Source organism: Cibotium barometz, chromosome 17 (assembly GCF_041138505.1).
Source record: "Cibotium barometz isolate CiBa-2024 chromosome 17, ASM4113850v1, whole genome shotgun sequence".
Classification (NCBI taxonomy): Eukaryota; Viridiplantae; Streptophyta; class Polypodiopsida; order Cyatheales; family Cibotiaceae; genus Cibotium; species Cibotium barometz.
In genome coordinates, this window is record NC_141062.1 from 23978226 (window position 1) to 24102219 (window position 123994).

The following is a 123994-nucleotide window of genomic DNA, read 5'->3' on the forward strand; positions in this document are numbered from 1 at the left end:
CAAGTTCTGCACAGGTGTTTTCATCATTTTCTACAGAAATTTCGACAGTGCAGTTTTCTGCAAAACAGGCATACGTGTTCTATTGTGGACCGTGCTACATAGCACAAGTTGTCTTCTGTTCAGTCTTTGCTTCATTACAGGTAGCTTTTGCATCAATTTTAGTCAGTGGCCATGGCTGATAACAGCAATGATGTATTTCGCATGTTGTCTGCTGAAGACAAGGATGGAGACAGCAACTACCCACTTTGGGCATACATGATGCAACATGTTTTGGTTGCAAAAGGAGTGTGGAACATTGTGCAGGGTACAGATGTACGTCCAGGTTCTGTGGATGTAGGATCTGTTGAGGATGTTGCAGGTTCTAGCAGCTCTACTATTGCTGCTATTTTACCCACTGCTGAACAAGCTCGTTGGGATGGTAAAGATGCGCAAGCTCATGCATTGATTGCACTTTCTGTCAAACGTAACATCACCCCACATATTCGTTCAACTAAAACAACAAAACAGGCTTGGGATATTCTAGCTGGTTTGTATGCAGGTCGTAACGAGGCAAAAATCGCTTACCTGCGTAAAGAGCTAGAATTGAAGATTATGCAAGAAGATGATGACATGAATGTTTTTCTTGCTGAGATTAAAGATCTTAAAGAACAGTTGATTTCTGCAGGTGAGATTATTCTTGATCATTCTCTTGTGCAGACTGTTCTTGATGCTTTACCTGAGACATATTAGACTTTTGCTTCCACGTGGAGACTTCTTAATGAGGACAGACCTGATGCTGTCAAGTATGATACTTTAGTCAACAAGCTCTTGCAAGAAGCACAATCCTGGCAAAACAGGGCCAGGCAGCGTGCAGTTGATCAAGCATTTATTGCTGCCCAGTACAGAGAAGAAGTGGTAAGGCAGCCCCTTCCACTGTTTCTTCTCCTATTAGTAGGTCTGCAACTTCTTCTCCTTCCACAAGTAGCAACAATAAGTCTGAGAAGGCTCTTGATAAAGGCAAGAAAAAGACCAGGTGCATATTGTAAGGCAAATGATCATGTCATTAAGAATTGCCCTAAGCTAAAGGCTAAAGAGGCAAAGAAGAAAGAGTCAAATGCAGCCACAATAGCGGATGCTTCTACAAATGCAGATTTTGCAAATGTTGTGCAGGATACAGAATGGGCATTTAGCGTGTATTGCCAGTATGACCCATCTGTACATGATGCATGTTTGGCAGTTTCTGTTGACTCTCATGTATGGTATTTTGATAGTGGTGCTACAAAGCACATTACCTCGCATCGTGATATGTTCACTTCTCTTGAGGCTGTCCCTAATGGGAATACTGTCACATGTGCCAATAATGCTTCTTACCCAGTGAAGGGCGTTGGTAAAATTATGCTTACTACTGCAAATGGCAGCGCTTTCACACTTTCAGATGCTTTGTATGTGCCAGGGATAAAGAAGAATCTATTGTCTGTCTGTGCGCTTGCTAGACTTGGATTTGAAGTCAAATTTGTGGATAACAGATGTACTGTTCATGATTTGACTTTTGGTGATACGATTATTGCATCTGGCACCTTGTTTCGTGGGCTGTATAGGCTCAATTCTTATGACAAGTGTGTGGAAGATTCAGCAAATGCAGTTTCTGATGAAAAGGCAGTTTCAGATGCAAAACTATGGCATGCTCGTTTTGGTCATCTGAACTTTGCTAGTTTGCTACGTTTGCAGAAATTTGATATGGTTGCTTCATTGCCCCCTCTTGAGGCACCATTGAAACATGTTTGTGAAGGCTGTATTTTGGGCAAAATGCAGCGTTCTGCGTTTCCAAAGGATGGTTCTGTGCGGGCCACTCGCAAATTGCAGTTTGTACATAGTGATGTATGTGGGCCTATGCAAACTCCGTCATTTGGTAAACACTTGTACTTCGTGACTTTCATTGATGATTACTCAAGGCATGCATGGGTATATCCACTGAAGGCAAAGTCCGAAGTGTTTTTGTGCTTCAAACAGTTTATGCTTATGGTTGAAAATGTATCCAATTGTACTGTGGGCACTCTTCGTTCTGATCGAGGGGGGGAGTACATGTCTAAAGAGTTTGATGCATTTCTGGCTAGTCGTGGGATAAAACACCAATGTACAGTGCCGTATACCCCTCAGCAAAATGGTGTTGCTGAGAGGAAAAACAGGTCACTTATGGAGATGGCACAATGTATGGTCAAGAGCCAAGCTTTGCCACATGCGGTTTGCTGTCATGTGTGCTGCATATGTACTCAATAGGTGTCCCACTAAGGCCTTGCAGTTTATTACTCCATACGAAGCTTGGCATGGCAGGAAGCCTTCTATTGGTCACTTGCGTGTATTTGGTTGCTTGGCCTATGCTTTAGTGCCTGTGCGCAACAACGCAGAAAATTGGATGATAAGGCTGTCAAATGCATTTTTGTTGGTTATAGTGCTGAGAGCAAGGGTTACAGATTGTATCATCCGCAGTCAAAGCGTATCTTGATTAGTCGAGATGTTGTTTTTGTGGAAGATACTGTGCAGCCTTTGTTATCATGTACCAAAGAGACAGGTGTGAGCTCACGGGATGTATTTGATACATTGTTGCCTCTGTTTACAGGTGGGAATTCAAATGTAAGTCCTAATGAGGCAAATATTCAGCCTATACAGATTTCAAACGACATCATAGATCAGCCTATTTTTGATGCAGATTTACAGGATGTAATTCATGAGGATAGGGCTGAAAATGAGCAGGCTAGAGGGAGGTATGCCTAAATGGCTGGTGCAAACCTTGCGTGATAGTAAGATTGATGCACCTATGACTAGTCGTACTCGTTCAGGTTTTCAGCATGCCTCTTATGCATCAGTTATACTTTGGCTGTGTCTAGTATGTGTGAAGAGGAAGAACCTCTTTCATTTGATGAGGCACAAAATTCAGAAAATTGGTTGGCTGCAATGCAAAGTGAATATGATGCGATAATGAAGAATGGTACATGGTCTTTGTGTGATTTGCCTATTGGTAAAAAGGCCATTGGATGTAAGTGGGTTTTTAAGTTGAAACGAAAGCCAGATGGTAGTGTTGATCACTATAAGGCTAGACTTGTTGCAAAGGGTTATGCTCAAGAAAAGGGCATTGATTTTGATGAGACCTTTGCTCCCACTTGTCGTATGACTACCATTCGTAGCATTTGTGCATTGGCAGCTCATAATGGTTGGAATGTACATCAGCTGGACATAAAGACTGCGCTCTTGAATGGAGATTTGCATGAGGAGGTGTATGTATCGCAGCCTTGTGGTTTTGTTCAAAGAGAGCAAGAAAATAAAGTGTGCAGGTTGAAAAAGGCTTTATATGGTTTAAAGCAAGCTCCACGAGCTTGGTATGAAAAGATACATGCATATTTGACTGCACATGGGTTTCAGAATAGTCCAACAGAAAGCACTTTGTACGTTAAACGTGTGGATAGTGTACATCTAATCATTGCTCTCTATGTCGATGACATGCTGCTCACAGGACCAAATGAGAGTCATATTGCTGATTTTAAGGCTGATTTGAATGCCTCTTTTGAGATGTCAGATTTGGGGCATTTGCATCATTATTTGGGGATACAATTTAAGCAATGTGATGGAGGTATTGCTTTGTGTCAGACAAAGTATATTGAGACATTGTTGCGGAGATTTGGCCTTGAAGACTGCAAGCCTATTGCTACTCCAATGGAGACAGGTTTGAAGTTGAGTCTTCATGATGCTGGAGATCACTTTGATGCCTCATTTATGTATGCATTACGAGGCCGGACATTTAGTTTGCAGTCTCACAGGTGAGCAGGTTTATGCATAGCCCAGGGTCTCAGCATTGGAAGGCAGTTAAATGCATCTTTCGCTACTTGAGTGTGGCACCATACATCTTGGGTTGTTTTATCCCAAGGGGGGATCGTTGCCGCCAGATTTACATGCTTTTTCGGACTCAGATTGGGCTGGTTGCTATGACACAAGAGTGTCCACAAGTGGTTTTTGTTTCATGCTCGGTAGCTCATGCATATCTTGGTTGAGCAAGAAACAACCTACTGTGGCCACTTCTAGTTGTGAAGCTGAGTACAGGGCAGCTTTCACAGCTACGGTTGAGTGTGTGTGGCTCAGACGGCTTATGTGGCTGACGTGGGTGTTGGACAGGAGTCTGCCACCTCTATCTTCACTGACAGTCAGAGCGCATTGGCAGTTGCGAGAAACCCAGTTTTTCATGCTCGCACAAAGCACATTGAGATGCATTATCACTATGTCAGGGAGAGACTCTCAGCAAGAGAGATCAGCTTGGACTATGTGCCAACATAGGACAACCTCGCTGATCTTTTCACAAAGGCGCTTCCTCGTGAGAAGTTTGAAGCTTTCCGCAAAGCTTTGGGCTTGCTCCCCTTTGTGGATTGATCTACTTCGGGCATGGCACTCCTCTATACATGAGTGCCAGCTCTCGTTAACACCATCACTCCCACGGGGGATTTGTTGCCATATATATAGGCAGTGATATGTGTGAACACACTTAGGACCACCGGGGCACTTTTTCCCTCTTTAGGAGGTTTTTTCCCCCGGCTTGTATATACGCCCATCCTTCTAGGGCTAACTTATCTTTTGTACATTGACACAATCTAATACTTTTTGTGTTGTGTGCATTCTTGCTTCTTCTTCTTCTCCAAGTTTTGTGTGCTTTCCTGCAACCCTAATTCCAACATTTTATATTAGACATAGTGTTAACCCATGGCGGACGCACTATGTTTTACGTCATTAATTTAAATATTCTGAGTCATGGGCCGGGCTTGTCGGCACCATATGTTAAGGATAAAGGGATTGGGTGATCGCCGATGAGAGGCGCACCTTGGATATCAGTAGGATAAGGGTTAGGGTCGGCCGGCCATGTATGGGCGCCCAAGTGTGAACGGCCAAGTCACCTATAAGAGTCAAATGTAACCCTAAAATCCTCATTCTCATGTGTTGTGAATACAAGAGTGCTCTTGCCTTATCTCCTTGGTTTCCTTCTCCTGCGTGTGTGTGTGTGAGAGAGAGAGAGAGAGAGTGAGAGAGCGATCGAGCGCACTGTGTAGCGGCACGGCGGCGGTGGAGGTGAGGCGGTAGAGCGGCGACGGCGGCTCCTCCTTCACGACTGCGATGCAGGAATCCTTCAAGACGGCGGTTGAGCGGTGAGTGACACACCCTTTGGCATTCTGTTTGAGCTTCCTTCCCTGGTTGTATGCTTGTAGCCATTCGTGGCTCGCATACGGTGTCTGGCAAGTCCCTAGCTACGACCTGTGCGGCAAAAGCGCACATTTTTGGCGCCGCTGCCGGGGAGTTGCCCTGCACCAAGCTCCAGTTTGCAGCTCGGCTGCTGCGTGAAGTTTAATCTGCACTGTAGGAAAGCGACTGTGTGTTTGTTGTTGAGGTGTTTCTGTGTTTTGCAATCTCTGTTTCTGCAATTTGTCTTCTGTATTTCTGTTTCTTTTGTTATTTTTCTGCTCCGCGTGTGGGCGCACGATCGGTTATCTGGTTTTCTGCGTGTGAGAGGGATTTCTGAATCCCCAGATCTGCGCTGTGTGTGCAAACTGCGCCGCGGCCAAGGCTGAACCCTAAGGAAACCCTAGAGAACTTATCTCACAAAAAAAAACAGAAAATAAAAAATAAAAAAATTATAAAAAATAAAAAATAAAAAATAAATTTTTATTTTCAAAGAAAGAACCAAACATGTGGAGTGGAAAGATTTTCTAATTGGAGAAAAAAATTTGAAAAGAAAGAACCCCAATTGACCCACGGCCCGGCCTCGGTCTCGGTCTCGGTCTTTTGATATATATATATAGGAGAGTGAGCCTCCATAGCTTTCTCTCAAGTGAGAGCTTATGGGAAGTCGTGCCCTATATGTAGCCCACTCCCTAAGGAGTAAAGTGAGCATGTGGGATAAAGCCCTCACCCTTTCCTCCACAAGCAAATAGGCTTTTGCCCCTTCCCCCCAAAGGAAACGGACTATTTTGAGGATTACAGGAGCTCTAGATAGGCGAACACGGTGCTGTAAAGCACACTAGGACCCTTTAAACGATACGCTCGTTTCGAGCTATCACACGCCCTAGTCCAAGTTCGACCGTAAGTAAGGGGATCAAAAACGAGTTAAAAACAAGTAAAAACGAGGTGCAAAATACCCAAGAAACCACTTGTGTGGGCTTCAAGGGTAGTTACCAACGCACGTAGGGTACCCACGTCACATGCATCTACGCTCTGGTCGGGTGCTAGAGCCTGAACCACTAGAAAGTGTTTCAGTCTACGCAGGCTCACACCATCCCTCGACGTTGGCATCTTGGCCTTCGGCTGGAACCCAAGGGAGTGCAACCCAAGATCCACGAATAGTGGATAGTGACTCATCCTCTGACTCAGAAGCCATGGAAGGGCACCCTACCAAGAACCCTGATGAGACAAGCCAAAACATGCCAGTGTGGGCCCCACAACCCGGATCTAGCATGTTTAGTCGTCTAATAGAGACCTTTAGTAGAGCTACACGCTCTGAACATGCGACAAGCGAAGTAAATGAGGAAGGAGGGGTAGTAGATTCGCCATTCACATCTTATGTAGACCCTACCCTCCCAAAGAGTGTCCATGTGGATATTCTACCCACTTCATTTAATGAGGGCCCTGCTGAGCTACCACATTTCGATGCTCTTCCTAAAGTAGAGGTCCCTAGAAGCCAATCCATAAGAAGTGACATTGCGTCCACTTCAAGAGAACCATTTGGCACACCAAGTCTAGATGGGATATTTCTCAATGAAAATTGGGAATATGATCTACACACAGAGACTCTAACGGACCTATACACGGGTTACACATACCATGTAGGTTGGTTAGAAGTCCTACGATCCACATCTGGCGCCACTAATCTAGAGGAGCAACAGCAAATGATATGTGATGTTATTCATAGAATTATCCAAATTGAGAGGCAAAATAGGGGAGTGTACCTAGTTTCCACTGGCCCTATGAGGTTTTTGGATACGGGCAAGGCCAAACAACCAACCCTATCACAATTGGAGACTCCCTCGGTGAGTCCCATAGACCCTTCATATGTTGTTTCGCCTGGAGTGCAGGTTGAGCCCACGAGTAGTAACTTTAGCTTTCCAACCTTGGCTCAACTTTCCATTAGGGAATCCGCAATGCCTACCCCAATGATGAGCATAGCTGAAAGTGCACCTGTTACCGCTGTAGTTAGTATGACACCGCTACCTAGTGGAACAGTACCTGCAACAGTGCGTGCCAGTGCCTATCGACCCTATGTACCTATCGCTACTCATGCTCAGGTAGCTCCTACGCCTCTTAGTATGCCAATGGCGTATGCTCCACGACCACCTTATCGTAACCATTATCCAAGAGGAGCTAGGCCTAGCCACATATCATATCCTACGTCATTTGCCAACCTACTCAGACCAACGCCAACTCCTATTAGCCAGGCTATCCCAGAAGTGCCTCCACCAACTATGCCTGCTCACTTAGGTGATCTCGCAGCATTTGCTCAGACGATCGGACGATCCATTGCAGAAAACATGCGGGGTATGCCTGAGAGAGAACCTAGAAGCAAGGCAGTACAAGTGGCTAAGCTCACTCAAAACTTCAGTGGTAACGAGGATGTTAGGAAGCACATTGAAGTCTTTGAACACGTGTGTGATTCCTTGGAAGAGCACAATGAGCTGCACAAGTGTAAAGCCTTAGGCTTAACCTTGAGTGGGAAGGCCGGAGATTGGTATCGAACCTTAAGGGTTGAAGAGCGCACTCACTACCCCACTCTCAAGAGATTGTTCTTAAAAGAATACATACGCGAGGGTGTGCTTTGGGGGGTAGCATCTCAACTCCAAAAAGCTGAACGCGAGGAAGGGGAGTCAGTGAGAGACTTTATAAGTCGATTGAAGCATCTAAATTCTCGCTGCACTCCCGATGAACGCTTCAATAACAACCAACTCCTCGATAGATTCATCCGAGGATTGCGCCACGAGGACATTTACAATGGCCTAGTCATTAGAGGTCTTACAACGTGGGAAGCAGTCACTGCCAATGCAATCCAGTTAGAAGACAACTTGATGATTGCAGGTAAAAAGGTGTCTTCAGAAACAAAATCCGTTAGTTCGCAAGTATCTGGGCACGAGCCAATGACGGTAAAACCAATTGCCAAGGAGCCCAAGATATCTGAAATGTCTGTGACCGACCTTACTAAGGCTCTCCAAGAATACTTTAGGGGTAATCGAGCTCCTCAGAATAGCCATATGTACCCAAGAAGAGAGCAACAATGGTGTTCGGTGTGCTTAGGACCACATAGCACGAGTGAATGTCCCACATTTAGAGTCAAATTCAATGGGAATTGCAATGCATGTGGTAAGTATGGCCATCAATCTAAAGATTGCCTAACACTTAAGCGAATGTTGGCAAACCAAGCACCACTAGCTTGGTCAAACACACCTCAAGTACCCGCGCTAATGCCTGCACAACCTATCGAGCAACCGTCACAGCACATAGTTCCAAGGAATCCGAATGTAGTCCAGTCTGTGCCGTTACCACCGCCAGTGCTAGGACCACAACCTCCACATCCAAGGATTACCCCAATAAACCAGATGGGTTGTGAGTCACATAGTGCATGTGGGGATTATGAAGAGGAGATAGACCCTACCGCTCCATACGGGATTGATACGTTTGAAATGATTCCCTAGTACTACATGGAGGATCATTTCGGGCAAGTCAAGCCTGTATATCAAGCGGCTGCTCTCGCCACAAGGGGGCAAAACCTTAATACCTTGGCGAGGAGACCACCTCTTCAATGCTACGAGTGTGGTGGACCACATCGTGTAGCAGAGTGCCCTAATAGGCTACAGAAGGTCTCTACTCAGATGCAACCAAATCAAGCGAGCACATCGGGAATGCCGGTTCTTACATGTAATCGTTGTGGCATAGATCATTTGATCGCTCAATGTCCACATAATCCTAATGCACCCAAGATTACGCCATTGAATTTGGTTGAGGTCACCAACCAAGCACGAAGAACCACACCCGTTGTACCCGCGAATGTAGTTACACGGTCAATGCTTCAAAATCAAAACTACATTCTTGAAGAGAGGGATACTGCATCAATCGCTCAGGCAAAGAAAAAGAAAACACGGCGAAAGAGATCGCTTAATGCCACGAGCTCCAAGCCCAGTTCAAAGACTAACATAGGGACAGGAGACGACCCCGTGTATATGAATGATCCTGAAGACGATTCTGATTCAATAGAAACCATGGGGACCAAAGCCACTACCTTAAGGGAAGAACCCACTCGAGAGCTCAATGAAGGAGAATCAAGCGAGTACATAAATAAGGGGAAACAGAAGGAAACTTCCTCGGCCCCACAACCAAGTCAGTTAATGCCCTCTCGACCACCCAAACTGACTGAGACTCCCCAAGACAAGCCACGTGGGCCAAAAACCCTCAAGAAAAAGATTGGAACTTACCCAAACCCAGTTGAGGAGATTGAACAAGTGCAACACTTAAGGGGTTTGGTGGAAGAAACACAAAGAGAACTGGAGCCAAACCCAAGAAAAATCAAAATTCCAGACACAGTGTTTCCTACGCAAGTTCAGCCTCACCGAAACCATAAACCGTTAGCTATACCTAGTATCATTCGGGAAGAAAGTGAGGATAGGACATCCGGAAGTGGGCAAACACCCTTCTTGCTGGAAAGAATGTTTAGTGAGGAAATGCCTGACCCCATTGAAGAGGAAGTGCCTGACCCCATTGAAGAGGAAGTGATTCCATCTTCACCAGTTCCTAGTCAAGGAGCGATATCTCGAAAAGTACCATTGAATGTGTCCAAGCTAATGGATTTCATGTCCTCTGAGATCAGAACCACGATCATATCCAAATTATACGGAGATCCTGAGCTATTCTTATCTCTTCGAGCATTTCTCAATGGAGAACTAAAGGCGGGGCTACCACAATTTGCAAATATGGATAGACCCGACACGCTTCAAGATGAAGGAGAACATTGGGATCTACAACCCAACTTAGATGAAGATTCGGTCGTTGAAATACCTGTTAACAAGTTGGGACAGTACTTTGAAGGGGACGAATCTAATGCCACCCTCCCCATTACTACCAAGGGATTAACTCTAAAGGGAATCCTTGATGGTGGTGCTGGAGTGAGCATTGTGACTAAAAACTTTTGGGAATCTATGGGAAGGCCTCACCTCGAAGTCACAAACATAGTGGTTAAGATGGCAAACGGAACCATAGCTAAACCTATTGGAATGTTAAGGGACCTTAAGATCAAGGTCCTAGGATACAAGGTAAAACATACCTTCATTGTAATGGATTTCTCCAAGCATCCTATGTCATATCAAATGATCTTAGGACGTCCTTTCATGAGGGAAGCACAAATGGTGCATGACTGGTCGAAAAACCATGTCTATCTACAATTCCAGGACTCTGTCATTCGAGTTGATCTTGAGAATGGTCGTGCGCATCCTTTAGGAAGCAAGGTTATCATTGATAATCGATCGGATACCACTATTCACTCTGCCCCATTAAGATATTGCTATACATGCAAAAAAGAGACTGATGATGGGAAAGATTCTCCTTATATGGATGTTCTACTGGGTATGACTGAGTCAGATAACATGGATTGGGTACACCTAGCGGCAACCATAGACACATGGGGAAATAGAGGCACAAGTTGGGTAACACCTGAGGGGCAAGATATGCCACCGTTAGTGCCAATAAACATGATAGGTGTTATGCACTTGACTCCTGATGGCGAGAACGTGGCAAACTCCACCGACACTGAAAGTAGCGAAGACTCTGACCAATGCAACTCTGAGTATGAATCTCAAGAAGAAACTGACCCTGAGCTTGATGGGGAAAATGAATCAAATATTCACCCAAATGTGGAATCAAGGTGCTCAAGGCCTAGGACAGTGGCCTCCTCCAGTTCATCCGAAAGTGAAGATCGACCAAGTGAGTCCGAATCTGATAGAAACAAAAATCAAAAACTTGGTAAGAAGAAAACGAGACATAAGCGCCAATGCTATCGAGCTAATGTACGCACTGCAATAAACAAGGAAAGATCCACTGCAGAATGGCTCAGTTATGTAGGAGCCATTGATGCTCATCGAAAGATAGCTAATAATTGGGGACAATATCTCCAAAGTGTCATGTGGTGTATTCCGCAACCTCATGACGTTGCCCAATTAGAAATCGAAGAGAAGCCGAAACTAAGTCGTACTGCAAGAAGGCGGCAAAACCAAGAGTTGACTCAACAACAAAAGGAGGCGAAATTAAAAGAAAAAAAACGGGCACAACAAGAACCAGTAGACTTACACCCCGCACCCGAGCATTTCAAATCATTCACCACAGGGGAACCTAAAGTAGTCTACACAAAAGCCCAACGAACGCCTACCAATGGGAGTAGCGGTGTCTACGATGGCCCTGCGGTAGTTAAGGAGATAGACTTAGCAGATCCGGGTGAGGAGTCTAAACCAGTTTTTATTGCTCAAGACCTCACCAAGGCAGAAGAAGCTGCACTTACGAAGCTTCTTAAAGAATTCAAGGACATATTTGCTTGGACATATCATGATATGAAGGGTGTTCCACCCTCGGTGGTGCAACACACGATTCCAATGATTAGCACTGCTAAACCAGTCCAGCAACGTCCCTACCCAATGAATCCTAAGTACGCAAAGATTGTACAAGAGGAAATTGAAAAGCTGGTAAAATGTGGATTCATATATCCTATTGAGCACTCAGAATGGGTTTCTCCGATAGTCATCATGCCAAAGAAGAATGGGAAACTCAGAGTGTGCGTTGATCTCAAAAAGGTTAATGCAGCCACCAGAAGGGATCATTACCCCTTGCCATATTCTGAACATGTGCTTGAAAGAGTGGCAGGCAAGGAGGCATATAGCTTTTTAGATGGGTACTCGGGTTACAATCAGATCACAATTGCAGTCGAGGACCAGGCTAAAACAGCATTTATCACGGAGTTTGGAGTGTTTGCCTTTCACGTCATGGCTTTTGGCTTGACCAATGCACCTGCAACATTCCAACGATTGATAAACACGGCCTTTAAGGAATATCTAAGGGACTTCTGTGAAGCTTTCTTAGATGATCTTTGTGTTCATTCCTCTTGGGACGAGCACTTGATGTGTTTACGAAAAATATTTGAAAGGTGTAGATTATATCGCATCTCCTTGAATCCTTTCAAATGCCAATTCTGGGTTAAACACGGAGTTATCTTAGGGCATATAGTGTCCAAAAATGGGATTTCCACGGACGAGAGTAAAATCAAGGTCATTCTGGAATTACCCCCACCCACCAACTACAAGGGAGTCCAACGCTTTATGGGTCACGTTGGTTATTATCGAAGGTTTATTCTATTCTTCGCCGAGATAGCTCGACCATTGTATAAGCTTCTCATCGAGTTTATTTGGACCGAAGAATGTGACCGTGCCTATGAGCTATTAAAGAAGACCTTGGCGAGTGCTCCAATCTTGAGAATGCCTAACTGGGATTTACTCTTCCATGTGCATATTGATGCATCAAACTTTGCTATTGGGTGTGTGTTAACTCAACCTGGAGAACACAAGCTAGACTACCCCATTAGCTTTGCGAGTCGACAGTTGAACGATGCTGAGATGAACTACACCACTACGGAGCGAGAAGGGTTGGCAATGATATATGCAGTAAGGAAATTTCGTTATTACCTCATTGCCACCAAGTTTGTTTTCTATGTAGATCATCAAGCATTGTTGTATCTGGTAAACAAACCATGCTCCACAGGAAGAATCACACGATGGCTATTGATTCTTCTTGAGTTTGATTTCACTGTTGTTGTGAGACCTGGCAAAAAACATGTTATGGCTGATCATTTGTCTCGCATACCCAATGGTGAGGCTCCTACAGGGGTTGATGATGACTTACCAGACACTTCCCTGTTCATGGTGGAGACAATGCCTGAATGGAGTGAGAAGATTGTTAACTTTTTGGTTAATGGCTTTCCACCCAAGGAGCTTCGTAAAGATCTAGCTCGAAAGCTAATCAAAGAATGCGAACCCTATTGCCTGATAGCCGGGACTCTTTATAAAAGAGGAAAGGATGACATTCTTAGGCGTTGTGCCCGAGAGGATGAGTATCTATACATTTTATAAAAGGCACATATGGGCATAGCCGGTGGTCACTTCTCAGGAGACTTAACTGCGCGAAAGATCTTACAATCAGGGTATTGGTGGCCCACTATGTTCCAAGACGCATCACTCTTTGTGAAGGGTTGCGATGAATGCCAACGATATAAGAAACCCCAGAGGAAAGATCAGATGCCCCTACATCCGATCAAAGTAAACCAACCATTTGAAAAGTGGTTTTTAGACTTTGTAGGTCCAATTAGTCCAGCGGCCCGAAACACACAATCTCGCTATATTATTGTGGCCACTGACTATATGAGCAAATGGACTGAAGCGAAAGCGACACGTAAGGCAGATGCGAGGACAACAGCCAAGTTCCTCTTTGAAAATATAATCACACAATTCGGTTGTCCTTTTGAACTTGTGAGCGACAATGGTACGCATTTTATAAATGAAGTGATTAAGGAGCTCACAACAAATTTCATGATATCCCATCATAAATCTACTCCTTATTATCCGCAAGCGAATGGCCAAGCCGAGAGTACCAACAAGACCTTAATCTCTGTTTTGACAAAGACAGTTGAAGCTCATCGCACGGATTGGGATCTAAAGCTTACGACAGCTTTATGGGCCTATCGTACTGCGTACAAAGTGGCTATTAATTGCACACCATTCAAAATGGTATATGGCCAAGAAGCAGTCATGCCGTGGGAATTTGTCATTCCAAGTCTTCGTGTTGCTACTCAAGAGGGTTGGGATGGTAATCCCTTAGCAGAACGTCTGTATATCCTTGAGCGGCTAAACGAAGAAAGACAATTGGCTGTATACAATGCCCTTGTGGAGAAGGATAGGAGGAAAAAATGGTTTGATCGCCATCTAAAGGACAAGGACATCAAGGTTGGGGATAAAGTCCTAATGTATGGAGTGCGAAACGAAAAGAAGAAGCTCAAATATGCTGGTAAGGGACCGTATAGAGTATGTGAAATTACACCGCAAGGTACCATCAGAGTGGAGACTCTCGACGGAGTTGAAACCATTGGATTCCTTAATGGGAGTAAATTCAAAAGATACTATGACCCCCTGAGCCAGGAGGAGTTACACGCAATCCATCAAAAGAAGGCAGCTAAAGAACAGGCTGAGCTTAAAAAGATACAAGCAAGAGTCGAAGCCAAAGAACGTCAACAGCGTGCTAGGAGACAACGAGAAGCCAACTTGGGAATTACGCAAGTATTTTTCGAGGAAGCAGAAGAGGATGCACTGGAATCTGACCCACCTCTAAGATACCCAATTGAGTTACAGAGTCCTTACGGGGAGGTGCTGTATAATGCATTATTGGATACAGGAGCTCAACACAATTTGCTATCATATGGCGTGTGGTGTCAACTGGGAAAACCACCTTTAACCAAGAGTTCTATCCAAGTTCAAGGAATGAACAAGAAGAAAACCCCTGTCTCAGGAATTCTGCACACTCCGGTTACTTATGATAAGGGAACCATAATTCAAAGCTTTTTGGTTATGCCTGCTGGTACCATGGAAGGGACTGTAAACTTAGGGCGCAAATGGATGATGGCCACCAAGTGCAATATCGATTGGGCAACCAGACAAGTCACAACGCAAGAACCAACACTAGGTCTGACCGCTCAAAATCCCGCACCTAAGACATCCATTCAAATGTTAGATAATGAAAAATCACAAAGTCCAATGGCAAAACCATCTTTGATTGTTTGCCACCCCTCTAACGCTTCAACGCCAAGAGTGGAAACAGGCAAAGTGGTCCCTAAAGCTTTGCTTACTATGCCAAAGAATACACACAAATGGGTCCCCAAAGCTTCGTTAACAGCTACTTCCCCTGCTCAATCTCGTTCAGCCACCAAGAAGCCTCGTAAAAGGAAAGCAGCTACCCACCAAAGAAAGGGCAATGTAACATCACGATGGATCCCTAAAAAATTATTAGTAGCCCAAGGGTACTACGAGGGGAATGACCAGATTTGGGTCCCTAAACATAAGTTGAATCCCTCTACATCACCTGTAAAACCTAATAAACCAAGTGTTGCCACCCCAACGATAATTCAAGATCGTGGTAAGGGAAAGGTAACAGAGTGCTCCACACCACTTCTTCCAGAGTTCGTTTGGATTCCCAAACGATATCGATCATTACCACCTAGCTCAGGAAGGGGGGAGCCACATGAAGCTTCTAGCTCCTCATGCCAGGCACACGCTGATATAGAAGTTTCTACATGCTCTACACCTACTCTTGTCAACAAAAAACCGACGATGAGTCTACGTCTCCCCTTGTAATAGTATCATCGGAAACCATTTCCTCCATTCGTCAATGGGAGCGTACCCTACCATCTCTACAATTGGATGTGGCCACAAGGGTCATAAAAAGCTATCTGCCCACACCACAACCTATGACCCGCTGGACAAATTGGTTCCAAGAGGCTGCAACATCATTGCAAATAATATGATCTACCCAAGGAAAGGGGGAGCATGTACTCACGCTCGACATTCTAATGCTTCCTCCTTAGCCTTCTCCCCTGACCATGTAATTGCCAAATTCAAGGGGATGTATATATATAGCTTCATACACAGAAAAACAAAGAAAAGAAAAACAAAAAATAGTAAAAAGAGCAAGAGCACAAAAACAAGAGAAATATCCGTATACAAACAAGAACTAGATTATCCTGTCATAAACCTACTGATGCTATATCTGTGTTTGCAGATATGGCAGATGCCCGATCATCATACACTTCATCCACCCCTACCTTTGGTGAGAGGTATCATCTGTACCTTTCTCAGATATTCCACATGTGCTATCCTGTAATTGAAACTAAATGGGATCATATAGATGTACTAGCCAGAGAGGAAAATATTGAGGAATTAGAATGGCTAATTCGCCTATTGACCATGACTGACCCCTACTCCGTAGAGGACATATCCCCGATAGCCCAATGCTTTCCTTTTCCACAAGATGACTATCCTCGCATGGTTACATTTTTGATGAGTTTATGTGGATGGGAAAATGAAAAGGAAATATCTGACAATGATGAATGGACGGATGAAACTCATGGTACTACTGAGGTTGACTTTATTTGTTTGGATGATGCGGATAGAGGCTTAGCCTTAGGGCTAGAGCCAGGACTCTACAACATCCTCTTACCATATCCTCAGTAGTAGTGTGGTGACTGGTAGGTAGGTTAGCGTTTCCAAGTTTTTTCTAGTTTAGATTCCTTAAACAAATCTTGAAATTTTCACACTGATGTGCCTCTCGAGGTATAGTGCTTGTTAGTTGATTGTACAGGTTAAAAAAGTTTGAGGTGGGTTCGCTTTTAAGTCCTGAGACTGCCGCAACGTTCATCAAAATATATCTACATCAAATTGCAAGCTGTCTCATCGAATCAAGGAGATCTCCAATTACAGGTGTAATTCTTCCATACCCACTCTCTTTCGTTTTTACTGTTCAATTAATTTCATAAACTATAAGGCATGACCACATGGAAATTGTCAATGTACTACTTAGTTTTTGAAGTTGCTTGCATACTAGTGTAAATCATTAATGAGCTTAACTTTATTGGAAATATTCCTAGGCAGCATGACGTCTTTAGTTAACCTTGGAATACGATTGTCTTAGGTCTAGGGTCAAACCATCTTAATGTTTGAACACCTGGCTGTGTGTGTGTTGACCTCTAGGACATAGCTTTTACCCCTTGTCGTAAGGATGTAAGAACACATTTTAGTTCAGGAGCGAAGATCAAAAGAAACCAAAAAAAAAAAAAAGCCTACAATAAATGGCAATACAAGTCTATGATGTGCTTTAATGTTGGACTATCGCCTTATCGATACTTGGTAGGCGAGGAGTATTCTACTCCAGACCGATGCCTTGGTTGGTAGGGGGTAGCCTTGCCTAAAGTGAGCTAATAGATTCCTGGATAATGCCTTGTGTTAAACATGGTACCAGGATCGATGTTAGTTTTGCCTTAGGAAGGTCGCCATTGTGTGTAAAAATTGTCACGTGCAAAAAAAAAAGAAAAAAAGAAAAAAAGAGAGGCAAAAAGCTCCTGTAACTCTGATGTTTCTTGTTTCCCTAGGCTTGTGGTATTAACTTGTTCTTAAAGTAGACACAGTGTGGTCATGTGTTTATTTATTAAGCTTGGTTATTTTCCTTGACTTAGGCCACTTATAAACCTTGATTAACCTTTGACACCTTGCTTACTCTTGATTTACTTTCAATAATTCTAAACTCCTGTTAATTTGCTACACTAGCTCATTCATGTGACCCTTAAACTAAGTTCTCATAGCAACATCCATTGTGGTCTAGCATGCTTGAAATTCTACACTTTATATCTTTTGAATTCTAGCATACTTTCACTCTACTTCCCTATTTTGCAGACGGTCTACCACAACAACCCTCTCGAGCTTACCATACCATAGCTTCCGAGGACGGAATCTACATCAGGAAGGGGGGCATGTTAACCCATGGCGGACGCACTATGTTTTACGTCATTAATTTAAATATTTTGAGTCATGGGCCGGGCTTGTCGGCACCATATGTTAAGGATAAAGGGATTGGGTGATCGCCGATGAGGGGCGCACCTTGGATATCAGTAGGATAAGGGTTAGGGTCGGCCGGCCATGTATGGGCGCCCAAGTGTGAACGGCCAAGTCACCTATAAGAGTCAAATGTAACCCTAAAATCCTCATTCTCATGTGTTGTGAATACAAGAGTGCTCTTGCCTTATCTCCTTGGTTTCCTTCTCCTGCGTGTGTGTGAGAGAGAGAGAGAGAGAGAGTGAGAGAGCGATCGAGCGCACTGTGTAGCGGCACGGCGGCGGTGGCGGCGAGGCGGTAGAGCGGCGACGGCGGCTCCTCCTTCACGACTGCGACGCGGGAATCCTTCAAGGCGGCGGTTGAGCGGTGAGTGACACACCCTTTGGCATTCTGTTTGAGCTTCCTTCCCTGGTTGTATGCTTGTAGCCATTCGTGGCTCGCATACGGTGTCTGGCAAGTCCCCAGCTACGACCTGTGCGGCAAAAGCGCACACATAGGGACAAATGTACCCACCAAGGGTCCTACAATTTGTTGCGGCCTCCCAGATCCACTGCAAAGGCCTAATACACTAGAGTAATCAACCTGCCTCCCCTAAACCAACTTTGCATATAATTTCTTCATGAAGTATATGGGAATTTGGTGGTTATGTGGCAGAAGCCTACCATAAATGTTGAAATATCTGCTCTATAAATGTGGGTTGCCATCTCAGGGTGAGAGCACATAGATATGGTGAGTGATCTCCCTATGGAAGGCATGGCTCCTTGATTATCCATGAACAACCTTTGCATAGCTCCCTTCTAGATTTTAGGAATAATATCCACCTCCCTCTAGGACAATATGCACACATGACTGCATAATTGATACTTATGTAGCCATTGGTTTACCTCTCTCATAGAGTTGATACTGTAACGAGAGTGTTGAGCATCTTCTCAAGGTTAAAGACCAAATGCAAGGTGGTCGCCGAGGTTCACAATATTGCTACGAATCCTGCTGACCTCATCTATATTGTATAAGGGATGCAATGGTATATCACCCAGCTGATTCACTTGAACTACTGAACTGCTTGCCTCCATGACCCATAGAGAGGAAACAAAGGATAACTGATTAAGATGGGGGAAAATAGTAAGCAAAAATAGAGCAAGGGGAAATAGCTCTATAATCACAAATTAAGAAAAGAATAACCATGAATAATCATGAGTAAACCACGAATACAGGATAAGCAAGAGGATTAGTTCATATGCGGCCATATGGCATACAACAAGAGACCATGATCGTGCTTCAAAAACCACGATAGTACTTTATAAAAACCATGATAGTGCTTAACAAAGACTACGATCTTGGTTTAAAATAGCACGATCATGGTAAATAACCACAATAGTGCTTTAGAAAAATAATGATTGTGGTATTCTTATACTTTGATTAAACCATCACCACGATCTTGGTATATATAATTTGGAAAATGTTATTAGAAATTTTCATTTGAAAAACTTATGGCTCATTGGATGTGCATTGATCAATGGTTGAGAAGTAAAAATACCATGATCGTTAGTTAATAAAACATGTTCATAATATTTCTTTACCATGATCGTGGTATGTTATACCATGATCCTGATATTCATTGCTTGGCAACGAATTATGCATCCATTGACCTAGAGCATAGGTTTTAGCCTGCCACAAATGTTACTAATTTACCAATATCTTTTTAGAGATACAATGATCCGTCAGTGCACAACCCCAATCAAACACATTTGGAGACATGGAAAATTGATTAATTACCTTTGGAAAGACATGAAAAATTGATTAGGAATGACTAATTTTAGATAAAATTTCAATTAAGCTATGTATATCATGATAGTGGCTATGAATTTCCCTATGAAAGAGCGATAACATAGCTCTAAAGCACAGTCATGGTGCTTCAACACAATCCTTAGCAATGCCAATTGCCCTACTATATTATCGACATGTCTATACCACTACATGTAATTTTTAATATCCTTTTATTTTCAAAAAGATATGTTGACGTTAATCCCACCGAGAACTTCCCATTGTTATGGTCCCAACCCTTTTTAGTTCACATATGTATGGTTCTTTTGCTAACACAGTTTTTGAAGATATGCTAATAAACATGACAATGTTTGGAGAGATAGACTACTTATTTGAGAGATCATGAACCCTTTATAGATTTCTATCTCTCCAAACATGACAATGTTTGGAGAGATAGACTACTTATTTGAGAGATCATAAACCCTTTATAGATTTCTCTCAATCACTAAAAGAAATTAGATCGACTCCTCTTTTCATCCAAAAGAAACATGACAACGTTTGGAGAGACATACTACTTATTTGAGAGATCATCATGAACCTTGTATCATACTCTCAAGCACTAAGAGACATTGGATCCATTCTTCTCTTCACTAAATTAAATTGAATTAATTCCTCCTTTCACTCAAAAAGGATTATCTTAAAAGTCCAGAAACAAATAGATGGTAGTTGAGAAAGAAATAGATGGTAGTGTTAAACTCGTTACTTTGGATTATCTTACTACTAGTAGACAAACTTAGTAGAGCTAACAATGAAGTAACATTTGTTTTCTTTATCAAGCACATAGTAATAGGCACCACTATTAGATTTTAGCGCTAAGGAGTATTGAAAGAAATCAACTTAAGCTAAGGATATAGCATTAAAACATTAGTTTCCTTTTGTATCATTTTTGCTAATTATAAACAAAAATTCTTTCAAATTTTTTTAAAAATAATAGGTGAATCGATATATATGATGGTCTCAAAAGTTCTCCATTGGCTTTGCCTTTAACATTAGCTTTTTGCTCACACTTTGCTTGATCTTTCAAGTAGTCCCTATAAAATAATGATAATTAAATCAAAGAAACCCAAGACCTGCATTGACCCATAGAGACACAAAATAGACACTTGTAGCACAAATTCTATGAAAACGAAGGAAGGCCAACTTATAACTGGCTATAACAAACTTAGAGGTCGCAAAAAAACATGCTTAGACTAACAATCATGCTTACTATATCCACAATGGATGAGATGCACATGGTGTTACTACATAACATAGTAAATAAAGGGATCATGCCTTTACAAGAAGCTAAGGTGATATTAAAGAGGCATCAAAGGTCTCACGATTAGGTCCACTATGAATAATATTCTAAGTACCATGTTTGGGATTGAGTATGCTTTAGTGTCACAACCTAAAGTGATAATTGTACATATGGAGACATATATAAATTACTTTTATCTTTTGTTGCTGCTGCATTACAAAATTGTAGACTTTTTTATAGGATGGTCAATAATATTTACTTGTGAATATATTCAATAGAAAAAAAAACAATCCTTTCAATCTCCTAGCTCGTAAATGATTTATTGAAAACTCAAGGGTTTTTCTTGAAGAAAATGAGTAAACCATTAAAAAAAAAGATTTCCTAGACTATATATGAATAAAATATCAAAAGATATGTTAGCTTTCTTATGATGCTTTATTTTAAGTCATGAATGGTAAGCATGATAGGTGATGATTTCTTTAGCTTACATACATGCTGTTTTCATCTCATGAATAACAAATGTGAGGTGTACATTTATGTAGATTACTAAGTACAAGATAAGACATCCTCTACTAGAAGAGGCTAGGAAGATTAAACTAGCTAAGTGGACTTAAATTCTCTTCTCTTTTGAGTCATGGTTGATAGTAATCACTTGGATCTAATACCTTCTCGAAATATTTTGATCTTTCACAATATGGAAGGAATTCCATTAGCACGAGCTCTCAATGTATATTAAGGCATTTCATTGGAGGTCCAAGTTTGAAAAGAGACATTTTGGCTTAGAATGAGGTTTATCCTCCTAGAGACTATAAAGTTTTGTGTATATTGGAACATATGCTATTTCCATGGAAGTAGTAGCTAGCTACCATTATTCTCATACAATAACAATAGATCCTTTTACTATGGGTGTTACTAGAGTCTATCGAGTTTTCTTCTAGCCAAAGAATAATCTGCAATACACCACTTTGAAATTTCTTAAGGTTTTATAAAGGGTAAAATCTTGACTTTTTTAATCTATATTCTTGGATTCTATTAATGTTTCATTAAATGTTACTAGGAATTATATGTTTTGGTACTTTCACTAGTGTTCTTACTTGTTTTAGCCATTTTTGGCATTTATAGATATCAACTAAGTGTGAGGATCAAGATATAATTTATTTAACAAATTGGGCATGTTTGGTTTGTCCCTTGGTTTCTCCCTTTGGTTGAATGGAGGGATCTATACTAACTTGTAGGAATTTAATAGTTTTTAGTACATTTTCAAAAACTACAATAAAAGAATTCGTAACATTTTTGGAAAGGTACTCTTCTTGAATGTCTCATTCTCCTTGTAAAAAAGTTGGTGTTGTCCAAAATAGAGAGAACTTTAATGGCTCAAGGATAAGGGGTGTATAAGATGGTGCAATAATAGACTTTTGCACCTCAAAGATTCCTTTTTCGTGTGAAGGTTTTTGGACCATTGGAGGACAAGGTGTGCCCTGAGGGTTAAGAGGTTACGAGTTCAACTCTTGATTTTTATGACTATAACAACCAGTCTAGAAGGTGTTATAATACCTCCTAACCTTCTTCTTTTGGCGGCATCATGTGGTTGCTAAGATAGCAAGCGCTAGGCGACATGCATAAGCCATCACATTCAATGACCTCCATCTATGTATGTATGTATGTATGTATGAGATGGTAAAGCAATGGGCATTTCCCTCTCAAGGCCTAGACCATATTCCTGGGACATGCTATATATGCATGATATATACTACCTTTGACATGGTTTGTGCAAGGGCCTGCAAAACAAGTTGGAAAAGAATTTTCTCAATACACCACCCTTGTGTTGTTACTGCTCTGACTATGCACACATGACTATGCATAATTGATACTTATGTAACCATTGGTCCACCTCTCTCATAGAGTTGATACTGTAACAAGAGTCGAGCATCCTCTCAAGGCTAAAGACCAAATGTAGGGTGGTGGCCGAGTTCACAGAGTTCACACTATTGCTACGAATCCTGCTAACCTCATCTGTATTGTATAAGGGATGCAATGGTATCTCACCCAGCTGATTCACTTAAACTATTGAACTGCTTGCCACATAGTGCTTTAGAAAAATAACGATCGCGGTATTCGTATACTTTGATTAAACCATTACCACGATCTTGGTATATATAATTTGGAAAATGTTATTAGAAGTTTTCATTTGAAAAACTTATGGCTCATTGGATGTGCATTGATCAATGGTTGAGAAGTAAAAATACCTTGATCGTTATTTAATAAAACATGTTCATAATATTTCTTTACCATGATCGTGGTATTTTTTAACCATGATCATGGTATGTTATACCATGATCTTGATATTCGTTGCATGATGGCAACCATCAAATTATGCATCCATTGACACAGAGCATAGGTTTTAGCCAGCCACAAATATTACTAATTTACCAATATCTTTTCAGAGATATATAATGATTCGTCAGTGCATAGCCCCAATTAAACACATTTGGAAAGACATGGAAAATTGATCAATTACATTTGGAAAGACATGAAAAATCAATTACGAATGGCTAACTGTAGATAAAATTTCAATTAAGCTATGTATATCACGATAGTGGCTATGAATTTCCCTATGAAAGAGCAATAACATAGCTCTAAAGCATAGTCGTGGTGCTTCGACACAATCTTTAGCAATGCCAATTTCCCTACTATATTATCGTAATGTCTATACCACTACATGTAATTTATAATATCCATTTATTTTCAAATAGATATGCTGACATTAATCCCATCAAGAACTTCCCATTGTTATGGTCCTAACCCCTTTTTAGTTCACATATGTATGCTTGTTATGTTAACATAATTTTTGAAGATATGCCAATAAACATGACAATGTTTGGAGAGATAGACTAATTATTTGAGAGATCATGAACCCTTTATCTTTCTCTCCAAACATGACAATGTTTGGAGAGATAGACTACTTATTTGAGAGATCATGAACCCTTTATCTTTCTCTTAAACACTAAAAGAAATTAGATCGACTCCTCTTTTCTGAATAAACATGACAACGTTTGGAGAGACATACTACTTATTTGAGAGATCATGAACCTTGTATCATACTCTCAAGCACTAAAAGAAATTAGATCCACTCCTCTTTTCACTAAAATTAATTGAATTCATTCCTCCTTTCACTCAAAAAGAATTATCTTAAAATTCAAAAAACAAATAGATGGTAGTGGAGAAAGCAAGGATTTAATATTCACGTGATCACAAGATTTTTTGTGATAATAACACATGTGAACAAGTTATTCACATGTTCTCATGTTACCGTTCACAAAATAACAGATCACTTGCCATTTGGGAACCCCTTAGAAGCTTGGCTACAAGTGGGAATAAGCTATTCATATGTTCTCATGTTACCATCTTCACATAATAGCAGGTCAGTGGCCACCTAAGAAGATTTTTTATGCCCGACAAAGATAAATTTTTTAGGCCCTTGTGAAAGCTTTGTGAATATAACATGTGGTTCACAAGATTTTTTGTGTTATTAACATATGTTATTAACATGTTCACATGTTCTCGTTTACATCAGTGAAATCCCTGGGAGAAAGAAATAGATGGTAGTGTTCAACTTGTTACTTTGGTTACCTACTACTAGTAGACAAACTTAGTAGAGCTAACAATGAAGTAACATTTGTTTTCTTTATCAAGTACATATTAATAGGTACCACTACTAGATTTTAGTGCTAAGGAGTATTGAAAGAAATTAACTTAAGCTAAGGATATAGCATTAAAACATTACTTGCCTTTTTCATCTTTTTGCTAATTATAAACAAAAATTCTTTCAAATTTTATTAAAAATATATAGGTGAATTGATATACATGATGGTCTCAAAAGTTCTCCATTAGCTTTGCCTTTAACATTAGCTTTGCTCTCACACTCTGCTTGATCTTCCAAGTAGTCCCTATAAAATAATGATAATTAAATCAAAGAAACCCAAGACATGCATTGACCCATAGAGACACAAAATAGACACTTGTAGCACAAATTCTATAAAAACAAAGGAAGGCCAACTTATAATAACTGGCTATAACAAACTTAGAGGTTGCAAAAAAAACATGCTTATACTAACAATCATGCTTAGTATATCGACAATGGATGAGATGCACATAGTGTTACAATGCATAGTAAATAAAGGGATCATGCCTTTACTAGCTAGGGTGATATTAAAGAAGTATCAAAGGTCTCATGAGTAGGTCCACTATGAATAATATTCTAAGTACCATGTTTGGGATTGAGTATGCTTTAGTGTCACAACCCAAATTGATAATTGTACATATGGAGACATATATAAATTACTTTTATCTTTTGTGGCTGCTACATTACAAAACTGTAGACTTTTTTATAGGATGGTCAATAATATCTACTTGTGAATATATTGCAAAAAAAAAAATCCTTTCAATCTCCTATCTCATCAATGATTTGTAGAGAACTCAAGGGTTTTTCTTGAAGAAAATGAGTAAAACATTTAGAAAAAAAAGATTTCCTAGACTACATATGAATAAAATATCAAAAGATATGTTAGCTTTCTTATAATGCTTTATTTTAAGTCATGAATGGTAAGCATGATATCTTTAGCTTACATTTATGTTGTTTTCATCTCATGAGAATAACAAATGTGAGGTGTACATGCATGTAGATTACTAAGTTCAAGATGAGACGTCTTCTACTAGAAGACGCTAGGAAGATTAAACAAGCTAAGTGGACTTAAATCCTCTTCTCTTTTGAGTCATGGTTGATAGTAATCACTTGGATCTAATACCTTACTCGAAATATTTTGATCTTGAACAATATGGAAGGAATTCCATTAGCACGAGCTCTTAATGTATATTAAGGCATTTCATTGGAGGTCCAAGTTTGAAAAGAGACATTTTGGCTCAGAATGAGGTTTATCATCCTAGAGACTATAAAGTTTTGTGTATAGTGGAACATATGCTATTTCCATGGAAGTAGTAGCTAGCTACCATTATTCTCATACAATAACAATAGATCCTTTTACTATGGGTGTTACTAAAGTCTATCGAGTTTTCTTCTAGCCAAAGAATAATCTGCAATACACCACTTTAAAATTTCTTTAGATTTTATAAAGGGAAAAATCTTGACTTTTAGTTGGTGTTGTCCAAAATAGAGAGAACTTTAATGGCAATTGGATCAAGGATAAGGGGTGTATAAGATGGTGCAATAATAGACTTTTGCACCTCAAAGATTCCTTTTTCGTGTGAAGGTTTTTGGATCATTGGAGGACTAGAGGTGTGCCCTGAGGGTTAAGAGGTTACGAGTTCAACTCTTGATTTTTATAACTATACCAACCAGTCCAGAAGGTGTTATAATACCTCCTAACCTTGTTCTTTTGGCGGCATCATGTGGTTGCTAAGATAGCAAGCACTAGGCGACATGCATAAGCGATCACACTCAAAGGCCTCAATCTATGTATATATGTATGTATGAGATGGTAAAGCAATGGGCATTCCCCTCTCAAGGTCTTGTGTTGTTACTGCTCTTAATAAATTTTCTCCATTTTAAGTTTCCCAAAAGTTAAATGAGGAGTATCCATTTGTTATGAGCACTTTGATGATAGATTCCCAGTTTAGACACTAGGTGGTGGGGCAATTGTGGCTAGATGGTTAGAAGATAGGTTATGTAGCACTCGAGCGCCACTCCGATAGTTCCCCAGTTTAAACACCAGCAGGTGGTGGGGCCAAATGTGGCTAAATGGTTAGAAGATAGCTTATGTAGCATGCATCCTACTTGGCACTCTGCCAAGTAATCCACACATGTTGTGACCGTAGTAGTGAGTGTTGGACATGATAGCAAACTGAGGGCTCTTAGGTTGTTACGGGGCCCATTTGAGGGGCCACACAGTCTTAGATGACGATGGGAGCTACTATGGTCCCAATCATATGATATTGCAAGTTGATCAGTTTGTTGGACCAAGTTGTGGGTTGTTCAACATGGTTGACCTACATCCATACTCACGTTGGGTAAGCTATGTAGACTAGTGTGGTATCCTTTGTTCTTTATTGAGTTAATTGTGTTCATGCAATCTTGTAAGCTAGACATCCTCCTTATCCTAGAGTGTCTTCATAGTAGGACACATGCATGCATGATTGCATGAATTGGAGTCTTTGAGCTTGTTGACTCTTTGAGCTTGTTGACATAGTGCAGAACTAGAAGCATCTAGTGTTCTTTTTTATTTGCTGGAGACATTGCAATTTTTTTGGGGAAAGTTTGAATTCAGCTAAGGAGCGTTTGGAGGACGTCGTACGAATGCTAAGGCAAAGAGAGCCACGACAAAGCTGGTAAACCATTGGTTGCCACGTGTGTTTTGAATTGCGTACACTTACCGCTTCTGAAATTTGACACGTGGACGGTGTGAAAAGTGATAATTATAAAAAGACGGAAAAGAAATTTGACACGTGGAGTCACGCGGTGTGGTCCTCTCCAAGGTGGTACGAGGGACAAAGCGGAACAGAACAGTACCGCGGTGGGTGTAACGGGAAACTGCGAGCTGGGAAGATGACGCTCGTATACCACACAAACAATTTATTTGCAGAAATACGAAATTATGCATGACGCTGGAAAGTAGCGAGTCCAAAGATAATGGAGAATTTAGGATTTCTACTATAGGGAAATTCGTCGCCTCTCCGTCGATATGGTGTTGCTGCCCAGCTAAGTAGTCACAGCTTCCGAGAGCGTCAGGGCCTGTGCCTGCCTTGCGGTTCCTTTGGTTGTGATCTCAGCTGCTGGGCGCAGCGCCCCTTGTTTGTCAGGTTTCTTCTCATGTAGAGCACTGGCTGGAACGTCTGAGCCTCTGCAGACTACATACTATCTCCTCCAAATACTGCAATTTCTCCCTTGTTATTTTGCATAATGGCCGATCTGGGCGAGCTAGTGGAGCACGCGCCGGCAGCAGCTAACGATGCCGCAGCGTTGCAAGGAGAAGAGAACGGCCACGCGCCGGAGACGGCGGAATGCACAGACGACGACGATAGATGCCAAGACCTGCTGCAGCTGCGCAACAAGACCGGTGTAGTAGCCCGCGGAAAGATCCAGATCAGACGAATCGAGAACAGCGCAAGCCGCCAGGTCACCTTCTCCAAGCGCCGAAACGGCCTCCTCAAAAAAGCCCACGAGCTCGCCGTTCTTTGTGATGCGGAAATCGCTCTCATTGTCTTCTCCAGCACGGGCAAGCTCTTCGAGTTCGCCAGCTCTTCAAGGTACGATTCCTGAATTCCAGTTTATGATTACGGCTGAGGTCGTTGCGAAGTTTGAATGCTTAGACCTGTAAATTCCTAAAGCCCTGCAGTCATTATATAGTGTGCTTAAACTAGTAGATTTTCATCAAAAGCCTTTCATGCTCTATCAAGCCCTGTAGTGCATTTCAGTTTACGTACACAGTTTAGTCTTGGTGGGGTGAGCTTGGCGAGATGAATAAGAAAAGGTGCCTTCAATTTTTTAAAGGTCATGTTCTGGCAATGCGAAAAGACTTTCCCTTAATACACTGCCTAAGGGAACAATGGGGAAATTAGGCAACCTTCCTAAATTAGGCAAGAGCCTTAGACAAGTTAACCTTCCCAAATTGTAATGGGACCAACTCTCCAAAAAAATTCCATTCACGATGAAGCTTATAGAGGATATGCATATACAGAATGAGCCACTCTACTATTTTTACCTCCTTAAGACTCTCAACATGGGAACCTTGTCAAAGGATCTTGCACATGGACATTTATCTTGTCCAAATAAACTAGTAGAATCAGAACAAGAGACATTATATTGGATGCAATCTTCGGAACCATTAATAGAGTGTCCTTCTAAAATTGGGCTTTTCGTTTTACAACAGTACGTCCATTTGTCCAAGGTTTAAGGTATCAAAAATAATAAATCTTTTGTCTAATCACTATGTACAATGGACCTAACCATAATAATGTCAAAATGGTGCACACAACATGTTCACTAAGCCAAAAATAATGTTGGCACCTAGACAAGAGTAATGTCCATCATTGTCATCCTTGTACTCATAGTCTATACTCATACAATCCATAAAGTAAGGTTGCAAATAAATTGGAATCACTTAAAGCTAGGTTGTAAATAAATTGGAATCACTTAACAAAATAATACTAACACGTGGTAGCAATTAGGTGGACTCTTTTATAACCAATTTACTATCACGTGAATATGAAACTATTTGGACTCGCTCAATCAACTCTCACACGTACGGTGCAAGAACAAACACAATAGCTTAAATCCGTGCACAAAGCATATATTTAGTATCACCCATGATACTTGTCTAAATACAATGACACATTGAGCATCCATAGTGCACCATAGAGAGGGAGTACACATCATATGTAACATTCCCTCTTGGTTGGATTGCAACAGACCTCAATTGCGTATATATTGATATGAGTAGATAAGAGACTTGGATATTGATGAAAAAATCACTCAGGCATTCACCTAGCATCTTCAATAGGATGGCTCTTGAAAGTCATAAGATATTGGTATATACATTCCTTGTTCTTGTGCTGGTCTAATGCTAAATGATTGAATCTGGAATAAGTTCTTCTTGTTCATTAACTAATAACAATCAAAGGAGATTCTTCATAAACTTGATAGGAAGGTTGAGGTCCTCTGAAAGTTTTAAGAAGACTAATGTGAAAAGAGTTATGAATCTTTCAAAGTGATGGAAAATCTAATCAATAAGCACTATAAGGTTATGGGGGTCCTAACGAACAATTGAAGCGACACTTTGGTTTCCCTATAAAATGTTGGTGAGAATGTTGTATCTGACATACCACATAGCAATGTTCTTAACGACACTTCTTATATTGCTTTTAGCGACATTATTTAAGTGAATAATTTGTAATATAATATCATTTTGTGAGCACTTTAGTGACTCAAATTGTGTGTTATAAGCGACTTAGTAGAATGGCATTATTTCACTGCTATTGCTCCATGACATAGCTTGCATTTCTTCCCTCTCTCTCTCTCATACACACACACACTCTCATACACTCTCTCTCTCTCTCTCACACACACACACACACACGCACACACACATACATGCACACATACACAATCATTTCTCTCTATTACTTATTTCTCTCTCTCTCTCTCTCTCTCTCTCTCTATATATATATATATATATATATATATATATATATATCATATTAAGACAATATATTCTCTCTTCTATATTATCTCTCTCTAAATATGAGCTAAATATATACATATCTCACTCTATGTTTTACTCATATAATCATTTGTCACACTCTTATCACACTATTATCGATTCTATACACGATACAACATACATATATACGGCTTAGCTCTGTACTCGAATCTTATCAATAATTCCTCTCCATGGGCGATGGCTTATCATTCTTATTAATTTCATATATGCAATTAGTTAGAAAATCAAAGTTTTTTATTAAAATACATGTAAATAAACACATTTCTTTTATAAGAGTTTATTAATACAAATGATAGCACGTACTTACATAATAGAATAAATAAAAAGAGACCACCCTTCTTCATCCTCCCAATTTACATCTCGTGGCTTCCAAAAGGAGGTAGTTCTTCTCGTTTGAGATTTCCTCAAAAAAGCAACACAGTATCTAGTAACATAGTTTGTAGTAACATGATCCTAAACCATAACAAAATTAACACAAGTGAAACTTAGTTTTGAAAAAACAAAGAAGTTATGAGTTTAAGAATGTACTTACTTGCCATGCTTGCCAAGCATGGCCTCCAAAAAAAAAATCCATTCTTCTTCCTGCTTCTTTTCAAAGAGAGCATCTAAATCTCATTGTAATGTGAACTTATATTCATCTTTCATATGGGGTGGTTCACTTCTTCATGCTACAATGTCACTGTCCGGTCAATACCCGGCACTTACGTGGTTCCAGACCACCTAGTTGCCTCCAAAAGAGCAGTAACTAATACAACTATACCCAATGCAATAAGTCAACACTAGGATGTTGAGCTACATGTGTGCCTAAGCTCAGGAAGTTGATCACAACTACACGCAGGTTAGTTTTGCGGTCTATCCTAAATCCAAGGAGCCGGAGTCCACATCTAAACATGACTACACTTAACATAAGAGTGAATGCAGAATAGACAAAGATATGCATAATAATAAAAATAAGACAAAGACCATCCCATGTGTCATTCTTGAGTAATAGTTTGAACCATACAATACAATGTCTTAGCAAGAGCTTTGCTCATGAACTGCTCACTCAACTCTCCTATCCTCTTATTCAGTATTGTTCCTCTCCTTCGGGCCCAAGTAGATCCACATGATTCACGAACTATCCAGGCGAAACACACTCTTGCTACAATCTCAGTCGGGTAGACCAAGTCTTCTCTAGCCTCTAATCCAAACCCAACTAATCTCAGCTTGTTGCACAACGGTCAGTCCAGGTAGTGATTTAGGCAGTGACCAAACGGGCTGATTGGCCGCTTACACCTAGCAATCACGGTGGATGCTATGAAGCCCACGGTTGTTGTTGTTCTAAAAACTTTGTGAATCCGGATTGCCTTTGAGTCCGAAGTCCCCGCTCTAGACACTTTATGTCCTATTCAAGCCACTTTCGTTCGGTTCCTCTTCTTTTACAATGCTCTCTAGATGAATTTGATAGGGAGGTCCTGGGCATATCTTGGCTCGTAAGCCCTTTTCTTGCTTCTCACCTAGACATGTCCTAAACTTTTCCTTTCGTCGGCCCATTAGAATTATACATCTAGGGGCTGTGCCTTTGGATGCCTTGTCCTTGCCCTTTTCATTGTGTCCACAACCATGCCTGTTGGGGCAAAGGCATGGGGCTCTGTTTTCTCTCGGGTGATGATATTGTTTTCGAAGTGTCTTATCTGACTGCTTTAGCCTTCTCCTTCCGCTCTGAGTCCATTTCCACCCATAGGGAGGGTATACTTGTTGGTTTTGTCTTTTCGGCACTCCCCTTCCCCTTTTTGCTAGGTGGCTCCGTTGGTGAGGGGCACTAGCAGTGTCGCTCTTCCAATGAGCTATTGCCTCCTCACTTAGATCCGTGAGTCATAAGAGTCCGTTTCTTCCATGCACTGCTCTAGATCCAAGGAGGGGCTTCTTCCCTGTGCGACTGCTCCTGTCTGAGAGCTGCTCTAGCCTTGTCTTTTTGCACTAGGTGCTTCCAATTGGTTCATGAATTATTCAATTTCGTGTTCTAGTTTTTGGAAGGCCTCATGGATCGTACTACTGAGCTATTTGGATTATTTTTTTCCATACATTTTAGCGCAATCTTCTTCCAAACGTCCATGCTCTTTTGGCCCATTTTTTCTTGGATTCTTTTTTGCAAGTCCTCCTTTGCTCTTTTTGCCCAGCTTTGGAAGTCTTCTAACATCTTTTTCTTTGTCTGCACCTCCTCTGCATGTGCCTTTCTCATGGTCTCTATTTGGTCTCTTTTCTTATACGGAGGTTAGCATTGGCTATCCTCAAAGACTTGACGTTTAGCTCATTGATTATCATTTTTTCCCCTTTACCTCTTGTCAGCCTTACAAGTGTAGCTTTCTCTAACTCCTTTTTTAGGGTCTTTATCGTTTTTCTATCCTATTTCTGTTGTTCCTCTTGAACTCTTTGATGAGTGTCTCCAGCTCTTCAATTTGGACTTTGAGTGCGGCCTCATTGTTTTCCTTTTCTTCTAGTTTCTTTGTAGTTGTCCATGCATGCTCTTTTAGTTCTTCATCGGGGATTAGGTCCATTGATGAACCTTTTCATAGCATAATTTCCTTCCCCTTTCCCCTGCTGACTGTGCGGCTGGCTTCTTTCCATCTCCCTTTAGGACAGTGAACTTCTTTTTCCATGCCTTTATTTCTTACCCCAGCTGCTCGTTTTCCATTTTTAGCTTTTCCACTACTCGCTGTGCACGGTAGGTGGACTGTTGGGGCGTGTTTGATGCTCTTGTTTAGCGGAGATCTCTGCAAAATTTTTATTAACAAACAAGAAAAGAAAAGAAAGGAATAAAATTTGCTATTGGTGCCAATCACCGAATATAGCCGAGGAAAAAACCTTGGCTTGTTGATCTTATTGTGGAGTCGCTGAGCTTACCCTTGCGCTGGTGGTGGAGATCATCTCAAAAAGAACACAATCCTCTAAAGGCACAAGGAACCACATTATTCAAACATTGATCTACCAAAGAGCTTCAATTGTAGTGTTAATGCCTTATCTTTAGTTTTGGGTATGTCCTTCTTAAGAGGTGAGAATTTTATCAATTGTCTTGGAATTTGAGCAAGATAAGAGGATTTAGGCATTGAAGTGCTAGAATCTATGCTCAAATGGGACTCATTTGGACTTGTCTTAGGTACACAAGTTGATGGTGGAATTGTGTAACAAGGAGAAATTGGGATAACTGGTGTTTCAATACATGTTTTAGGAAGATCAACACAAGTGGATTTGTAGGTGCTATCACAGCCACCTATCCTATCTTGAAGAGTTTGTGTTGATTTCTTTTGTACCCACTGATATGGAAAACCAAGGGTGGCTTTTGGAATCTTTCTGATACACTCTTTTACCCCTAGCAAACCATGGCATTTTGGAAGCCAAAGTGCTGTTGCACCCTCATAATAGCCTTGTGCTTTAAGAACATGTTTTGGGACCCAACGAGTAAGAGGTTTAGGCTTGGAAAAGATGTGCTTTTTAGGAGGCTTAGCAACTGGGCTGGATGGTACAAGTTTGTACGCATCTTTGGGTAGCCAAATCGATAATTCCTTCTTGCCTGGCCTTCTTTGAGCAGCAACTAGAGAAGTTGGAACATGCCAGCCATGGCCCTTACTTGAGTACTCATCAATTATCCACATCATTTGTGTTGGAGCTTCAAGAGCAGATTTTGAAAGTGGGTTGTGTAGGGTAGAAACACCACCCTTTTGACATGATAGAGCTTGTGGATTAGCAGAGACTTCCTCTACTTGCAGTGCTGTTGTGGATGCATCCCTATAGTACAAATCATCTAGAAGGTCACGTGGTTGTACCATTCATATAGGAATAATATCATATCCATCTGAGTCACAAAATTGAATTGGCTTAGGTAAAGCACAGGTCGATAATGTTGCAAGGACATGACTCCATTCTAGTGGATCAATTAAGTGCTCAGGGAAGGGTTGTGGAATGTATGCCTCATCTGATTCACTTCGATTACCCTTAAGTCTCTCAGTGTTGAAATCCCTACATGAGGCTCCACACATCCACAGATCTTCTCGCCCATCTGACAATGTAACTCTTGAGCCCTCAGATGAAGCAAAATCAAACTCATCTATCGGAGACCTTGTTACATCACGATATGAGTGATTCTTTAGGTTGACTCTTGTGATGACAGAATCATGTCGGAGGTACAAATAATTGTATCCCCAATCTTGAATCATTTGAAATTGTCGCATAAATGGTCTACCCAATATCACTTCATAGTTTGGATGTTTTCCAAAATCCACTACTGCAAAGGTGTGCTCATATTCAATCCCACATGTCGTGACCAATAAGTTCTCCAGCAGCCCAAGGGGATGTTCTAAGCTTCCATCTACAAGCTGCAAGCGCATCCTGGTACTCCTAATAGCTGGTTTGCCCCACTTTTCCCAAATGGACCTTGTCACAATGCCCACCCCTGCACCACTATCAAGTATTGCAGTTGAAGCTACATTTCGCACTTCTAATGGGAGGGTAGCATTTCCCTGATCGTCCTCACAAAATTTCCCTACTTTGTTGATAGGAACTGGCATAACATGCTTTGTCTCAGGGTGTAGAGTACACTCATGGTGACCCTTTTGTAGCAATACCTGCTCTGACAAACATGTGGCAATATCATTCCACAACTCAGGTCGAAGCTTTATCAACTTAAGCAAAGGTAAGGTACAAGCTACTGGTGCTGACAAATAGCTTGCACGATACTCATGTCCTTCTCCTTTGTCAACCTTTTATGCATGGAGGGTATCCTCAAGGTTTGAGAACAGTTCTCATATTCTCCCAAATATGATGGTAAGGTTTTCATTGTATGCTTACTTCTAGGAAAAACAATTGTTTGAACTTCCTCCTGGATGTTTGGGCGTCTAAAGTTGTTTCCCCTGCCCCTGGTAAAATCCACCTCAGAGAATGGAGGTGAACTAATAGATGACATGTTCTCATTAACTTTCTCGTGAACTGCTGCCCACATCTCATTTGCCATGTCCTCGTTAGCATCAATAACTTCATCATTGCATGGGAAGACAAGGCTAGGTGGTGGCATAATTCCTTCTTTCAATGGGGTGTCAATTGGTGCAGACCTTTCGCTATTAGCTTGTGAGATGAGCTCACTTCTCATTTCCCGACTTGATGACACTTCTGGTATGGTTTCTAATGTTGGCTTAAGAGAGGTTGGGCCCCGAGGAATAGGTGGTGGTGGTCCCTCAAGTATTGACTGAGCTTCCCTAATGAGTTGCTGATGTACAGCTAGATTGATCTTCTCCTCACGAGGGTTTGGGTATTCTTGAAGCTTCTTGGGTAGCTCAGATAAAGCTGCAATGCGACTTCTATGAGCATCAATGATGGCATCTAGAGTCTCATTCACCTTATCCACAAAAACAGAACCCCCAGAACTAGGCCCAGGTTGAGGTTGATGCTCCTCATGCATTTCTTGGGATGTAAAAGTTTTATCCCTCATGTTTTGTTTAGAGACTTCCTGAGAATTACTGGATGCACTTTTAGTTTGCTTGTTGCGGTTTTTTTTCCTCCTAGTGGTCCTTTTTCTATTGGAATGTAGGGTCTTGTCCACTAGATTTGCCTTCGCATCCCTAGTTCGAGGTGTCTCATCAGTTTGCATTTCGGCATTTCGTGTCTGTGATCTAGTCATGACTCTAAGTGGCACGACATCCTCATTCTCAGATGAAGGTGGTGATGGAACTGTCCCTACAAGGTTGAGTGAGACCTTTGGTTGAGAGGTGCCTTCCTCGTGTGGTTTCAGCAAACAATCTTTTGGGAAGTGTTCTACACAACACCCTAGACAATATCTTTCAATTGGTGGAAACTGTGGTACTGTTGTATTGGATCGAGCTGTTTGCCTTGAGCGATGTGGATAATCACGAGCCCAATGGGGTTCTCCGCACTCATAACAGGGGCCCATTAGTTTGGCTTCTACTTTCCTTTGCTACCATTGACCAGAGGGGCCTGGAGTCCTAGGTTGGTAGCCGCCTAGCAACATCAAAGAGTTTTGTTCCCCTGGTTGAGTCTCCAGTGCTTGGCTTGGGTATGCGGGACTTTCAAAGAGATTTTCCTTGGATGAATATGATGCATATTCCTCCTCCACATAGCCTGGGTTTACCAAGTCTCTACACATATTTGAATTGTCGTAGTCAACAACCCTCACAGGAGCAGTCCCAGGAGCAGGAGGTTGAGCACCAAGAACAGGTCGTGCTTGCTCTTGTGCCATCGGTGGCTTACGTTCAAAATTAGTATACTGTTGATACATTTGTGGAGCCACTCCACCCCTTTGCTGCTCACGCTCCTGTCTCATTCTTGCAATGCGAGTACATTCCTGTGTGGTGTGGGTAAAGTTCCAAGCACAGGCCTGGCACCACTTTTTTGTGGGTTGGTTTGTGACTAGAGGAGAAAAGGTATTACATTCTTCAGTTTTATGGTTACCGCCACATGCTCCACAAAGATGAGGACCTGTAGGTAGTGCACTCCTCATTCGTTTGCTGCTGTTGTTGTGGCTGCATGGGTGGGCGATAGGTTTGTCCCAATCTCCTTAGTACTAGGTTAGCTATCTGGTCTGGATTTACTAGCGCGCTAGACCCTGAACTTTGGTCATCACCCCACTGATCTCTAGGTTTCACCTCAGGGCTAGAACCATCTTGGAATTTGAAGTTATCTGTGAAATCCATAGCATCATGGCAACACTCATTGAAATTTGTATGCTTCTTCGCATAGAGATGTGTATGCAGTGTTGAATTTTTGAGTCCTTTTAAGAAGAGAGAAATTAATCGACTCTGGGCGGGCTTCTCATCTTCTGGGCAATGATTAATGTACTGCTTCATTCTATTTACACAGTCTCTAACACTCTCAGTCTCACCTTGCTTGAAAGAGTAGATGTGTGCTACCGTGTCATGCTGAATCCCCATCAAGGAAAAAGCAGCAATGAATCTCTCTTCCAAAACTCGTAAAGAAGATTTGTCTGAAGCCTCTAGTGCCTGAAGCCTCTAGTGCCTGAAACCAAGCAAGGGCCTTTCCCTCAAGAGTGAGTCCAAATCCTTCAATTTGAGTATGCTTGTCAGCCACTTGCTCAGCTCGAACTGCTTGCCTAAATGCTGCTACATGGTCATATGGATCTCCCGACCCTTCATACTTCTTTACCAATTTCTGAAGAGTTGATGGCCTTACTTGTCTTGAATATTCATCATAGGACCTACGGCCTCTCACTCTCAGTGGGAATTGTTCCTCTCTTTGGTAAGATGGTCCACATGCATCCCAAATTCGTGTGGGTCCCCTATTACCAGCCTCACCAAACCCCTCCAAAGATCTTGTCACCCGCATTTCAGGAGGTGCATTTATGGGAGGCCGAGTTGGCTCCCCTACCCTCCGATTGTTATAGTGAGAAAAATGTTGTTGTGGTGTGACCTGTGGTGGTTGCACTTTTGGTGTAGGACAATATCTTGGTGCTAGAGTTGGGCTACTAGCAGTGGTCCACTTAGATGTTGAGGGTCCCTCTCTAGTGAACTCTCGTAGGGGAGGAGCAACAGTTTCTCCAAGAAAGGCTGTCTCTCCTGGTTTAGCTGTATTTGTTGAGAACACTTCCATGAATAATGGTTGTCCTTTCCACGTGAGCTCCCGAATCTCCTTCCAATCTAAGGTTCGGTATTCATTGGCCCATTTATCAACTATTCGGTTCATGTGTCCTGCAAGCTTTTCAACTACCACCACAAGTGCTAGAGGAAGATCTAGCTCTGGCAATTTAGTTGTGGCATAATATCCCTCTAAAGAGTCCTTATAGACCTCTTGAAGTGGGTCATCCTGTAAGACCTTTGTCACTGGAATTTGTCATACAAACTCCCATTGGTTCTCAGCCCCCTGATCCATTTTGCTCTTGTCTTTCCTATCCCTTTCCAAATTTAGATCTACAAGAAGTAAATCATCTATGGATGGCTTTGAGGACTGGGCATTGGATGGTCCTGGCATGTCCGGCTCAATGAGCCAATCATCTCTAGACTCCCTTGCTTTGGAAAGCTTCGATAAGTCTAAGAACTCGGTTTTAGAGAGCTCCCCTAATTTGTCTACATTCTCTGGATGGTAGGTGACTTCGTAGCGAACACCATCTCCACCCATGTACATGTTACCCTGGTCATTGACTAGAGGTGCTCTATCAAGTTCTGAGAAAATGTCTGCGATCTTAACAAGATACCGTTGTTGTGGATCCCTAAAGATCTCAGCTCCTTGAGCATTCGTGTAGACATATTGGAGTCTCACATTGGAGTGTTAACCCCATGGTGTCGGCTTCAAATGGATTAAAAGATCTTGTGGGTGTCCTATTTTTGGGGCTAAGGGATGACTATTTGACGGCCCTAGATTGTCCATGGACAATGAGCTAGTTGTTCTGGAAAAGGTATCAGATTGGGATTCGAAAAAGGTTTCAGCAATATCTGCCAAATTTTCTACCGATTGGGTCCCACTTTCCTGCGTAGGTACTCTAGAAGGTGCCCTAGGCCCTATGGCAGAATCTATAAGACGTCCTGACCGCAAGTACATAAGGTCAAATTTTTTTGGTTTTTTATGTGTTTTTTTTTCTTTTTGTTTTTTTTGTTATATATATATATATATATATATATATGTATATATATATATATATTTCTTTTACCCTACCTAACCACTAAATGCAACTAAAATGAATATGTGTATACCTATCTTTTTTTTTTGAATTTTTTTCAAATGATTTTATGTTTTTACTTTTTTTTCTCTTTTTCTAATTACAAAAAATATGAATTACGCTAAAAAAGATACTAATTATGCACAAAATTACAAAAATTTAAAACAATGCAAACTACTCTAATTATGCAAAAAATTACAGAAATGAAAAAAATGAAACATTACAGAATATGCAAAGAATATGGACTCCTAAAAAAAAAATTTATAGAATTTCTTTTTTTTTCTATTTCTTTTCTTTTCTTTTTCTTTTTTTTTAAAAACTAATAAATTTTGTACTAATTACACAAAAATATGAATTACGCTAAAAAAATACTAATGATACACAAAATTACAAAAAATCTAAAAAAATGCAAGTTACTTTAATTATGCAAAATTTTATAGAAATTTAAAAAATGAAAAATGGATTCAAAATACAAACATAAAAATTATTTTTTTTTCTCTCTTTTTTTTTAAATTTATTGTTTTATGGTTTTTTTTTCTTTTTTTCTTTTTTTCTTTTTTTTTCTTTCTTTTTTTCTATCTCCTTTTCTCTCTTTTTTTTAATTTATTGTTTTATGGTTTTTATTATTATTATTATTATTATTATTTTTAAAAAATTACAATTATAAGGAAAAAATAAAAAAATAAAAAAATAAATAAATAATAATATAAAAAAAACAAGAAAATCACTGACCTTATCGCGTCCGCGCCGTTCGCCTTCTTCACGTGGTTTCTGCAACGCAGCCCCCACGCGCCTTCGACTTTGTTTGCTTCTGCCAGCGGCGTCGCCTCTCCACGCTTCGACAGCCTCTGCTGCTGCACCCGATGAAGACGCCCCCCACCACAGCCCTTTGCCTTCAACTGCTACTGTTTTTTTCCCACTCGGCCAGCCGCCCTTTTACTGCCGCATTCCACCTTTCACACGCCTTCCACAGGAGCTTCGCCTACGGCCTCACTCCACGCTCTGCAGGCTTTCACCTTCTCCCTCCCACAGCCCGCGTTCACACTCCTGCTGCGCCTCCTCAGCTCCAGCCGCCTCAGCTGCAGCCACCACCTTAGGTGCAGCCCTCTCGCGCAGCCACTGCTTCCTTCTGCAGAGCAGGCAGCCGGCCACTGCAACGCCTTCTATGCCTCTTATGCTGCTGTGCTGCTTCTCTTGCAGCTACCTCCCGCCTGCAGAGCAGGCAGCCTACGTTCGCCTCACAGCTGCCTTCAACACTTCCACGCTACCTCTCCACGCTTCTTCAAAAAATACAAAAACAGAAAGCACTTAAACCTAATTAATGGCGGGATTTCTCTACCGCAATGGGGTTTTAATTTTTTTGCTTCTAATCAAAAAACAGAAAACACACAAGGCACCCTTGAGATCACACACTCAATGCCCTTGCAAACTCTACTCTAATCTACCCTAATCCATGATTTTGCAATCAATGGAGCACTTAGTAAGAAGTAATGGTTAACACCCTTCACTAACTTAGGTGTGCGTCCCCGGCAGCGGTGCCATTGTTTGGGACATCGTAGCATAGCGGAGGCTACACTCCAATCCACACAGATTGTCAATCCGTGAATGCAACCCGGTTAGCGCATAGAGGCTATCCCGAATGGGAGAAGATTAGTTAACCACACACTAATGACTTCTAATCCTACTCAATCCTTCTTCAACAATTAAGCAATCAATCGTTGATTCCTTCTCAATCTAACATAATCAACGCATCAAGATTAGGCTACACTTAAGCACAAAAATGCAACTTATGCAAAGAATCTAACATGCAAAGAGCTATCACACAAGCCTCAACTACACATCATTTCATGCACAAACTTCATCACATGCACTCTACAATTCACAAATCAGATTTTAGCATCAAAACATCATTACGAAATCTAGATTAGCAAGTGTGTAGACCGCAACCTCATATCATTGAATACGTAGAGAATAGAGAGTACAAGATTGAAGCAAGAATGGAGATGGAGAGCCTTGGGAGAGCACATGAGAAGGAGCTATGGAGCAAGCTCTCTCTATGAGCCTCTCAACCAAATGACCAAAAGTCCCTAAGCTCTCAAATGAGCCACTTTTTATACAAAAACTCTAAAACTCCCAAAAGTTCCCATGTGGGATTATTGTCAAGCCCACTCCCACATTCATCTACAACTTGGAACTCTTTACAAGAGCCCTAAGTGTCTTTTTTTGTTGCATCCTTGCATTGATCTTCACTCGTCATGCAACACTCGCCACACCTCCTTCAAGTCCTCTATTGTGCGACCTTTACAGTGCTCCATCTTCTCTGCATTTAACTCATAAACCTCTGGGAACTCCTCTACATCCAAGAGCGACAGTCTAGCTTCTACTTTGACCAACTCTACTTTGTCTTTGTTGGCCGTGTCCTGCACTTCTTTAATGATCGTAAGGTACTCCTCTCGGATTAGGGTGATTTGGCCCTCCGTTCTTGCTTGGCTTTCCTTGACCCTCTTCAAGTCATCCTGCAATTGTGCACTTATCTATTCTTTTGTGGCCATCATCTTGTTCACCTTTTCCATTTCTATCTTCATTTCTTTGTTGGCCTTCTGAAGTTCCTAGATTTGCCTTTGTATCTCGTCCCAGTGGGCTCAATGTCATCCTTCTTCTATGCAAATTATCTTGTAGGGTTTCTTGCTAGCTCCTCCACCACTTGGATGGCAGCATCCTTTTCCTCGAGGACTGCTTATACCACCTTAGTCATCTCCTTTAGACCGTCTATCATGAACTGTTGGAGGTAGTTGAGGGTCGATGGAATCGAGGAAGTTTGCAGAGCTAGTTGTAGAGAGATCTAATTGTGCGGATTCTAACTGTATGTTCTTGGTGGTGGTAGTCTTCTATTGTTGCTACTCTAGCCTCTAGGATAGGACTGACTTGCCAATATTGGCCAAGTCTTTCTTTAGCTATCGGCTGCCTATTGCCTTTATTTCCCCCCTGGTCCTCCCCTTCTTGCTGCGTGTCTTTTTCTCCCCAAATTCAAAGACTCTTTTCTTCCCCAATCTTGATGCCGCTTGGTCTTTTCCTTGTTTGGAGATACATTGGTTGCTTTGTTCGAAACTTGCCTGTTCCTAAGGTTATCTTGCTACATCTTCCTTGGGGCCTTCTTCCTTGTCTTTTTTGGCTCCTACTTGTGCTTTAAATAGGGCTGTCAAATATGGGCCGATTCTTGTTTTTGTGTTTGGCTGGGTGAGTTTTCCTTTCTGCTCCTTCAGGTTTTGATACAAAATCTCTACCCATGCCACCTTTGTTCCAGCCTGAGCACTCTTTATTATCTTGAAGGTTTTTCTTGACATGCGATATGGTTTGTGGGTGAGATTGATAATTTTCACCACAAAACACATTTGCTTTTGTCGACCCTCGTCTACTGTGCCACTAATTTTGAACTCCTTAACCTTACCCTCTCCAACGGACTGAACTCCCTGATCAAGTCTTCATCATCGATGGTTGGCTTGATCTTGGAATCTCCCTCAGCAATTAATTTGAACACTTTAGCAACATACAGGGGATCAAATGCCTTCTTCTCACCTGATGGGTAGCGTGATGACATTGGACTTCTGTGCTGCTCCAATTGCTGCGTAGCTTTCAAGTTGTGTTGGAGCTCCTCCTAGGGTAGCTGTGCGTGAATCATTTTAATCCCATCCTATCTAGCCAATTTGTGTGCTTATCTACTTCCTTGTACAGGGTGGACGACGCGAGGTACTTCAATTACATCATCCTTTCAACTTCAAGAAGTTTAGGGTTGAGGGACAGAAGGCAAGGGAGAAAGCCCTATAGTCATTATATAGTGTGCAGTCATTATATAGTGTGCTTTAAACTAGTAGATTTTCCTTAATACACTACCTAAGGGAACAATGGGGAAATTAGGCAACTTTGTCAAAAACCTTAGACAAGTTAGCCTTCCAAAATTAGGCAAGAGCCTTAGACAAGTTAACCTTCCCAAATTGTAATGGGACCAACTCTCCCAAAAAGTCCATTCATGATGATGAAGCTTATAGAGGATATGCATATACAGAATGAGCCACTCTACTTTTTTTACCTCCTTAAGACTCTCAACATGTCAAAGGATCTTGGACATGGACATTTTTCTTGTCCAAATAAACTAGTAGAATCCGAACAAAAACTTAATATTGGATGCAATCTTTGGAACCATTAATAGAGTGTCTTTCTAAAATTGGGCTTTTCGATTTACAACAGTACCCTTTGTCCAAGGTTTAAGATATCAAAAATAATAAATCTTTTATCTAATGACTATGTACAATGGACCTAACCATAATAATGTCAAAATGGTGCACACATGTTCACTAAGCCAAAAATAATGTTGGCACCTAGACAAGAGTATTGTCCATCATTGTCATCCTTTTACTCATAGTCTATACTCATACAATCCATAAAGTAAGGTTGCAAATAAATTGAAATCACTTAAATCTAGGTTGAAAATAAATTGGAATCACTTAACAAAATAATACTAACATGTGGTAGCAATTAGGTGGACTCACTTATAACCAATTTACTATCATGTGAATATGAAATTATTTGGACTCTCTCAATCAACTCTCACACGTATGGTACAAGAATAAACACAATAACCTAAATCCGTGCACAATGCATATATTTAGTATTAAGTATTAAATAGAATCACCCATGATACTTGTCTAAATACAATGACACATTGAGCATCCATAGTGCACCATAGAGAGAGAGTACACATCATATGTAACATTTCCTCTTGGTTGGATTGCAACACACCTCAATTGCGTGTATGTTGATATGAGTAGATAAGAGACTTGGATATTGACAAACAAACCACTCAGGCATTCACTTAGTATCTTCAATAGGATGGCTCTTGAAAGTCATAAGATATTGGTATATACAATCCTTGTTCTTGTGCTGGTCTACTAATACTGAATGATTAAATCTGGAATAAGTTCTTCTTGTTCATTAACAATCAAAGCAAATTCTTCATAAACTTGATAGGAAGGTTGAGGTCCTCTGAAAGTTTTAAGAAGACTAATGTGAAAAGAGTTATGAATCTTTCAAAGTGATGGAAAATCTAATCAATAAGCACTATAGGGTTATGGGGGTCCTAACGAACAATTGAAGCGACACTATGATTTCCCTATAAAAGGTCGGTGAGAATGTTGTATCTGACATATCACATACCAATCTTCTTAATGACACTTTTTATATCGCTTTTAGCGACATTATTTAAGTGAATAATTTGTAATATAATATCATTTTGTGAGTCGCTTTAGTGACTCAAATTGTGTGCTATAAGTGACTTAGTAGAGTCGCATTATTTCATTGCTATTTCTCCATGACATAGCTTGCATTTATTCTCTCTCTCTCTCTCTCTCTCTCTCTCTCTCTCTCTCTCTCTCTCACACACACACACACACACACACACACACACACACACACAATCATTTCTCTTTATTACTTCTTTCTCTATCTCTATCTCTCTCTCTCTCTCTCTCTCTCTCTTGCTATATATATATATATATATATATATATATATATATATGTATGTATGTATCTCATTAAGACAACATATTCTCTCTCTCTCTCTCTCTCTCTCTCTATATATATATATATATATATATCGCACTGAGGAAATATATTCTCTTTCTATTTTACTCATATAATCATTTCTCACTCTCACTAAACTACCATCCATTCTATATTATCTCTCTCTAAAATATGCCTAAGCATAATAATGAGCTCGTGTGTAAAGTGATGAAGAATTTCAATATATTTTGTGTGAGCATGAAAACATGAATCTGAGCAAGCATGGCTATGCGTGAAACACATGATTTTGAGCAATGGCTATGCAAGAAAAACATGATTTCAAGTAATGGACATGTAACTCTAGTTTTAATGTAGTGTTTTAAGTTGCTTCTTCACCACTCCTATGTCTTGTAGAATCCTTTTCAGTCACAATGCAAAGCATAGTCTTTTGTACTAAGCCTCTCTCGAGATGAGAATGTAATTATGGGATGATTTTATTTATCTAAGAAATGCATATGAACCAAGAGAAAAACAAAAGGTATTGAGGTTCTCTAGAGTACCTTGTATGTATTGCAAACACTTGAATACCTACTTTAATGATTATCCTAGGGATTTTTTGAGAATCTACTAAAAACATCAACAAAAAAACTAATGTATAGTCTAGTATTACACGAAAGGATAAGAGTACGAACTAGTTACCTATATAAGGTCTCATCTACAATATCTCAAGTGTCTTTAACATAATTTAGATCAGCCTCCATATTTGGGTTACCAAGTACCATGCATTCGGTCATGCCAAATGCCTTGAGTATCTCACGACATACGTTTTGTTGAGAAATGAAAATGTTATCTAGTTTTTGCAAGATTGAAATCCCTAAATAATAGTACATGATCCCAATATTTTTCATCTCAAACTTTGTTTTATTTTTGTGATATATTTTTCTAGTGATCGTTTGTCAAGATAAGGTCATCTACATATTGAACAATGATCATCATATACTTTCCCTACTCACAAAAGACATACATATATAAGAGACTATTACTCATAAAAGTAAGTATCAATAATTTCGTACCATGCACATGGGCCATGTTTCAGCCCATAGATTTTCTTTTGTGACTCATAAACTTTTCTTTCTAAATCAAAAAATACAAACCCAAGTTTCTATTCCACATATACCTCCTCCTCGAGCTTCTCATTTAGGAACACATATTTTACCATCCATTTGGAGAACATGCCATCCCTCTTGCACTATCAATGCAAGAACAATACAAATTATGGTTATCCTTGACTCTAGGATAAAAGGTCTCAAGAAAGTGCAAACCTTCAACTTATCCAAAACCATTGGTGATGACCAATAGTTCCTTGTACGTTTCCAAAAAACAATCAGATATATATTTGGCTTTGTAAACCCACTCAGTGCTAATTACCTTAGATCTTCAAGAATGATCTACAACATGGCTTGCATGCATTTTTTTGGATCCCTTTGTGATTCATCAAAATTTTGTAGTAATCTTGAGTATATATGTCATGAGAGCAAAGCCTTGTTTTTCTATTCTAACCTTATGGGCCACAAACATCTTGAAGTTCATCTACCAGTGTGAAAAAATAGGAAGAACCTCCAAATACTATTATACTCATTTTTCTACATAGATCATTATGTATGAGATGAAGAGTAGCCTTACCCTAAAATTTACCACTTGCAAAAAGGGTTTTAGGTGTTGCCATACAAGTTGCATATACATCGATATTGTTTAAATTTGGAGGCAAATGATCAAATAGAATACCTTTTTGCATCTCTCTCTCTCAAAGAGACTACATACCGAGATGCCCATATCTCTCATACCAATGTTTACTACTACCCAAATCTACCTAGGTAGAAAACACGAAAAGCTCATAAAATTTATTCCTTTGAATGCCCTTTGTAATGAGCTTATCATCTCCATCAGTAAATAAATGCACCATTTTTATCAAAGTCAACCTAAAAGTTACACTCCATAATGATGAGATAGAATGGAGTTTCCTCTTCATATTAATAACCCAAAAAAAAACTTTTGTACAACCTTTTTACGACATAAGGAAAATAGTACTTGAATGCTTGTTTAAATACTTTGCATTGTTGTTGCCTACTACCACTATAATATCATCTCCTAGAAACTTTAGGGAAGAATACCATCCTTGTGGGGATGGTCATGTGTCTAGAAGTCCCACTATTGATAATCCTAGAATGATCATGTAATAAAACTTTGTCTCTCTCACTTCGCATTTCTTCAATGGCTATAAATAATGTAACATGTGAGTGCCATTGTGGGCACTTCATGTTCCCTTTCCTTTCATATTTTGGATATGTGTCCTTTCTTGTTACAATATAAGCATTAAATTGTTTTCTTTTAAACATAGGGAGTAAACTTAGAGGGATGAATTATGAATCATATAGATAAGTGGCTATCCGTGTATCTATATAGGCTTGTACATGTAGGGAAACTATGACATGACCATGTAGGTCCATGTGCATAGTCACTGCTACTGCCACTATGTCCTACATGACTATGTAGGTCCACAGTCATAGTCTGCCATTGTCCATTGTGTAGACTCAACCCATAAAGATAAAGTCATAATTTCTATGTAGTCACTGCCATTGTCCTACATGACCATGTAGGTCCACGTGCATAGTCACTGCCACTGCCCATTTTGTAGACTCAGCCCATAAAGATGAAGTCATAATTTCTATGTAGCTATGAAATTTCCCCACCTCTAACTACTATCCCGGGGTCATCGTAGACCTTATTCTGGCTTTGCAATGTTATGATAGTCAAGAATAAAGTCTATCTACTCCATGTGTGGACCATTTTATGATAACGACATGTAGACTATTTGGCAATGTGCCAAAATTCTAATCTAAGCCATCTCTAACCAATATCACCTCCAAGCTCGCCTTCCCATATGAAACGGGGATGGTAGGCACTCGGCTTGCTCAACTCACAATGGGAGCTATACAAACATGAACTAGTTGATACCTAGACCATTCAATGTGAGGGTAGAGAATTTATATCCAAAAACCACATGGTGAGACTACCCATGTGGTATTTGTGTGAAGGTAAATTAGGTCTAGATAAATAATATAATTGATCTCTTGATGTGAAATATCTAAAAGATGGATGTCTAAGGTCTACTGAGAGAGGGAAGAACATCGGGTGATGTGTGAAGCCTATGTATGTCAAACCAACAATTGATGATTTGGGTCTATCATTTCAAGATAACGGGTCCAATGTAACATAGAGCAATGTGCCAAAAAAGTCAACATGTGTGGAACATTTTGAGATATTAGTATGTAGCATATTTGGTAGTGTGCCAAATCTAATCTAAGTTGTCTATAAGCTATCTAGATTCCTAGATTATCTTCTCGTGTGAGCACAGGGATGCCAGATGCTTAGGCTGCTCAAGCATGGCTACTCCTCACATAATGAGAGGAGTAGTTTAAACATGAGCTAGTTGGTGCCTACATAATTCAATATTATGGTAGTGAGAGTAGCCATGTAGGATTTGTGTGGAGTCAAATTGGTTTATACAAATAATATCATTCACCTCTTGATGTGAACGACCTAAGAGAGAGATGGTAGTGAGAGTAGCCATGTTGGATTTGTGTGGAGTCAAATTAGGTTTATAAAAATAATATAATTGATCTCTTGATGTGAAAGATCTAAGAGAGGAATGTCTAAGCTCTACTTAGAGGGAAGAATAGTGGCTCATGTGTAAACTCTATGTATGTAGAATTAATAATTGATCATATGGGAGTGGTAAGAACAACTTGATCCATCAAATTCAATATTCATGGAGGACTTAGGTGCTAATATTGGTAGATGATCTCTCGCAAGAATGCAGTCATGGTATATGTATTGGTAGAGGATCTCTTGCAAGAATGCAGTCATGGTATATGTATGTGATAATCTATAACATGGCATATAGCACTAAGCGTCGCCCCCAAACATAACTAAGATAATCTCAAAAGTGTGAGACTAAATTCTTACTCCTTATTATCATTATTACTTGAACATTATGATATATAGTCTAATAATTCTTCTCTCATCCCTTATTTGGTGTTATCCTCCCAAACATAGTCCCTAGAATGAGACCTTCTCCATTTCAATAGGTTGTACCATAGTGTCAAAGAGACAAACTCTAGCACCGATCTCCTAAAAGTGAGCATGGAAGCATTGTCTCTCTGAGGAGACTTGGGACGTATATATCCTTTTCCAAATAGTCCAAGGTAGATTGTTGGCACATGACAAAAAATACTTTAGTGAAGGTAGTTGTGAGGTATACACATGATTATATAACCTTAAGTTTTTCCCCTTTTAATATGAATGAAACTCTCTATGATAAATAGAAAGTATTGAAGGGCATGATCTTAATTTTACCAAGATTCACCATGTGTGTGTGTGTGTGTGTGTGTGTGTGTGTGTGTGTGAGAGAGAGAGAGAGAGAGAGAGAGATTTAAACTCAAAAATATTTTTTTAACAGTATGGAAAAGATACTTGAGAGATATCGGATGTGCTCAAGAGTACAAAGTGGTAATATTATAACATTACATGCTGAGGTAGGTGCTATGATATTTGTTTTGGGAGTCTAATTAAAATCATGATTTCTTGAGTTTGAATTATTTTTACACTTTAATTATTTGAAAAGGAAGAAACTTATCACATGTTATCCAAAAATCAAATTATTTATAATTTTCAAAGTAGTACACACACACACACACACACATTATGTATATTTACATATACATAGTGTATATATGTACACACACACAAACACAAAGATATACAGAACTACATATATGTATTTGCATATATATATATGTGTATGTGTATATATACACATACACACACACAAACATACATATATATACATGTATGTATATATTTATATTTTTATATACATATATATTTATATATATGCATAATACATACATACATACATACATACATACATACATACATACATACATATATATATATGTGTGTGTGTGTGTGTTTATATATATATATATATATATATATATGTATGTATGTATGTATGTATATATATATATAATTTAAAAATTCCTTACATAAATATAGGCAAACTAAAGTTACATGCTCCTAAACCAAGTTTTTCACACTTAATTAGAAAGGAAATAACTTATGTAGTTGACAACGTAGGGCCAAAACATTGGATTCCCTTCTTCTCTAACTTCTCGAGAAATGTAGATATTCCATGTCTTGATGTATAGTCATACTCGTCTTGCATATAAGCACGACTAGTTTCCTTTTTCATCACACATATTTATCAAGAAGATAATTGAGCACACGTATGGCATAAGCTATGCATTAACACATGGAGTAAATGTGGGGGATTGACTCATGAAGTATGCATGGAAGCGTCTGTGCCACTATCAAGATGATAAGCCCATGAACCTTCAAGGCATGCTCTAGTTGCCCCCTCGTGTGTTTAATTATACTTGTGGAAGGTGTCAAGTAACATAGCCCTAGCCTTCCTCTTTAATCATCTTCATCAAGCTATGAGGTCTATTTTTTTGTCCTCTTTAGTTGCATCTCGTACTTCTGACATTCAATGGCTCATATTGGCCATCATCCTCTTTAGCATCCACTTTCTATTAAACTCTACATCTTTCTTTGGCTCCAAGAACTCTCAATAGAGTTGGTCAAATATATACGATGTTGTCATAGATGAAGCTGAAAAAATATTTGAGTAGTGATTCTTTTAGTCCCAATAGATTCAACCCATCTTAACATATAATCTGCAACAACCAAAATGTATACCTTGCCATTATATGTCCTTGCTAGAGGTACTATCCTATTACTATGGCATCCCCTCCTCCCCATTTAGTAAATAATCCCTGATCTTGAATAGGAACCCTTGGTTTTGATATAAGTTTTTTGTTTCTAGATTTTTGGCATCCCAAACATTGCACCGCTATTTCATATCTCTTTGTAGACTTGGCCATACATATCAAAATTGTAGGATAAGGTTGAATTTGAAATGTCTACCTGAATTGCCATTATGACATGCATGCATAATATGTAAAATCTCTTCTGATAATGGTCCCTTATAAGAATTTAATCCTTCCCTTTTTTATATAACCGCTCTCCAATCATCTGAAATGATATAGCTTTCTTTGCAAGCTTATTTTTCTGCCCCTTTGACATTCGGATCGAGATGTAACAAGAAGGAAAATTCAACCCCTTGATACATCTGTAAAGATTCAGTCCCTTGATACATCTGTAAAGTCACTTTTTGACAAATTAGATTATCCCTAAATCCTCCATGAATAAGAGCATTAAATTCTTTATTGAAATTTCTCGATGTATGCTTAAGGCTCACATTTTTGAATTATTAAATCAGCTTCTTCGCTTTCTTATTCCAAATTTCAAGGAATCAGATTTGATTAGCCAAGTACGAAGTAATTGCTTGATTATCACTAGAGCATCCCCCTTGATATTCAAACAGTTTCTGAATTCCAAGTTCTTTACACATGTAATCCTTCCTTGAGAGGAGCATATTTTGGCTCATTATTGGATCCTATCCCTATATGATAAAGTGTTTCTTGTACTACTTTTCTTCCACCTTGATCAAGATGATATCCACGGCCCTTCCACTTTACAAGTGAGCCTATTTTGATGTCCTTTTCAATGGAAATGTGGAAATGTATATGTAAAAAAATCCTAAAAGTGTCAAAACTTGTGTCGGTATATCAACTTGTCAAAACAACCCCCAAAACAAGCATCAAAATAACCATCAAAATCAACATTGCAGTAAGCATAGGTTAATGATAGTTTTCTCAATGCTTTTTTTACCTAGAATCCTTATAATTATTTCGCTGAATATTTGACTATTACTTCGACAGATGCAAATTTTAAATTTTTTCACTATAACAGAATGAGGGTTTAGTAGCAAAAATAGCAGCGCTTTCATAACTAGAAGGGTACACAGATGTTGAGTCAATTTCATTTTGCTAAAAAAGCTACTATTTTCACTACAATAGGCTCGCTGCTGTGAGAGCAGCGTAAATAGAAGTGATATTTTGTTACGCAATGAAAGTACTGCATATAGTAAAAAAAGCTCGGGCAGATTGGGGAATCTGCACAGGACTCCCCAGTTTGTCCCCAACTCTTTTTTTTCTAATGTAGACACAGTAAATCTAACACAACTTCATGTGCTACTCATCGTCATGGACACGTGTAATGTAAAACTTGACAAATACCCAAAAAAAAGAACAATTGCAATTCATGGATTTAGAAATGTCAAAATTCAATTATATTTACTTAGCGGAATTACGTAAGTGTATGGCTCCCAAAGCTCATACAGAAAATAAAGCGTAATGAAAATATATGGAGCTAGGGGCTACATTGAGGCGGTCTACATCTCATGAAGTTATTATTGTTCGTTGTAGCTCCACTCCCTTCTCTTCTCTAGTAAAATGATCCATAATAAAACTAACACAAGTGAAAATAAGTTTTGCAAAAACAAAGAGGTTATGGTTTTAGGAATATACTTACTTTCCATGCTTGCCAAGCATGTCCTCCCCAGTAATAACAATATGTCCTTTATCTTGTACCCTTTCAAATAGTGCTTTTTCCAAATCCCGTTGTAATGCAAAATCACATTCATTTTGCATATGGGGCGGTCCACTGCTTCAAGCTATAGCTTGGGGTGGAACTCTTCACTACGTGAGGCTGGCCTAAAGTCACTCCTAGTTTGATTGATGATGCAGTCATTATATCTGATAAAGTTTATGCCATGTATTCATAAAGCCGTGGAAAAAAACTATATGGAATAAATCATAAATTAGAGTTTTCATCTTGTTGGTGACATCGTGAGAACCACATTTTCCTCCACTATTGGGTTTGTGTCAAAGCACCAAGATGAGTGAGAGTGTAGCGTCCCCTCACAATTAGAAATGAGTGGGTGCTTGTGCACAGGGGTAGAAGCGTACGTGGAGTCACCATGACAAAAACTCAACGCGTGATTCCATCTTCTACAACTGAAATTAGTTGAGTGAGCTATGTACGGGATTTGTGTGACTTGTCATGGAGTGTCTGTCCGCAGACTTATGTGGTGGTGGCCTGTGATGGTTGTGTAGAAGTGCAAGCCCTCCTCTCAAAATAGGCTTGAGCCATAGCTCTTTTCTCGAGGCTTATTTGGGAGATAAAATCTCAAAACTAATTTGGGAGCATTACCTATGGAGTAGGCATGATGTGTCATTTGGTATGTGATCCATGGTCTACACACACACACACACACACACACACACACACACACGCACACATAAAGGTGGTTAGGCGCATGATTATGCAAGGGTGCTAGTGTTTAGGGTTTGCATGGCATAAGCATGGGGCATCATTATATCAGTGATTATGCCATGACTCTTATAAGGAGAGAAGCATGGTCTTGAAGGATCTACCTACCCAAAGCCCACATTAAGGGGCAACATCAAAAGCAAGAAGATGAAATTAAAAAAACTGAGATGATGTGTTTAGGGAACTTTATCAGAGATATTGTAAGCTAATTGGAATCTCGAGGGAGGGCTTGAGTGGGAGAGACCAAGAGAGAGCTTGAACTTGTGAGAGAAAATTAGTGAAAACCTTGCAAAACAAACACAAAAAAAACCTATTAGCAAAACAATGAAATCACACACACACACACACACACACACACGCACCCACACCATACACACATACAATCAAAAGAAAGGGAAAAGGGGAAGGGCTATCTACTAGCTAGATTCTTAAGAGAGGGCTTGCAGCATGAGAGACCAAGGAGAACTTGTGAGCCTACAAAACAAACTTGTGAGATGGTGAGGAGATGTAGAGAGGAGAAAAAACTTTGTAAATAAGCCACTTCTCTCAAATCTACCAATAACATGAAAACACGGACAAAGTGATCCGGCATCACTCTATTTTAAAGTTTCCCAGAGTTGAAGCAAGCATAAAAAAAAACATTTGAAAAATATGTCGAAAATACTTTTGTTGTTTTTGTGAGGCTTATTTTTATGTCTATTTTGACCCCCCTATTTGTTACTTCAACATGAAAATTCTCGTTCAAAATTTAAAACTTTTTGGTGGCTCGACATCTCTCCATTTAAAACTAGAATATACTGACTAGACCATGCATGAAATATAAAACAGGCTTCACCTCCCCCTCATTTAAACCCATATTTGCATGCATATTGAAAATATGTGGAGCCCATGGGTGCTATGAACAAATAAAATTTTGTCAATTATTTAGAGGAGAAAACGTTGTGCATGTGCAGTCATTTGTAAGTACCAAGTTACATCAAAGAATTTGCATAACGAGAACTCAAAAAAATGGGGTGTATTTCTAGTGGAGCACTTGCAACATCTAATTAGTGGCCTCAATGTGCACCAACAGAACAATGAACTGGTTGATCATGTGGATATTGAGCCTAAGCAAAGGTAGCAACAATAAGCTCGGTGGGATTGGAACTTGAGCAATATTTGGTAGACTCAGAGCTAATTCTAGAGCATGACATGGATGACATGATAGATGCCCTACACCACACGAGCCATGGAGGAGACGATCATGATGTGGAGCATGAAATGGCATAAGAATTAGATGATATCAGATGATGCGTGGAGCGTGCTTCTTGAGATGAGCAAGAGCTATATACGCTTGCGCGTTACCACTTTACCATGGAGCACATGTTTCTGTTTTTCACTTGTCTCTCCATATTGTATTTAAAGTTGATGCCACATAAATGTATTTTATTTATCTTTTACTTTTCAATGTGTTATATCATATAGGTTATTGAAGGATAAATTCTACCAGAAGACAATGAGATGCCTTTGAACCATGCATGAGCAAAATTGATGTTGCACTCCATAGGGATGAACTGCAACACACACCATGCTTGTCCAAAGAATTGTATTCTCTTTTAGCAAGATTATGCCACTCTTTACGAGTGTCCACAGTATGGTTCATCAAAACGAGATATACGAAAGATATCCAAGGGGACAAAGGATCCTTGCTAAACTCCTACGATATTTCTCCATCATTCTACACATTCAAACAATGTTTAAATGCAAATTAGCATGGAGTCATATCAAAGAGAAGTGGGTGGACTTTTGTGGAAAGAGTCTCATCACATTCACCTCCACTAGTAATGGATGGAGTCAATCCATTTGGCTTATGAAGTTTCTCATGGAGTACATGTAGTCAACTATTACTTGTCACCATGTTTAATGATAAAGAAAGGGCGCCTTTTACTTTCCTTGATAGTTCTAGGGAAATACAAGATAAAGAACATATATGTCTACTTGGCTTTATTAGTTAAAAAGCTACACACATTATGGGACGGTATCCAAGTTCATGATTCATCCAAGTGGTTGAGAGAAAGAGCTGCAACAATGCATGGACTACTTTTATGGACCATGCATGATTGGTCAAGCCATGGATAGTTCTTTGGTGAGTTAATTATTTTATGATTTCTTGATCAAATATATTTTCACAATTTCTATATTGTACATCTCAAATTATTTACAGATCTCATCTCACAATGATTAGAATGTTTGGCAGGGCTTTCAATATCTAACTATAATGCATGCCCTATATGTGGGCTTGGATTAGAGCCCATTAGAGGCCCAATAATCAATATCTTTGAGGAAGGTTGTCTAGGAGGGCCACAAAAAGTATCTCCCCGACAATCATGAGTTTCAAGAGAGATTTTTATAGAAGCCTCCTTATGTGCTAAATCCAAGTGATTGGAGGAGGATATGGGAAGTGGATCCAAGTTGTTTTACCCCCCTCGAACAAAGCAGCTATTCATCTTCCATCTACTTCCATACTGGAGTGATTTTGTATTCAATCATCTTCTTGACTGAATACCCATATTCAAGAATATAACCCGATATGCTTTGAAAAACCATCACAGGTGTGCTAAAGAGAGAACGACACAAAGGGGTGATCTACAAAAGAGGTGGATCGCATGATGCAGCACTTATGGGCATGGAGTAGACCTCATGTTAAGGTGATTCTCCTTAGAGTACCTTAGGTTTTGACCAAATAAGAGCAACTACGTGTAAAGAATTGCATCAGTGAATTTCATACTTCCACTGGTTGTATGTAATTCTTGAACAGAGCATTCAAAAAGGATGAAAAGCTTAGTGGCTTGAAGTCTCATGACTAGTACAAAATCTTATAATTTGTGCTGCCAATAGCCATTAAGGATTGTCTCACCAAGGACATAAGAGTGGTAATATACAAGATTGGTGCAGTGGTATGGTGGTGGACATCAAATGAGGAGATTAGAAGAAATACATTGGAAGCATCTCATCTAAACTCCATTGAAGTAGTTACAATGGCTAATAATTTTTTTCTAGATTTATGAACACATTGAAAGATTTTGTTTATCAAAGAGCTCGCTCTGTGAGGACTGTATGGCAATGGGATGGCTTGTTAAAGAATATCTTGAATACATAACATAATTTCTTAGCATGTCTGACTTGGATATGCCACAAATGTGGACACAAGAAGAGGATGATTGACTTGTTGGGGGAAGAGCCTAAAGGACAAGGCCTTTAGAGAACAATGGATATGGCATTATGAGACAAGATTAAAAAATTTTGTATCTTGAACTCACGTGCTTGGAGAAATGGATTGAGAGGTATAACTTGACAACAAAGAATAAAAGAGATCGAGATCATTTGAATTTCAGAAAGAGTCAAACAACTTGAGCATTGTCATACCAAGATTCACTTGCTCAACTTCCAAAATTTCCTTCTAGGAGATGGCTTTAGCAAATCATATGACAAGAAAAACATAGTGGTGGGGTTATAAGTGCCGAGAAGGAGGAGCTTGCATATGGTTATGACTACATAAGTGAGTTTTTATATGTATACAAGAAACTGTAAGACATAGTCTTGTGGACTCCTTAGTAATTACGTGAGGGGGCCATAAGTTTTCCTTTTTCATACAATTTCATGATCTTATTTTTCTTGTAATATTGCAAATTTGGTGCTCTTTGGTCATCTGGTCGTCACTTTTGAGTGGATTGAGTAGATAAGAAGATAAAATTAATTGATTGTAGTGTCAAGGCCAATTTCATGAAAGAAAGTCATTTAAGGGTAAGTGACTTGAATAGTGAAGTTGGCATGCTTGATTACTGTGGAATGAGAAAAGACATTTTCAAGGTTTGACTCAAAAAGTTTTTTATGTTAAATTTCAATGTGAAGTGGTTCAAATTGGTGACTCAAGAATTACAAGAAACCATACGTAGAGATTGGAGTGGATTTGTTCAAGTAGACTCTCCACAAAGATATGGACAGACCAAAGGGACACATTTGTGCTTCTAGAGTATTGTGAGTAGGTTGTCTTCAAGGTATACCTGAGAGATAATAGGTGGTTATTTGTAATACAAATTGATTGCTACATTCAAGGGTTTGAAGTCCACACATACTCTCCATTTTTCATTCTTCTTTGGTGTTATGATAGGAGACACCTATTCTCAGAGTTTTCTATAGGTTAGCTAAATCTTGCAACGCTTATAGTTTTTTCACTTCCTTCAATAAAGTCTCGTTCCTTGAGATCTATATGGTGCTAAAATCCATGAACTCAACTGATTTTAGTATACTCAATATTAACTAGTTTTTTTTGTTTGTTTTGTTTCTTTAGTGTTATTTTACTTTGGTGAGAGGCTCCTTCATCTGATTCTATTTCTCTTTCACTTGTCTCATTTTTTCTTGGTTTGGTTTCACTCATTTGTTTTTGCTTTAGTTCTATTTCCATCTCATTTCTAAGCTCCGCACTAGAGGTGTAAGAGTTAGGAGTGTATGAATCAGAGTCTACTTTCCTGTGTGGATTTAAGATCACTTTACTCCCTAATTTCCTCATTGTCTAAGTAAGTACATGGTACTCACCATCACAAGGGTAAAACTTTGGGAAGTTCCTCGTCGCCATTCTGTGTTACCCATGTTGATCCTTGCCTTCCTCAAGTATCTATGCTAGCCATCATTTGAATCTAATTTAAATCATCACCTTCACCTATGACCTTTGATTGTGATGGTCCCTATCTTGTATCAATGTCCTTCTTGCATGTGAAGAAATATTGCATGGTCCCTAGCTTGTATCAGTGTCCTTGTTGCATGTGAAGCAATATTGCAATGGAACGAAACTGATGGTGGTATTTTATTGATTATCGAAAAGTCCACCACTACCCATAGGATTTAAAGGACCTCAATCTCACAAGTTCTACCCTAAGGATTGAATCATAAAATATGGTTCCTTTCCCAATCATGGACCATTCACACATAAACGGTCTTTTTAGGATGGAGAGGGTTACATTAGTCTCATCATCACTCTCAAAGTATTGTATCGATTTGTTCAATGGTATCTTGCCCATAGACTTGGTGTTGTCCTCATCCATTTGAGGCTCTAGTGTAGTATCATCATAGGAAGAATTTTGTTTATGCATGTTTGCAAAGGGTGATGGCCCAATATTAGGTTCCTCATTTAGAAGAGTTTTCAATGCATCAAAGAGTACAGGGTTTCCACACAATACAGTTTTTGAAGCCATGAAATCCATCAACTTAGGGATATTCAATGGAGTACCTGTTACCTCTCTACTATATGAAGGTACTGGTGAGAATAGAATCTCCACCTCTTGAATAGGTTTAGGGTTCTCATGCTAAAAAATTATCCTAAAAAGTTCAAAATCTATGCTTGGGACATGTGAGTTCTAATTCACCTCAAGGATGAAACTAGTAATATATGCAATGGTTTGTGGGTTGTGAGGACAGTCTTTAGAATGTTTGGATGAATAGTGTTAGAGATGTTTACATGTTTTGGTCTTAGTTGTAACTCCTCCTTAGTATATTCAACTATATCCTTGAGCTCATGAAGTCATGCCAATTCTTTTGTAGGGTAAGGGTATGCACCAATTTTCTCTTTGCTTGGTTTCTTGAAGGCTTGCATCCCTTCTTTTTTGATATCCTTGGTTTTTGTTTGAGTGTCTTTGGTTTTCTCAAAACCAGCCTCTATTTTGTGTCCACTAAATTAGAATCTTTATCAATATCATTCATGTAGACTGGTTTCTCATGTGTTCCCAGGTTTACCCGTTCTATTTTCTCAGTTTTGTCCCCTTTTATGAATTTCTTTCTTCTATGGCTTCTCTTCTTTTTGGATCTTGTTACTAAAGTAGCCTGGTTTTCTATTTTATTTTTTACAACAGGTGTGTTTTGAACCATGAGTCTCATTATTGCATTCACAGGTGGGTAAGGGTTTCTCAAAATTGATCTCTGAGTTTGACCACCCACTCCAATCATGTTGAGAGGTGTGATGGTAGGACCATTCTACTGATTTCCAATTACAACTTTCATTAGGAAATCTTTGATCCAATTATCTATGCTACAACAAAGATTATAGGTTGCAACTGGTGGCATGCCAAAAGATATAGTTTGGGTGACTGATTGATTTCTAATGGGACACTTAGAGACTAGGTGTGGTCCCTGACAATGATAGCAGGATAAAAGCATGGTTAGGTGGTACCACTTTTTTTTTGTCAAGAAAAACATGACTAATTTTAGGGTTTCTCTTGTGGTTTCAAATTCTTAATATGATCTTCAAAGTACTTTTATGGACAAGAATCTTAAAAAGTACTAGTATTATTTTCTAAATTGACCTAAAACTCTTAAAAAATATACTATTAAAAGCAGTGTCAAAGACATTGCTTTCTATACCACCTATCCATACTTTCATCCAACATTCAAGGCATTCTCTTGGTAGTAGAGGATTGATTCCTACCACTTCTAGGCGGGTATATTGGTTTGACTCCATCTCTTGCATATTGACTACATAGTAGTCCAAATAAAGTTCTCTAGTGTCTTGAGCGTGACATGTGATGCACTATCCAAGTCAACCTCATATTCTAGAAACTCAAAAAGTTGCTCAAAATGTTTTTGCTTCAATGGTGTAAATCTCAGAGGTGGAGTTTGAGGTCCTAAAATTGGTGGAGGTAATGACACATTTTGTGCATTGTAAATCCTCTTTGTAATAGGTTGCTATGCCATTTGCTTAGAATTGGCTTGAAGTGTTTTAATAGGCATTATGGCTGTGATGGAGCTAGTAAAGCCAATTTTTGTTGAGGTTTGGAAGCATTAGCAAGGACTTGTAAATGCATGTAGCATTTTCAAGCCTCATTCCCATAACGTCTTCAAAAATATATTTTTCACTATAGCATGCCCTTAGAAGTTGACACTCTCACTGCTCAAATGCTGTTGTCTCCAGATTGAGCACCATTGAAAAGCCCTATCCTTGGGGACGTATATATATTTTTAGAGCTTTATTTTCATTTATCTAGGAGGGTTGGTCTCTCGATGATTGGGCAAAACGAAACACAACACAAGAAGACAAGACTACAAGAGAAACAAGACACTTGCACTAATTTGAAACACTGATACAAGTATGCCATTATACCATGCATGCTCATTAGAGGTCAGTGGTGGAGAGGACGTCGTATAGCTCTAGGGAGGAAAGGAACTTAGCTTAAGACAAAGGCAAGTGACTTCTTAGAACCAGCCAAGTGACTGCAGACACAAACCAAAAAGTAAGAGGAGAGATGTGTAAGGCAGTGGTGTAGATTCTCTATGACAGGGCACATGGCGCTCGAGGGACCATATATATACCCTGGTTGGGTAGGCGACATCCCCACTATCTCTGGAAGATTCCTATCCTTGGTAGATGTTGTTGGGGTGATTAGAGTGAGAGCGTGACTAACGGCAACCTTGGTTGTTGGAGTGTTAGTGCAGAGCCTTCAATGCTAATGTTTGTTGTTGCTCCTAGTTGGTTTTGTTGAGTTGGCCCCCTATGGGCACCCTTGGTGGGGCTATAAGTCTTCCATAACTAGGGTGCTCACCATCCTTGGTGAGTAAAGAAGAAAAGGGATGGCCCCACGAGGAAGTCGATAATGTTGATGTGAAAAGCTGATTTTTAGTTTTTTTGGTAGGATTACATAATACTAACTCTGCATCTAGAATTCCATCCCTAGGCACCTGACTTCAGGCTTTGACAATCGGCAACAAGTAAGGAGGAATGAGGTGGAAGGAGGCAGAGGAGAGGAATCAATCAAGAGTTATCAAAGGGGAGGAATTAAGGGGGAGAAACCAGATCCGAAGAAGGAGAAGAAAGGAGGCAGATAGAGGAATCAAGAGGAGGAGCTAGGGAAGAGGAAGGATGAGGAGGAATCAGGAGGAGTCAGGGGAAGAGGAAGCAAAAGCGAGGAATCAAGAAGAGGAATAAGAGAAGAGGAAACATAGAAGAGGAACTAGGAAGAGAAATTAGAGCAGAGGTGTCCCACGAGAGGAAGCAGAAGAAGAGGAATCAGGTGGAAGGAAGTAGAGAAATCATAGGAACTAGAGGAAGAAGATGTAGTAGAGTCCAAAAATTTTGAGGAGGAAGAGGAGAGGAGTCAGGAGGTTTAGACGAGTCAGAGGAAAGGAGTTGAGAGATTTTGAGGATTTAAAGGGAAGAATTTAGGAGTTTAGAGGAACCAAGAAGAAGAGAGTTAGAGATTACATTATGGCTACATAATTGGGGAGGTAGCGAAGAGATGTACCATATAATCTCAAAGAGATAGGGAGGGGGGATAGAAGCTAAACGTACCATGGAATCGGAGGAAAGAATATGGATTTACCATTGAATCTGAGAGAGATCTAGAAAGGAAGTCTGCCCACACGACACACACTTGGAAAGAGAGATTATAGAAAAAAGAGGGAGGAAAGGAGAAGTACACAAAAAGTTTGCATACTCAGCAGCCTTCCACTTTGAGCATGTACTAAATTGCCATTACTGCAAGATGATTTGCAGGTTGTTGTGCAAGATTAGGGTGTCAAGTTTTGTCTAGTTTATGCTAGAGTGGGACACTACTTGGAGAGAAAATTTGGGGGGGGGCAAGGTACTTCAAATGAGATCAAGTAACTAATAGAAAATATATATGCACTCAAATTAGCCCAATATAACTTAAATTAATAAAAATTATTCTAATTAATCAAAATTAATTAAAAATATGATGAAATGATTTAAAAATGATCTTTCTATACTTAGAGTGATTCAAATAAAAATTTCATAGATGCACCATTACAAGTACACTAGTCCCTATAGGTTTTAGATTATTTACTTAAGAAATGTAATTTTACTAATTAGATTATTAATATTTACAGGTCTTTTGATAGCCTGAAAGAATTTTGGAAAGAGATCATTAAAAATCCAATCGTTGGATTTGCAATTTTGACTAACCACCACATTCTACTAATGTCTCACAATCTACCACTCTTTTGATCTACAAGATTGAGCATTTTAAGTGGTAGTTATTGTGGGTTCAAAAGTGGTATATATTATAACACTTTTAAAAAACTTGAAATATTTAAATAAAATAGATAAATAGCTTAAAAGTTTCTTTAAAAATCAAGTTAAGCTCTATATTATGTGAAAATCTAAGGTCCAAAGTGGGAATGTCATATGAGTTTATATGTAAAAGGTAATAGCATTTTATGGAATCAGTCCAAATTGGGGACAGGGTGTATACATTGACTTTGTAACTAAAGAAATGAGGACTTTTGACTATCTACTTCTTAATCAGATTATGAAACTATATTCCCAACTTTGCACGTGATGTTTCAACAAAATAACTTGAAAGGAAATTCTTTTATTAGCTAGGAGATATTGGCCACTAAAGGTAAACAAATGCCTATTTTTTTACTGTTTACATGGTGCCTGAGTGGGAAACATTGGGCACCGTGATCCTACAACCATCCTTACACCAAATCACAAAAAAAGCGTGATTTGGTAAGCCAAACAAGTGTGAAGGTGTGGCTGCAAGACATTATGAACACATGAATGATCTAACTAAACCATTTGTAGTATGAATACAAGGGGATTAGAATGCTATTTTGCATTCCACAATTGGTGTGTAGGAAATTTGTGATCTCAGCAAGGAAATGAGAAGTGACTAACACTCCCCGATGCTGAAGGGTGAGGGCCGATGGAAGAGGAAAATGGTATTGGCGATTCAAAAACAAGGAGAGTGGGAAGTGAGAATGGAGAAAGGCTCGGCTAAGAGGAGGTTGAATGCCAACGAGTGGGCAAAACCACAGGGACTTTGGTGGTTGCCAATTAGCAAAGGAGGATGAAAATAGAGGCACGAGATGTAGAACAGTGATATCGGTGAAAGAATCTCATATCCTTGGCAGATGCCGTTGGGGTGACCGGAGTGACAGTTTGGCAGCGGGCAGCCTTGGTCTTCAGAGTGTCAATGCGGCGCCTTCAATGCTGATGCTTGCACGTTGCATTCGCATTGCGTTGAGTTGGCCCACTATGGGCACCCTTGGTGGCTACATTTATCCCCTATTGGAGTGCGTTTCATGAAGTCTATGAAATTCATCTCTCCTACCTTTAGTAGTGGGTTTGGTAGTATAAGTGCTATGTCCAGTGACTCTAGAAGCAATAGATTTAGAATCTGTTGCTTTGTCTCCCTTGACCATTAGATTATCTTCTCATTGGATGGCATTTGTTGTGACTTCATCCCATGTAGTGATCGCTATAATGACTAAGCCATTATAGATTGCTTCAGGTTTAATCCCATAATGAATCTATCAAGGAGTTGATTAATCGAATAACCTTTATCTGGAAGGCAACAAGAGTTCAAATGCTTAAGTCGGCTAATGAAATCTTATACCGACTCCTCTTGTTCTCTCTTTGCTTTGTGTAGTTGTGAAGCTATAGCCCGTAAGGCTCTTTCATGCACAAATTACTTCAAGAACGATCTCCTAAGAGTGGTGAAGTTCAAGCGTTCCTTGACCACCCTGAGAGTTCAGTACAAATCCCCAGCCTTACTGTCTAATGTTAGACTAAAGGCATTAGTCTCAAATACCTCTAGATGTCTCCTAGGACCGCCATCTCTAGTGAATCTATGAGTTAATTTGGCTATTTGGGCAAACTTGCCATAGCTATGTAGAACAATGATATCGGTGAAAGAATCTCATATCCTTGGCAAATGCCGTTGGGATGACCGGAGTGACAGCATGGCAGCGGCGGACAGCCTTGGTCTTTGGAGTGTGAGTGCGGCGCCTTCAACGCTGATGCTTGCACGTTGCATTCACGTTGCGTTGAGTTGGCCCACTATGGGCACCCTTGGTGGCTACATTTATCCCCTATTGGAGTGCGTTTCATGAAGTCTATGAAATTCATCTCTCCTACCTTTAGGAGTGGGTTTGGTAGTATAAGTGCTATGTCCAGTGACTCTAGAAGCAATAGATTTAGAATCCGTTGCTTTGTCTCCCTTGACCATTAGATTATCTGGCATTTTTTGTGACTTCATCCCATGTAGTGATACCTATAATGACTAAGCCATTATAGATTGCTTCAGGTTTAATCCCATAATGAATCTATCAACAAGGAGTTGATTAATCGAATAGCCTTTATGTGGAAGGCAACAAGAGTTCAAATGCTTAAGTCGGCTAATGAAATCTTATACCGACTCCTCTTCTTCTCTCTTTGCTTTGTGTAGCTGTGAAGCCATAGCCCGTAAGGCTCTTTCATGCACAAATTACTTCAAGAACAATCTCCTAAGAGTGGTGAAGTTCAAGCATTCCTTGACCCTGAGAGTTCAGTACAAAATCCTAGCCTTACTCTCTAATGTTAGACTAAAGGCATTAGTCTCAAATACCTCTAGATGTCTCCTAGGACCACCATCTCCAGTGAATCTATGAGTTAATTTGGCTATTTGGGCAAACTTGCCATAGCTATGTCCACCCCCATCTCTCATAACATGCGCTATCACTCTCCTAGGGCTTTTACAAAAGCAATGGGTCTGTGGGATAAAGCTGGTCTTGGCATCCTCATTTCATTGTCCTAGGATCTCACACACTTGATCAAATAGTTCTAGATGTCTCCTAGGATCACCATCTCTAGTGAATCTATGAGTTAATTTGGGGATTTGGGCAACCTTGTCATAGCTATGTTGACCCCCATCTCTCATAACACGTGCTATCACTCTTCTTAGGGCTTCTGCAAAAGAAACGGGTGTGTGGGATAAGCTGGTGTTGGCACAACAGGTGCAACACGTGGCACTGCATGAGGATACATTGGTCTAGGACTTGGATGTAGAACATAAGGCATGTGCCTACTACTAGTGTCCCAATGGATGAAATATGTCGGTGAAGATATTTTTGCCACATTGTTTCCAAGAAATGGATGCGTGGTTTATCCTTGAAAGCATATGGGCCACCCGGAAGTGGATGTGTTCATGAAGATGTAAATGTCGATGATGCAGTACACAAATGTCTTGAAATAGGCTAACTTTTTTGAAGATCTCGTATGAAAGAAGCATATAGGATGTATGTAGGCCATGTGTTTGTCTTGATTGCCATGGTTGAGTAGGAAACTCTCAATCATATCATATATACTCATGTGGTAGAGTCAAACATTGATGATGGCCTGTCCAGTAGTGCAGCTGGCACACTGAAACTGAGGTTAAGGAGTTTGTGAGCTTTAAAGGCTCGGCTAAGAGGAGCTTGATGCCAACGAGTGGGCAAAACCACAGGGACTTTGGTGGTGGCCAATTAGCAAAGGAGGATGAGAATAGAGGCAAGAGATGTAGAACAGTGATATCGGTGAAAGAATCTCATATCCTTGGCAGATGCCGTTGGGGTGACCGGAGTGAGAGTGTGGCAGAGGGCAGCCTTGGTCTTTGGAGTGTCAGTGCGGCGCCTTCAACGCTGATGCTTGCACGTTGCATTCGCGTTGCGTTTTGGCCCACTATGGGCACCCTTGGTGGCTACATTTATCCCCTATTGGAGTGCGTTTCATGAAGTCTATGAAATTCATCTCTCCTACCTTTAGGAGTGGGTTTGGTAGTATAAGTGCTATGTCCAGTGACTCTAGAATCAATAGATTTAGAATCTGTTGCTTTGTCTCCCTTGACCATTAGATTATCTTCTAATTGGATGGCATTTGTTGTGACTTCATCCCATGTAGTGATCACTATAATGACTAAGCCATTATAGATTGCTTCAGGTTTAATCCCATAATGAATCTATCAAGCAGTTGATTAATCAAATAGCCTTTATGTGGAAGGCAACAAGAGTTCAAATGCTTAAGTCGGCTAATGAAATCTTATACCGACTCCTCTTCTTCTCTCTTTGCTTTGTGTAGCTGTGAAGCTATAGCCCGTAAGGCTCTTTCATGCACAAGTTACTTCAAGAACAATCTCCTAAGAGTGGTGAAGTTCAAGCATTCCTTGACCCTGAGAGTTCAGTACAAATACCTAGCCTTACTCTCTAATGTTAGACTAAAGACATTAGTCTCAAATACCTCTAGATGTCTCCTAGGACCACCATCTCCAGTGAATCTATGAGTTAATTTGGCTATTTGGGCAAACTTGCCATAGCTATGTAGAACAGTGATATCGGTGAAAGAATCTCATATCCTTGGCAGATGCCGTTGGGGTGACCAGAGTGACAGTGTGGCAGCGGGCAGGCTTGGTCTTTGGAGTGTCACTGCGGCACCTTCAACGCTGATGCTTGCACGTTGCATTCACGTTCCGTTGAGTTGGCCCGCTATGGGCACCCTTGGTGGCTACATTTATCCCCTATTGGAGTGCATTTCATGAAGTCTATGAAATTCATCTCTCCTACCTTTAGCAGTGGGTTTGGTAGTATAAGTGCTATGTCCAGTGACTCTAGAAGCAATAGATTTAGAATCCGTTGCTTTGTCTCCCTTGACCATTAGATTATCTTCTAATTGGAAGGCATTTGTTGTGACTTCATCCCATGTAGTGATCCCTATAATGACTAAGCCATTATGGATTGCTTCAGGTTTAATCCCATAATGAATCTATCAACAAGCAGTTGATTAATCGAATAGCCTTTATGTGGAATGCAACAAGAGTTTAAATGCTTAAGTCGGCTAATGAAATCTTATACGGACTCCTCTTCTTCTCTCTTTGCTTTATGTAGCTGTGAAGCTAAAACCCGTAAGGCTCTTTCATGCACAAATTACTTCAAGAACAATCTCCTAAGAGTGGTGAAGTTCAAGTGTTCCTTGACCCTGAGAGTTCAGTACAAATCCCCAGCCTTACTCTCTAATGTTAGACTAAAGGCATTAGTCTCAAATACCTCTAGATGTCTCCTAGGACCACCATCTCCAGTGAATCTATGAGTTCATTTGGCTATTTGGGCAAACTTGCCATAGCTATGTCCACCCCCATCTCTCATAACATGCGCTACGACTCTTCCTAGGGCTTCTACAAAAGCAATGGGTCTGTGGGATAAAGCTGGTCTTGGCATCCTCATTTCATTGTCCTAGGATCTCACACACTTGATCAAATACTTCTAGATGTCTCCTAGGATCACCATCTCTAGTGAATCTATGAGTTAATTTGGGGATTTGGGCAACCTTGTCATAGCTATGTTGACCCCTATCTCTCATAACACGCGCTCACTCTTCTTAGGGCTTCTGCAAAAGAAACGGGTGTGTGGGATAAGCTGGATTTGGCACAACAGGTGCAACACGCGGCACTCCATAAGGATACATTGGTCTAGGACTTGGATGTAGAACATCAGGCATGTGTCCTACTAGTGTCCCAATGGATGAAATATGTCAGTGAAGATATTTTTGCAACATTGTTTCCAACAAATGGATGCTTGGGTTATCCTTTAAAGAATATGGGCCACCCGGAAGTGGATGTGTTCATGAAGATGTAAATGTCGATGATGGAGTACACAAATGTCTTGAAATAGGCTAACTTTTTTGCAGATCTCGTATGAAAGAAGCATATAGGATGTATGTAGGCCATGTGTTTGTCTTGATTGCCATGGTTGAGTAAGAAACTCTCAATCATATCATATATACTCATGTGGTAAAGTCAAACATTGATGATGGCTCGTCCAGTAGTGCAGCTGGCACACTGAAACTGAGGTTAAGGAGTTTGTGAGCTTTAAAGGCTCGGCTAAGAGGAGGTTGAATGCCAACGAGTGGGCAAAACCACAGGGACTTTGGTGGTGCCCAATTAGCAAAGGAGGATGAAAATAGAGGCACGAGATGTAGAACAGTGATATCGGTGAAAGAATCTCATATCCTTGGCAGATGCTGTTGGGGTGACGAGAGTGACAGTGTGGCAGCAGGCAGCCTTGGTCTTCGGAGTGTCAGTGCGGCGCCTTCAACGCTGATGCTTGCACGTTGCATTCGAGTTGCTTAGAGTTGGCCCACTATGGGCACCCTTGGTGGCTACATTTATCCCCTCTTGGAGTGCGTTTCATGAAGTCTATGAAATTCATCTTTCCTACCTTTAGCAGTGGGTTTGGTAGTATAAGTGCTATGTCTAGTGACTCTAGAAGCAATAGATTTAGAATCCGTTGCTTTGTCTCCCTTGACCATTAGATTATCTTCTAATTGGATGGCATTTGTTGTGACTTCATCCCATGTAGTGATCGCTATAATGACTAAGCCATTATAGATTGCTTCAGGTTTAATCCCATAATGAATCTATCAAGCAGTTGATTAATCGAATAGCCTTTATGTGGAAGGCAACGAGAGTTCAAATGCTTAAGTCGGCTAATGAAATCTTATACCGGCTCCTTTTCTTCTCTCTTTGCTTGGTGTAGCTGTGAAGCTATAGGCCGTAAGGCTGTTTCATGCACAAATTACTTCAAGAACAATCTCCTAAGAGTGGTGAAGTTCAAGTGTTCCTTGACCCTGAGAGTTCAGTACAAATCCCCAGCCTTACTCTCTAATGTTAGACTAAAGGCATTAGTCTCAAATACCTCTAGACGTCTCCTAAGACCACCATCTCCAGTGAATCTATGAGTTAATTTGGCTATTTGGGCAAACTTGCCATGGCTATGTCCACCCCCATCTCTCATAACATGCGCTATCACTCTTCCTAGGGCTTTTACAAAAGCAATGGGTCTGTGGGATAAAGCTGGTCTTGGCATCCTCATTTCATTGTCCTAGGATCTCACACACTTGATCAAATACTTCTAGATGTATCCTAGGATCACCATCTCTAGTGAATCTATGAGTTAATTTGGGGATTTGGGCAACCTTGTCATAGCTATGTTGACCCCCATCTCTCATAACACGTGCTATCACTCTTCTTAGGGCTTCAGCAAAAGAAACGATTGTGTGGGATAAGCTGGTGTTGGCACAACAGGTGCAACACGCGGCACTGCATGAGGATACATTGGTCTAGGACTTGGATGTAGAACATAAGGCATGTGCCTACTACTAGTGTCCCAATGGATGAAATATGTCAGTGAAGATATTTTTACGACATTGTTTCCAAGAAATGGATGCTTGGGTTATCCTTGAAAGCATATGGGCCACCCGGAAGTGGATGTGTTCATGAAGATGTAAATGTCGATGATGCAGTACACAAATGTCTTGAAATAGGCTAACTTTTTTGAAGATCTCGTATGAAAGAAGCATATAGGATGTATGTAGGCCATGTGTTTGTCTTGATTGCCATGGTTGAGTAGGAAACTCTCAATCATATCATATATACTCATGTGGTAGAGTCAAACATTGATGATGGCCCGTCCAGTAGTGCAGCTGGCACACTGAAACTGAGGTTAAGGAGTTTGTGAGCTTTAAAGGCTCGGCTAAGAGGAGGTTGAATGCCAACGAGTGGGCAAAACCAGAGGGGCTTTGGTGGCGTCCAATTAGCAAAGGAGGATGAAAATAGAGGCACGAGATGTAGAACAGTGATATCGGTGAAAGAATCTCATATCCTTGGCAGATGCCGTTGGGGTGACTGGAGTGACAGTGTGGCAACAAGCAGCCTTGGTCTCTGGAGTGTCAGTGCGGCGCCTTCAACGCTGATGCTTGCACGTTGCATTCGAGTTGCGTTGAGTTGGCCCACTATGGGCACCCTTGGTGGCTACATTTATCCCCTCTTGGAGTGCGTTTCATGAAGTCTATGAAATTCATCTCTCCTACCTTTAGCAGTGGGTTTGGTAGTATAAGTGCTATGTCCAGTGACTCTAGAAGCAATAGATTAAGAATCCGTTGCTTTGTCTCCCTTGACCATTAGATTATCTTCTAATTGGATGGCATTTGTTGTGACTTCATCCCATGTAGTGATCGCTATAATGACTAAGCCATAATAGATTGCTTCAGGCTTAATCCCATAATGAATCTATCAAGCACTTGATTAATTGAATAGCCTTTATGTGGATGGCATTTGTTGTGACTTCATCCCATGTAGTGATCCCTATAATGATTAAGCCATTATAGATTGCTTCAGGTTTAATCCCATAATGAATCTATCAAGCAGTTGATTAATCGAATAGCCTTTATGTGGAAGGCAACGAGAGTTCAAATGCTTAAGTCGGCTAATGAAATCTTGTACCGACTCCTCTTCTTCTCTCTTTGCTTTGTGTAGCTATGAAGCTATAGCCCGTAAGGATCTTTCATGCATAAATTACTTCAAGAACAATCTCCTAAGAGTGGTGAAGGTCAAGCGTTCCTTGACCCTGAGAGTTCAGTACAAATCCCCAGCCTTACTCTCTAATGTTAGACTAAAGGCATTAGTCTCAAATACCTCTAGATGTCTCCTAGGACCACCATCTCCAGTGAATCTATGAGTTAATTTGGCTATTTGGGCAAACTTGCCATAGCTATGTCCACCCCCATCTCTCATAGCATGCGCTATCACTCTTCCTAGGGCTTTTACAAAAGCAATGGGTCTGTGGGATAAAGCTGGTCTTGGCATCCTCATTTCATTGTCCTAGGATGTCACACACTTGATCAAATACTTCTAGATGTCTCCTAGGATCACCATCTCTAGTGAATCTATGAGTTAATTTGGGGATTTGGGCAACCTTGTCATAGCTATGTTGACCCCCATCTCTCATAACACGCGCTATCACTCTTCTTAGGGCTTCTGCAAAAGAAACGGGTGTGTGGGATAAGCTGGTGTTGGCACAATAGGTGCAACACATGGCACTGCATGAGGATACATTGGTCTAGGACTTGGATGTAGAACATAAGGCATGTGCCTACTACTAGTGTCCCAATGGATGAAATATGTCGGTGAAGATATTTTTGCGACATTGTTTCCAAGAAATGGATGCGTGGTTTATCCTTTAAAGCATATGGGCCACCCGGAAGTGGACGTGTTCATGAAGATGTAAATGTCGATGATGCAGTACACAAATGTCTTGAAATAGGCTAACTTTTTTGAAGATCTCGTATGAAAGAAGCATATAGGATGTATGTAGGCCATGTGTTTGTCTTGATTGCCATGGTTGAGTAGGAAACTCTGAATCATATCATATATACTCATGTGGTAGAGTCAAACATTGATGATGGCCTGTCCAGTAGTGCAGCTGGCACACTGAAACTGAGGTTAAGGAGTTTGTGAGCTTTAAAGGCTCGGCTAAGAGGAGCTTGATGCCAACGAGTGGGCAAAACCACAGGGACTTTGGTGGTGGCCAATTAGCAAAGGAGGATGAGAATAGAGGCACGAGATGTAGAACAGTGATATCGGTGAAAGAATCTCATATCCTTGGCAGATGCCCTTGGGGTGACCGGAGTGAGAGTGTGGCAGCGGGCAGCCTTGGTCTTTGGAGTGTCAGTGCGGCGCCTTCAACGCTGATGCTTGCACGTTGCATTCGCGTTGCGTTGAGTTGGCCCACTATAGGCACCCTTGGTGGGTACATTTATCCCCTATTGGAGTGCGTTTCATGAAGTCTATGAAATTCATCTCTCCTACCTTTAGAAGTGGGTTTGGTAGTATAAGTGCTATGTCCAGTGACTCTAGAAGCAATAGATTTAGAATCTGTTGCTTTGTCTCCCTTGACCATTAGATTATCTTCTAATTGGATGGCATTTTTTGTGACTTCATCCCATGTAGTGATCGCTATAATGACTAAGCCATTATAGATTGCTTCAGGTTTAATCCCATAATGAATCTATCAAGCAGTTGATTAATCGAATAGCCTTTATGTGGAAGGCAACAAGAGTTCAAATGCTTAAGTCGGCTAATGAAATCTTATACCGACTCCTCTTCTTCTCTCTTTGCTTTGTGTAGCTGTGAAGCTATAGCCCGTAAGGCTCTTTCATGCACAAATTACTTCAAGAACAATCTCCTAAGAGTGGTGAAGTTCAAGCATTCCTTGACCCTGAGAGTTCAGTACAAAATCCTAGCCTTACTCTCTAATGTTAGACTAAAGGCATTAGTCTCAAATACCTCTAGATGTCTCCTAGGACCACCATCTCCAGTGAATCTATGAGTTAATTTGGCTATTTGGGCAAACTTGCCATAGCTATGTAGAACAGTGATATCGGTGAAAGAATCTCATATCCTTGGCAGATGCCGTTGGGGTGACCGGAGTGACAGTGTGGCAGCGGGCAGGCTTGGTCTTTGGAGTGTCAGTGCGGCGCCTTCAACGCTGATGCTTGCACGTTGCATTCACGTTCCGTTGAGTTGGCCCGCTATGGGCACCCTTGGTGGCTACATTTATCCCCTATTGGAGTGCGTTTCATGAAGTCTATGAAATTCATCTCTCCTACCTTTAGCAGTGGGTTTGGTAGTATAAGTGCTATGTCCAGTGACTCTAGAAGCAATAGATTTAGAATCCGTTGCTTTGTCTCCCTTGACCATTAGATTATCTTCTAATTGGATGGCATTTTTTGTGACTTCATCCCATGTAGTGATCCCTATAATGACTAAGCCATTATAGATTGCTTCAGGTTTAATGCCATAATGAATCTATCAACAAGCAGTTGATTAATCAAGTAGCCTTTATGTGGAATGCAACAAGAGTTCAAATGCTTAAGTCGGCTAATGAAATCTTATACGAACTCCTCTTCTTCTCTCATTGCTTTATGTAGCTATGATGCTATAGCCTGTAAGGCTCTTTCGTGCACAAATTACTTCAAGAACAATCTCCTAAGAGTGGTGAAGTTCAAGTGTTCCTTGACCCTGAGAGTTCAGTACAAATCCCCAGCCTTACTCTCTAATGTTAGACTAAAGGCATTAGTCTCAAATACCTCTAGATGTCTCCTAGGACCACCATCTCCAGTGAATCTATGAGTTAATTTGGCTATGTCCACCCCCATCTTTCATAGCATGCGCTATCACTCTTCCTAGGGCTTTTACAAAAGCAATGGGTCTGTGGGATAAAGCTGGTCTTGGCATCCTCATTTCATTGTCCTAGGATCTCACACACTTGATCAAATACTTCTAGATGTCTCCTAGGATCACCATCTCTAGTGAATCTATGAGTTAATTTGGGGATTTGGGCAACCTTGTCATAGCTATGTTGACCCCCATCTCTCATAACTCGCGCTATCACTCTTCTTAAGGCTTCTGCAAAAGAAACGGGTGTGTGGGATAAGCTGGTGTTGGCACAACAGGTGCGACACGCGGCATTGCATGAGGATACATTGGTCAAGGACTTGGATGTAGAACATAAGGCATGTGTCCTACTAGTGTCCCAATGGATGAAATATGTCAGTGAAGATATTTTTACGACATTGTTTCCAAGAAATGGATGCTTGGGTTATCCTTTAAAGCATATTGGCCACCGGGAAGTGGATGTGTTCATGAAGATGTAAATGTCGATGATGCAGTACACAAATGTCTTGAAATAGGCTAACTTTTTTGAAGATCTCGTATGAAAGAAGCATATAGGATGTATGTAGGCCATGTGTTTGTCTTGATTGCCATGGTTGAGTAGGAAACTCTCAATCATATCATATATACTCATGTGGTAGAGTCAAACATTGATGATGGCCCGTCCAGTAGTGCAGCTGGCACACTGAAACTAAGGTTAAGGAGTTTGTGAGCTTTAAAGGCTCGGCTAAGAGGAGGTTGAATGCCAACGAGTGGGCAAAACAATAGGGACTTTGGTGGTGGCCAATTAGCAAAGGAGGATGAAAATAGAGGCACGAGATGTAGAACACAGGGACTTTGGTGGTGGCCAATTAGCAAAGGAGGATGAAAATAGAGGCACGAGATGTAGAACAATAATATCGGTAACAGAATCTCATATCCTTGGCAGATGCCGTTGGGGTGACCGGAGTGATAGTGTGGCAGCGGGCAGCCTTGGTCTTTGGAGTGTCAGTGCGGTGCCTTCAACGCTGATGCTTGCACGTTGCATTCGAGTTGCGTTGAGTTGGCCCACTATGGGCACCCTTGGTGGCTACATTTATCCCCTCTTGGAGTGCGTTTCATAAAGTCTATGAAATTCATCTCTCCTACCTTTAGCAGTGGGTTTAGTAGTATAAGTGCTATGTCCAATGACTCTAGAAGCAATAGATTTAGAATCCGTTGCTTTGTCTCCCTTAACGATTAGATTATCTTCTAATTGGATGGTATTTGTTGTGACTTCATTCCATGTAGTGATCCCTATAATGACTAAGCCATTATAGATTGCTTCAGGTTTAATCCCATAATGAATCTATCAAGCAGTTGATTAATCAAATAGCCTTTATGTGGAAGGCAATGAGAGTTCAAATGCTTAAGTCGGTTAATGAAATCTTGTACCGACTCCTCTTCTTCTCTCTTTGCTTTGTGTAGCTGTGAAGCTATAGCCCGTAAGGCTCTTTCATGCACAAATTACTTCAAGAACAATCTCCTAAGAGTGGTGAAGTTCAAGCGTTCCTTAACCCTGAGAGTTCAGTACAAATCCCCAGCCTTACTCTCTAATGCTAGACTACAGGCATTGGTCTCGGTATCCTCATTTCGTTGTCCTAGGATCTCACACACTTGATCAAATACCTCTAGATGTCTCCTAGGACCACCATCTCCAGTGAATCTATGAGTTAATTTGGCTATTTGGGCAAACTTGCCATAGCTATGTTGACCCCCATCTCTCATAACATGCGCTATCACTCTTCCTAGGGCTTGTGCAAAAGCAATGGGTCTGTGGGATAAAGCTGGTCTTGGCATCCTCATTTCATTATCCTAGGATCTCACACACTTGATCAAATACCTCTAGATGTCTCCTAGGATCACCATCTTCAGTGAATCTATGAGTTAATTTGGTGATTTGGGCAACCTTGCCAAAGCTATGTTGACCCCCATCTCTTATAACACGCGCTATCACTCTTCGTAGGGCTTGTGCAAAAGCAAAGGGTCTATCGGATAAGCTGGTGTTTGCACAACAGGTGCAACACGCGGCACTGTACAAGGATACATTGGTCTAAATCTAGGCAGACTTGGATGTAGAACATAAGGCATGTGTCCTACTAGTGTCCCAATGGATGAAATATGTCGGTGAAGATATTTTTGCAACATTGTTTCCAAGAAATGGATGCTTGGGTTATCCTTTAAAGCATATGGGCCACCCAGAAATGGATGTGTTCACATGAAGATGTAAATGTCGAGCGATGATGCAGTACACAAATGTCTTGAAATAGGCTGACTTTTGAAGATCTCGTATGGAAGAAGCATATAGGATGATGTATGTAGGCCATGTGTTTGTTCCAATAACAAAGACCAAACGACTTTCTTGGAGTCTTCTTGATTGCCATGGTTGAGTAGTAAACTCTCAATCATATCATATATACTCATGTGGTAGAGTCAAACATAGCAGTTAATATATCCTCTCTTATGTCCAATATACCACATAGATGAGATATATAATTGAATATTTCAGCAACATTGAAGGAAGCATCTCTTTATGTAATTGCCTCCCCCTTGAAGAAAGGAAAACACTGGAAACAGGTTTGATCCATAGAATATCTTAGTGCTAATGCGTTGAGGTGCCTTGTGCGAGTTGGGTGACATGGAGCAGAACGGAGAACCAGTTTGGAGAATGGTTTTGTTGCCCACTTGAGGTGTTACAGAGACGATGTGAGGAGAGAAGCGCTGATGATGGCCCCCGTCGAGTAGAGCAGCCGGCACACTGAAACTGAGGTTGAGGAGTCGGTGAGCTTTGAGGGCTCGGCTCAGAGGAGGTTGAACGCCAACGAGTGGGCAAAACCACAGGGGCTTTGGTGGCGGCCAATGAGCAAAGGAGGATGAAAAACAGACGCACGAGATGTAGGTTCCCCTACTGCACTGGAGTCACGCGGGGTGGAGAGGAGCTACTACTAGAGGCCTAGAGCTGTGGAGCGGAGCCGCTAGAAGAGCCACCTGAAGGTAAGGCAGTAGGGTTATGTGAGCAGTGAGACCGCTGACGGAGGTCTGGGTGACATCTCCAATCAGCGGTCATCAGTCGAAGAAGAATGCAGCGTGGCGATGGTGAAAATCGCGGGCTGTTTGGCTGAGAGTGTGGCGATAGCATGCTGCGCATCATCATGCTGGCTGTGTGCAAGGGAAGACGAATAGCAGAAAACGCGTCATCATATGGCGATTGCATGGGTTGAAAATGCAGCATGATATAAGGCTGAAATGCATATATGGAGACGATTAAAAACAGAGCTACCCAGCTCTAATACAATGTTGGCATCCACAGGATCACACATGGAGCTATGGAGGATGAAATATATCATCATGGTGGAGTGTGTAAAAGAGAGGGACACCGAAGAAATAGAGCTCAAGAATGAGAGAGAGATTGCCAACTTGAATGGTACTCATTGTGTGTGAATGAAGGACCCAAGTACATGCTTTTATTTAAAGTACCAAGGTCTTTGTCTTTTGACCCTAAAGAAGAGGGTGTTCACACCACAAAGGTCACTAGACTAGATTTTATATAACTCTAAAATATCCAACAGATCTATAGGCGAAGCTGGTGTTGGCACGACAAGTGCAGCACGCGGCAGTACATGAGGATACATTGGTCTAAATAGAGGTTGAGGTGGATGTACAACACAAGGCACATGTCCTACTAGTGTCCCAATAGGTCCTGCAATCATGTGGGTATTAAGTGCAATCATTCTCACAATAGGAGTTGGTAGCACACTCACTCTAGGAAATAGATGTGTCATGGGTACGCTAGAATGAGGTGTCATTGACTCTCCGTCAGCAGTTGCAACTTTATCACTTAGGTCTCCACCCCTTATCTGTGAAATTTCCATTAATAAATCACACCCTTTTTCTATTTAATCTGTGAATACCCCCATTGAATGGTACCCTTATATATGTAAAAAATGTGTTAAAAAAGGGGTTTTGAAACCCGGGGCCTCCACCTTCCAAAAAAGTTTGTATCACGTGCGTTCAAAGGCATATTTTAAAACCCCTCTATAGCCTGATTTCCCCTATTTTATGCATACCTCCTATTACTTTTGCAATATATTATTATAACCCTCCTGTACTTTTAAAATTTCCAGCTCATAGAATTTTTCCCCCCCTCTAGTAAATTTTAATTTAAAGATATCACGTCCCTTACAATTATTGAAAAAGGTGATCACAAGAATAATCGATAAGCCTTTGTCAACTTGCATATGCTACTACATCTAGAAGGATGCCGTCATGTTGTACACATTCTCACCTTGACCTTATCTTGGAATTTGTGCATTCCAAGAGAAAACAGGGGAGATCCTTAAGAACATGTCCTTTCTAAATGCCTTGAAAGAAGGCCAGCATGCAGACTTAGTGAGATTATCAAGGTCTTCCTAGAAAGTAGGAATGCAAGTTTATTGAAACAAAGAATTGAATACCATGGATGCCCCCATGGTTATTCACATTATAGTGCCATTTTAATAAGGGTTGTCTCTTTCTAGGTGGTTATGGGAGAACAAACAAAAGGATCCTCTTACCAACTCTAAGATGTAGTAGTGCATTCTTGTTGCCTACAATTTACATATAGGAAACCTAACAATTCTCTTCTAGTATCATAGGAAGTTTTAGACAAAATCCCACTATGATTCCTGCTTCGCAGACTACAACAACATGATGAGCTTATGCATACCTACATGGTGCAGTTGGGGATAAGGGATTGTTGGCCCCCAGGATACCCTACCCCCAACCAGACCTATCAAGGTATGTGGTTCCTTCTGTGCAAAATCTCATGATGTTGAATGCTATCAAGAAAAACAAAGCGAGAGAAGCTCTTTTCCCACAAATGAGAATGTCAAACACGGCTTGCGTATGTGAAGTTGGAGCACAGTTTGCAACCTCATACATCCTCACAAGAAGTTTTGGGAAAAAGGCCTCTTTCCCTTAGTTTTTCCCTATAGTTTTCAACATCACGAGCTTTCGTAGGGAAGGCACTGCATACCTAGCTAGGTGTAGTTGGGGGCAAGGGAGTGTAGGAGCCCCTATCTATCACAAGAAGTTTTAGGCATTTTCACTATGATTCCCACATTGAGGATTGCGACAACATCATGAGCTTCCTCAGGGTGAGGTGGAGCATACCTAGCTAGATGCAGTGGAGGGCAGGGGGTTGCCGGCCCCTGAAGGAGGGGGCTGACACCCCCTGCCCCACAACGCATGCAAAGCCTCATTTGTAGAAGCTAATAATGTTGCACACTATAGGGAAACATAAGGGAACGCCTCTTTACCACATGGGAAAATGCCCAAAACTTCTATGCGGTGCCTTCCCTATGGACACTCGTGATGTTGTCGTAATGCGCAAAGTGAGAATTATAGTGGGAACTTGTCTAAACTGTGCTTGTATCCAAACCAATATCATAAGCATCAATTTATAATAAGCATTGGCCTTCAACTATATGCAGGGCATGATGTGATGATGCCACAATAGCTTATAATGGTGCTTGGTGTTAACCTTAGACTATATACAAGCCATTAGAGTGAAGAGTGAACCCACAGTAGAATAGATTATACAAGGGGATTTGAAAAAAATCAGAGCACAAAGATAGAGAAAGGGGGAAGAGGCGTCCAAAAGGAAGAAGGGAGTAGTAAAGAGAGAGCATCATTACGTGAGATGTTTCTTTATTGCTTCTCTCTTTTACAGCAACTAATTTAAAACACTTCACTTCAAATTTAAAAAACGTTAAATAGAGTGTGGAGCAAAAAAAGAACTTTAAAGTGTGGGGCCAAAAAACACTACTAGATTTGAACCCTCTACCTAGACCCCAACAAAATTATGTCATACCACTAGAATAGTACCCTACTTCTGAAGTTTCGTGAATAAAAACACTCCTTATTTTATTTTTTCCAGGCACAATTGTAATACCCCTCCTTTCTTTTTAAAACTGTAAGTGAGATTTATATTAAAACCCATCCTTTTGAATGCACGTGCTACACCTACAGGTCTATAAGGTGGAGGCCCCGGGTTTTGAAAATCCCTTATGTTGAACTCACGTGCTATGCTTACATATGTATGAGTGACCCCCTCGAGAACACATTGCTCATAATAACAAGGAGGCATGCTAGAGAGAAACACATAGATTATCTCCTCTTCACATCAATGGTAACACTTGCACCACTTAGTTTATCAATCATACATCTAATATCATTGACATGAGAATCAATACTAGTTTTGTCATCCTTTTCTATCCTGTGAAGTTTCTTCCCTAAGAAGAAACTTAACAACAACATTAGTTTGCCCAAAAAATGGATTTGAGCCTAATCCACGTTTCATTGGAAGTTTTTATTGAGCTCACTTAATGAATTTGGCTATCACCTAGCCTTGGTAGAGTCTAGATTGATCCATTTGGTAATAAGATTTGGATCTCTATTCGCCTCTTTTTTGTGCCATTGACCACCCCCCACATGTTTTTTCTAGAAGACACATTTGCATATTGATGCACCAAGTATGGTACTTGGATTGGATCCATCAAACTTTTCTGACTTATCAAACATTTTCCCCACCATATTTGCCAAGGTACTCAGCCTCACACACATAGTGTCCCCTAATTACACAAATAGGGAAGTCCTTTATAGCTCTAGGACTTTACAATGGACCTAGTTGTCCAACAAGGAACTTTATTCAAGAATCCCCTCACCAAAAAGATGAAGATGAGTGCATAGAAACCATGACCACTCTCGGTAATTTAACTTTGCTTTGGTCTTGAACTTTGTCTTTAAACCTTTGTCTAATGCAATTTGAGCTTTGGTTTTAGTGTGTAAAATTTTAGACATTGTGACTAACATATGAAATACACACAATGAGGAAAGCTCTTTATAATTTGGAGGGCTTTTACAAAGGTTAGTGTAATGCTCACACAATCACAAAGATTTCACTCACACAGTGGGATATGTCATTTACAAATGGTGACGATGACTAAAATGGAGGTTCTCACAAAGAGTTTGATTTTTAGCAAGGTTTGATCTTTACACATACGACCCTTTATATCCTGAGGTTTTTTTTTGAAAGAATGTTGAAGCCTTAAATACCTCTTTCACTAAGGTTACTGCACAAAATAAAGACACCACTAAGGTGAAGGTCACTTGCTCTCCTAAAATGAAGGAAGAAAATGATTTTTATTACAACGTTGATTTCTCCTTTAATTTGGCACCAAATGATGCATCATTTGAAGCACTCTGTACGCCAAGACCTGCACCACATGGGATACTTTCTAATGCTAATGATTAACCTTAGATTAAGACTAGATTAAGGTCTTAATTAGGGATTAATTCTACTATAGTTTGACTTGTTCTCAAACCCGTCATGAAGAGGGCTTGCTTGTGCCTGTTTTTTGTAGGCCGAGGCACACAAAGTATGATATCAATATACTACTCTGGTGTGAGCTCAACACATGGCTCACACACAACTTCTTAGTGTGAGCTTCTCTCTTCTCACCAATTTCTTGATTTGCGGTACTTCAATTCTAAACTTAATGAAAAGGGTTTTACCCACACAGTTTATAGTGCCTTAGACCTTCTTGACCTCCTCCTTTCACACAGTAGTAGGGAGAGCTCAATCATTGAGTATTTAAGCTCTCTTGGCAACATTTTAAACCTCTGTTTCAAGCTTTCTATAGCTGAAGGACTTGTTGCTTCTTGGAATGGGGCTCACAAAGGTGATGACCTCTAAGATCTCACAAGTTGAATGTTCCCCTTCTTTCCCTCTCTTGCTTGCCCACTAAGATTGAGAACAAATGAAGTTACTCTCTTTGACAATAATAGTTTTCTCTTTTTCTCTCTAAATTTGTGACAAAGAGTATATATGCCTTTCAATTTAGCACTCAAAGCATAGAATTCTCTCCTCTTAATTTAATGTGTCCTACTACTCACACCAAATGCATAGAAGGAGATGTTATAAAGTAGTGATCATCGCAAGGAAGGATGTGCTCACATAGATAGAGGCTCACACAAAAATGTATAGATTGGTTTGACACCATCGTCTCCACTTCAAAGTGCCACTCAATGAAGCAATAAAATTATAAAACTATTCCCCTCCCTCGAACCAGTGTGTGGCACCCACACCAATACAATGAGAAGAGTACACACAGAGCGTTGCACAAAGCAATGATCACCAAGATGATTCTCACCAAGCAACCAATGCTCATAATGATGCTCTCACCAAACCTCTGCTTAATGATGATGAGAAAGAATGCTTGTGAACAAATCACATACACCCACACAAACACTAAGATGCATCCTTCCAACACATGAAGGATCGTACTCTCATGAAAAGGAGCTGTCATACCATGTTAAAAGACATGATGAGAGATTGATCGGAAAGAGATGAAGTGCAATCAATCATGAATACTAACATAAGCTATCATCAAAGTGCTAAAACACATAAACGAGCTAAACAAGTATAAATGGATGAGACCCAAGAGTAAGGGAATGTGCTCAAGAGTCACAACGTATGGAAAAACATGAAAGAAATGTAAAATGGAGACAATATCATGAAAAGTAGAGAGTATGTTCCACAAAGGACCACTCAGTATATTAGTGCACTAAGAAAGTACAAAAAGTAGGCTCTTTACACTCCCAAGTGAGTGTGATAACCTTGATTTATAGTTCTCCAACGAGGAGGCACCTAGATCTTATAAATCCTCCACCTTCCCTACATTAGGGTGAGTGCCTTGGATCAAGGAGATTACACCTAGACATTACTCGTAGTAACTCTAGTGAATGGAGACTTATAACCTTAGACTAATTATCCTAGGTACCATAAAGGATGGATGCTAGATCACATAAATTCTAACATCAATTTCTAGCCCAAATTAGTGTTTGTTTTCTTTTATGTAAATGTATGAAATGAACAGAAAACCAAAAAAATATAGAAATAACAAAAATATGTAGAAATTATGCTGAAGTATATAGAAATACTCATTTCCCGAGCTAAAAAATCATTCCCTTAGCTTTTAAAAAAAAATAACAGAAATCGTAGACATTACAATACCCCCAACCATTCACTTGCATTCAATAGCATTGTGGGGCTGTGTAGTGGGTCTATTTTCGTGTGCTGCTTATGGGTGACCCTAGTACCATGGAATGATGTAGAGTGCAACCACATATCATGACGCTTTTCACTCAACTCCGAACTCAGATGAAGTCAAGCAAATACTCAGAATTTACCGCATGAGCTGCTGGTTGCTTGTTTTCCTGTTTTAAGTGTTGTTTACCTGAAATGACGTAACTTTTGATAGGAATATCAGATTGACAAACCAATTGACTCTATAAAAAGATTGGGACGTCGTGCACACAACAAAAACAGATTTTGTATTTTAAATTGTTCAAGAGATTACGAAGATAAAGAGTTTCTATAACAGATTTCTTCTCAAAAGTAGTAAGAAGATACTACCATATATTATGAGAAGTAGGAAGATTGAATACATCCAACATAAGAGAAGCATAAAGAGAAGATAAGATATATCGACGTGCAACTTTATCACTCTAGCTTGTATAAACACCTAATCCATAACTAGTACTCTCCACCTAATATCCCGTGGTGCGCGGTGATCACACACAAAAAAAAATCTAATATAAGCACATTTCAATGAAAAAAATCTAATATAAGCACATTTCAATGAAATCTAGCATTTTCTATGACTTCAGCCAAAACTATTGAAGATGGTAAGCTGGCCAGCATTGATGTTGTGTATGTCTGACTACAGTTTAATAAAGGAATATGCACATGCCTAGGTCATTGATTATAAGGATACTTTCTGTTCAGTTTCTAGGATGACAATAGTGAGATAAATCATTTCTATGGCTCTAGATAAGAAACGACCTTTATATCAGATAGATATAAAGATTGCATTCTACATGGTGACTTAAAGGAAGAGGCCTATATGGTGCATCCACCAAGATATGAGGACCATGCACATACAAATTTTGTTTATAGGTTATATAAAGTATTTTATGGCTTGAAACAGGCACCTAGGGCATAAAGTCTTAGGATGTTGTATAAAGTCTTGTATGGCATGAAACAGGCACCTAGGGCATAGTTAGAAAAGATAGGAGAGTGTCCTATCACACTATTGGATTTCATATATCTATAATATATTTTTTTATTTTATGTGAAAAAGACTAACAGAGGCATTTTTCTAGTAGTTATCTATGTTGATGACTCACATAGAGGAAAATGGCGTAGACATTCATGAGGTAAAGATGTTTCTTAGGAAGTTTGAAATAATGGATTTGTGTGAGTTGCGATACTTCATGGGTATAGTTGTGATTAGATCACATGATGGAATGTGGTTTTTATAGAGGCAGTGAACTTTGGATATGTTGTCCAAGTATGGGATGAGAGATTGTAAGATAATATTAGTGCCACTAGAGAAAGACATAAAATCAATTTTATAGAGAAACCCCTGCTATCTAGAGGTGCTATTCTGTTGGGTTGATGAGTCAGTTTATGTAGGAACCAAAGAAGCCACACTTTGATGCAGCTAGGATAATAATCTTATAAATGAATTTGAGAGTACACTATGAAACTTTCTATGAGGATAGAGTAAATGGATATGCAAATGTAGATTTGGCAAGCAGTATCTCAAATAGGGGATCTACTAGAAGCTTTATGAGGCTAGAGTACATGTAGTATAGATACATGGATATAGAGATGTAGATTTGGTAGGTAGTATCTCAGACAAGAGATCTACTAGCATCTTTATGTTTTCGTTTGAGAGTGATGTTGTTAGTTGGAGAACTAAGAAGAAACCAATGATTACTTTACTGAGTACATAGGTTAAATACATGGACATTGTAATGGTAGCATGTGAGGTAGCAAAACCTCATTCTTATGAGTGAGAGCTCCCCCCATCTCTACACCTATCATCTTTTACCATCGCCTACTTTCTTCTCCCAAGCGCGCTTTACTCCACCTTCTTGCGTGGATCCTTTGCCTTTGCTCGGCCTCCTCCCTTGCTACTGTGACACAAAGTTAGGGTTTTGACTTTGGTCACTTCTTAGAATCAAAACAGACTTGTATTGTATGATACCTCACAGTCTCCTCACCTCTCTTTCTCTCCCTAGGTTAAGATACCTCACAGTCTCCTCACCTCTCTTTCTCTCCCTAGGTTAAGATAAAGATAAACACAGCAAAGATGAGATCATAATTCATGGAAGGAAAGATGAAATGATCAGGAGAAGTAAGAATTTCTATCAGTCTTGTAGCTCCAAACAAGAGGGCGATTCTTTGTTGCAAGAAAATCTTTCGACTCAGGATTATGTGAACGGAAGCATACGGGGAATGTTGGTAAGGTTCATTCGTTTGAATTGGGCGATTTGGACAAAACATCTTAAAGTAAAAGAATATAGCAATCACTTACCGGACGATAAGATAAACGGGATTTGCTTTTTGATAAGAGTTTAAGAGGAATTATGATCATTTTACTACAATACTACAAAACTTCCAAAATTCAGCTAAAGGCTAGCAACTTTGGGAGAAATTCTGATAATCAATGAAGTAAAGGATTAAGAAATTAGTTACATGAGTGGAAAGAGAATACAAAGAGCTTCCTAGCCATATGATCAATTTTAGAAACCAATACCCGAGTGATGAGGTTAAAATTTGGGTATTAGACCACAAAAACTGCAGTTCCCTCTCTTTGCATGAAACCTCAATTTTCACATAGCCTCTTGCCTTTCATCTCCTTCACGATTCAAGCTAGAGGGTAAGGGTTAGCATTGCTCAGCAGACAATCATAAAGATTTACCTATGGTCCCCAAAGTCTTTCCACATGCTCATTACCACTAAAACCATTGGTACCTCCAAAGGAGGGCGGCAATAAGGCAAGGGCTACCTTGAGAAGTCATAGGCCCAACAAGATAATAACTCCTTATCCCACTTATCATGAATCATCAAAGAGGTCCAAAATTGGGTTAAGCATGAGGAGCTAATGCTAAATGAGACATTCACATGTAAAGAGAGTGTTTTAATAAGGGTTTGAAGATAAGAGAATGGTAATGACACAAAATGCTCAATTGAGGAGGCTTCATTCATTGATTTGAAAGGGAGAGGAGGGCTCCTTTTATAGGTGAAGAATCACCCTCTCTTCCATTGTTACAAATTATAACATAAAAATCTTCAACCCTTCAGTGGACATAAGGGTAGATGTCACCATCAATTGTCCTCTTAGGCTAAGTCTTCTATTGATTATTAAATTGAAGACTTTTGACTTTGAAAGTGTGATGAGATAATAGCCAAGTCTAAGTGGCATGTAGGTGGAGATCCCACTTACACATGGTGGAATTCCTCCACATGCCTTCCACACTCCCCAACTTGTAGCCTTATGGCGGTGAATACTATATTAATAGTACAATTAAAATCCATGTGAGCATGAAGGCCCACTTTTATTTTCCACATCACTAGCCTATCTACCATACTAAAGTCTTTATCAAGCATACTTGTGGCATTTACAATGTGTGCACCCTAAATCAAGTAAAACCATTATATTTGAAGATAGAATGCTGTTATCAGGTTAGCCGCCAAGCTGTCGCATCACCACGCCGTTATTCCACTGTGGGTGCCGCAATCTTCTTGGACAAGCTTCCACCTTATTGCCATTGAGAAACCATCAAAATATGTATAAAATTTAAAATGAAAGATATCAATTTTTCATGTCACACTACTACGTGTGTGCACACCCTCCATCTTGGTGCTCCCCTCTTCCTTCTTTCTTCTTCACATTGTGCCATTGAGACCCTGCTCCTGCCTTATCCTTCTAGTCCTCCATATGCCTTTTTAGCCCCTTGCTTGTAAGATTCCTCCCCAGCCTCTCAAAATGTCCAGTATATTTCCCTGTAATCAATTCCCTCTTCAGAAATATAAGAGATCTCGTCTCTGCCTGTTTTGACATAGAGAGAGAAAATATTCTAGAGAGAGAATATTCAGATTATGAATATTTTTGGATAGAAAAATAACTCATCTTATTAAAATAAGTTTCCCTGAAACAGAAATTCAAAAAGAACTTTCCAATGTGCAATTAGAATTAATTGAAAATGGATATGAAGGACCTTAGCCTAAGGGTCTAGATTTTCAGAAATTTTTGGATTATGGTCCAGTCCAATTAAGGTTCCTATGGGCCAATAGCATCAATCCATGTGTAGGGAGGAGATAAATCCAATTTTATAAAAGAAGATACCCAAAAATGAGTAAATGCTCACATAAGATGAAGAGTTGACTATGTACAAGGTTTATTAGTAAGAAACTATGAGTAATATAAAAAATATGAGATATTTTGGGTATCCAAAAATGAGTAAATGCTCACATAAGATGAAGAGTTGAAAATGTACAAGGTTTATTAGTAAAAAAACTATGAGCAATATTAAAAATATGAGATATTTTGGATATCTAAAAATGAGTAAATGCTCACATAAGATGAAGAGTTGAAAATGTACAAGGTTTATTAGTAAAAAAACTATGAGCAATATTAAAAATATGAGATATTTTGGGTATAATGATTCCATTTTGACACATATATAAGAAAGGGGAGTCCATTAAAGGAGGTGCATATTTCACATGCTTGAATGAGTTTTAAACTAAAAAATAATGTGATATTTTTATCTCTCCTCTCTCTTGAACCAAACCAAATAAAAAAGGAACCAAACCGAATCAAAAAGGAACCAAACTAGGTTTAAATCTAGTCTACATTCAACCAAACTGAAATTGAAAAATTCTAGAAATCAGTTAGCTTTGGTTAGAGCCTCCCTCTCCTATAAATAGAACATGAATCCTTTGAAAAAAAGGAGGAGAATTTTACTATTCTAGAACTATACTGAAATAATGCTAATATTTACTATTCTCTAAAATTCTCTCCAATTTGTAAGAAATTGGAGCTTCCCTCTTTCTTCAATCTCCATTGGTGGCTCCATCAACATACTAAACCAATTGATTGGTTGGGGGCCTCTACCGTGAACAAAGAATCAAGCAATTTGTAAGGTAAGTGTGGTGAATTTTGATCTTTTCTATATTTTCTCAATGTTTCTCTCTTATCAACCCCTCTCAAGCTTGAGAAGCTTAATTGAAATGGTTTTTTTTAATGCTATTGAAGTAATTAATGAATGATAGTAAATAATTACATAAATTTCTATTTATGCTTAATTCTAATGGTTTTTATGTAATATCTCTCTCACACTCAAGAAATGGTCATACTCATGACCATTTCTCAATCCAAATGAAGCTTTTCATAAAGTTTTTTCTTAATCCAAGATTAATCTATGCTTAAGACTAAATTAATGGCTTTCTCTATGCTTTTAGTTTATGCATTTCATGAATATTGATGATTCAATCCATTATGGGTTAATGATCCAATTAGGGATCATTCTAATCATTCTCTTAATGTTAAGCTTTATCTTTTAAGATTATGCATGTAGATGTAGATGTATGGATGTGAATGTGAATGTGGAGATGGATGTATGCATGTAGATGTATAGATGTGGATGTGAATGGAGATGTGGATGTATGCATGTAGATGTAGATGTATAGATATGGATGTGAATGGAGATGTGGATGTGGATGTATGCATGTAGATGTAGATGTATAGATGTGGATGAGAATGTGGAGGTGGGTGTATGCATGTAGACGTAGATGTATGGATGTGAATGTGAATGTGGATGTGGATGTATGCATGGAGATGTGGATGTATGCATGTAGATGTAGATGTATGGATGTGAATGTGAATGTGGATGTGGATGTATGCATGGAGTTGTGGATGTATGCATGTAGATATGAATGTATGCATACAAATGTGGATGTATGGATGAGAATGTGCATGTAGATGTGGATGTGAAAATGTGGATGCATGGATGTAGATGTGGATGTATGGATGTGAATGTGGATGTAGATGTAGATGTGGATATATGTATGGATGTGAATATACGATATGTGATGTGAAGGAATCTAAAGTGAGGAGATGGAAAATGATGTGATTGGATGAGTACACATATAAATGGAATGAGGAATAAGTAATGTGGGTTGATGAGGGATAATGTGGAAAAATGAGAGTTAATATAGAAACTGTATTTGTAAACTGTTTGTAAATGCTGTTTGTAAATGACTGTTTTATGTCAAGAATGCTGGGAAAGCATTTTGATCGTCTTGTGATTAAGGTCGTGGAGACCTAACTGATAAAGTTGCAACTGCTGACGGAGAGTCAATGGAGGACGTCTCGCGTAGCAAGGTCGACCGAGGTCTTGACCAGCCTCGGGTCGATTAAAATGGTGAGCTTCCGGTACGGTGGATGAGGGACCAAGGAAGTGGCCTATGAGTGAAGCGCTAGGTCACCTGCGAAGGATCCTAGAGGGTGCTGACCATACGGTGCTCGAGCTCTGGGTCGCCTAGGATACCCACGTGTACGTCAAGGAAGATATTGGAACAAGGAGTAAGAGTTGTTTTGTGAAATCGGGCATGGATCTGGTTGATTGACCTTGCTGGTCTTCAATGGATGAGTCCATGGCTCTTTATATGGATCTGTTGGTTGATCTTGCTGATCTTCAACGAGAGTCTATCTTGATTTTTATAAGTGATTATATTGCCGAGTATTATGGGCTAGGAAATATTGAAAAGGTCCCTGAGTGGACAGGTGGTGAGCGTTCTAGTTGCCAATGATGCCATAGATACGCTGATGAAGGAATGATGGGAGTAGAATGCTCTCATAAGACCGGATGGAGTTTGTGGGTTCTCCCTTATATATGAGCAATGGAGTTAAAACTTGCATAGTGGGTCCATCTAGGGAAAACCAATGGGGTTGGGGCTTGTATAGCCAATTATGATGGTTTTGTAACCTTTAGTAATGTAGAAGTGTAACCATCAATCATCGTGTCTCATGTGATAGGGGTTCTCTTTGGGATCCAAACTTGTTTGGGTATTGGTGGTGAAGTTTCTTTTACAATAGCTTTCCCTTTGATGGCATTTGAGCTATTGGAACTTTTATCCATCAATTAGGGGACTTGGGTATTTGTAAGCGGTAGTAGTGAGACTAGTATTATACATTTATGTTTTGGTATCCAAATACAATGGTTACCCTCGTTATTAGCCCTTGAGTTTTCACAATAAGCATTTTGGGGATCTATTTTGGGGTAGCTTGTAACTTGGACTTCATGTGCCGATTCTTCTTTTGAGATCCTCCTTGCTTGGTCGGTTGAGGTTGTATGGATGGAGAAATATTGGAAACCCATTTCAAGGTAGATTTGGGTTGCCACTTTAAAGCTCATTTAGTAGCCCAAGAACCTTAGTATTCCTACCATGGATACCTTTTACTTTTTTAAAGAGGTATATATGATTTAGGATTTTCCATGGTATTCCTACCAAGAAAGGTATCCATGGTATCAATACCATGGATACCTTTCACTTTTAAAGAGGTATATGAGTTAGGGGTTTCCCAACTAATTCCATGCATTGAAGGAAATTAGATTGTGACTAGCCTCCGTATCAAGAAATGCATTGTAAAGCACTTTACCATAAGAGCTAGGCAATTGAATGGATGTTCGTAGAGGTATTATGTGCTCCTCTATGTCTCTTTCAACATCTCCAATAAATGCTTGTGCGGATCCCAGAATAGCTTCCTATTGCTATTGTTGGATTTGCCTTTCTTTATCCTCTTGTTCATGCATAAGCCTATCCATAAATCAATCAAGGAGTTGATTATTACAAAAGCACTCATGTAGAGCACAGTGAGTTCAAATGCTTAAGATGACTAATAAAATCTCTCATTGACTCATCTTCATCTCTCTTAGCTTCGTGCAACTCTGATATCACACTCTACAAAGCTCTCTCATGCACAAACTGCTTTAGGAATACTACTTCAAATCCCAGTAAACTTTAGACATTCTTCAACCCTTAGAGTTTGATACCAATCACCAGCCTTGCCATCTAGTGTAAGGTTAAATATGTTGGTCTTTGTAAGCTCATTCCTCTCACCTAAGGCCTCGCAAACTTGATCAAAGACCTTGAAATGGCCACCTAGGATCTCCTTGTCCATTGAATGTGTGAGTAAGCTTCGCGATTTGTGTAACCTTTCTAGAGCTACTCCGTTCATTATCTCTCATGATGGATCCTATACTTTCAGCCACCATAACTCTTCTCAATGCTTTAAAAGGTTACTGAATCAGTTAGAAGGGTTGCTGGTGGAGATATAACTATAGCAGGGGCAAAGGTGGTACTTGTGGGCATAATGGCATGAATCTCGGAGGAGTAACATGAGTGCAGTAGGCTGGGGGCCATACAAAAATTCCCATAGATACTGATGGTGTATAAGTCAAAGGAACCACTCGTCTAGTCATTTGTGAGGTTGTCCCCCTTGATCTAGGGTGCATTGGCAAATTAGAGAAAGATGTAAGGAGCCGAGGATCTTGGGTGAAAGTTCCTCCTTCTATGATCCTAGCCAATGTCGTGGATGTGTAACTAGGCCTAGATCCATTGTTATAAGGACTCGTGCAATTGTGGTTGCCATAGTTGTAACCGAGGGCATGAAACTAATGGGCAATCCTACATGGTTGGTCATTGGTGGTATCATTTATGAGTGGTGTATAATCCATTACCATAGAATCTGGAATTGTGCTAGCAGCATCTTGGTTTGGTAGCTCTCTACTACAGTGCCGAAATGTGAAGTCTATTCTTGTAGATTCTTGGAGTCCTATGTAACTTAGAAGGAATGATAGCACTAGTCGGCGGGGCTTGTGGCCCATCGTGTAGTAGCTCTCTACTACGGTGCCGAAATGTGAAGTCTATTCTTGTAGATTCTTGGAATCCTATGTAACTTAGAAGGAATAATAGCACTAGTCGACGGGGCTTGTGGCCCATCGTGTAGTCGGGTGATACTACGAAAGTAGGATCCACTTGGCTCACACGAGGTGTTACAATTTTGGCTCATCTTGGGCATTCTTGCTTTGGATGTCCTGACTTGCAAATATAGAATCCAAAGGCCTATGTAACAAGTCCAAATATCCAAAGAAAGAATGCCCAGGATGAGCAAAATTGTAATACCTCCTGTGAACCTAGTGGATCTTACTTTTGTAGTATCACCCGACTACACGATGGACCAAGACCTGAATTGCAAATATAGAATCCAAAGGCCTATGTAACAAGTCCAAATATCCAAAGAAAGAATGCCCAGGATGAGCAAAATTGTAATACCTCCTGTGAACCTAGTGGATCTTACTTTTGTAGTATCACCCGACTACACGATGGACCAAGACCTAACTAGTGCTATTATTCCTCTAGGTTACATAGGACTCCAAGAATCTACAAGCACAAACTTCACATTTTGACACCGTAGTAGAGAGCTACCAACCCAAGATGCTGCTAGCATAATTTCAGATTCTATGGTAATGGATTCTACACCACTCATAAAATCCATTACCATAGAATCTATGTTCAATGATCCTATATATGCAATTGTTCCTCCTCTATTGTGGCCCCAGAATTGATTAGACAATCCCTTCCCAACTAACACTATATATGCAATCACATATACCTTGCAATTGTTCCTCCTCTATTGTAGCCCTAGATATTGATTTGACAATCCCTATCCAACTAACATTATACGCTTGGCCTATGGTGGCAAAATCCACAATAGTCTCTCTCAATGCATCATACTCCCTATCATTTGTGAGAAGACGTTGATCCATGAATTGCAAGATTAGCTCTTTCCCCGAGGTAGACACACTTTTATTATCTAGATCGAGACTATCGAGCAGTACTTATGCAGTCCTGGCTTGGGACTCATTTTGGGCATACGGAATTGTTTACGCTGTTAATTGTTGTTGTGCCGATTGCAAAGTCTCTACTTCATTTGCTCTAGGAGGCTAGATCATTGCCTATATTGCCTACACTTCTTCTAATGTTCTACTATTAGACATAATCTTCTACTATTAGACATAATCACTTGTACAGGGGGTGGTTCGATGGTGGTCACAGTTGTGGTGGTAGGTGCATTAGGAACTATATGGATAGGGATGTCAAAGTGAACGCTTGTTGCTTGTAATGTTTGTTGTTGAGAGAGTGAGCAGCACCGCATGCAGTGGCCCAGCTAGTCGAGCCTCCCACACAACCCTTTGATCCCTCAACCCACTCACCCGTAATAAAGGGTGGTGGAGGGATGTGGGAGGCCTAAGGGTTCTTTGACCCTTATACTAAGGGTTTTCAACCCTTTACACAATATATGGGATGATACCCAGTCACCAGCTCCAGAGTGGTGGGACAGTCCAGGAAGTTGCAGCTCATGGACAAACATACACCACGTTGTCACTTCACAGCTACACCTCCCTAAACTCGGCTCCACATCGATCACGACAGAGGCTGCAGCGAGTATGATGGTTTGGATCAAGGGCTTGACTGCGGCTTAGGCTCAGAGGGAGCATTGGCTCTCATGGAACCAACAGCTTCATGGCAAGCTTGGGCGCGCGCATAGGATTTATGAGGATCTTGGCTTAGCTTAGCCTAGTAGCGTGTACACACAAGCGGGAGCAGACGATGAGCAGAGCAAAGTGAGGAGAGCAACCCGCTCTGATACCATGTTGAGAGAGTGAATAGTAAGCAAAGTGGCCCGACCGATCGATCCTCCCATAAAGCCCTTTGATCCCTCAACCCACTCATCCATAAGGGGTGGTGGAGTGATGTGGGAGGCCTAAGGGTCCTTTAACCCTTATAGTACATACTAAGGATTTTCAACCCTTTATACAATATACGAGATAATACCCTGTCCACATGGCAGCAGGAGTACACGGCCACGGCCTTCCAACAATGATGAGAGTACACAAGGTGTCTCTCTGGAGTTTACCTCAACTCCTTCATCATGTGGTTTTTATGTAGTAAGATTTGGTTCAGAAGTAGCAGTTGAGGCCAAACCTCTGAGAGGTAGCTAGCTACATGGTGAAAAAGACAGGTAGCTATGGTGAGGTCTCGTTAGGGTTCTCACTTCTTGGTACTAGGGATCCTTCCATTCACTCGAAATATGATGAGGTATGATTGGCCCCTTAGTGCAGGTCCTTGTAAAATGCAAAATTGGGTTCAAACCAAAGGTCTTGAGCCGAGTGTAAGCTAGTATGCCCCTACCTCAATAGAAGCGCTATCATCTAAATAGAAAATTGGAATATCCAAAGTTTTCTCGAAACATGTTTCTATTGTTTCTTAACCCATTTGGCCTAAACAATAGTGTACTTTTTTTGGCTTCCATAGTTAAGGAAGCTCCTTAACTCTACAAAAATGGATTTCACACAAGTTACATCAACACGATCGCAACTAGTTAAAACATATATTAGGCAAGTTTGTGTGTGCACTTTTCATCAAGAAATTTCTATAAGACCATTTACCTTTTTTTTCCCTTGGATCTCTTACCTTTTCCCTTTTCCTTTTATCTTTTTACTTTTGTACTTTTTTAATTTTTTCGTTCTCAATTTACCGTTTACGATTTCAATTTTTGGTTTTACCAAAAAGGGGTTGTCCTAGAATCTTTGGCTTGGGGCCTGCCTTGAATCTTGCGTGCATTGAATGCAGTCAGTCCATCAAAGCTCATCCGAAAATGGGTATTGGGAGGCTTTTGGACTTTATGGGGGCTAGGCCTAAAAGCCTGCATGCATTAAATGCAAATAGCTAGTCAAGATGTCCCATATTAGAAAGAGGATTAAGTTTAATTAACTTGCATTAATTACATTAATGCAAAAACGTAGAATGTGAAGAAATACAAAAATTTGTGTTGCAAATCCTTCCCTAGTTTTTGTTTTTAATCTCAATTTCCCCATGTAAGGAGTCAAAATTGGGATAAATTCTACGCTCGAAAATCGATTTTATGGTCTATTTAACCCGATTCTTTCAATTTCATGTTCAATTGACTTTTTTTTCTTTTTGAAATTGAAACATGCCAAAAAAAAGGAAATGCGAAAAACCACAAATTGAACTTATAAATGATAAGTGGGAGTAGAGTTAACCTAAACGCACAAATTGCAAAACTCACAGAAATCGTAAAAATTACAGAAATAAAAAAAATGAAATTATAAAAATTACATAAATCAGAAAACATGTAGAAATTACAAGAACTAAACGTAAATTTCCTCGAATTTCAACAATAATGCAACAAAATCGATAATTTTTCAGCATCTCGTTTCTATCATTCTTGAAAAAAACAAAGAAAATAGAAACATAACCGAAATCAATCACACACACACGCATTCAAAATGCATTGTTTCTATTCGGTGGGGATATTCCTTGGCGCGACGGTGTAAATTGCACCATAGAAAGAGTGCATGAACGTGGGGATTTTCCCAACCACACTCCGGAGTATAAATAGCTCAATCGAAAAGCCAATATACCATGACCTAGCTCAAAATAGCATGGGAAAGGTGTTTCACTCACCTCGTGAATACTTGTGCTCAAATTTTGATAGCAGACAATGTTGCCACACGCAGCCACACTCCAAAGCTGCACTCCACCACCTCCACCTCCACCTCGACCGCAATCTAAAGGAAGCTTGACCCTTGTCTCACTCAATCTCTCTCTCACACATACACATCAAAAATACAAAATGAGCATATAATAGCTATAATTGAAGTAAGGTAAGTAAGAGGCAAGAGAGTAGAAAAGAAGAGGACGTTATTAGTTGCATAAGAATGAGTCATGAGAGTTACATTTTAGGTTTTGTAGGTGACCTCTAGGGTTCACACTCTTGGGTTGCCAAAGTTAACAGTCTCGTCCTTAGACATATCTATTCTAAAGCTAGCACTCTCAATCTAGGATCGTGTGGTGTGCTTTTAATATACAAGCAGCAATCACACATGTAAAATATACAATACATGGTTTTACTATGAACTATGGCCATTTCGATGCTTGTGGCCCAAAAGAAGTGAAAATAATACAGTGGTGCATGTGGACGCCATAGAGGTCTCCCACAAGGGTTAACAATGGCCATGTCATCGATTAGCATGACAACGCCACTTCATCGATCACAATTATCATGTCACACTGATCACAGCACTACCACATCACCAATCACGCCCCACTACATCACTAATTACATCTTAGCACATCACCGGTCATGGCTCTACCATATCACTGATCATGCCCCACCACAACACTGATCATGTCCCGTCTGTTGGAATTAGGGTTGCAGGAAAGCACACAAAGATTGGAGAAGAAGAAGCAAGAATGCACACAACACAAAGTGTATTAGATTGTGTCAATGTACAAAAGATAAGTTAGCCCTAGAAGTATGGGCGAGCCGGGGGAAAAAACCTCCTAAAGAGGGAAAAAGTACCCCGGCGGTCCTAAGTGTGTTCACACACATCACTGCCTACATATATATGGCAACAAATCTCCCCTGGGAGTGATGGTGTGAACGAGAGCTGGCACTCATGTATAGGGGAGTGCTATGCCCGAAGTAGATCAGTCCACAAAGGGGAGCAAGTCCAAAGCTTTGCGGAAAGCTTCGAACTTCTCACGAGGAAGCGCCTTTGTGAAAAGATCGGCGAGGTTGTCCTGTGTTGGCACATAGGCCAAGCTGATCTCTCTTGCTGAGAGTCTCTCCCTGACTTAGTGATAATGCACCTCAATGTGCTTTGTGTGAGCATGAAAAACTGGGTTTCTCGCAACTGCCAATGCGCTCTGACTGTCAGTGAAGATAGAGGTGGCAAACTCCTGTCCAACACCCAAGTCAGCCATAAGCCGTCTGAGGTGGCAGACTCCTGTCCAACACCCAAGATAGAGGTGGCAGACTCCTGTCCAACACCCAAGTCAGCCATAAGCCGTCTGAGCCACACACACTCAACCGTAGCTGTGAAAGCTGCCCTGTACTCAGCTTCACAACTAAAAGTGGCCACAGTAGGTTGCTTCTTGCTCAACCAAGATATGCATGAGCTACCGAGCATGAAACAAAAACCACTTGTGGACACTCTTGTGTCATAGCAACCAACCCAATCTGAGTCCGAAAAAGCATGTAAATCTGGCGGCAACGATTCTCCCTTGGGATAAAACAACCTAAGATGTATGGTGCCACTCAAGTAGCGAAAGATGCGTTTAACTGCCTTCCAATGCTGAGACCCTGGGCTATGCATAAACCTACTCACCTGTGAGACTGCAAACTGAATGTCCGGCCTCGTAATGCATACATAAATGAGGCAACCAACAGCTGTCTGATAGAGTGTGACATCAAAGTGATCTCCAGCATCATGAAGACTCAACTTCAAACCTGTCTCCATTGGAGTAGCAATAGGCTTGCAGTCTTCAAGGCCAAATCTCCACAACAATGTCTCAACATACTTTGTCTGACACAAAACAATACCTCCATCACACTGCTTAAATTGTATCTCCAAATAATGATGCAAATGCCCCAAATCTGACATCTCAAAAGAGGCATTCAAATCAGCCTTAAAATCAGCAATATGACTCTCATTTGGTCCTGTGAGCACCATGTCATCGACATAGAGAGCAATGATTAGATGTACACCATCCACACGTTTAACATACAAAGTGCTTTCTGTTGGACTATTCTGAAACCCATGTGCAGTCAAATATGCATGTATCTTTTCATACCAAGCTCGTGGAGCTTGCTTTAAACCATATAAAGCCTTTTTCAACCTGCACCCTTTGTTTTCCTGCCCTCTTTGAACAAAATCACGAGGCTGCGATACATACACCTCCTCATGCAAATCTCCATTCAAGAACGCAGTCTTTATGTCCAGCTGATGTACATTCCAACCATTATGAGCTGCCAATGCACAAATGCTAAAAATGGTAGTCATACGACAAGTGGGAGCAAAGGTCTCGTCAAAATCAATGCCCTTTTCTTGAGCATAACCCTTTGCAACAAGTCTAGCCTTATAGCGATCAACACTGCCATCTGGATTTCGTTTCAACTTAAAAACCCACTTACATCCCCCAATGGCCTTTTTACCAATAGGCAAATCACATAAAGACCATGTACCATTCTTCATTATAGCATCATATTCACTTTGCATTGCAGCCAACCAATTTTCTAATTTTTGTGCCTCATCAAATGAAAGAGGTTCTTCCTCTTCACACATACTAGACACAGCCAAAGCATAACAATCTGATGCATAAGAGGCATGCTGAAAACCTGAACGAGTACGACTAGATATAGGTGCATCAATTTTACTATCACGCAAGGTTTGCACCAGCCATTTAGGCATACCTCTAGCCTGCTCATTTTCAGCTCTATCCTCAGAAATTACATCCTGTAAATCTGCATCAGAAATAGGCTGATCTATGATGTCGTTTGAAATCTGCATAGGCTGAATATTTGCCTCATTAGGACTTACATTTGAATTCCCACCTGTAAACAGAGGCAACAATGTATCAAATACATCTCGTGATCTTACACCTGTCTCTTTGGTACATGATAACAAAGGCTGCACAGCATCTTCCACAAAAACAACATCTCGACTAATCAAGATACGCTTTGACTGCGGATGGTACAATCTGTAACCCTTGCTCTCAGCACTGTAACCAACAAAAATGCATTTGACAGCTTTATCATCCAATTTTCTGCATTGTTGCACAGGCACTAAAGCATAGGCCAAGCAACCAAAGACACGTAAGTGACCAATAGAAGGCTTCCTGCCATGCCAAGCTTCGTATGGAGTAATAGACTCCAAGGCCTTAGTGGGACACCTGTTGAGTACATATGCAGCACACATGACAGCCTCAAGCCAAAACGCATGTGGCAAAGCTTGGCTCTTCACCATACATCGTGCCATCTCCATAAGTGACCTGTTTTTCCTCTCAGCAACACCATTTTGCTGAGGGGTATACGGCACTGTACATTGGTGTTTTATCCCACGACTAGCCAGAAATGCATCAAACTCTTTAGACATGTACTCCCCCCCTCGATCAGAACGGAGGGTGCCCACAGTACAATTGGATACATTTTCAACCATAAGAAAAAACTGTTTGAAGCACAAAAACACTTCGGACTTTGCCTTTAGTGGATATACCCATGCATGCCTTGAGTAATCATCAATGAAAGTCACGAAGTACAAGTGTTTACCAAATGACGGAGTTTGCATAGGCCCACATACATCACTATGTACAAGTTGTAATTTGCGAGTGGCCCGCACAGAACCATCCTTTGGAAACGCAGAACGCTGCATTTTGCCCAAAATACAGCCTTCACAAACATGTTTCAATGGTGCCTCAAGAGGGGGCAATGAAGCAACCATATCAAATTTCTGCAAACGCAGCAAACTAGCAAAGTTCAGATGACCAAAACGAGCATGCCATAGTTTTGCATCTGAAACTGTCTTTTCATCAGAAACTGCATTTGCTGAATCTTCCACACACTTGTCATAAGAATTGAGCCTATACAGCCCACGAAACAAGGTGTCGGATGCAATAATCGTATCACCAGAAGTCAAATCATGAACAGTACATCTGTCATCCACAAATTTGACTACAAATCCAAGTCTAGCAAGCGCAGAGACAGACAATAGATTCTTCTTTATCCCTGGCACATACAAAGCATCTGAAAGTGTGAAAGCGCTGCCATTTGCAGCAGTAAGCATAATTTTACCAACGCTCTTCACTGGGTAAGAAGCATTATTGGCACATGTGACAATATTCCCATTAGAGACAGCCTCAAGACAAGTGAACATATCACGATGCGAGATAATGTGCTTTGTAGCACCACTGTCAAAATACCATATATTAGAGTCAACAGAAACTGCCAAATATGCATCATGTACAGATGGGTCATACTGGCAATACATGCTAAACGCCCATTCTGTATCCTGCACAACATTTGCAGAATCTGCATTTGTAGAAGCATCCGCTATTGTGGCTGCATTTGACTCTTTCTTCTTTGCCTCTTTAGCCTTTAGCTTAGGGCAATTCTTAATGACATGATCATTTGCCTTACAATAGTTGCACCTGGTCTTTTTCTTGCCTTTATCAAGAGCCTTCTCAGACTTATTGTTGCTACCTGTGGAAGGAGAAGAAGTTGCAGACCTACTAATAGGAGAAGAAACAGTGGAAGGGGCTGCCTTACCACTTCTTCTCTGCTGCTGGGCAGCAATAAATGCTTGATCAACTGCACGCTGCCTGGCCCTGTTTTGCCTGGACTGCGCTTCTTGCAAGAGCTTATTGACTAAAGTATCATACTTGACAGCATCAGGTCTGTCCTCATTAAGAAGTCTCCACGTGGAAGCAAAAGTCTGATATGTCTCAGGTAAAGCATCAAGAACAGTCTGCACAAGAGAATGATCAGGAATAATCTCACTTGCAGAAATCAATTGTTCTTTGAGATCTTTAATCTCAGCAAGAAAAACATTCATGTCATCATCTTCTTGCATAATCTTCAATTCTAGCTCTTTACGCAGGTAAGCGATTTTTACCTCGTTACGACCTGCATACAAACCAGCTAGAATATCCCAAGCCTGTTTTGCTGTTTTAGCTGACCGAATATGTGGGGTGATGTTACGTTTGACAGAAAATGCAATCAAGGCATGAGCCTGCGCATCTTTACCATCCCAACGAGCTTGTTCAGCAGTGGGTAAAACAGCAGCAACAGTAGAGCTGCTAGAACCTGCATTATCCTCAACAGATCCTACATCCACAGAACCTGGACGTACATCCATACCCTGCACAATGTTCCACACTCCTTTTGCAACCAAAACATGCTGCATCATGTATGCCCAAAGTGGGTAGTTTCTGTCTCCATCCAATTTGTCATCACAGCAGATAACATGCGAAATACATCATTGCTGTTATCAGCCATGGCCACTGACTGAAACTGATGCAAAAGCTACCTGTAATGAAGCAAACACTGAATAAAAAACAACTCGTGCTATGTAGCACGGTCCACAATAGAGTATGTATGTCTGTTTTGTAGAAAACTGCACTGTCAAAATTTCTGCAGAAAATGCCGAAAACACCTGTGCAGGACTTGAAATGCGAAAACGGGGCCCGAAACGACCTCAGATGCAAATTCTGAGAACGCTGTCGTACCACAGCACGTCTATGGTATGAAACCATGCATGTGAGGCCATTAAATGCAAATCCAGATGCATGGGATTAAGTGCCATAGTGTACATGATATTCCGAGGGCTAGCAAAAGTCCCTGTGCCTGTGTACATATGGGATGTATGGCGTGTGGAGAGTTTTGCTTTGGAATGCGTTGCCAGACGTACAGGGTGGAATGGTTTGTGTTGAGCTTGTTTTGCAGGCCTGTCCGGAACGTAGTCTACTGGAGATGATATTAACTGCTCGGTCGTCTTGAAATGTGTGTGAAGACATGGGCAATTTAAAGGAGAAGAGACCAAGGAGGTAGCCTTGAGCTTTTGTGTGGAGAGAGTGATGGTGGCCATTACATTGGGCTTTAAACAAAATATAATAATGATTAATATGGCCAATAAAGTAGTAGCCACATGGCTAGCCACATGGCTACTTGTGTGGATGCCAGCGTAGCCGCCAGCTCGAAGTCCAGAACGCTGGAGAATTAGCAAGTCGGCGCAGCCTGCAGATGAAGTGAGCAGAAGGAGAAAAGCCAGGGGGCCTTGTGTGTGGGGGGGACTGCCTTGGGAAGAGTTGCTGAGAGCTCTCTGGCGCAGCTGCCAGACAGAGCCAAGAGGAAGCGCTGGGGCGCAGAGTGTGGCTGCTACTGGTGTAGCGACTAGAGGGCTGCTTCGTGAGAAGATGGGGGGGTGAGGTGGCCGCCTCGGGTTTCAAGGGCTTGCTGCTGGGTGTGAGGTCGAAGACAGTGGAAGAGTGGTGATCGCCTAGGGTTGAGCTGCTGGGGCGGGCTCTGATTGATTTGCAAAGAGTTGGCATGGAGACGGGTGCAGAGAGAGGAGAAGTGGTCACCTCAACAGTGAAGTTTGAGAGAGGAAGGGAAAGAGAAGGCCGCCTCGTAGGTGAGAAGCCTAGCGGGCGCTGCTGCAGATAACCAGAGGAGAAGAAGGGTTTCGAAGGGAAGGTGGCAAGCCTAGAGAAGAGGGGAAATTCTGCAGACCACGGCATGAAGAAGCGATGAAGTGGCCGCTTGGTACGTGGTCGCCGGGGGGTTGGGAGTTTTGTTACAGTGCAGAGGCGAAGAAGGAAGGGAATCGCCTGGTAAGAAAGTCGGCAGCAGAGCAGCTCGCAAAGAAGGAAGGGAGTTGCCTTGAACTGGGTGGGCAGAGCCTGGCTGGGGGTGATCTGGGGACAGAAGTGAGAGGAAGCTGGGGGACAAGGCCGCTCTCTGGTGGATACTTGGGACGCCTGGCGAGAGTTCGGTGAGACCAGAGACGGTTAGTAGCCGATTGCAGCGAGGAGAAGTTTCTAGTGGTAATGTATGAAGAGGCTATGTCTCTTTCTTGTGGAAGATATCAAGTTCTGCTAAAGCTAAGCTATGGTGTGTCGGCATGCATATGCTGAAGATAAGTATACCTTTGTATTTGATGATGTCTTGTGAGTTTTATTTGTTTTGTCTCGTGAGTGTTGTTGCATGTCAATCATATTGTACAAACATATTACATATGTTATGTGATCTTTCATGATGATGAAGCTTTGATGATGATATATGAAGATGATGATGAGTTCTCTTGCCATAAGCCTTGTATCATCAGAGTTGATGATGAGTGTGTCTTGTATGAGTTGTGGAGACAATCCCATTGAATGTATGCTTGAGACAAGAGATTGAGATAATACCATGCTATACCTTGTTCTATGACAAGCTGAGAAGACATTTGATGCTATGCTAAGGTCCCTTGGCCTTACAAGGGGGGTGCTCCTTTTTTGTGTACATGCTTCTGCTGGTGGTTCCCCTTGAAGAGTTATATATTCTGTTTCCTTACTGGGATTTGAAGCTACTCTCACAGCCAGAAGTCTTGCACTTTCCCAGCGATTCCGCCCACGTCACGACAGCTTTGGTGAACCCGACGTGAAACTGCTGGGGTGAGAGTTAGTGGTGAAATACACAGTGCAAGCTATGGCTGAGAATCCTGAGGGACAGGGGGTTCGTTTTGACCCTGGGGTTATGCAAATGTTTCAGATGTTTACTATGTATATGCAACAGCAGCAAGCGGCTGAGAGGGGGCAAATTTCCAAGACTAAAGCACTGCAGTCAATTGTGAAAAAGGTGGATCAACTTGATGGTAAAGACATCACAAAGTACCTGCACAATTACACAAAGGAAATGGAGCTAAACAGGGTGACTGAGGAGGATATGGTTTGAAGCTTTGAGCTGGTATGTGTTCCTGAAATAAGAGAGCGCATAAGAGGATTACAGGAAGCACATGGAGGCAGAAATTGGGAGGAGTTCAAGCTTGCTTTGAAGGATGATTATTTCATGGAGGATTCCGAGCGGGTGACCAAACGAACTTTCTTGGAGTGGGTTACAAAACCCAAAATTGGAGTTTCTGCCACAGAGTTGCTAAGAGAATTTGAGAAGCGCTATGCCCAACTGTCAAGGATTGAGCGCACAACCTTAGACAGGGAAAAAACAGAGCTCTTCTTACAAGTAGCTGGGGAAGATCTCCAAGAAAAACTGGAAATTCTCCTTGAGGATAAGGATACAGAGCATGGGCTAAAGAATGATTGGAATGATGTCGAGGATGCGGTCACCATGCTAGCAAAGCGGCAGCGAAGGAGGGATAAAATGGTGATGAGCTCGGTAACTCTTATAACTGTTACCCGACTTACCCCTGAGAATCTACCAAAACCTGCTGCTGCAATTCCAAAGGTAGAAGGGCCGATGGATGAGCTTATTAAGGGCATATGAGACCTAAATTTGAAGATGTCCAGGATTGAGGAAAAAGGGCTACCATTAGGGCAGGCTTCTATGCAAAGGCCTCAAAGCAAAGAAGGGTTTACATTCAGATGTATATGGTGTGATGACCCAGAACATGCGAAGAAAGACTGTGCCAGTTATAAGGAAGCTCTCAGAAACCAACTTGTATTTTTCAAGGATGGAAAAATCCACCTTACAGAGACTGGTCTTTCGTTAAGCACAAACTTTGGAAAAGGAGGGATGAAAAAGCTGGTTGAGGATATGGCTGCTAGCCATGCCATCTCTATGGTTGAGGCAGCAACCTATGGGTTAAAGGCCAGTCAATCAAAGCAGGAATCTGAGAAGGATAAAAACTATGAGAGTGAAGATTTTTGGCCATCAGCAATGGAGCTAATTACGTCAAAGAAGGTGTCTAAGCAGGCTTTGCATGAGGCAGGAGACTGTATACGTCTTGAGAATGGCTGGGAAGAACTTGTGGATTCTCAATCTGTTCATGCCTACATTGCAAAATGCCAGAATAATGAGGCACAGGTAGAGGAAAAGCATAAGAGGGAAAATGACGAAGGAGATGCCATGGATGATGGTTATGATGCTTCTATGAATGCCTTGCCATGTTTGTTTGATAGTGTTCAAGGTGTTGATGATATGCATGTTGCTAATGATATTATGGAGGATAGTGCATATGTGACCGGAAGTCATACGAATGTTGTTTCAGAGGATGTTTGCTTTGCAGATGGTGGTTTTTGTTTAGAGTTTCTCTTTCAAGACAAGCAGGTTTTGTTAGAGGATCAGTTTAGTGAAGTTAATGTTTATGTGGATGAGTCTATTGCTCAAGACAGTGAGGATCTTGGGATGGCTCAGCTGTTTGATGATGATGAGTTTCTATTTGCAAACATCGGTAACCAACAATCTATGAATGAGGCTTCTTGCACTCTTGATGATGCTAGAGATGTGTTTTGTTTACATGACAAAGATGATACTTTTGATGTTTATGCTATTGATGGACCGGGACATTTTGATGTAGCATCACACCTTGATTTTCTTGCACCAGTTTGCATAGATGCAGGTGAAGCATGTAAAGGCTTTGACAACATATTGGTGGTGAAGATAGATGAGGAGGTAATATGCAAAAGAGCACAATGTGATGAATGGCTTGCTATGATGCCATTATGTGTATTTGAACCAAGGATATGTTATAAGTCAATGGAGCAGGCTCATGTGGAATGCAAATGGGTATTTGATCGTGGTATATGGATTGTTGGCAACCATGACAAATGTATTTGGGGATTGAATGTAGAACAATGGTGGATAATCAGGAAGGCTTTGTTTTTTTTACTTGTTTGATATTTATGGATACCAAAGCTTGGTTTAAAACACTATAAAGTGTTCCAAACATGGGGGTTGGCTAGATGACAGGTTCTTTTTGCTGATTAATGTATGAAGATGACATTTAGATATATGTGGATCTTAATGATGACTTGGCACATACCGAAGGATGTGCAGGTTTAGAGGGGGTGGATGTTGTGCCACGGCACGTCTATGGTGTGAAACCATGCATGTGAGGCCATTAAATGCAAATCCAGATGCATGGGATTAAGTGCCATAGTGTACATGATATTCCGAGGACTAGCAGAAGTCCCTGTGCCTGTGTACATATGGGATGTATGGCGTGTGGAGAGTTTTGCTTTGGAATGTGTTGCCAGACGTACAGGGTGGAATGGTTTGTGTTGAGCTTGTTTGCAGGCCCGTCCGGAACGTAGTCTGCTGGAGATGATATTAACTGCTCGGTCGTCTTGAAATGTGTGTGGAGACATGGGCAATTTAAAGGAGAAGGGACCAAGGAGGTAGCCTTGAGCTTTTGTGTAGAGAGAGTGATGGTGGCCATTACATTGGGCTTTAAACAAAATATAATAATGATTAATATGGCCAATAAAGTAGTAGCCACATGGCTACTTGTGTGGATGCCAGCGTAGCCGCCAGCTCGAAGTCCAGAACGTTGGAGAATTAGCGAGTCGGCGCAGCCTGCAGATGAAGTGAGCAGAAGGAGAAAAGCCAGGGGGCCTTGTGTGTGTGGGGGGGGGGACCGCCTTGGGAAGGGATGCTGAGAGCTCTCTGGCGCGCGGCTGCAAGACAGAGCCAAGGGGAAGCGCTGGGGCGCAGAGTGTGGCTGCTGCTAGTGTAGCGACGACTGGAGGGCTACTTTGTGAGAAGATGGGGGGGTGAGGTGGCCGCCTCGGGTTTCAAGGGCTTGCTGTTGGGTGTGAGGTCAAAGACAGTGGAAGAGTGGTGACCTAGGGTCGAGCTGCTGGGACGGGCTCTGATTGATTTGCAGAGAGTTGGCGTGGAGACAGGTGCAGAGAGAGGAGAATTGGTCACCTCAACAGTGAAGTTTGAGAGAGGAAGGGACAGAAGAAGGCCGCCTCGTAGGTGAGAAACCTGGCGGGCACTGCAGATAACCAGAGGAGAAGAAGGGTTTCGAAGGGAAGGTGGCAAGCCTAGAGAAGAGGGAAAATTCTGCAGACCACGGCGTGAAGAAGCGATGAAGTGGCCGCTTGGTACGTGAAGTCGCCGGGGGGTTGGGAGTTTTGTTACAGTGCAGAGGCGAAGAAGGAAGGGAATCGCCTGGTAAGAAATTCGGCAGCAGCTGGCGAAGAAGGAAGGGAGTCGCCTTGAACTGGGTGGGTAGAGCCTGGCTGGGGGTGATCTGGGGACAGAAGTGAGAGGAAGCTGGGGGACAAGGCCGCTCTCTGGTGGATACTTGGGACGCCTGGCGAGAGTTCGGTGAGACCAGAGACGGTTAGTAGCCGACTGCAGTGAGGAGAAGTTTCTAGAGGCTATGTCTCTTTCTTGTGGAAGATATCAAGTTTTGCTAAAGCTAAGCTATGGGGTGTCAGCATGCATATGTTGAAGATAAGTATACCTTTGTATTTGATGATGTCTTGTGAGTTTTATTTGTTTTGTCTCGTGAGTGTTGTTGCATGTCAATCATATTGTACAAACATATAGCATATGTTATGTGAAGATCTTTCATGATGATGAAGCTTTGATGATGATATATGAAGATGATGATGAGTTCTCTTGCCATAAGCCTTGTATCATCAGAGTCGATGATGAGTGTGTCTTGTATGAGTTGTGGAGACAATCCCATTGAATGTATGCTTGAGACAAGAGATTGAGATAATACCAATGTATACCTTGTTCTATGACAAGCTGAGAAGACATTTGATGCTATGCTAAGGTCCCTTGCCTTACAAGGGGGGTGCTCCTTTTTTGTGTACATGCTTCTGCTGGTGGTTCCCCTTGAAGAGTTATATATTATGTTTCCTTACTAGGATTTGAAGCTACTCTCACAGCCAGAAGTCTCACACTTTCCCAGTGATTCCGCCCACGTCACGACAACGCAGAGCCCTACGAGAAAATTTGCAGAGTATAGGGACCTGGAAGCGCTCGTGAAAGCTCACCTCAATCGGAGAACGTGAGTCGGAGGGTGCTGGCGGCGTAGCCCTGGGAGCCTATGCCTGCTCTGATACCAATTGTTGGAATTAGGGTTATAGGAAAGCACACAAAGCTTGGAGAAGAAGAAGCAAGAATGCACACAACACAAAGTGTATTAGATTGTGTCAATGTATAAAAGATAAGTTAGTCCTAGAAGTATGGGCGTATATACAAGCCGAGGGAAAAACCTCCTAAAGAGGGAAAAAGTGCCCCGGCGGTCCTAAGTGTGTTCACACACATCATTGCCTATATATATATGGCAACACCGTCACGTCAAATCGATCACACCCTCTCCATGTCAGCGATCATGCCTGCCATGTCACGGATTATGGCTACTTGCTCTGCTGCTACCATGTCATATCAATCATGGCCACCACATAACTGATCACAATTTCCACATCACCGATCATCCCGATGCAAGCATAAGCAAGCATAAGGTCAAAAGTAGGTAGATGGAGCCTAAAATAGCAAAAGGGAGTGGCTAGAAACTTGAGAGAAAAGGGAGCTCCCCTCAGCTAAGAGACTTGTAAAACAAGATGAAAAGAGGAAAGAATTGCTATACTAGGAGATCAAAGCTTACCCCGACACATGCATATGTTTTATTTAGACCTTGAATCTATCCTCAGGAAGCCATTGAGACCTATACTATGTATTGAAGCCACACACTCCTTAGGGACTTTATACATGTATTGGACCAACACTATACATGAGTACTCCACTAATTTTCATGAAATATGTATAATAAGTCCAATGCCACCAATCTCACATCCCTTGTATAACAATAATTTCAACCCAATCACTTCTCAAATCCCTTTATCCTTTAGTGAACTAACTATTTCCATGTTGAAGAGTTTAGAAAGGGGGATCACACATAGACTGAAAGAGGTCCTAGGTCAAGAAGGAGCTACACAAAGCTCAAGAGATGCCCTTAAATATGTTGCATGGGAAATATCCAAATATTAAAAAAAATGGTTCCATAGACCCATATGAGCTCAAGAGATGCCCTTAAATATGTTGCATGGGAAATATCCAAATATATAAAAAATAATAATGGTTCCATAGACCCATATGAGTTCATACAAGTGTTTGAGCAATGCTGTGATGCTTTTATAGTAATTGAATGCCTCTCTAAGGTTCAATCTTTCACATTATGCTTTAGCAGGCAAAGCCAATCTTGATGGTTTATCACACTACCACTCGAGATCAAAGTAATTTTCAAAACTTCGAAGGAATCTTTCATCTATGGGTTCTTGAGGCAAGACCACTCAATGGGTGGTGTGCATCACTACGTGAACTTTACTTAATTGAGTGGAAAACTAATGAAATCCTATGAGATTTCATCCTCTGGATAAAAACATTGGGATTCATGGTGTGAAACATGGGAGAGACTGAATAACACCCAATTAGAACGATGTTTTATGATGAGGCTAAAGGAAAATGGCTTGCATAATTTAATCCTAGTATTAAATCCTAAGAAGTTTGACTAATGTTGCAAAGAGACTATCCAATTGGATGATAACATGTTAAATGATGACCTAGAAGTAGAGAATACCTCAATCAAATAGAGGGTTGTAAACAAACTACTTTTGGAGCTCACCACTCAACAACTTTACACTGCTTTGATGTGGCGAGAGAAATCTAGGATAGAATGGAGCTCCAAGTCGACCATCATACGCGCGATCTCCACGTCACCTCTTCTGTCGGTGGCCATGCCGGCCAGGAAAGTCGAAAACCAGTTTGCGGCTACCGTCGCTCGCTGGGTTTCCTCCCGGGAGAGGCCAGTTGTTGCTGGCCTTTCCCTACTCCTTCAAAGTAGGGTTACGAACTTGGGGCCTATGGCGCGAACATGTAGAGGGACGCATGCAGACGTTTCATCGTCTTTCTTCTTGCTACCTCGACCAGCTCCCCTCTTTCTTTGCTCACTTCCCTCTCTGCAACTAGTGTGAGCTTCCCCGGTCGCCTTTGCAACCTCCTCATCTACAGCCTCCTTCCATGGTCGAGTCTGTAACTTTGTAATTTATGTGGTCCACCTCTCCTCTGAGACGGTGACAATTTGCCCTAGTTGGCTCCTCCTCAACGCTCTGAGCCTATCTCGCAGTAGGATTGTGAGAGATAAAAGAAGAAGAAGAGGACTTGGTTAATTAATGTCGTAGCAACTAAGCCAAGAACCCTTGATGGGTTATGAGAGAGAGAGAGGGAGGAGAGTGATTGAGATTCAGAAAATATAGAAAGCTATTATTTTTTTAAAAGCAAGTTCAATTTTTTAAAAAAGTAAGTTTTGAGCAATTGTTGAGGAGAGAGAGAGAGAGAGAGAGAGAGAGAGAGAGAGAGGGGCTGGTAACCATGCATCTTGTTGGACAATACTACATAATGACATCCTTCCTCACGATTCTGTCTCTATATTTGATATCATTGTGTTTTGCCCTGTTAATGGATATAGGATTGTGAACCAGATGATTTACCCCTTGGTTGTGAGTTGCATAACTAATTACTAGTACACAACCTGCGCGTTGCTAGGGTATGTAAAAGTAAAAGACATTAAGAAGAGAAAAGTAGGAATAGAAGCCAGAATACTAAAGATCAAATCGAAGGGATTTTTTCGTCTTATTTTTTAGAAATCCAAGATTTCTGTTTTTTCTCCTCTCCTTGTAACAAAGTGTATTAGTGGTGCACATGCACATGGGGATGGGCCTAGGGATATGGGGTTAGGGTCCATTTACACATGTGGGATATATGGGGCCCTAGGGGTATAAATAGGAGAGTAATATCATATATAAGGACCTTTTGATCTTTTTACTCACTTTATGACATTTGGTCATCTTTTACATGTGCAAGGTGACACTCCCTCATGTATGAGTGTGCTTGGTGAGCTACACCCATGTGTGGACTCCATGTGATGAGTCTAATCCATGTGTGGACTCCATGTCAATGAGTCTAATCCATTTCTAATCCATCATTAATCTCTGTCCCCTCTTGCATTGGTATCAGAGCTCTTGGCTTAGATCCTTAGGATTAGAGCCTTTCTCAGCTCACTCTCTTGTCATGGATAACCTACAAGTCTTTTGGTTATGATCTACTTGCAGGCAACACATCCTCGATCTTGTAGAGAGGCTGGGAGTTGAATGACATGGGCTGAATTTTTGCAAGGTTGAAGTTTTTTTGGTCGAGATTCCAAGACTTGGTGGCTACAACTTATGCAAAGACTACGTATGAACTCGCTATATGCAAGTGTAGTATGCAGGAAGACAAATGCTACATCCGCCTGTATACGGAGACTATGTACGAACTCGCCATATGCAAGTGTAGTATGCAGGAGGACAAACGCTAGCAAGATCTTCTGAAGAACATGTAATTTCCAGCCATTGTCTTTTCCTCAAAAGAATGGTCTTGATCAGAGACATTATGCAAGATGTAATCATAATTATTGTAATGAGCTCTATTTTCAAAAACTCAAAAATGTCGTCTTTTGTCGGTCTCTTGTCATGGATAACCTACAAGTTTTTGCATGCATACCACCTCTGTCGTAATCTTTGCTGCTTAATTGCTTTTTGGCATGTGCATGAATTTCTAGTTTTATCTAAAACTTTGTGTGAGGATAATGTTGTGTTTTCTATGTTGGGGCTTGGGTGTCGATTGCCTATGCTGAGCCATCTTCGGTGACATGTCAGCAAAGACGACATGCACATTGGAGCAGAGTCTTGCTAGCTCTAGACACTTGGGATGACTAGCCATCTTTGGTCACAAGTATGCTAGTTGTGGTGCTTTTTCAAAGGCACAAGACATGCTTGACAAGCTCCATTCTCAGGATGTATCAGTTTTTTCCATAAAATCTGGATACTTAGATGGTCTGAGATACGTCGGTAAATCAGCAGCGACTCCCGTTTTAGGAAAGTCAACAGCAATGGAGCAAAATCTTGCAAGCTCTAGACACTTGGGATGATACCCATCTTTGGTAACATGTCAGCAAAGACGACATGCAGATTGGAATGACAAGCCATCTTCGGTGACACGTCAGCAAAGACGACATGCACATTGGAGCAGAGTCTTGCTAGTTCTAGACACTTGGGATGACGAGCCAACTTTGGTGACATGTATGCCAGTTGTGGTGCTCTTTCAAAGGCACGAGACATGCTTGATAAGCTCCATTCTTAGGATGTAACAGATACTTAGATGGTCTGAGATACATTGGTAAATCAGCAGCGACTCCCATTTTAGGAAAGTCAACAGCAATGGAGCAGAGTCCTGCTAGCTCTAGACATTTGGGATGACCAGCCATCTTCGGTGACGTGTACTCGATAAGCTCCGTTCTCGGGATGTTGTCTCCTGGAGTGCACTTTGGAGATATGGTCAAGTTAAGCAAGAACGGAACTGCTTTGAACGCATCTTTCTGTGATGATGTGTATATCTGTATCTGAAATGCCTGTGTGGCTATTGGAGCTGCAAACAAGGGGACATAAACCCATTGCTCATGGACATGTATGCCAAGTGTGGTACTCTTTCAAAGGCATGATATCTCTTCTTAGGGAGATATCTCTTGGAATGCACTAATGTTGGGTACGCAGCCGTACCCAACATGCAGCCGTACGCTGCATGAGAGGGTCAAGATAAGCAAACTCTAAACTTTTTGGAATGCACGTAACATGAGGGCATTCTTTGAAACGCAATGGCCTATGCAAGATACCAAAGTCTTATCAATTTTTCCTATGACGTAGTCCATAATACCAATCTTTACGTTTTGAAGATCTTAAATCTACAAGATGGAGGAGAAAAATGTATAAGCTTAAAATTTTAAAAAAACAGGAGGGTTATAATAATATACCACAAAAGTAACAGGAGGTATGCATAAAATAGGGAAAAAGAGGTTACAGAGGGGTTTTAAAATATGCCTTTGAACGCACGTGATACACGTGATTTTTTAAGGTGGACCCCCCGAGATTAGAAAGTGTGGTGCCCTAGGCCCAGAATGACACCAAACAAGGGGTAGAAATTGTTAAGGATATGACAAGACCGTCACTCAAGTAATTTTATTATTGTGGACCACACAAGATAGTAGATTGCCAGTCTAGAAAACCTCATCATCACTAGGCAGGAGTCTACCAACAATTTGAAACTCCATTGTGAGCAATGTGCATTATACCACTTTTTTAAATGCTATCAAAAACTAAACACAACAATACCAAACATGAGATAGAAGCTACATCCCTCAACATTATTAGTGTGCATAATGGACGATTTTAATCACTATAGTATTAAATGTATGAACACGGCTACAAACCAAGATGTGAACCAAAACAGAATCTACTAATGTTGCTGAAACTTCAAAATGGATCAAGAAAAATGTTGTAATGCATTAGACCAGCAAGGATCCAAAATTGAAGGATGAATCCCAAAGATTGAAATGAAAACAGACAAGAGACAAATAAGCCTTGAACCAACCAAAATCCTTGTGGGGGGAGGGTCACTCAAAAATATGTAAGATAGCACGTGAGTTTTGGCAAAATGGAGGGGTTAACAAAGTAAACCTACTGAGCCAAAATCTCAACTACAAAAAAGGGATCACGACCCTCAGAACCCCAATAAAACCTAGGATGAGCATAACGACGTCGAAACAAGATCCAATGAGGATAGGAAACTCAAAATAGTCTCACCAAAGGGACCCAAGTCAACTTAGAATGCAAGAACATCCACTACGTATAAGAAACATTAAAACTTGCATGTAAAACTATTGATGTTGATATTACAAACAAACAAAGTTTTGCTAGTAGCACAATCTGTTAATATTGATAGCACAAACAAAGTTTTTCTAGTAGAAAAGAAGACTCGGATGCAAGTGCTATGTGGAGGGACAAACTATAAGGTCCCACCCTAGCTGTGCCAGTGGGATCCTTTTGTGATAGGCAGCTAAGTTCCCTTGTCTCTGATTGATGACACCTTGATCTCTTGGAAATACAAGGATATGAGCAAACAAAGGAACCTAAATCTATCTCGCAAGGAGAATGTATTCATTCTACAAGAATCTATTCCTCTGATTGAACGGCACTCAATGTGCGTGATTAAGGATAGAACAAGTCCACACTTGGTTCATAGAAGCCAACGCCTTTTTTCTCTTTTTCATACTTGGCGCGGCCACCATAGTCACCAGAAACGTTTCGAAGTTTTTGACGTTTCAGGGTTTTTGCAGATGAGAAATTGGGCAATTGAGAATTTAGGGAATTGGGAATATTGGGGAGTGAGAAATTTGGGGAGAGAGAAGGAGGAGGAGAGAGGTGACTGCAGATTGCATGCAAGAGAGAGAGAGAGGATGTTTGGGCTGCATGCGGAGAGAGAGAGAAATGAAATGAAATGATATATTAACGTCCCGGGGCCTCCACCTTATAGACCTGTAGGTGTAGCACGTGCGTTCAAAAGGATGGGTTTTAATATAAATCTCACTTACAGTTTTAAAAAGAAAGGAGGGGTATTACAATTGTGCCCGGAAAAAATAAAATAAGGAGTGTTTTTATTCACGAAACTTCAGAAGTAGGGTACTATTCTAGTGGTATGACATAATTTTGTTGGGGTCTAGGTAGAGGGTTCAAATCTAGTAGTGTTTTTTGGCCCCACACTTTAAAGTTCTTTTTTTGCTCCACACTCTATTTAACGTTTTTTAAATTTGAAGTGAAGTGTTTTAAATTAGTTGCTGTAAAAGAGAGAAGCAATAAAGAAACATCTCACGTAATGATGCTCTCTCTTTACTACTCCCTCCTTCCTTTTGGACGCCTCTTCCCCCTTTCTCTATCTTTGTGCTCTGATTTTTTTCAAATCCCCTTGTATAATCTATTCTACTGTGGGTTCACTCTTCACTCTAATGGCTTGTATATAGTCCAAGGTTAACGCTATTGTGGCATCATCACATCATGCCCTGCATATAGTTGAAGGCCAATGCTTATTATAAATTGATGCTTATGATATTGGTTTGGATACAAGCACAGTTTAGACAAGTTCCCACTATAATTCTCACTTTGCGCATTACGACAACATCACGAGTGTCCATAGGGAAGGCACCGCGTAGAAGTTTTGGGCATTTTCCCATGTGGTAAAGAGGCGTTCCCTTATGTTTCCCTATAGTGTGCAACATTATTAGCTTCTACAAATGAGGCTTTGCATGCGTTGTGGGGCAGGGGGTGTCAGCCCCCTCCTTCAGGGGGGCCGGCAACCCCCTGCCCTCCACTGCATCTAGCTAGGTATGCTCCATCTCACCTTGAGGAAGCTCATGATGTTGTCGCAATCCTCAATGTGGGAATCATAGTGAAAATGCCTAAAACTTCTTGTGATAGATAGGGGCTCCTACACTCCCTTGCCCCCAACTACACCTAGCTAGGTATGCAGTGCCTTCCCTACGGAAGCTCGTGATGTTGAAAACTATAGGGAAAAACTAAGGGAAAGAGGCCTTTTTCCCAAAATGCCTAAAACTTCTTGTGAGGATGTATGAGGTTGCAAACCGTGCTCCAACTTCACATACACAAGCCGTGTTTGACATTCTCATTTGTGGGAAAAGAGCTTCTCTCGCTTTGTTTTTCTTGATAGCATTCAACATCATGAGATTTTGCATAGAAGGAACCACATACCTAGATAGGTCTGGTTGGGGGTAGGGTATCCTGGGGGCCAACAATCCCTTATCCCCAACTGCACCATGTAGGTATGCATAAGCTCATCATGTTGTTGTAGTCTGCGAAGCAGGAATCATAGTGGGATTTTGTCTAAAACTTCCTATGATACTAGAAGAGAATTGTTAGGTTTAATCCTATATGTAAATTGTAGGCAACAAGAATGCACTACTACATCTTAGAGTTGGTAAGAGGATCCTTTTGTTTGTTCTCCCATAACCACCTAGAAAGAGACAACCCTTATTAAAATGGCACTACAATGTGAATAACCATGGGGGCATCCATGGTATTCAATTCTTTGTTTCAATAAACTTGCATTCCTACTTTCTAGGAAGACCTTGATAATCTCACTAAGTCTGCATGCTGGCCTTCTTTCAAGGCATTTAGAAAGGACATGTTCTTAAGGATCTCCCTTGTTTTCTCTTGGAATGCACAAATTCCAAGATAAGGTCAAGGTGAGAATGTGTACAACATGACGGCATCCTTCTAGATGTAGTAGCATATGCAAGTTGACAAAGGCTTATCGATTATTCTTGTGATCACATTTTTCAATTGTAAGGGGCGTGATATCTTTAAATTTAAATATACTAGAGGGGGGAAAAAATTCTATGAGCTGGAAATTTTAAAAGTACAGGAGGGTTATAATAATATATTGCAAAAGTAATAGGAGGTATGCATAAAATAGGGGAAATCAGGCTACAGAGGGGTTTTAAAATATGCCTTTGAACGCACGTGATACAAACTTTTTTGGAAGGTGGAGGCCCCGAGATTAACGTCTTCAAAAGGCCAAAATGACCTATGAGAGAGAGAGAGAGAGAGAGAGAGAGAGAGAGAGAGAGAGAGAGAGAGAGAGAGAGAGAGTAAAACATTAAAAAACAAACTTAGATAAAATTTGTAAATTTTTTTTAAGAAACGAAAAAAATCCTTCTTTCTTAAACACGTTTCTGGCGTTTTGGCCATTTTGGGGGTTAGAGTTTCTTAGCCTAGAAACGCGGTTCTATATGTGACTGTGGTGGTCATTTTGGGGGTCAGAGTTTCTTAGCCCAGAAATGAAAAAAAATCTTTCTTTCTTAAACGCGTTTCTGGCGTTTTGGCCATTTTGGGGGTCAGAGTTTCTTAGCCCAGAAACGTGGTTCTATATGTGACTGTGGTGGTCATTGGCTCGTTTCCCTGAAATAAAACTTATTTGAGGCCCTATTTTTATTATAGATTATAACTAATAAATCTATTAGAAAGTTACCTGACTCATCGGGTCCACCCATCCATAGGATGACACCGTCGGGGTATCCTTCCACCCACTTTTGTCAAAATTATGGGGAGTATGCACAATAGAAGCAATAGTTGATGGCAAGATATAGGAACATATATGAGAAAGAGCAGGAACACAAGATGTATACAAAGCTTCTATATTATCTTCTATTTTTGCCACTTCAAAGTTGACTTGATCTTCTCCTTGTGAATGTCTTGATTGTGTTACAAAACGTGAAGCCTCCTACCCTTTATATAGGTTCCACCAAGGGCTAGGGTAGGCCAACCCTACATCCCTTTTCCACCCACATGCCCACTTTATTTGGGGTGTGGTCACACCTACATGACCTCTTTCTCTCACCCACATGCCCACTTTATTTGGGGTGTGGTCACACCTACATGACCTCTTTCTCTCACCACTAGGGTAGGCCAACCCTACATCCCTTTTCCACCCACATGCCCACTTTATTTGGGGTGTGGTCACACCTACATGACCTCTTTCTCTCACCAATTATTACTTGCACATCATATACTTCAACATCCCCTCTCAATGCCACCATGGGACAATGCCAAAAATAGAGCAAGGTGAGCATTGGACATACAAGAACAAAAAATACACCCTCTCAATCATAGGATAGAAGATAAGGTAGGTATCCTTTATAAATTAGGCTTTTATAAAAGTGATGAGTTATATAGAGAAATGTGGTTCACTCCTAATTCTAGTAAACATGATTCACTCTTCAACTAGAAGAGTTGCTTGTCATGTGAGGAACTTACAAAATTCCCCTCAACCTTATTAACATCTTTGGTACCATCTCTTCCATAGTGGCTTCATGCACCACCCTTGTTCCTCCTTCGCTTTGATGAAACCATCTTCTTGCAAAAGAATTTTCAAGTGGGATTTGGATGTACCATTCCTCATTACATTAGCTTCATTGGTTGTATCTTCGTGCTTCTCCAATCCTTTCTCATGGTAGACATGCTTCTCATGCGTATATATCTACTTCCAAATCATGCTAGCTTCTTTAGTCTAGATGCCACATAGACCAACACATGGTTGACACCCATGTTTTAATAGATTATAAATGTGCTTTCCAATATGCTTCTTGCTTCCAGCTTTCCACTTCATCATGATGCAAAAATAATAGACCAATGTGATCAAAGGGCAATGTCTAACTCCATTACAATATGGTAGATGATTGAATCCATGCACATGAGTTCATCAAAAACATTTAGGATCGGATTTCATGCTTGATGCGATGGTTTTCTTGGTTTCAAAAATCGTGCATACCTTGTACTTTCCAAGTGAGAACAGCCAAAATAATTTCTTCCTCTGCTTGTCTCAAGCTTGAAAGAAATGAGGAAAAACCTTTGAGTGCTTAGAGAAAACTAGTTGGAAAATTGTAGAACGAAAGGTTTAAAGAAAACCTTGTAGAAAGTATAGAGTCCTTCAGACAAGGGGGTTTTTTTTTTCTTAAAAAAACCTTTGATAAAAAAATGCAAGGCTTTTAAAAAACTTAGAAAGTGGCGTTTTTTCTAAAAACAAATGTAGAATGTTTTGCTTGTGCTTGATGCTCGTCGTGATGCATGCGATTGATGCTCGTCGTAATGCGTGCGGTATTGAGGTTGCTTAGTTGATGTAGCTTTGCCAACTGTGCTTGTTGTAGCTTACAAAGCTATTTCTTAAGCAATAGGAACCACCATACACAAGGTGATAGATGCAGACGAACGGTGATGTAGACGATGAAAATGCAGAGACGGACGGATGGCTCCATAAATGAACCGTTTTTTTCCTTTGTCTTTCCACCTTCTTTTGTTGTGAATAAAAAAATAGCATATATACTCAGCCACTTACCTATTCTTCACCTCTCCAACACTTCAAGATCATTGATGGAAAAAAGGTCAGAATTCCTTGGTGGAAATTTGTGTTTTTCTTCTTCTCCTTCATCATCTTCTTCTTCTTCTTATTCTTGCCGGTGATGAGGATCATCTTCTTCTTGGTCTTCCAAGCTTCAAGAGCTTGTTGATGATGATGGAACTTCCTCTTTGATCAAGCTCTTTTGTTTCCTTCCTTCTTGATGCCTTTTTGCTTCTCAGCTTCTTCTACCACCGTCCTTAATGAGGATGTGAATGGCTTATGATAGTGAGAGAGAGAGAGAGAGAGAGAGAGAGAGAGAGAGAGAGAGAGAGAGAGAGAGAAAAGGGGATTAAAGGGGAACTTGGCCTTTGCAAGGCTCTAATACCATGTGAAAATTATGAGTCTATACAATAGAAGCAATAGTGGATGGCAAGATAGAGCAACATATATGAGAGAGAGAAAGAACACAAGACGTATAGAAAGCTTCTATATTACCTTCAGATATTTGAGCCACTCCAAAGTTGGCTTGACCTTCTTCCTTTATATAAGATCCACCAATGGCTAGGGTTGGTGGGCCAACCTTAGATCCCTTTTCCACCCACATGCCCACTTTATTTGGGGTGTGTTCACATCTACATGACCTCTTTCTCTCACCCTTTATCACTTGTACATCATATATTCCAACAACTTTCCACCCACTCACCCATTCATTTTTATTATCTTATTAGGTCCTACCACACTGTGAAACATATAAAAATAGGTTCTTTCATTAAAGACGTTCCATAATGTTCCTTAAAACACCCTTTGAAAATAACAATATTTGCATCAGACAGTTCTTATAGTAAAAATGTTCACAAAAGAGATCCTAAAACCGAGTCAACAGCCAAATCTAGGCTTCTATATCAATGTCCATAGACAATACCAAACCACCAATGATCTAGAATTCATACTTCTATCCTAATCCAGTTGGGCATACCTCATAGACCATACTCCCTCGTTGTTGACTAGTCAACAAGGGCCAAGCCAGTCTGTCACCCCCTCAGGTCATGTCGCTTGTACCAAACCCTCCCGCTCCTTAGAGGGGATGTTAAATCATGAGGTTGACTAATTCACCGCACTAGCCTCAGCCCGCAGAACTAGGTAGCATCATAATCACATGTCCACCCCCTGATGACAGGGTAGAAATCTGATTCCCAGTGGCATAGGAGGGGATTTCCCTGGGCCAACTCTTGATCTTGCTACTACCTCCGCCTGTGGACTATGCAAGAAAGAGTGGAGTTAGCTAAGTAGGGGAAAAGATGTAGTACCTATAGATTAGCAATGAAACCAGCAAACATATCCATTGAAATTAAGAAAACATTATTTTCTTTCCAATAATTCATTGAACAATAAGAAAAAATCAAATACAATGATGATCTTTTTAGCTACAATCTCGTCTGTGGACTATGCAAAAGAGAGCAGAGTTAGCTAAGTAGGGGGGAAGATGTACCTATAGATTAGCAATGAAACCAGCAAACATATCCATTGAAATTGAGAAAACATTCTTTTCTTTCCAATAATTCATTGAGCAATAAGAAAACATCATCTTCTTAGCTACAATCCTTGTCAACAATACGAATAAGAACCATAAAGTATTCTGGAGTAAGATTACTTAATCACAATTTTACTTTCTAGTCTTATTTAAGGACATAGAGGAGGACGGAAGTGGCAATTCTCTATATCAGAGCCTTAATCCTTTTGGCTACTTAACTCAAAAGAGAGGTGCAATGCTTCTACAATGCTAGTCGTAATAGTTATAGGTTTAACCAATAGGGATGCAATCTTGCTATACCTAAGAGTCTTAAGTTTATTACCTAAAGGAAGAAGTTGCTCATATTTAAGAGAATTAGAAATATGACCAACCTAGTTGTCCTTCGCATGAGGATTCATTATAGAAGGGGCGAAGTCGCTCGCATGGATGCGTGCTTCCTCATTTCCATCTTGAAAACATTATTCTATTTTTTTCTTTATATTTTCTTCTTTATGTATTTAAAAATTTAGTGGTTATTATAATTGTTATAATAATAGGAAAGAAAAATTGTGACCGCAAAGTTGATCAAAAATTAAGTTTAGTTTCATTGAATGGTGAATATTCAAATTTAGATTATTGTATATAATAAAAAGGAAAAAAAATGTGTGACCATAGTTATTGGGTAGATTTTAGATAGGGTTTATTTGAGTTTAATAGTGATGATTGACAACTTTTTTTAAAAACATTCCTACATGTATTCTTAACAAAATCTCCAACTTTAAAAGAGTCCACTTGTTTCTTTTTTGCATTCTTGTTTTATCCTCATCAAGGACAAAAAGAAAAAATGAAACTTTCACATTTTCTCTGTTAGGAATGCTATGTTTCTATTGATAGATTTTTCTACTTTGTGCTTGCTATTATTCTATTACTTTTATTGTGTTTAAAAGATTATTTGTGGAAGAATATATGGTACAATGGGGGTTTAAAGTTCATTATTGTGCAAAAAATGAATCAAGATTAGATGGCTTAGAGTTACAAGGTGTGGCAAAAACGAACATATGCTGCTGTCAATTTATGCTTTCCCAACATATTTGGGGAATACTAACATCAACAATTTCCTCGTGATTGAAAAGGGGTCCACTTATTGCCATCACTACCTTTGTTACAAAGGTGGGACCAAATATTAGAGGAGCTTACTCTCTAAACCTTTTTTTTTTGTTCCCATCATTGCCCACATATCAATTTGCTCCTATTTTTGTATGTCCGTGTCTCATATGCCATATTTTCGCTATGTAGCGCTATGTAGATAGTAGCACAATCTCTCTCTCTCTCTCTCTCTCTCTCTCTCTCTCTCTCTCTCTCTCTCTCTCTCTCTCTCTATCTACACACACACACACACACGCGCGCGCATTCATAATTCTTATGTTTTTTAAGAAGTATTATATTATTTTCCATGATATTATTACCATAGATAGTAAAAGAATGGCTGAAAAACTTACAAATATGAATGGATCTTATCCCCAATTGGTTGTAGACCCTGTTGTTTCTCTCTTTTAGAACTAAATGTGGCTTTGTGTCTCTTGACTTCTCTAAGGCCTCTCTATTTCCCTTCAAAGTAACTTCTCTTAATCCTCTATCTTGACCTTAAAAATCAATCTCTTTCTTACCAAAAATCATCATCCATACTAAAGTTTATTATCCCCAATCATTTTATGCTTGTTGTTTGTCTTAGAGATAGAATGAACATCTTCAACTCAAAAAATTATTCTATTTTACTCTTTATGTATTTGAAACTTCAATGGTTATCATTATTTTTATAATAAAAAATAAAAAGTGTGACCACAAATTTGATCACAGCTGTTAAGTTTACTTTCATTGAATGGTGGAGAGTCAAAGTTAGATTATTCTATATAAAAGATTTTAGATAGGGTTTGATTGAGTTTAAAGGTGATGATTGAACACTTTTTATTATTATTATAAACATCCCTACATGTCTTCTTAACAAAATCTCCAACTCTAAAAGAGTCCACCTATTTCCTTTTTGCATTCTCATTTCATCCTCATCAAGGGGAAGAGAGTGAAAATGGAACTTTTGCATTTCCTATGTTAAGAATGCTATGTTTCTATTGATAGGTTTTTCTACTTTGTGCTTGCTATTATTGTATTACTTTTTTGTGTTTAATGAACTATTTGTGATTTATATATAGCCTAATGCTTGAATGTCCACGTGTATCAGTGAGACGATAATAGTGCTTCGGATATTTTTTTAATGTTGAATTCTGAGCAACTTAACGTACAATAACGAAGCTTCATACTGTTTGGTTGCAGTTCTGGAAACATGAGGTTAATCGAATGAGAAACGAAATAGCTCACTTGGAAGAAACGCATAGGTAAGAGCGTGGAAACCCCAAACTATGATGAGTATGTAATGTACTTGTGATGAATCTACTTCCAGAACGTACTAAAGCCTAGAGATTTGGACAATTTTTTTACAACCTACTAAGCCCACGGGTCCGTAGTTGAGTTGGTAGAATGGTTGGGTTCCAACAACGAGAGCACCCGCCGGGTCCGACGCCATCAGGGCTACGTGAGGTGTGTGCGTTCGAGAATATATATCGATCTCCCTCACAAAAGAAGTTTTTGGTGAAACAACCCAACAGTCTCGAAGACCCTTATAAAATAGCCATTGAGCTAAAAATAGCCCCTAACACCACCTCTAATTATGTGTTCTTTTTCCTTGTATTTAAAAGAAACATGTTGGGTGAGAATATAGAAAGCTTGCAAATAAGGAACTTGCAAAAGCTCGAAAGCAAACTCGAATCTGGCATAAGTCGAGTGAGGGGACGAAAGGTAGTTTCAAATTCTTTTTTTTTTAAATTCCACAGAAGTCGATTGGGCGATATATAATATTGTGAAGCTAACACTAATTAGCATTCCTTTTGTGAATAGACACAGCTGCTCATGCAACAGGTTGAAGATCTCCGTAACAAGGTGCATATTCTCAGCTCTGCTGCTTGCTGCTACTCCTAGACAACAGTGCATTAGCAAAACTCTAGTAGTAGCTCATTAGATTCTTCTGCCCTTCAGGAGCGCTTGCTTGTAGCAGAGCATGAAACACTGAGATCCAAGGTAAGCTCTATTATAACATAAGCACATGATATATAATTGCTCTGCAATAATTCATTACATTATTATTATTGTAGAGCCCAATTCTTCTTAAATGTGTAGTGTATTTTTATTTCATGACCTTCTATCTTGGTGAAAGCTTGCTGTGCTGCAAGCACCAGCTGCAACAGGAAGCTGCAAAGGTAATATTCAATTAGGGAGGTTGAGTGCTCAATGTTGCTCAACGTCAAGAGCTGCACATGAAGCCTCTCTCATGCAACACAATAAATCACTAGACGAGAGTGCTGATGGCAGTACCCTTCAGCTTGCAATTGGTGGTGGTTACTCTTCGAGATAAGAAGTTCATGCTACTTAATGAATCTACGTAGATGCTTTAGCAACATGGCTTACGCACACAAAGATTTTAATGACATTTCTGAAAAGAGTTTAGGGCTCCTTCAAGTTTCTTATCTTCTATTTGTGAGACAAACGGACTTATAACTATTTTGCCTTGTGGTGCCTTCGTACAACTGCTGCTTGTGATGGCTGAATAGCTGGTGGATTAGTTCTCAGAGATTAAGGATTAATTAGTGAACATGAATATATTAAGACTTCATGCATGTATGTCAGCACCTATTTGTGCCGCGCCTAAATTAGGCACAGCATGTTTACACCAAGGTCTTCTGACCCTTAGCAGGAAACCTTAATTGTCGTAGTCGTCTTGATAACACGACTAATAACTACAGTTGATGGTACCACTGCGCACATAACAAATTCAGAAATCTCTATGCTAAAATTACACTTTGCTTTAATTTTAAGTGACAAAATTTGTACGATTTCGTCCTAAATCCCGGCGTTTGTACTAATTCTAGTGATTTTTTAAGTCTACATCTATCTATCTGAGTTAAACCTAAGCATTGCCTTTAATTTTAAGGGTTGAGAAAAAAGAAATTTTTTTTCTAACATTGAAGCGAATTTTCACAATATGTAGAGTTCTCTACGTGTGTTTGGATGTGCCCCAGAATCCTCCCGCTCATGTGCTAAATTTGACAACCCTGATTATATAAGGGGCATCATCATTGCCCTCCAAAACTTCATAAGAAGCCCAGTTTGAAAATTTGGTTTCTAAAAATTAGATTTTTATTAGTGATAGAAAGGTTTCACTTGTGTGGGTTTCACATGAAGCCTAGGTTGAACAAAATTCGATTTCTAACAATGCCATATTTTTTATGGGTGATTGTAGGCCAATGGCCGTTCTGTCCATTGGTCGAAGGAGGCGCCATCTAGGCCGTACATTCAAGACATATTATTTTGCAAAATGGTCCCATAATTTTGCCAACTCAACAAGCAAAATCCATTTTGCAGAATGCTGACGTTCACAAAAAGGTGCAATCTCCAGGTCGACCATCATACGCGCGATCTCCACGTCACCTCTTCTGCCCCGGTGGCCATGACGGCCAGGAAAGTCGAAAACCAGTTTGCGGCTACCGTCGCTCGCTGGGTTTCCTCCCGGGAGAGGCCAGTTGTTGCTGGCCTTTCCCTACTCCTTCAAAGTAGGGTTACGAACTTGGGGCCTATGGCGCGAACATGTAGAGGGACGCATGCAGACGTTTCATCGTCTTTCTTCTTGCTACCTCGACCAGCTCCCCTCTTTCTTTGCTCACTTCCCTCTCTGCAACTAGTGTGAGCTTCCCTGGTCGCCTTTGCAACCTCCTCATCTACAGCCTCCTTCCATGGTCGAGTCTGTAACTTTGTAATTTATGTGGTCCACCTCTCCTCTGAGACGGTGACAATTTGCCCTGGTTGGCTCCTCCTCAACGCTCTGAACCTATCTCGCAGTTGAGAACCTTTGTGTGAATATGTTGGTAACCATGCATCTTGTTGGACCATACTACATAATGACATCCTTCCTCACGATTCTGTCTCTATATTTGATATCATTGTGTTTTGCCCTGTTAATGGATATAGGATTGTGAACCAGATGATTTACCCCTTGGTTGTGAGTTGCATAACTAATTACTAGTACACAACCTGTGCGTTGCTAGGGTATGTAAAAGTAAAAGACATTAAGAAGAGAAAAGTAGGAATAGAAGCCAGAATACTAAAGATCAAATCGAAGGGATTTTTCGTCTTATTTTTTAGAAATCCAAGATTTCTGTTTTTTCTCCTCTCCTTGTAACAAAGTGTATTAGTGGTGCACATGCACATGGGGATGGGCCTAGGGATATGGGGTTAGGGTCCATTTACACATGTGGGATATATGGGGCCCTAGGGGTATAAATAGGAGAGTAATATCATATATAAGGACCTTTTGATCTTTTTACTCACTTTATGACATTTGGTCATCTTTTACATGTGCAAGGTGACACTCCCTCATGTATGAGTGTGCTTGGTGAGCTACACCCATGTGTGGACTCCATGTGATGAGTCTAATCCATGTGTGGACTCCATGTCAATGAGTCTAATCCATTTCTAATCCATCATTAATCTCTGTCCCCTCTTGCATTGGTATCAGAGCTCTTGGCTTAGATCCTTAGGATTAGAGCCTTTCTCAGCTCACTCAACAATCAATGAGCAACTATTTCATGGCTTAAACACAGTGTAAACATGAAATGATGCATCAACAACATCACATTTGCTTCACCTGCTACAACAACATTTGAACAAGCCTTATTGCAACTAGCTACAACAGATCGTATGATAGTGGATCGCATCATTTGCATTAATAGTAGATCGCATCATTCGCATGGCAGCAGATCGTGCAGCCTACATAGTAGATCGTATGAACATGAAATGATGCATCAACAGCATCACATTTGCTTCACCTGCTACAACAACATTTGAACAAGCCTTATTGCAAAACTAGCTACAGAAGATCGTATGATAGTGGATCGCATCATTTGCATTAACAGTAGATCGCATCATTCGCATGGCAGCAGATCGTGCAGCCTACATAGTAGATCGCAGTTTACATA

General features: G+C 40.5%; 1 protein-coding gene across 2 annotated transcripts; it reads left to right on the forward strand.

Moving 5' to 3' along the window:
* Nucleotides 1–27386: 27386 nt before the first annotated feature.
* Nucleotides 27387–121643, forward strand: LOC147629806 (agamous-like MADS-box protein AGL14). Of its 2 annotated transcripts, none has more exons than XM_086811326.1 (7): nt 27387–27999; nt 48704–48779; nt 120243–120304; nt 120665–120764; nt 120864–120905; nt 121002–121043; nt 121180–121643. In XM_086811326.1, exons 1-7 carry the CDS (start codon nt 27653–27655, stop codon nt 121375–121377), a joined length of 867 nt encoding a protein of 288 aa, XP_086667452.1. In that variant the 5' UTR covers nt 27387–27652; the 3' UTR covers nt 121378–121643. The 2 variants fall into 2 exon arrangements, with proteins under 2 accessions (XP_086667452.1, XP_086667453.1); XM_086811327.1 differs by having other exon boundaries at nt 120870–120905.
* Nucleotides 121644–123994: the final 2351 nt, after the last annotated feature.

Excerpts from the sequence above, each read along its gene's own strand:
- LOC147629806 (XM_086811326.1), top strand. The coding sequence starts at position 27,653 with ATGGCCGATCTGGGCGAGCTAGTGGAGCACGCGCCGGCAGCAGCTAAC. Across the intron at positions 48,780-120,242 it reads TTATAACATTACATGCTGAG|TTCTGGAAACATGAGGTTAA; the intron begins GTAGGTGCTATG and ends GTTTGGTTGCAG. Across the intron at positions 120,765-120,863 it reads GTCGAGTGAGGGGACGAAAG|ACACAGCTGCTCATGCAACA; the intron begins GTAGTTTCAAAT and ends TTTTGTGAATAG.